Genomic DNA, 121,896 nt, shown 5'->3' with positions numbered 1-121,896 from the left:
ATTTCACTATATTGTCATTATCATTATCTGTTTATACACCAGGTTCCACTTATGGGCGCCCAGGAGTTACAGTTGCTGACCAATACATTAGTAAACACTTAAATCTACTTACATTTACTCAGTGTTTATATTCTGTGTATAAATACTATATATGGGGAGTTAAAGTGTTACTGAGAACTGTGTGAAAAGAACCAGAAATCATTAAAAGTTAAGTGAATGCATTTGTCTTTGAATACAGTTGGCAGAAATGATCAATGGAGAAAAACTGCAATAATAATAATGATAATGAATAAACAAATGCACATCAGAAAAAAACCTGGACACTACAACTGCTGAATATGTGGGAAAGCTAGACACGAAGACACTGGATAATTGTTTTTATACTTCTTTATTTTTCAAATATATTTATATTTAATTTGGTAATTAATTGGGATTTAACAGCTACAGTTCATCCCACCCTTTAAACTGTTGTATGTGTTGCATGCATGTGGTTGTTGTAATGCACTTATAGGTGTTACAATTAAATTCTATAATAACAAAATTTGATATATCAGAAATTAAGTGTTGATCTATTCATTATTCTTCAGTAGACAACAATACATGTATAACAGTACTTCCATTTAGAGATTAAAACATCAATAAACAATCAAATTCTACATTACAAATGAAGGCCTGTGTATTTAATCTTAAACACAAGTGAAAGAAGAGAATGTGCTTATTTTCAGCAATGTTCACATGTAAACATTTATACACATGTGCACTTGAAGCATAGGATCATTTCCTTAAAGAGCGATTTAAGCGATCTGCAGGTGACAGATTGGCCAAGATTCAAACAGTTCAGAAGTAAGACTCATCGATATTAACAAAGTGCTTCACTTTATAAAAGCATAAGTATAAAATTGTGTTGTCAGAGACAAGAACCAGCCCACGATATCTTCCTTTATCAACGACCTGTAAACATGGCAGGTAGTGTAAACACATGTTTTACCATTCAGAAAATGTTAAAACTACTGCTTAAGTCCAGTTACTTTCCTACAAAGGTATTACAAGTGATTACACATTTTTGAAAACAGACAATAATCTGTACACATTTTGACAACCAACAAAACAATTTTTAAAGTTGTACTCTTAAAAATAGAGCACTGTGCTGCAATTAAACACCCATGATGAGTAGAAGAAAACAAAATGATATCACTCATTGACAATAGGCAACAAAACATAGTATTTAACATACTGTATGCAAAGTGTATGATAAGGTCAGTGTGTCGGATAATGTTTCTTTAAGCTACTGGCCAGGAGATATAATGTGTATATACATTTACAAGAGTCAGTGTTGAACTTGAGTGTGAGGATGTGTAATTTAGAGGTGCACCAATAACCATTATTTGACCATTTGAGTGACTTTTAACAGTCTTAATAAGTGCTTCATCATTTTGTAGAAGGCAAAGTTATATCTGTTTGTACAGTATATTTATGTAATAACTGAAAAACTCAAAAGCCAAGTGATATTCAATTATCTCATGTCAATATGTACAATTATGCATAGTATTTCAGCACAATCTAACACTGCATGTAGTCACTTCTTTGGATCTGTGGCCTACACAGATACAAACTACAGTATAATTAGTTTAGCCTGTTACTGGTCCTGGTATTACACTTGCTTTAAGTTTAGTCGCTCAAACTTGTGTATAACTTGCAGATTTCCTGCTACAAATGCTTCTGTAGTGCATATATGTGGGATTTGCATCAGTGTATCCAGTATGATGGAATGAAAAATGTATAATTATGTAGAGAATTTAAATGATAGGAAAAATGGAGAGAAATTATCTTCACATCTGTTTTATTTAGGTTGAATGCCAATTTATCATTCAGGTTTTGCCATTTAAAACTTCATATACATCTGGAATAAACTTCTTACACATTGTTGCCTTCATCTTTTAATTTTAAAACATCTGGATGACAATTTTCCTGTAATGTTGTTCCAGTTTGGCCAATGTCATGTTTTTTGGACTTACTTTGGCGGTAAATGGTATTAGACAGGAGACATGGGTTGATTTCTATTTTTTTCCCATTCAAATGTCAAGAGTTGATGCTATCCTATGGTCCACTCTTTCAAGCATGAACATGTGTTGAAGGGACAAGTTAAAAGTCCAGTGTGTAGGATTTAGTGACATCTAGCGGTGAAATTGCAGTTTGCAACCATTTGAATATCGCTCGCCTCACCCTCCCCTTCCAAGTGTGTAGGAGAATCTACAGTGGCCACGAATCTCGCGAAAAACGCTAACGGCCCTCTCTAGAGCCAGCGTTCGGTTTGTCCGTTCTGGGCTACTGTAGAAACATGGTGGTGCAACATGGCGGCCTCTGTGGAAGGGGACCCGCTCCCTCTGTAGATAAAACAGCTTATTCTAAAGTAATGAAAACACAACGATTCTTATTTTCAGGTGATTATACACTAATGAAAACATACTTATAAATATTATATTCCATTTCTGCCAAGACCTCCTCCTAAATGTTACACATTGGACCTTTAAGGGATGTCCAAAGAGGAGCAACATAACTACACTAATTTCCCACCAACTACAATGTGAAGACAAAAATCTCACAAGTACCTGATGTGAGAATCGGAGCATAACGTTTTTCTGAGGCAATTCATCCCAAATGAAACTAATGTTTAGTTAGATTCTTTTGTTATACATTATATAGCTTTGCATTCACATTAATCTCTGTAACATTGTCATTTCACAGAATCAAGTTCTTTAAATATTTAAGCATTCTAGCAGAACAAATAAGAGTGAATACACCTTTGAGCGACTTACAGTAAAGAATCCAATAATAAGAAAACCTGATTTGTAAACTTTAGAACACGCGGAGCGATTAAATACCTCCGTCACTCAAGATTTAATGTCCTTTCTCTGCGTGCGCCTCAACAGAGGATCAAAGTGAAGGTTGTGTGACTGTCCTTCATCTGTCACACAGCTGGCAGGTTAAGACCCGAGTCTGACACACAGCTTGTGTCTCTCATGCCTGGCTTTACTCTGATGGCAGTAATGTCAGTTCAGCTCATTTACAGCAGCAGCACTAATCCACCCCGTCGAAGCCTTGTGCATTCTCGATGGCGATATGAAGTTTCTCCCTCAGCTCCTCAAAAGACTCATAAGGAGGAAGGTCCAGTCGGTTGAAGCTTTAGGAGGTGAAAGTAAAGACAATGAAGGAATGAAGGTAAAAATCACATCCAAGCATGAGTCATTAAAAATATTTTAGCATTTGCAGGAATCAACTCTCAAACGGCAGAGTGAGAGCTCTGACTGTATCCAGCCACTGGTGGGGCTTCAAGCCACTTTGTTCAATTAGATATTATTTTGTACTAGTCCTTTTTTATTATTGGTCATTCATTCATTATCACAGCTACAAAAGTGTAAGCTAAGATCAAGGAAGCAAAGCACAATGTACTATCTTGATTACTAATCAAGATATGGATCTTGTGCACACAAGATAAAAAAAAATGTAATCTTGAGAGACAGTGGGGGCACCATACATCCAAACCACATTACAGTAAAATGATAATATTTGTGAATGTTCAGCAGAAAACAATGTAAGCAGTAACGGCTAAAGCAAAAAAAATTTAGCCGTTTTAAATGTCGGCACAGACTTTCAGTAAATTTGAAAATGGTCGAGTACATTTCTAAACATTGTTGTAATTTTTTTCGTTAAAGTGCTCACCATGTGTGGGCTCGGGGAAGTTTATCACGTGTTCCCCATTGCTCGATGGTGAACAGCTGTGGCCCGTTAGACCCTGGAAAATAAAACCATGAAATGTCAGATAAACACATGATTTTAACTGGAATTCATTTACAAGAAACAAAAAAAAAAGAAAAGAAAAAAGTTCAAGCCACCTGTGAATTGAAGAACATAGAGGGAAAAGATGTGATGCACGGTGGACGATGAGGCAAAGACAGTCACTCATTTGCACGCAAGATCAAAGTAATTATTTGTACTGAGTGGATAAGTGGATAGAAAAGTGGATCATTAATACTAAAACAGACATTTAAAAGGGACAGTTCACCCCAAAATCAAAAATACATATTTTTCCTCTTGCCTGTAGTGCTATTTATCCATCTAGATTGTGAGTAGTTTCATGTAAGAACTATTTTCTTTCTACTGATAGTTCCCACATAAAACTGCTCACAACAAGGTTGTGGATTATCGTGAGTAACCGGGTCATGATTTCTGGAAAGAGACATTGCTGTTGAGTTTTTCAAATTTATTTTTGTGGCATTTTTAAACACCACAAGCCGAGTGCCATTTAGTTCTATTATATTAAAAAAATATGCAGACGTCTCTACGGCAGATAGCTCCAAAACTCGGCATGGATAAATAGCACAACAGGTAAGAGGAAAAATATGTATTTTTAACAAGAAACCACTTACTCAGCGCAACAACTCAGTCGGTAGTAATAAAAACCACTGCATGTTATCTCACCATAGAGTTCAGCAAAGCCATTCATTGGGACCCTTGATGTTCCCGTCACAAACTGTAAGAGCCGGATTCGCTTTTCTGCATCCATCAACAGCACCGTCTATAACAACACAAACAGATATACAAATAAATAACTAATACAAAGCTCTTCTTAAGGGAGAAAAAACTCTGAAAATGTCCACAGCTCAGCTTGTTGGCTGCCGGCATGGAAAGTTGTCTTACTTTCCAAAACCACTGGATAACGACGTGGTTGGAGCAGTAACTGTTCTTGTACTTGGTGTTCTCTCTCCAGTCATTCACATCCACATCTCCAAGACCACACATGAGCAGCTGTGGAGGACAAGAGAGCAGGTAGACACACCGTTATTCATCTTTCTGAAATGAATCTGGTTAATTTCAGCACATCGGACGGACTGATAACTCACCTCGAGCTCATTCTCATCAAAGATCTTGATCAGATCTTGTGGTATCAACTCAAAGAATCCCTAAAACACAGAAATATGACTTGATTTTTATTCTTACTGTTTAATGGTGTCTGCTATGTTACAAAAAAAGTTTGCAAATAAATTGTAACCTCTTTAAAGGCAGTCATCTGCTTTTGTATCCTGTTCACAAACCTCCACTGCATCACCAGACTGTCAAACACAAAACAGCAGATTAGCATCAAACCATCATTTCAACACTTCGAAGATGATGAAAAGTGTTTTTTCCTTAAGCGAGGAGCTCTGTTGCTTACTGGATGTATTCCTTCTTGTTGTCATTAGTGACCACAATCTCGGTGCCGCCTGGCTTGAGTTCATGCTGGTGAGTCTGAACAGGAAGAATAGGATAAGTCATGTAAATCACACAGAAAACCAGTTATAACAAATTGAAAGTTGTTAAGGCATCATGTTGAACAAACCTGTCCAAACAGCTCTTCGTCAATGGTGAACCTCAAATCCAAGTCCGTTGGGTCGTTCTTCAAAATCCACATCAATGAGTTGAAATATTCACTGTCCTGAAAAGACAACAAAAACACTTAACAACATTAAAGTCTTCCAGATTATGTGTGATTTGAAGATCCTCATTCAAGGTGTTCACTTAATTATTTGCAGTGGAAAAATGTGACACTCACAACAGACTCCATATCCTGGAGAGTGATCGGCTTCTGCAGCATCATCTTGTAGAAAGGCCGGATGAAGAAAGCTTTGAAGAACACAAATAATAATGTAAGGATCTATAAAATCATACAACTTGCTCTAATCCCTTTGACCTTCCCACTGCTGTTGTTGGTTATCCTTTGAAAACGTTTGAACTACATTTTTAAAAATTAAATGAAAACGACAGCGGCATACAATCAGGTGGCACTCACCATCGAGCAGTTTGCCATGATACACAGCCATGCCCGCCACGCGGCCGATGAACTTGAAGTAGGTCAGGTGGTCCTCATTACATAAACCCGAGTTGGGGTTAATCTGCAGCGTGTAGTTGTCCCTGGAAGACAAATCACAAAACATGAAGAGGAACTTCAAAGAACAAATATTTTCCTAAGTCAGCTGTCCTGCTTCCTGCCCCAATGTAATTAAAGCTCTTTTATGTGTATTTTTATATTGCCACTGTTATAAATACAATTCTGTGATTTTACAGGAATTTTGACTTGAAGTTTGTATTTTCATTGATGCTCATCCCAAGTTATGTAAAGGGCACATAAACTGCTCCATGGAGAACTTGATCCCAACTAATTTTCCATTTCACAATTACAGTTTTCCAGACCACATTTGTAGATTTTGACAGTGAAAGACGATGAGCAATTTTAATCTTAATGTGGTAACACTGTGTAAACATAAATGTATCTTCCCAGCAACAAAAATCACACACAGAGTCTGTGACTGCACAAAATGAGCAGTGATACATTACGTGTATGTCTCTGAGTTAGTTTTTTTGCATGTTTCTATAGACTTTTCCAGACCTGTATAGGAGTCCTGGATGTCTTTCATTTACTGTTCCTTAATATAAATCAGAGCACTGGTACATGTTCCTCTAAATGTGAAAGGGCTGTGCAATACAAGACTGTTTTGGATGTCTGTATTCATCTAAACACACCTTAATGATGTATAAGACCATTAGACAAAGTATAAAAAGAGACAGTGTTTGGACTCACGTGGCAGAATACTCGAACAGTCCGTAGTACGGGTTGAACATCTCCTTGGACATGAGGAAGAACCATTCCCTGGCCACGCCACCATAGTCCAGTCCCTTTTCTCCCTCAAACTCCACCCACAGTCGTGCCTTCAGCAGGTCTGCCCTCTTAACTGAGAGGATGCGTCTGTATGAGTCCTCCAGCATTGCATTTCGTCTCAGCTTCATCTCAAAACGGTTTGGGATGTCAGCCTGCATAGAAATGCATTGAGTTCATTCATTGAGAAGAAAGTTTATGATCATCTACAGGTTAAATAAATACCGCATATGTGAAAGTGAGAGTGGGAAACTGATATCAGAGGTAAAGACAACGCCAGTCCTCATTAGAATTGTTTTATCAAGTATTTCCAAGGTAAACAATCTCAGTTACAGCTGCTCCTTGAGGACACTCACCGGTTTCTTCAGCTTCTTCCGGAAGTAGTCATACTTCTGTTTATAATCTCTGGAATAAGGCACTGCCTATAATCAACGAAGGACAGTGTTCAGTGACAACAAATCAACCTTAACCTTATCACCCACACTGTGACAGAGGTTAGTTACAGGAAACCTGTAAGCTATGAATAGAGAACTGATATTATGTTACTGAAGAACAATCTGTCAAATACAATTTATACTCACTGGTCCAGTTATAGCTGAGTTCTGTAATCTGGGATCATCCCATTGTGTGGTCCTGGTGTCTATGAAATATAATACATCAGAGGTCATTCATTATTATGAATATCATCATTTAGTCGAAGATGTATTTTTAGTATTGAATGTCATACGCACTGTGATCTATGTAGAATATCCTCCCATCAGTGTGGACCCTCTCTTCCCAACCAGGCTAAAAAGGAAGAAAGTTATTTAATAAGTTGGATTTAGCCTATTAAATACAACAGACAGCACTATCAGCTTTGATTACATATTACAACAGAGAGTAGGGGAATGACATGCAGCAAACGGTCCAGCCAGCAGGGAATCGAAGGGGACCACTGCTCAGGGCATTTGCGACCAATGCTATGCGCTCTAACCATTTGGCTATTGGGTCGTCCCTCCATAAATGATTTTTGCCTGATGAAATGCCTTTTAATTGATTTGTAACTGATTTTCTACAACGGATTATCTTACTGGCAGAGGGCCGAGATCAGATGGGTCAAGTGAGGCTCTCCTCCTCATGTGCACAGGAATCTTTAGCCTGGGATCTTCCTGTTCAGAGGAAAACAAACACGGTGCGTTTCAGTCAACAGAAAATGCTTACACAAGAAATGGTGTTGGAGATACTACTGACTGGTAAGAACTCTGTTGTCAGCATGGCATACATAAGAAAACCCTTTCTTGTTGTGGAAATAAAATATTGGCTTTGTATTTCTATTCAATTAGGTTTCTTGGAGCCACCTAGTGGCAATTAAAATAAACTGCATCCCCCAAGTGGGTGGTTGCCACTTCTAATTAAAAGAAAAGCGCATGAAGTCTGCTGCTTTCTTACCCAGGTAGTAGTCTTTGTGTTGTGGTCGATGAAAAAGGGTCTTCCACTGGGAGCACTGCGAACCTCCCAACCAGCCGGCAGGAAGCCAGATTCATATGTGGCCTCGGGGCTTGGGGTGTGCTGAGGAGACTCCTCAGGGGGGACAGGCGGTTGGGACGGAGGGGGGCTCTGGGGTAAACCTGAACCACTCGGTGCTGCTGCTGCTTCTGAGGTTTTCTGTCCAGCAAACAATATAATATGGAGAGGTACTGGTGTTAAACAAATGACTTTCGCTTGATTTCAAATCCATACTGAGCACATTGGACAGTAAAATGCAAAGTTCCCTTTGTACCTGAACAAGGGGTCGTGTCCACGAAGTGGTTCGGCTGTTGTGGTTGACATAGTAGCGTCTTCCTTTACTGTCTCGCTTCTCCTCCCAGCCTGCAGGCAGCCCAGCTGAGGTTGGAAGCAGCTATTGAAAGACATTTAATATAGTGATCAATACTGACAACTTCAAGCTCACTGAGAAACACAATACCAACAAAGAAATATATAACCTCACTTAAACTATTTCCTAACTTCCACACCACATGAACTGACAGAAGCCGTGACGATTATTGAACACTGACGTCTGAACACTCATACAGCAACATTCTGATGACTTCAACAGGAGTGAAATACTCACCACAGGATTAACAGGATGTTCCTCTCCCGTTGAAGTCCGGGCACTTCCTCTAAGACTGGAATGGCTTGAATTACTAGTGTGATCCTGCATGAGAGGGAAAGGATGTCAAAGACAATGATCACTAGGCCGTTAATGTGTTTATTTTTTCCACCTCTCTTCCTCTCTCACTGAAAGCTGGTGGTTCCTATTAATCTCATTAGGAGTCTCTCTTCCTCTGACTTTCGGTAACCAGAACCTTATGCTGAACAGAAAATGACTCACTGTCTGAGAGGTGCGCAGCTCGCCAGCTGTGGCCCCTGAAAGATGAATGTTTCTCAGCTCGTCGCTGACCGAGTGGAACTCCGGCACAGGCATGCAGGGGGGAGGTGATCCGAGCTGCTGGTTACCGCTGTGGTACAAGGTGGACTCGTCCTCTGTAATGATCTCCCAGCTCTAGAAGATGAGACAGAAGAGACTCATCAAGATCACACTGTATAGGACTGAGCCAAGGTCCAACAACAACAGCTCTGCCAAAGTATTCAGTTTGTGTAGAGTAAATGAAAGTAGTCAAGTCCTCAAGTGTTTATGCCAAATCCCTCAGAGGAAAAGCCAGAATTACACTGCTACAACCACCACTGCAACACCTGGCATCAACATGTAAATTGCTTTCAGAACTGACGTCTCTCATCCTTCATGTCCATCTCACACCATTCATTAGCATTAATTAGCACGATTTATGTCCAATATTCAATCTCTCTCTCTTGTAGCTCCGTTTTGTCTCCACCAACTCCTGAGGGAAATATCTGGCTCTTTAGCTGCTAAATGTTCTACTATGTTCACCAGCTAGTTGCTAACTGTGTCTGTCTGCTGTTTGGTGCTGAGCAGGTCAGTGTACACTGCGTTTTTTCACTGAAAACAGCTGCCTGCTGCAGCCAAAAGAGACGCTATGAGAATGGTGAGATTTAACCAAGACAGTAATGTTGTGGGCTGAAAAATTACAAAAATGAAAGACACTAAAAAGCTCCATAGAGTTAAGAGCTTGTTGTCATTTGCAAACTCTTAACTAGGCATGCTGGGATTTAAAAATGTTCTGTTTTGTTTCTCTGAAAGTAAATTATTTTAAAACTCATTATCTGTTCTCCTAAACAGAATGGAAAAATGCAGGCAGGTCTGAACCGAAGACAGTAACGCAAGACAAGCAGGACACCTTAAAACAAATACAAATTTGTTTAAAAAAAGTTTGAAAAGTACCTCAGGAGATTCTCGTGTGCTGTTTTCGTCGTGGTCTGAGATCTGTCTGCGTGTATTGAAAGCATGCTCCACATCCATATTATTGTTCTGTGTTCTTTGCATCTCCACACCACTGTCCCTGTTTAGGATGGACGGACGGACACACACACATCACTATCACTACCGCACCAACAGGGAAAGCGATGTAACTGTGTTGGAGAGAGCGGAGCAGTCTTACTGCATTGTGGGTCGTTGCCACTGTGTGGTTCTGCTCTCATGATTGACAAAGTAGGTTCTTCCCAGGTTGTCCTGCCGCTCCTCCCAGCCAGGGGGCAGAGCTGGCAGCAGCTGGCTTTGTCTGGGACCTGACATGTCCTGAGCCTCCAGAAACTCCCAACCAGGCTGCACAACATAAACAAAAAGTTTTAAAAGGCAGCACAAGCAGGATGGAGACAATATCTTGTTGCCAGCTGTTGAGTTGCACACACCAGAATAAGACTGGCAACTAGAAGAAAATTCACTGGCTACGATGAGGATGAGAGCTCTAAGATGGCTTAAAATTATTTTGAGGAATTCATCAGCATATTTAGTAAGACCATGGACACACAGTTGGACAAATATAAGCTGGACTCATGGACTTCGTGTTATAGACAAGACTTACATTAAGGAGACGATCCATGCTGTAAAGAACACCTATTACTGCTATGACCTTTGATTGTTTAAACTGTTCTCTATGTTGAAAACAAGTGACAATGCCAAGGTTACACTTGGCTTTTCAATGTGACTTTTGTCATCCAAAAAGCCCAAGGTCGCAGTTTAATAAGCATGAAATAAAATGTTTTTCTAAGTAGTTCTCTTAAGAAATGAATTGTATAAATTGATTTATATATTGTGTATTTTTTAGCTTTGTAAGTTGAATGGAGTTTTGTGGAGATATTCAAGATCCAGTCAGAATGATTTCCATGTGCGATGATGCAAGATGATACACAATCATTCTACCTTTATGGTGTAACTGATTCGATAGAGGAAAGAAATGTGCAAGTAAAAAACCCAAAACAAAACAAACAATATCATTGCATAGGCACACTCATGGGAGACATCTTGTTGCAAACTTACATCTGTGTCCTCAGTCTGATCTGCTGTTTCCTCCTCTGAACCTGAGTTTTTGGGCAGGTAGGTCATTTTGAGACGCAGGTGACCTTTGACTCTGGACTTGTGGCTGCGTTACAAACAAAATAATTATTTTTTTGAACAAGGGAGAAATAAATGTTGTCAGGAGTGTTTAAAAAATACAGTATGAACTGTGGCCTGTCATTTCTCCTGCAAATAAACATATGTAAAAATGGAATGTAAAACAGGGAAAGACCAAAGATTAAAAAACCATGAAATCATGCCAACCTTCGTGGGTGAAGCAGAAAATCCTTGAATGTGTATGGCCTTTCTGTATTAGGATTTTCTGTCTGAGAAAAACAAAGCGATAAAAAGGAAATATTTAATTCTCCAAACACTTTTACAGCCGCATGAATAAATCTACTGCCTGACACTGTATCATAACACAGTATATTTAAAGATATCATTACATGAAATGATGGTGTCATTGGACCATGAGGGCTAATTTATGGGTGTTGTATTTATAATGAAACAAAGCAGGAACGTAACATAAACATGACAGACAATCAGTCTACAGTTTCCAAAACTGTAGACAATGATGTGGAACAGACACTGCAGAATAAGGGTGTTTACATGGTGACATGGTTGAGACAGAGGTCGAGAGCACGCACAGTAAAAGCTACAGTAAAAACAAAATACATTCAACTTATGTGAACTTAAACAAGTCACAGACATCAATGTACAAAGAAGAAGTATTTGCTGCAACACTCACCGGTATCTGATTTAAGGGGACGTCCACCTGTCCCAAAAAGTCATCACGTGTCTGACAGGGAAAGAGAGAGGGAGTCACACACAGATGTCAGGATCATGACAATATTATCTCCTCCTACACACAGAGGACTGGCCTAGACACGTTCTGTTACTCAGCTGTCTTTGGTGTAACGAGAACCACTGTAATATCCCCATAGGAACATGCAGTATGTATTTTATCATACTTCTATCATATCAAGACAAAGCTTTTTTTCTTGTGGAATTTGTCAATTTCTTCACAAGCCAGTTCCTCAAACAAACTATCTCCAATCATTAGATTAAACAGAAAATATCTCTCTTCCTCAGCACAAACACTGCACTATTTTCCTACTTGAAACAATGAGAGTCATTTGACTTGATCTATTTCCGTACAGATTTAGTATGTAGTCTAGATAGCAGTGTGTTTATCAGCCCACAATGAATGGCTGCACTGTGTTATTGCTAGAGAGACTGGGTCCAAAACAATGTAGCATTTGTCAGATAAACTGTCTTTTCTTTGAGCGCTTCACACATTTACTGCATGTTTACTGCTGCTGTTACAGTCTTAAAAGGTACAAGGCAGAAGGTTGAAGGCAAACACACACACACACACACACACACACACACACACTGTGGGAGTCAGCTTTGTGACCAAATTAACACCCGCAGCAGGTCAAACTGTCCAACAGCGGTATAGAGTGTTTACATGAACAAATATAGATGGAGGCCTCCTTCGTCCTGCCCTTGCACTTCTAATAGTGCAGCCAAGAAAGACTACATGTACACCAGAAATGGTCAGTCTGAACAACCATTACATTCTTAAAACCCATAAGAATATTGACCCTATATGAGTTTCAATTTTAACCACAATGGTGGGTCCAGCTTTTATTCACAACTGGTTTGATGAGCACAGTTGCAAATAAAGGTAACTATGGTTTATTTCACTGATGGATGCCTGATAAGACACAAGTCAACAAATCAAGACACACAAGTTATACTACAGATTGTTTGCAATTTTGTTGATCAAGGAATTAAATTGTACTCAGTGGCAGCACTTACTGTTAGTCACGCTGGATAAAGACTGCCAGCTAAAATGGAAATCACAAGTGTAGGGCTGCAGCTAACAATTATTTTAATTATTGATTAATAATTAATCGTTTAATTTGATCTATACAATGTCAGAAAAATGCAATTTCCCAAAGCCCTAAGTGAGTCATTAAATTGCTTATTTTGTTGAAACAGTCCAAAACCTAAAAACATTCAGTTTCCTATCAAGTGAGGAAAAGAAAGGCAGCAAATGCTCTCATCTGAGAAACTGGAAAAAATGTTTCTCAATTTCGATTGAAAAATAACTTAACGATTGATCAATTATCAAAATAGTAATAGATTATACATTTAATCTTCAGTACGCTCTAGTAAATCAAGCATATTTATTATCATTACAATTATCTTGAGTAACAGGATCATGAGACATTGCTGTTGAGTTTTTCAAATGTATTTTTTGGGCGCTTTCAGCAAAGTGCTATATAATCCCATTATATTAAAAAAAATGCAGACATCTCTACGGCAGATATCTCAAAAACAATGCAACTCACACCAAAACAGTCTAGATGGATAAATAGTACTACAGGTAAGAGGAAAAATATGTATTTTTGATTTTGGGGTGAACTGTCCCTTTAAGGAGGAATCAGTTCTCAGTGTTGATTAATGTTGGTTATACTTATTTACACACCACAGTACACGGGAAATTAAGAAAGTCAGAACATTTTGGTATTGTTTATGTATGGCCCCTACAATAGCCAGTGTACTGGAGATGTACTAGAATATGTGAGTGTATACAGTATACACAGTAGTGTGGTTTCATATAGAACATGGTCATGCACTATTTACAGTTGTGGGTGGTGAGTAGAGAGGAAAATTAAGAGTTTTTAAAATGTAAAGAAATGAAAAAGCCTCCTGTCTACATTGGCCTAAATGCAAAGTTGAGGGCTGGCTGATGCTTTAAAAAAAAAAAAAAAAAACAACACACACACACACACACACACACACACACACATCTAGAAGGACAATATCATAGTGTCACATTCAGATCAGTTGTCGGCACTGATCAGATTTACCTTAATCTAAACTCCACTTCCATTAAAACCACAGTATATTAGCATGTCACCCACTACTTCTGTTGCTCTTAGAAACCTTTGCACAACAATATTTATCAATATACTCTGCCCTTCATAACTTTTAACAGTCTGCTCAGATGTTGAGAAACTGAACTATGCAAACAATCTCAGACTAACTGGACAACTGGTCCCTCTGTCAAATTAAAACTCAGCTCAGTATTTCATAAAGAGTAATGTGTAAACAATTACAGGCTAATAGCAATGACTGTCCATGCTGGTTTTAAAAGTCAAGTAGGGCGTTTCTATATCAGTACCAAACAGAATACACAAACACAGTTTTTTATCAAGAGAAACAGTGACGTGAGGCCAAGCTTCAAAAAGAGGAAGTGTATGCTTTGGACACATGATAAGACTGCCAAAGATAAAAAAGATGGATAAATGTCCATTCAGAACATCCCTGAAGATTCATGTAACACTAAATGCAACTGTTTATCATGCGGCATAAAGCAGTGCTGACCACATACTGCATGAGGTTGTGGCAAGCAGCTACAGACACATGTTTTGGTATCTGTAGAGCAGGCTCAGTGATATCCATCTTAGCTCTGCAACGACAAACTACTTTTAACAGGTGGAGAGCAGCTTGTGAAACCTAAACTTCTGAAGAGCCACCCAGCTAAGTTATTGGAGCAGGCAAACAAAGTGTCTGATGAGGAGCTGTCCTGATCAGGAACGTACGTACACATCTGAGTAACAATTCCATAAAATAAGTTGAAACGAGTTATATTTTGGCAGAGACACTCTGGGAGCAAATAAAGGCCGACTCATGAGATTGCCAGAGTTGCAGCGAGTATGCTTCATTATCGTGACAAAGTTAACGTTGAAGCTGTAAAACAATTTGAGACGGCCTTGTTTTCTACACCTGAAACCATTTCCTCTCACTGCAGGAGGCAGTAACATCAACTCTGACGGCCTGCACTATTCATTTGTTATGCTGATGTATAATGTATAATCAAAACATATTTATTTTACATCTAAAAAGGAAGAGAGAGCCCATATTTTTCCTGGTTGCTGGCTATATTCCAGTTTTTAAACAGTTAAAGCCTAAAAGTTTTCATAATGGGTGAGTGATTTCTCGTCGTTTCTGAAGGAATCAACTTGAACTAGGACATGCAACTCTGCACCACAACCACAAACACTGTGGCAGCTGAACAAAACAGTCCAAACAAAAGCCATGTGGTGGAAATGTTGTTTGATTATTGGACATACAGTCTGCGGGAAAAAGACAACAAACTCCTCCAAATTTCTACTTGGATATCGTACATCATGGCACCCCGTCAGGTTCTGTTCATGTTGAAATTGATCTAGAGCGCATATCAGCAGACCTAAGAGGGCCGCGCATATGAATGTCTCGTAAGACAGCGGGTATTAATTAATTTAATAATGCAGGCATTTCGAGGGAGATGCTCTGGCATCAGACGCTCTTAATCAAAGAAGACGGCTGGTTCTGATGAGATCCCGCCACGACTTGTATGCATTTGCCATGCAAAGTGGACCAGCGAGGTAAGTGGGCCACAAAAATCATAAAGTTTTGTCTTTTTGGTAGCAAACGTGCTACTAGTTCACCAGTCACGAAAACAGGAAGAGAAATGTTTTTTAACCAATAAAATGCACACACATACAATGGTGAGCTTCCTATGATTGGTGCGAATGGTGTTCACACCAGAAATGAACAGCTCCAGAGTTCCCCTGACAGCGGTCTGGGACCACCCCTTTGAGGCGGACCAGAGAGCGGTTGCTTGGTCCGCACTAGAGTTTGGGTCCAGAGCTCACACCAACCCAAATGAACCGCACCAAGGTGGTAAATGCTCCAGGGCTTCGTTCAACCAGACTAAACAAGACGGTGTGAACCCACCCTAAGACTATCTGGACATTCAATAAATGGCATGTAGGTCCAACTTTTTGGTCCCCAGAAAATTGAAGTATAGTTAAATATGGGCCATTTATACTACATCTTGGTTCTTTATCAAGTGAATGTCTGCTCATTCGGCTATAACAACATTATGCCTTCATTAAATTATGACTTGGGATTGTTCAAAATACAGCAGAGATTTCTCAATTCATGTTTTTCACATTCCTTGTGTAATGTGGTCACACCCTGTTGTTCATTAACCCTGTTGTTCATTATGGAGTTATGAGAGTGTTTCTAAACACCAGTTGCATCACAATTGACACATTCAACTATATAGTTTATCAGCCTTTTCTTTGTTTTTGTAGCAGTATTTGAAAAATACTTAGTAAACCTGGTTGAAGCCACAGTAGTTTCTCTCTCTACTGCTGAAATAACAAATTATGTCACATTTAGTCTTTATATGAAATGTCATCTCACAAATTTATTACATTGAAAAAAATATAGCTGTTTATTTTTCCTCTTAGGTTTTTTTTTGTAGTAGACATATTAAATTTGATATTTAATATTGCTGTTGGGCTGTTGGCATGAGGTGATCGTTTTTGAATCGCTGCTGTAAAAAGAAGGTAATTTGTGAGTACAAAGCTCATTTAGCCATATTCAGTCAGTAAAATCACTGCCCATTTTTAAAAAAATACTTACATTTCTGGAGTAATAGAAACTCTTAAGATTATTATACGTATATTTCAGTACTTTTACATATGTTTCCTAGTTATTTGAATTATGATATACTTCTTGATAAGTGTCACCTCACAGAGTGTGAATCATTGTTGTTGTTGATGTGACACTAGACTAAATATGCATGAAGGACTATGAACATCAAAGCTCAAGTGAAATGAATATACTTGATACTGGTATTTCAGGGGCATTTCAAAGTGAGAAAATTAAACCTAGATTTACAAAAGCAAATTTAGATCTTTAAAAGTAAACGGACTGGCTAATTACTGGAAGAGACCTTCTTACTTGCCAACCTGCTAAATGCAGGGTGTAGGCTGACACCTGATACTTCACAAACACTGCCTGGCAGGGGGACCCACAGGGAAGGGACACACCACCCTTTTACTGGGAACGGCTCATGCTCCCATCCTGCCTACATTACATTACCCCCCACCACACACACACACCATGTCCACAGATGGCTGGCATGACTGCTCTAGTATCATGCTGTTAAATTTGAATCCACGGGACTGGGCAGTGCTACAGACCACCAGACTATCTGGAGTCAGGGAGAATATTTCAGAGGCACTTTATTTATATCAGCAAGGGGCACTGCGTTTCCCACCACTAAAATTAGCCTGGGTAAATACTTAAGTCGATTACTCATAGCGCTAACAGAATAATAAAAATGGAGAACTACTCTAAAGTTGAACATGTCTTCACACAAACCAACAAACGAACACACTCACAAGATAAAAGATGGGAAACTTTTCTTTCTCCTTCTTTTCTTGGAAACCAATATGCAAATGTGTTTACTGTAATGTAACCGAATAGCTCTGAATGTTTGTCCACATTGGGCTTGTTAATTGCATGACTTAGCTGTAGCAATTTTCTCGGTTACTGAATTTCGCTCTAGCTTGTGGTGAGCCCAATGGTTGACGCTGAGTTAACAGAGTTTTAAGGATTTGAATGGTGATAGCAGTGAAGGAGAGCAGCATTATCACAGAATATATATTCAATATTGAAAAATATCTAGTACTGCACAAGTGTCAGAAAAATAAACTCTTGAATGTAAAATCTTCCTTTAGCAACGATAAGCCGAACATTAATGTATTTTTCATTTTGTTCTGTATATGAAAGCACAAGTCTAAGTGGCATCAGCTGAGCAGTAAACAAAAGCAGTATGGAATCTACTTGAGCCAGTTGAACAACATTATAGGCGACTGCACAGTGTCAGGTATCTTGACAAATTGCTCATTTGAAAGCTGCTTGCCTCTCAATTCACTGTGAAGTTTCAGGCATTACAGCTCGTTCCTGATGGTCAGGGGCAACATTTAATTCCAATTATGAAACTTAACACTCACCTTGGTGTTTTGACCTGGGCTCTTTGGCGTATTATTCCCTTTGAGGCTTGTGTTTACATCAGTAACAGAGCTAGGCAATTTAGCTGGGCAACAAGGAGACAAATGAATGTGCACATGTGGAGAGCAAGGGCTACTGAATTTTGGATTTGAAACGTGACATGAAATTCCAGTGTTAGGGTAGGGCACCTCCAGGGAAAAACTCCTTTGGATTGCGCGATGACAATGGTTTTCCTCAGGCCTTTCCTGGCCTTTTCCTGATGAACAGACCTTTTGGTTTTTCTCTAATGGTTTAGTTGAGGAGAACAAACAAGCAGAGGTACTACGATACAGTTTTTTGCGAGGGTCATGTTCACCCTCAGAGTGTGCGGCCGGGTTAGGAGCCTCAGGATGTCCCACATTGACTGTAGCCGTTGTTGCAGCTCCCTTCCCGGGTATCATTGGTCTCTGGTGGGCAAAGTGCAGCAGCACGCTGCTAGAGTGACGATTCGATCTGTCTAGAGTTGATGACAGTTCCATTACTTTACTCCTGTCCTCCATTTTGCATTTTGGTTCATCCTGTAAAGGAATATTAAATTGCACCATGTGTTTGGTGTCCCTGAACTCGGCTGAACAGCTTCCTTTTGGGAGACGATGGCCACATACTGCCGTGGTGGTGGACCCTTTGCAAGTCACTTCCTCATCATCTTGTGAGAATTCAGTGGCAGATGTCTGAAGAGACGACTGATGAGACCCCTTCGCTGGTGAGAGAGCCACTGGACTGACTGGGGAAGCAGGTGGGGTGCTGCAGGGGCTCTTTGAAAATATAACCAAGGAGGAGCACCGTCTCAGCGGGACCTTGGACTTGCGGCAGAGTAGACTCCTCTCCTGGGTGGTCCTGTGCTTTTCTGAAGCCTCTGGCTCAAAGATGCTGTTGCTGCTACAGTACCCAGCATCGCTGGCCATGCTGCTGCTGCACGAGCCTCCGTCAGAGCCACTACCTGCTCCTCCTTCACTGCCCCCCGGGTCTCCATCCTCTATACTGCCATCCAGCTCTCCACTGAGCTTTCCACAGGGCTGCAGCAAGATCTGCAGAATGCTCTTCTTATTACCCCTTCCAGTGTTAACCCTGGGTATGAATACTGAAGAGTACCGCTGTAAATTAGCATAGTCTGGTGACAGAGGAGTCACCTTCAAGTGGACAGAACTGTGCGCCAGAATCTCTGCGGGGCTACGAGCTGGCACACTGACTCCACTCTCCTCACCATGGCTGCTGAGGCTTTCTGACAGAGGGTCAGTGTTGCTTCTCCTTGACGCGAAATGCAAGCGCAGCCGACTTGCCATTCGTTTAACTCTCTAATCCCTGCAGTGCCGGTGAGAGCTGCATGATCAAACTTGCTGGTAGGAAAAAAGGAAAGCAAAGCAACTGCTCCGAGCTCTGCTCTGTGATCACAATCATTAGCGGCTGTACATAGCCAAAATAGCTCTGGTGACAACCTACATTCCTCTCCAGGCTGATCTCAGCTTTTAGTCAGAGGAGGTCAGTGGTTCTGTTTGGAGACATGACCCAAACATACGACCTTTGAAACTAGAGCAATCCCAGAGGTTAGCCCCTTTAGGGAGCTTAAACCCTATATGGAAAAACAATATAACACTAAAACTTAAAAAAGGACAGAGCTTCCACTGCTGACTTGCTTTATAACCTTAGCATAGCTGCTAGTTAACTCTACCTCTTGAGTTCCAGCCAGACTAATATCGAACACCTCGTGTCTTTTCCAGCTGCCTCACTTTGGAAAAAACTAAAACATGGTAGCACTTCTTCGTTGCATTTTAGACTGAAGCTCTGGTAAACTGTTTCATCTGCCTCAGGCCACTCACTCAAGACTTCCTGCTGCAGCTATGCTTCTAATGTTTCTGCTGCTCTGTGCCCCCACAAATATTTTTACCCACTGCTATTGAATTACAGGAAATCAAAGGAAATGTCTTTCAACATAATTCTGTATCAAACTGAGAACTGGGTTGCAAAATCATATAGCACACAGTAAAACCACCATAGCCTGTAAAAATATGCAGGAAAGTGATTGTAAACTGAAAAAGTCAAACTTATTTCATGCAAAAGTACAACTAATGCAAAAGAAATATTTTAGAAAATGTTTTTTGCTTGCAAAGAAACAGAACATTTTGTAGAGATACATACACTGTGACATATTATCTGCCTGCCTACAGAAAACACAAGAAGATAAGAACGAGAAAGAACTGGGGTTGCTTTGACAGCGAGATGAAACCCGTTATATGACACCTCATGTAACAGACAGTGCTGGTCTGATTTCTTCTCTATGGCTGTTGACAGTCCTACAGTATTTATTAATGGCAGCCTATTGTGAGTCAAGCTGGCCTATTTCAGGACATTACTCTGCATCCAAAAGAGTTTCAGTATAAAGTGTAATAGTAAGAGATACAGCCAGGATAAAGACATGATTCACCAGAGGGCACTTCACTGCTGCAGTGGAACTCATAGCCTATTTTTTAAACCAACATGACAAGCTACCAGTAAACTTCGTGACTGGCTATTAATCACTCATCAGCCAAAAGCAGTTTTAATTTATGGTGGTGCGTAGGCCATAAGATAAGATTGGTGACACACACAACACATTTATGCCAAGTCATACAGTATGGTGTAATAGGCCAATAATAAAGCAACGCCACCTGTAATTTACAAAAGAATGTGGCACCAAAATGAACATTGTGCCCAAAAGAAACACTGAAGGACAAGCTATATTTAATAAACTCTTTTGAAAAATGTGTTTTGAGTGTCAGTGGGGTGTGGTTAGAGTAGAGGCTGGACATGAGAGACAGGGGAGGGCTCTGTCAATCAGCAGCCGCAGCTGTAATGAGTTAGGCTAATGAGTTGCTAAACTGAGGCTGTGTTTGGAATCGCATACTAAAAATTACAGACAGACAGACAGATAGATAGATGTGTGTGATTGTTTATTTGGTAGAATTTCGTTTTTCTATGATCAGCTTACTGCTAACAAAGCTAGCCACTACTAGCTATCTGGAGCTAATGTGCTAATGCAACATTCTAAGTAACTAGCTGTTCATGTATTTTACTCTTAACTTTTACTCTTGTGGACTATGAGTATGTTTATTAGATTGTGTGTGTGTCGAAGCAGCAGTGACACACACACACACACACACACACACACACACACACAGAAACACATTCACAAGTGCTGCTGTGCTGACACACCCTCCAAATTTCTACGAAATCTACCTGTAGCATGACAAGGCAGCTTTAAGTCAGTCACACCAAGGTTTGCTTTATCATGTGACTGCAAGATATAATGACACATACAACACATTCAGCCAAACTACAAAAAAAAACAAAAAAAACAAAAACAAACAGAGTGACGAAAAAGCTAAGTTTGGGAGTGTGTGTGGACTGTTTTGATTTATTTTTTTGTGACCTGCTGTGAGACTGTAGATGAAAATCAAATCTAAGCAAACATGTCAAACTGCAAATAACTGTATAAGAAGAATACAGAATTACAAAGACAAAGAGACAAAACACAAGATAATTACAATGATCAGAAATATAACAGCTGAGAGGGAGTGGGACAAAACAACCACATGATTTTATTTTCTCAGCACAGCATTGTTAGTTTTGTGCAGAAACTCTTAGAAAAGTGACATGTTGTGCATAGTGGACTTTTAATGGTTACAAGTAGCTGTCTGACACATAGCTGTGCACTGTCTTGATTATTCTGAGAATCTTGTGTGCTGTTTCTTGTTATATTCACTGATCAGACTACCAGTTTGGACATGTTGATGAAGCAGCGTCATGCCATGGGGAGGACAGGGCAGGTACAGACATGTCATATGTAAACTCATTATACCTACAATTCAGTAAGAAAACTGCAAGATATATTTAAATAACTACTACTATCTCAACTACTAAAAACACCAATACTATAACTTTTTTGGTAGAAAATTGCTTAAAAAGGGAATTAGAGTGGGGGGAAATGCTAATTAATTTTGTACAGAGTGTTTACAAGCTACTTTAGTTTAACTAAAACAAGTTAACCAGTTTTTGGAATCTAAAAAAAAGGTTTCATGTATGCCTTCACACAATATGTGTGGATAAGCAGCCATAAATCAATTAAAATAAAACTATGTTGAGTGTAAGGGTAGGCTACGCTAGCTACTGAATGTGTTACTTTGCTAATACTGTATTCAATATATAAAAAGCTGTAAAAAAAAAAAATTCTTCCAAGTGAGTTTGCCCACTTGTCAAAATCCCACCTATCCCGAGATGCTAAAGGTGGAGTATGTGATTCTAATCTGAAACACGTCTTTTTGTCAAATTCAGCGAATATCTCCTCACAGTCAGCTAATCCAGTGTTTGTACACAGCCTTGGCTCAGTAATTAGGAAATAAACAAAGTGGCTCGGACCGAGCCACACAACACTATTCCAGCCATGATTTGTGTCAGGTCACATTAAATGACTTGCCCGCGGACATTCATCTTACTTTCTAGTTTGCCAGGATCTGCTGTTGTTGTATTGTTAGCTATAGTAGCAGGAGAGTTGTGAGCATCGCTGTCTGGAGCTGCTGTGCTGCGCTGGGAAACCGTCTCGTCCTCTCTGCATGTTAGCTTCCAGCAGCAACTGGAGGGACAGTTTGCTAACCCACAACCTAGCTAACATTAGTTACATTACTTGCTGTGTCGTTGTTCGCTCTATATCATGGTATTGAATTTCTCCAAAATCACATACCCCACCTTTAACTGAGAGATAACAATGTAATTTATTTACTACATGTCAGTACACACATTCAATATGCCTGTAGGAGTGAGCTGATATTTAGTGGGCTCTTTGTTCATGTTGGCTAACTGCTTGAATGTGTTTTTACATACAGATAGCACAGTTAGCACAGTTAGCAGCAAGTCTCAGACTTGAGACCAGTGGTGCTGTCACTGTGGTCTGGCTGCTCAGGTGTCCCAGGACCTGCTGTGCATCAGACCAGCATGAAACTGGGTCAGCAGCTCAGCTGATATCATGCTACAACCTGGCACTCTCATAAGCTTTAACATTGCTGTGCATCGGTGTAATCAATAAGAGGACACTAGACAATGGCATCTATATTCACTACAGTTTCCTATGACATTACTCAATCTACCATCACACAGCAACACAAACATCAGTTCTCACCAAGCTGCTGCTACACACAACAACCCTTTGCATTTTTGGGAGAAACTATTTAGCTACATTTCACAGCACATAATATCTCCATCATCTACATGATATTCAGCACTCGATGTGATATGAGACTCTTTCAATCTCCATCCACACTTGTAAGCGACAGGTGTTAGGATGCTCTTAAGGTAGCCAGATTTGCCCAAATTTACAGCTCTGACTAACAAGGTATCCCAGTTTCCAACAATATCACACATGTCGTGGCAAATTAAGGGCAGCTGTTTCAGGCAGACAAACCAAAGTTAACCTTGCACTGACTGGAGGAAAATATGACACATTCCCTTGTTTGGCATTCATGTGTTATAGTATACACAAAAAGATAATGTTTTAATATTAAAATATTTGTTTTAAAACTCTAATCTATCTGTTTTAAATATCCAAACCTTGTGAGACTATTTCTTGGCTTGAACATCTTTGGGCTGTGTCCAATATGCTGAGTGTGTTACAACTATCAACACTACAACTACAATTACGACATGTCCCTCTATAACAGAGTAGCTCTTAAAATTGATTTCCAATACTTTGAAAAAGATTTTTTCAGACCAGTCTACAGAGCCAGTACAAAGCCTGTGCAGGGCTTTTAAGCCCATTAATTATAACAAACTGACATCTGTCATGTACAGCCGGTTATCCAACGTTTCAGAACATTGCTGGATTTAAGCATGGATGGATGTTTTCCTTGTGTACTCTGTGCTAAATATACAAAAGAGATGTGCGGTAAAAATTTGCTTTGGTGGAAGGTTAAGACTTATATTTAGTTTTTCACATCAGGAAACAGACGTGAACACTATCTGTACAAAACTTCTAGCTTCTCAAATGTGAGGATTTGCAGCTTTTCTTTGTTTAATGTGACGGTAAATATGTCAGACAAAACAAGCAATAGAAATCGAGAAAATATTCGGCAGATCAATTGATAAGGAAAATTATCGTTAGTTTCAGGTCCGACGTGAACAAGCCTTCCACACTTGGAATCCATCTACTTTCGGTGAACATCAAGATGTACTTTCATAGATAAGTAGAGAAAAAAAAAAAAAAAAAAAAACAGAACTAGAGCAATTACAAAGAAACATTTGTCCAACACAACCAGCTACAAGCGACATTTTTCAGTATAATCGAAATTATAAACAGAAAGGTTTAACTAAATAACTTACCAGACGGTTCTCATCAAACACCTCCAACAGCAGACGATGCTTCTTGGGATCAACCTGAAACATAATGTAGATGGTAAAGTCAAAACGCTGAAGTACTGAGTTCAACAATGAGCCAATGGTCAACATGGTTAAATATGATGAAGTATACAGGAAATGTATCTAGTTTTCCGTAAGAAAATGCCACAAATGATCTCCTGGCACATACATGTAAGTGTAAATATTCCCACAACACAAGAGATACTGTAAATAAATGTATTTTAAAATGTTTAATGTTAATTAATTCTATGTTTCACTTACTTTGAAAAACAATTCTTCATTCCATTTTGGGTCCAATGTCTTCGTGTAACATGAGATGGGAAGGAAAAATAAAGTCAAAATAAAATACGAGTCACACAAATAAAATGTGTAAATGCAAATGTAGATGTTCACTTACTCACCTTTTTTATTGTTTTAGTCTGAAGACTTGTGATTACTCTACTGGCAGGGTCATAGAGAGACAGTCTTGTGTATGGATCACTGCAAGAAAAAGAGAGACACATTTAGATTCAGGTTCAGTTATGATCTACTTTCTGCTCTTTATGTATTAGTGGTTTGTACAGTTCTTCTGCCATGAGTCTCTACTTTATTTCTAAGACCTGAGAAACATTAACATAATGGTCTGAGCTGCTCTATGCTCAACGCAAAGTTGAGTGTAACTGTTAATTTATAATGGTTTGAGGCACTGTGACCACAACCGTCAATCACATTGCATTATCCATTACCCAATCTTAGTGCCACTTTGGGCCCATAGCAATGTTGTGTCATCAGTAATGTATTAAGTGACTGGACATTAGAGTGATACTAATAGAGCAATTTTGGTTATAGCATGAATGATTAAACATACAAAAAACTTTTTAACTGAATGCTCTTAATTCAGATTCCTGTTGAAACTGATGGTGCATTTCATTTGTGCCGAAAATGTCATTCTGAACCTTTACACCCCTGCTCTTTCCAAAACACTCAGACTATAAATGAGAAACTTTCTTGCTAACAATACAAAACACATTACTTTGTCTTAATGGGATTTTGGAGAGAATGGCGGACTCAACCAGAGTAATGAAACACAAACTGATTCATGCTTCACTGACAGGTGGCTCTGACGTCACCTTCCTGTCACTCTGCAATAGTTTAGAGGATGCAATTTTCAGCTTTACTGAAGACAATGAAGAAAACTGACAGGAAATGGCCACTACGTATGCACAGGAAGGGTGATGACTTTGATTTGACAGAAAATGAAAAACATAGCATGACATGACCTACAAAATATATTTGATTGATTTGACCATTTTGATAATCAATAATTTTTTCAAGTAAATCATCAAGAAAAAAAATCTCTGGTTGCATATTATCAAATGTGAGGATTTGTTGCTTTTCTCTTTGATATATCCTTGTAAATTAAATATGTTTGGGTTTTGGACTGTTGCTTGAACAAAACAAGCAATTTTAAGACATCATCTTGGGGTCTGGGAAATTGTGACATTTACTGACATATTACAGAGTAAACATTTAATCGATTAATTCAAAAGTTATCAATAGATTAATTTAGAGCTACAATGATTTGTCAATAGCAACATTTTTGATAATCGATTCATTCATTAGTTATTTGCAGCCATACTCATAAGTACAAGTAAGTGCTAACTATTAACAACTTACCTGGCTCCAAGTATATCTTTTTTGGCCAGCCCGATCCCAGCAATGACTTTCACTTTGAGGATTCTGGATTCATCCTGAAATAACAAAACAAAACACTAATGAGTTATATAAGACACACTCAAAGAGGTAGAGAATAAAAGAAAATAATAAAAACATAAATCTTAACTAGAAACTGAACTAAAACTAAAAACTAGAACCATACTCTAACTATAATAGTGTCTGGTTAGCAAGCCCAGTAGATAGTTATTGTCTTGTGTTGCTATGGCAAGGTGCTTCACTAGATACACACAAACACACACACACACACACACACAGGAATGTACAGGTTTGCTATATACAGGTTAGTTTACCACAGAAATCAATACTAGTGTATTAGATCATAATAATAATAATAATAATTATAATAGCAATAATAGTCTTTTTGATATGAATCCCTATCACATGCATGCTGTCCACCCCCAGTACAATCAGTGAATGATGTAACATCCTGATAATACTTGGGCACAATTATGCTTTTACTGGGAAGTTAGTGAATCATCATGAGATTTCGCAATCAATCACACTGGCTTAACGTAGAAGACACAGCCATAGGGCCCTGACATGACTGAGAGCTTTGACAACATGAGTTTTTAGCAAGATAATTCAGAGGTTGATCGGTTTCAGTTTGTGTGTGTGTGTGTGTGTGTGTGTGTGTGTGTGTGTGTGTGTGTGTGTGTGTGTGTGTGTGTGTGTGTGTGTGTGTGTGTTGAGGACGGGAAATAGCCGTTGGCCAACAGAGAGGCGTTAACAGCCTGTTGGGTTTCCTGGCTGAAAAAGTGAGCAGCTAGGGCTCTCTAATGTGGAAGTCACGGATAGCATTAACGTTAGCTGAGAAGTAGAGCAGATCAATTACATCGATTTTCTATCAATAAGTAAAACATTTAAGCTAACACACAACTCCTAACATCGCAAGTTAACCAGCTAGTGCGTTAGTTAGCTCGCTAATTAACTTCCAGCCCGTTCCAGTTTGTCAAGTTTAGTTAGCAACAGTTAGCGTTAACTAGTTAGCCAGCTGGCTAACGACGTAATCACACGAGCGGTCTCATTAACGGCTGGCTAATGCGATATGAGCGTTAGTTTAACGTTACCTCATCTGTCTGAAGTCCTCGGATCTGTGGAGAAAGTGCAGCCATAATATCCTCGCCCTTCTTCCTCCCAGAGAGCGACAACAGTAAGAAGAAGACAGAGGTCCGGCCAACAGTAGACTCCTGTGGTGCTTACTTACTCTGTTATGCCCTCTGTGTTTACGCTGGTCGATACCGTGAACTTGACCAAGTGGCTAGTTGTGACACCGTCGTCACTCACTGTATGTATGTATGTATGTATGTATCCATCCTCCTCCTCCTCCTCCTCCTCTGTTTCCTCCTCCTCCTCTTGTTCCCTTCGCCCTGTCACTGCTACAGCCTAAGAAACCCAGGGGTGGAAAGTAAACACAATAATGCATCAATAATCATAATATAATATAATTGTTCTGAAATGGGCCAATCTGCATAATGAGTACTTTTACTTTTGGTACTTTAAGTACATTTTGATGCTGATACTTTTATACTTTTACTTAAATAAATGCTGAGTGATGACTTTTACTTAATAGAGTATTTCTGCCACAGTGGTGTTGCCACTTTGACTTAAGTGAAAGATCTGAGTACTTCTTCCACCACCTGAGAAAACCCAGAAGCAAACCACTGAGCGAACAACTGAAAGCATCATCAATATTTTACTGAATATATTTGACACTGATGAGTGCTGAAAGACCTGTAATAAAATTAGTACAAGATTTGCATTCAAAATATTACTTAACTGAAAGTACATAAGTACTATCAGCAAAAAGCAGTGCTGGAAAGTAACTAAGTACATTTACTCAAGAACTGGTACTTAAGTACAATTTTGAAGTACTAGTACTTTACTTCAGTATTTCCATTTTCTGCTACTACAATTAAGAGGCAAATATTGTACTTTTTACTCCATTACATTTAACTTTAGTTACTAGTTACTTTTGCAAATTCAGATTGATAATACAAAATGTAATGAACAAATATATTATGATGTATCATCACAGGTTAAGATAAGACTTTATTGATCTGTGGAGAGAAATTCACAAGATACCCAGCTTCACCTTTACCAGCTGCAATATTAAAATGATCTACGCATCAAAATTGATAATTGAATAATATAATATACATTATTCTGAAATGGGCCATTCATAGCTGTTCGAGGAGGAACTAATTTAAATTATTTTACACAGCCTACAGCTGGGTAGTTTAATCAGTAACAATATTGTATATTAGCCTATGAGATGATGATACAGATTGAGGTAAACATTAATGTGTAAAATAACTATATCTGTCAAATAAATGTAGTGAGGTAAAAAGTACAATGTAGCACAAAATAAAAATACACAACTAAAGTACAAGTATCTTAAAAAAAAACAAAAAACAAAAAGATGGATTAGTTACATTTCACCGATGACACTGACTGTATCAGTCTGCAGCTAAGTACGGTGTAGGAGTTGTGACATCAGCCAAATTAATTTAAATTGAGGTTTCAAATGTTTATTTGTCACGTACACAAACAATATGTGAAGTGAAATGCAGAGAGATTCCGATTCTCCAAATTTCAGTCTGAAGTCCAGTCAAAATAGTCCCATTACTGTCATAGGCGAAAACTTGTACGTCATACATGTATGTCAACTGTAGCCTAACCGATATAGGATTTTTGAGGCCGATACCAATATCGATGTTTGTGAACTAATAAATAAATAAATAAAAAATCTGTTAACGATATATCAGTTAAATCCAAGAAGCTACCAAATATAGATACTTTTCCCTGCTTCCATGTTTGCTTAGTGTTTGTATCACAGGTTACATTTCCTGGAAACATAGCTAATGGATGCAATTCCCAAATAATAAATATATTAAGATTCTCATTTCTGAAAGGTGGTTTATTACTTAAACTGAATTTACCACTCAGAAAACTTAAGATACTTCTTATGGCATTGATTGTTTGTAGTCAATGGACTAAAACATGCAGGAATTGTAGCAGTTGTGGTAGTACTGAAAACCTGGACCACTGTTGGGAACCGCAACCTCAGAGTAAAAACTAGTCTCACTAATGGTCTCACCATGTCTGGCAAGCTGCTGCTGTAACTAATCCTGTGCAGCCATATTTAAACACAGGAGGAGGTCTGGAGAAACATAAACAGTTAGTTGGTTAGAAAAGGACAGAGACGCTTTGAGCTGTCAACAATCAAACAGTCCGTTTTGCTCAGACAGGGCATGGCGTTGTTTTTTTGTACTGCTGCACGAACAAGGAAGTTCAAGTTCCTTTAAGTGCCACACAGCTAGAAGCTACAGCTACAGTTCACCACACAGGGGTGTTCTGCAAAACGTTTACAAAAGTAGTCTACATTTACTCCAGTACTGTACTTAAGTACAATTCTGAAGTACTTGAGTATTTCCATTTTTACATTTCACTACATTTCAAAGGGAAATATTGTAGTTTTTACTTTGCTTGTAGTTTTATTTGACAGCTATAGTTACTTTTCAGATTGCCATCTTACATACACAATACGTATATGATGAGCTTATAAAATACAATACAATGTGTCCTTGTTACATGTTTCAGATGTCTATGCGTTGTTAGCAGTTCCACCAAAGAGGCATTTCCTCTTTAACCTTCTCAGATTGTGTTTTGTGATCCTGTTTGAGGCCCGAAGAGGTAACAGTTTCCAGTATTTCACAACAAAAGCAAACATCAGAGAAAAGTCTAAAAAATTAATACAAATTTGTGCAGCAGAACTTAGTTTTTTCTTTTTTACTCTGCCATTAATCATCTCACATCTGGTGACCCTTCGGAGGGGGCCCGACCCCTAGGTGGGGAACCACAGGACTAAACTACCTATCACTATATAAAGTAGCTAAAATGAGCTCCATCTTGACCAGCTACAAAAGTTATAATAATAATGTTTCTGCAGAACAACTTTTACTTTTGATACTTAAATTACATTTTGCTGATAATACTTCTGTACTTTTACTGAAGTAGGATTTTGAATCAGTGATGACTTTTATTTGTAACAGTGTGAGTATTTTTACACTGTACTCTGGTACTTTCACTTACCATAATACTTGACAATACTCTCCATTTTGAAAGAAAGATGTTTTCATTCCCCCATACCCCTGATGGTGCAGACACAGGCCTCTTATCAGTTTTACAGTTTTATTTGAGTGCCTAGATTCTCAGTGGGAAAGTTATGCACAATCAGTGGCAGAAAAATGCTGTAATTGACTTTGAGTTTACTATAGTGTTTATTTTGTAGGGGATAGTGAATGAGTGTGAGAGAGATTACGGACACAGCACAAGGTAATCATTCTCAGAAAAGTTATCCCATTTGTCAAAGTGCTGTGAATGTAGAGATTCAGGTGAAGAATAGATACATTCATGAACCCTTTTTGTCCAAACAAAAAGGAGGAATACAATATTTGTTTCTGATGATGTTTAAATGTTGTGGTCTAATGTCAACAAATGACCTCTACTTACTAAAGTAGCATGTTGTGTGACATTTCAGAGGTGAAGAAGCACGTGTTCCCTGTGCAGGCTAGCTCTTTCTTTTATGCAGATATTAAAGAAACACTGACTCCAGGATACCAGGATGTACTTAAAAATGTTTATTAGTTTTAAAAAGTCTTTAAAAACCAGTATCAACAAGCACTTCCCCTTATAAAAGCACTTGCTAAAATGCAAAAAAACAAGAAGAAAAATCCCCTGTACACTGACCACAGCAACATAACAGTGGAGGGCAGTTCTACAGCTCTGAACCACGTTCAACAAGAGGAAGGGTAAAGTCTTCATTAAACACAAACATCAGTGCTAACCAAATAAATGCAAATGACACAATAAAGATAAACATCAAAACTGAGAGAACAGATTCAAAAGCTGAATATAAATAAAAGTTTGTCTAAATTGCTCAATATTAAATTATACTCCAAATTAGACTATTATTATTACAATGATATAATCTGCTTTTACAGAAGTCACAATATATCTCATTTCCACATTTTAAACGTGCAAATATTTTCAGGGGTAATTTTCTGTCAAAATCCAGTTCTGAAAGGTTTTGGATTACAAGCTGAATCTTGAGAGTTTTGTAAAATTTTCTCATTATTCACCACAATGTATTGGACAAGTTATCTGTTGAAAAAAGAACTGTATATGACACGTGGTAATATGCTATGACACTTAAAAAGTATGCTACAAAACATCATAACAGATTCACAAGATTATATGGTTTGCAAGGTTACAGCTTCTGTACAAACAACACACTCTAAATAAATAGTAGTAAAACAAAAACACACTGGACCATGAGCCACACCCCCAGTCTGTACAACAAATAAAGTTAGTGTGACCAGCAATACAAATACACTCAGGAATCTTACAGTGTTTTTTTGCCTCCATAAAAATATTATTTACCTGTTGGGTTTACAAAAGCATCAACAATAGTAAGCAAAGAAATTCTTAATATTGTTCTGATGTACTGATTTTATAAAGAAATGCTTCCCAGTGCTGCAAATGTTACCAATTTTTCACTTATTTCCCATTTTATCTGTCATATTACAGAATATATTTGTTATGGCTGTTATCATACATAACATAACTTAGTATGTCCCTCACATAGGAGATTTATATTAGACACCCGAGATCTTAGTGCATGTCATTGCAGGTTATATTTAAAGTCTTTGGTATGGACATAAGGCTCAGAGACCAAAACCCTCAGCAGCACCTGCGAGTCTCATCTCATCTGTGGTTGCATGCCTACTTTACACACAGCTCAGTGTAAAGCAACACTTTCACATTTGATCAGTGATTACCTGGCAGGGCATGCAGTAAAAGATATTCCTCCGTCATCCAAACCAAACACAGTGCATTTATGTAAAGAAACACAAGTATTACAGATTGTCAGTGCCGTATGACGAGCGCTACATTAGGAAACAAACTTGTTCAAGTTCTTAATGCTACTAACTTTAGAAATTAAGTGTTCATTTCCACTCAATTTCATCTACTACATCCATTTTGCCATTTTCAGATGAAAACCTTCAACTCGAAGTAATTTGCACATAATACAAATAATGCATTTTCTGAGCGCTAAGGAAAATGGCTATCATTTCGTTTTATTTTGACCGTCCCATAAGTCTTCTTTTATACTAGATTCATACTTTAAAAGACACCCCCCCCCTCCCCCATTAAAGGGGGGTGGTTGTATACATTTCATCGCTTTTTATCCACTAGTGGTTAAATGGTTGAGCCCTCATCTGTTGTATGTAGCACTACAACATGAAAGATATCCCACAATCCTCCACAATGCTTTGTGTGACATAACTACCATATAAATGTCATACAAATACTCAATGCATAATTAAAGCAGTGTTTAGGGCATCATTGCAGGAGAGAGGTCAACCTTCTTGGTTTAATGTGACCACACTAAACAACTCAGAACAACTACAAGAACTCATGTTTTAGTGTATTGCTGCTATTTCTTAATATATCTATTAAACAATTAACAAAGACATTTTGTGCACGTACATTAAAGGGATTCATTAGAGCTTCTACAACTTTATAGTTATGACTATACAAGACAATTACTTGCAAAAGAGGCCTAATTATATTATTAATATCTTCAAGTTGTCGGAGCTCTGCCTATAATGCACACGTTTGATTCTCGAGATGATTAAGAGATGAGAGGTTGACTTGGCTCTTTAAATTTACTGGCTCAAAAGTCTGAGAGGCAAAAAGTCTGTGATGATTGTCAGGAAGATCTTGTATAAAATAACAAAGCTTGAAAATGTGGATATGATAACCAGATGCAGTTTACAACTTTGAAAATGACAGTTTAGACATTTATCACTTCCTATTATGGTTCTGGTAGATTTCAAGTATTAACTTAACCATCAAAGTGATCCATCAGTAAAGGAAGTAACACTATTGTGTTTTTGATTATATAATTAGCATCTTCAGTGATGACTGATCATAAGAATTGATTGATTTACATGGATGAATTTGGTTCTATGTTTTTGTCACTAAATGATATTTCTATAAAGAGTGTAAACTTTTAAACACGTCTTTTTGTTAATATCTTTTTCGGATAAAGAAAATGCCCTGAAACCACCTAAAGCTCCTACAAAGATACTTGTGATACATCCATTTTTTATGACAATTAGTTCAGCAGTAAATACATTTTGTATCTTATGCTTTAATTAGATAATGCCTGCAGTTGCCAAGATTTAGACACAATGATAAAGAAATATTATGGTAAAAGGCATATTAATAATAATAATTTTTCATTAAGTTCCACATTTCTTTACACTAAGAAATCCATGGCTCTGTTGTGATTTGTTCACTGACTCTTCAGTGAAATATCAAACACAACATTAAAAAAACAACAGGTTTAGGATTAGGTTTCTTTTTTTGTCAGTAACCTTTTTTTACTGGTTGGAAATGCTCCTGATTAAACAACGTGAGGTGACGTTCTCTGATTAAAGGGAAATGACCAGTATTTTAATCAGAGCGTTGCAGCATCATTGCAGTTCAGCCTGGCACTTAAACTGGACAAACCTCAATGTGTCCAGTGTTGCATTATAAAGTGTAAATGCCTGAAAATAAATAAAACAAACAGCAACCACAGATTGTTCAACATGACAAAAAAAAGCTCTATTCTCAACCCATCAACCCAACAGCTGGATGATCTTTGCTTTCTAGCCAGTCGAGTCCACTTGAATGTGCCGCCTCGCTGGTAATTTGCTGAAACAGCGGATCATTCACCAACTCCGCAGCAGCAGCAGCAGCAGCAGCATTGTGATATTGCCCTTGCTGCTGGTTGGGGTCAAACAGGAGGTTTGTGTCCAGTGCGTTTAGGTCATTGATGCTGCTGGAGAGCTCTGATGTCATTCTGATTTCACAAGGGAAATCTGCTCCGCCTGTAGTTAGTTGTTCCATGAGCTGGTTGCCAGCAGTAAGGCTGTTGTCTGTGAGGAGGTCTTTCACAGCGCTGCTGAAATCCAACTGCTGATGCTTCTGTAGTTCTTCTTGATGCTGCTGTGTGCTCAAAGTTAACAACATGGACTGGGCCTGTTGTCGATGCTGCTCTCCAGAAGCTGATTGTGCTCGGCTGTCACCTGCTGAGAGAAGCATTTGTTCATTAATAGCATTTTCGATGAGGTAATTTGGCCTCTGCAACTTGCATGTGCTGGTGGGGTCAGAGGTCATCAGGCTGAGGTGGTTGTCACTGCAGGAGAGGTTGGGGTCGGACTCGAGGATCTGGGTGAGGTTCATGCGTGCAGTGTAGCTGGAGGGGAAATTATTGACCCCCAGACCCCGAACAGTGTCATCATGGTCCCCATCCAGCTTGTTCAGAAGGACATTGGCGATATTTTTGCTGTTGCGTTGTTGGCCCGGTGTGGGCAGGACCTCAGTTTGCATCATGATGTTGAGTGGCACAGAATGGCTCCTCTGAGCCATGCTGCTCACTCCAAGATTTGTCTGGCTGTTTGCAAAGATGTTTAACACCTCAGGCGTCACAGGAGAGTTAAAGGGAGACACTACTGAATGAGGGATATGGGGAAGGTTTCCTGTGTTTCCACCCAAATTCCTCTGATGCACAGCGGGGCTTACACTGCGACATCGGAAAGTTGCAGCAGGTGTGTTGGTGGCTTTGTTATCCAGAGGGGCAGGCACAGCAAAACCCTCCTGCTTGGCCATGCTGGCTACCTGCTGCTGCACAGGCGAGATGGGAGTCAAACGGCCAAAATGGCTGTCATGGTGCCGTGCATGAGGGACGGCGAAGGCGTGAGGTTTTTGAAACTGGTCACCTATCAGGCCTTGATAGCTGGGGAGGATTCCCATTCCACTGTTTGACTTGTTTAAGCTCCCACTGCTGCTGCTGTAACTGGTATTCATCCACTCCAGCCGGGTCTTGTCTGGGTGGGTGGCCATCGGTCTCTGCATGGGCTTGACAGGGCTGCTGGAGACAGTGCTGCCGTCATGGAAACCAGTGAGGCTGGAGTTGATGGGTGTAAATGCAAACGGGTTCCTGCACTCCACTGGACTGGGAGGAACAGTGCTGCTGCAGTTGGAGTGTGGTGTACCAACTGGGGTGTGACGACTGCTTCCCAGTGTGCTGTCCACTGGGGTGGTGGAGGCCATGCGGGAGCAGGGGCTCTCTCTGGTGAGGCCTTGGGCTCCTCCCATCATTTCTGATGTGGGTGTGGGAGTGGGTGTTGGTGTTGGAGTTTGGATCAGGTTGCTGTGGCAGTTTGCAGCATGATAGAAGGAGGTCATGGTCTGATTGGTAGACATTATGTTGTCCGGCATCACAGCCTGTTGGCCTTGCACTGTGACACAGTCTCCAAACTCCTGCAGGTTGTTAAGTTTCATTTGCTCTTCCATCTGCACCAGCTCCTCCACAATGCTGTCCTGAGTCACATCATCATCAAAGGGAAAGTAGTCCATATCCGTCTGCATAGGGAGCTGGCTGGACGATGAAGCTTGATTGAAGAAGTCTAAAGATTCAGTAGCAGGGGTGGACTGAGTGTAGGTCTGTTGTTGAGCACCTTCCAGACTCCCTGTGGTTGAGTTTGAGCTCCTAACATCACTCACACCTGAGTGTTTTTGGAGGCCGGGGTTATTAGGTATGGCATGCATGTTGGCCATTGTGTGCCCCTGTTGTTGCTGTATTAATGCGTGACTGACTGAAGTGCTAGTTTCCATAACAGTGGAAGGGTTTTTCCTCTGCATTGAGCTCTGTGTTTTGGCAACAGAGTAGAAGCCACTGGCTCTGAAAGAGGAAGTGCAGAGTGTGTGGACTTGAGTGGACAAGTTCATTTTCGCCTCTACCTCCCTAGTAGCTGGTGCACTTTCAGGTCTAGCTGAAGCTCCTGGCCTGGGGACGTTACTTACCGCGTTTGTAATCCCATATCCAAGACCAGCAGCGTCCTCTACTGGCTGCTGGGGCATAAAAGCCCTTTTGACTGGCGAAAGGTCTGGACTGAGGGCCGAGCGTTTCCTGAGGCTCTTAGTGGACAAAAAACCTTCCTTTGCTGATGTAACACTGCTGCTTTCCCCAAATGAAGGTGCTCTGCTGGTGTTTAGTAAAGAAACAGCGCTGGTATTGTGAGTAGAGGGAGTTAAGTGCAAAGTGCTTGTATTATTGGCGCCATTATTGCTGCCTTCGACAGTGTTACACAGTGTTAGTGCCACAATGTTAGTGCTTGAGGGGGACTTTCCGTTGCAATTAGTGCTGGATGTTTCCTCCAGACCCAGGAAGGCTCTAGTCTGAGGTATGGGCACGCTGGCAGCCCTCTGTACAGCCCCTGCAGCCCTATTTGCCATTGCTCCTTGAGTCAGAATTAGACTGCTAGGATTTTGCATTTGGCTGTTTTTATGTATAGCTTCAACTTCCATTTCAACATCGATGGTAGGGGTGTTAGTAGTCTGCCCTGGCCTGGCCACCGGGGCCAGAATGGGGACTGCAGAGGTGCTCCTCATGCTTTGATTGTAGCTGATGTCTTCTGCAATTGCAGAACTGCTAATGCCTGCAGATGCTGGCCGCAGACTGGTGTTTGTGAGGGAAGTGGTGGTATTGCTGCTGCTGGGTGCAAGCGATATGGCTGTCATCTTGACCAAACTGACTGGGCTGACGTGACATGTAGTCATCATAGTCTTAATGGGGCTGTTGCCGATGATCATGGTGGAGGGTGAGCGCAAAGTGAAAGCAGTTGTGGCTGAAGGTTTGGGCAGGATTTGTGCATAGCGCTGCCGAGCAGAGCGTTCTCCCGCCGGACTGGCTAGAATATTTTGCGGGGTTTTGGGGCTCTGTTTCACTGCCTGAACTGGCTGGGTCACCATTTGGAAGTTAATTGGCAGCACTTTGCTCTCTACTGTACCCATGGGACTGGGGGACATCAACTGCCTGCTTCTCGGTACCTGCAGAGAGGGACGATGACCACCAAATAAATTATTTTCTGTAATCATCTTTGATGTTTTTGCAGACAAGTTCTCAAAATGATCGGGGATGTGTTTTTTAAAAATGGCAGTTACACTCATATCTGAACAAAATTACTCACTGAAACATTGAGCGACATTGAAGTAACAAATATCATTGACTGATTCTATGAATGTTTTTCATAGTAGTCAGTTCAGAGTTATTAAACTAAAAATGAGAGTATTAGTCTGATTACTTGTTTGATGTCAGTATATTCAGTATTAAATGCTTTGTTAGAATGAAAAGAAGAGGTGTAATTTTGAAAACAATGTACTACTCAGACTGTACTCATCTTTACTAATTAATGAATTTGCTGAGTTGTTAAATTCAAAAGGGTGGTCATTTTAGATGCAAATTGTGTATATCAGGTTCTAAGCATTAATACAATTATATCATTTACAATATTAAGTCGATTACAGTAGATAGGACAAAATTACACTCAACAGTGTAATCTAAACCTGAGTCCTTCTTTCTCACCGTGATGGGACTTGGGACAGCGGCGACCACGATGCCTATGGTTGGCTGAGGTGACAGAGTCGTGGGGCTAACACAAGGCACACCGTCATCTGCCCTCTTGGTTAGTCCCTCTCCAGGTAAAGGTGAGTGCAACTTCTGTTCTTGTTGTTTCCTCTGGATCTTCCTCTGGAGCTGCTGCTTTGCATCGACAGAAGGCGAGGACAGGGTTGTCACATGAGGCTGGAAGGAGTGAGCCTCAGCAGTGGGGACGAATGCAGAGAGCGTCTGTAGAGTATTAACCTCTAAAGAAAGGAAACCGTGGGATTTAGGTACGTATTATGCTACTGGTATTAGTAAAAAGTAATAACCTCATCATCATAATATCTAAATATGTGAATATATAAGCTTTAGTTACTTGAACAATAAGGTTTGATCACTAGACAACACTTAACTTATTGTTTATTTGTTTATTTTATTGGATCCCCACTAGATTCTGAGGTTGCAGTTGCTAATCTTCCTGGGATCCACACATTCAAAATGGCTTAATAAAACATTAACAATATAATGAATGCAATTTTTTAAAATTAAAAATAGTTCAAATAAAGCAGCTGATCGCAATACAACACAACCGAATTAATAACACACAATTGTCAATCATATCAATAATTGGTTCAAATTACCGCATATAAAGATAAACGAAATGAAAGCAAAGTCTGTGCCACACAAACACAGACAAATAAGAACTAATAATTACAACAATATAAGCTGTTACGTACACAAGCATCCATAAAATTCATGAAAACTAAGACAACATCAAATAGGAACAAGCGTATATTCAGTCGGCTTTAGGTCCAAATGCATTTGTTTCTAAAATGTGTGAGTGTTGATTCTCTAATAGTTTGGTGACTTGTTCCATTCTGCAGAAACCTTGTACATAGAGTAACTGTAGGTTTTAAAAGATTATTCTTGGGTCTAGAGATAATTAATTGTTGTTTATTATATGAGTGTTACATGTTTGAGTACTCCAATAAAGCTGTAAAAGTTTCAGTTACTTGAACCTAAAAATACAGCTGCCCTCACAAAAACAAGCAGCCTGGAATAAAAGAGCAGTAACAGGCAACTGCCACCAGATGCCACTATTGACCTGTTTTTACACAGGGAGACATGACGCAGCCATAAACTGTGTATTACCTGTCGCTGTGCCGGTCGTAATGGTGAGAGCTGCCAAAGACTTGTTGCTGATGTAATGGCTGTCGATTAGGAAGCGAGCCAAGTCTTCCACGGCATCAAACTGGCGTTTCAGCACCTTTTGGGCCCACTCACACACCAGATCACAGGCTGCAAATCGCACATCCTCCTTTATGCTGCTCAGCTGGCCCGGTGACTCTAGGATATCACACTGGAGCTACACACAATAGATATGTGGTATGACACACTGCATGACAGGACAGTGACAACAATGGAAATATTAACAAGGAAAGATGTAAATGTGCTTACTCCATCCCCTGTTTTATGGAGATCCAGAGTGGGTAAAGATGGCATGTGAACAAAGGGCCTCTTCCTTAGTCCACTATAGCAATATGTAAGCTGGTGTTAAGATCAAAAACATGTATATGTTGGCAATATACTGTAAATTATAAACAATGCGCAGTCCATGTAATGCTTATCAGTTCAATTTTCCATAAAAAAGGAATATCAGAGAATTGTATTTTTCATTTGTCAGACCAATGTGTGGAAATCTGAAAATTAGAAAAATAAAAATTGAACTGACAAGCATTACACGGACCAAACACCAACTGTGCTGACAAAAATCCCCATACTCAGATAGGGCAGCGCATAAACATTATTACACCCTCCCGAGTCCAACAGAGGGAGTAGGCAGTGTTTGCGTGTAATATACAGGAGGAATTAGAAAGTGCACACTAACATCTACTTTGGGAACAATTAGCTTACAAACTAGTCAATAATAAAAGTCAACACTTAATACACTCGATATCTAAAATCAGAACAATAGTGCAACTCCAAGGCAGCTTTTCAAATCTATACATATAACATTTAGTTGTAAAAACAAACAGAACATTTTTTTAAGCAATCTAGTGTCATGAGCTGTTCCAAATGTGAATTCTTTATTAAAATTAGGAAATGTTAACTTCGCTTTTAAATGTGCAGTCACTTGTAGCTACAGTACGTCTGAAATGACTGATGTACTGAAGTGATACATGAACTTTTTATTTCATGGGATTCCGTCAGAATAGAAAGCCAACTAAGTCTATACACTGTAAATAATTTCTCACGATGCTGTGATATTCAAGTGTTTAGACTAATTTAACCACTTTGTTGGAGTAAACTATTTGACATTTTACATCTGTTTAATATGTTGATATTGAACCAGTTCTTTTACAGATTCTTTTAATTAGTGCTTATACTAGAAATATTGTATAAATTAAAATTAATCCTGCAGTTTTCTAATATGTGTTCAAAGCAAACTCCCTTCAAAAGACAAACATTTGAAGTTATTCCACATCATAACCCATAAAATTAATGATCTCACCTTACACAATGATAATTTCATTAACCTGAATGACTGAAGGCCATGAATATAAACCACGTTTTGCAAAAAATAATAAAATAAATAAATATCACAATTGTGTCATGAAGGTCAAGATCACAGTGACTCCCCTGAAGGGCCTCTGTATTATGCTGGTGCTTCCGAGGCAGAGGGGGACTTTATTTCATTTCACATCTATATTTAGAGAGCTTATGAACTGCAACAGCAGATGGTCTGTGACCAGAGACAGAGGCCAGACTGTTACAATCCATTCCAGTGAAGGATATTTAGATTTTCCTCTCATGCCAAGTCGACGCGCCTTCATGTTCGGGAAGACATTTTTCATCATTTTTCCAAAGTCCGCAGCACTCAGTGGGTGGTAGTTAAGATTGTCACAGAAGCTCCTGAAAGACATAACAGATAAATGTAATTAAAAATATAGAATTAAAAAATGCCTTGAATAATGAATCAAAATCATATCAATACAGCAGATTCTGTTCTGAGCCGTTACTGTTTTCATCTCTGGTGAATGTGAGGTGATAAAAGTTTTTAAAGTTAAAACTATTTTTTTCTATTCTGAAATTCAATGTGACTTTTTCGTCATGGTGTGATAATATTAGTTTGAACAATTAAAGCAGCTCTAATAAATATTTCTATACTAACAGTTGACAAAATTACTTTTATAATGTCAATCATCAATCGCAGTGATGATTCTTTCGTTTTACAGCCCACAGCTTTACTGTTTTCGTTCACTCTCACGGCTCTCATAGTGTCGTTTTCGGCTGCAGCAGACAGCTGTTTTCAGATTAAGAGCTCGGATAAACCTGCACACTACCTGCTCAGCACCAAACAACAGACAAAGTTAGCGACTAACTGGTGAACATAGTGGAGCATTTAGCAGCTAAACAGCCAGATATTTTTCTCAGGAGTTGGTGGAGACCAAAAACAAAGCTAAAAGAGAGTGAATATTGAATTTTCATCAGGTCAACAGAACGACTCCAAATAAATGATAATGTTGCTCCGTAAATGCTGGATGTGTACATAGAGAACTGTTTGCTAAAACATATCAATTTTATAAGGTGATAATATGTCAATGATGTGTTTACAGCTTGTTGAGCTGCCCCTGAGTGGCCAAATCTGTTAATGCAGGTTTAAAAAGGTACAATATGTAAAGTTAAGTGTGTTTGTAAAATGAGAACTATGCAAACTAAACTCTAACTGACATTAATATCTGACATTCTTGTATTTGTGGTTGATTCTGTAAAGTTTAAAAAAGATTGTGACAAATTGTTGTTTTGTTTCAAAGCAAAATGTTTTTGCTGTTTTGAAGTGAAGCACATTTTGTCTCTTTAAAGCCTTTTCACCTGTCTCTCCTAAAGGCGCCAATATTTCTGGAGGGCACTGTATTTCTGATCTGGTAGAGTTAAAAAGACAGTTACATAACACTGTCAGAGCATTTCAATGGCTGTCTCAGACTTTCCATTCTAATATTACCAACACATGCTGCTCCCTGTGATTCCCATGCCTGCCGCGTCTATTTATACTGACGCTTCAGCCGGCAGCAATTTAGAGGAGAAAGAATCTCAAACATTAGTAGCTGTTATCTATTCAAAAGGTGAAAACCAACGATAAATATTCAAATAAATAGTGAAATTTATAGTTAAGCAATGGAAAAAATGTTTAATGTGTTTAATAAGTAACAATCAAGTCTCATCTCTCAACTCTACTTATACCTACTTGTATTCATCATAGACCTCCTGTTTGGGAAGAGAGGTCTCTGGGTATTCCTCTAAATAATTGCGGATCCAGCTGAACGCATGCATCTGCTGTGTGCGGCTTGATGACAGGGCACTCTGGTCACTGAGAAAAGATGTGGATCATTGATTGATTGACAAATGACAAAGCAAAAGATACAACACTTGTCTGACTCAAGTCAGTGTAACCTCAGTCCTGAGAAATCATCAAAGCTTATCGAAGCTCTGAGTTTCTATATCATTCATATAATAAACTTTTTTAAGACAAGAAAACAAATGTATGCCACTATCAATGGTTAATCGTTAAAGTGGTTTCCTGTTTCATAAATATTTCATCACTGTCCATTTCCTGTAAATACTGTCAGAAAGCAGGTGTATCCTCACCTTTTATCAGTGCTAGTGCTAGGACCAGAAGGCAACTTCAGGTAGAGGTAGAGTTTTTCAATGTCTGAGAACTTCTCGACATCTTGCTGTAGAAATAAAAAGGGGACAAAAAAGGAAGTTTTAATATTTGGCCTTTCCTTCTCATCAGCATAAAGTAGTTTCCTGCCATGGATTTAAAAGGGTAAGAGGTAGTCTTGTTACACCTGCAAGTGGGAGTGATTCTTGGATAGTTCATAATAGTGAATGGTAAAAATAAGACTGAACGTTTCCTTATTCATGTTTTCAGCTGAGGCTCGGCTCTGTCGGTTGGTCCATCACAGACTGAAATACACCCATCAGCCATAAAATTATGACCACTGACAGATGAAGTGAATAACACTGATAATCTCGTTATCATGGCACCTGTCAGTGGGTGGGATATATTAGGGCAGCAAGTGAACATTTTGTTGATGTGTTAGAAGCAGGAAAAATGGGCAAGTGTAAGGATTTGAGCGACTTTGACAAGAACCAAATTGTGATGGCTAGACGAACGGGTCAGAGCATTTCTAAAACTGCAGCTCGTGTGGGGCGTTCCCAGTCTGCAGTGGTCAGTACCTATCAAAAGTGGCCCAAGGAAGGAAAAGCGGTGAACCTGCGACAGGGTCATGGGCGTAGCAGCAGACCAGTCAGGGTGCCCATGCTGACCCCTGTCCACTGCCGAAAGCGCCTACAATGGGCACGTGAGCATCAGAACTGGACCACGGAGAAATGGAAGAAGGTGGCCTGGTCTGATGAATCACATTTTATTTTACAGCACGTGGATGGCCGGGTGCGTGTGTGTCGCTTACCTGGGGAACACATGGCACCAGGATGCACTATGGGAAGAAGGCAAGCCGGCGGAGGCAGTGTGATGCTTTGGGCAATGATCTGCTGGGAAACCATGGGTCCTGCCATTCATGTGGATGTTACTTTGACACGTACCACCTACCTAAGCATTGTTGCAGACCATGTACACCCTTTCATGGAAATGGTGTTCCCTGATGGCACTGGCCTCTTTCAGCAGGATAATGCACCCTGCCACAAAGCTAAAATGGTTCAGGAATGGTTTGAGGAATACAACAACAAGTTCAAAGTGTTGACTAGGCCTCCAAATTCCCCAGATCTCAATCCAATCGAGCATCTGTGGGATGTGCTGGACAAACAAGTCCAATCCATGGAGGCCCCTCCATCCATCTCGCAACTTACAGGACTTAAAGGATCTGCTGCTAACGATACACAGCACACCTTCAGAGGTCTAGTGGAGTCCATGCTTCAACAGGTCAGGGCTTTTCTGGCAGCAAAAGGGGGACCTACACAATATTTGGCGGGTGGTCATAATGTTATGGCTGATCGGCGTATCTCAACCATTATTTTTGATGGATTGCCAAGAAATTCTGTACAGACATTCATGGTTCCCACAGGGTACTGACTTCGGTGATCCCCTGACGTTTCCTCTAGTGCCATCATCAGGTCAACATTTTAATAGTATGTAGTTTGTGTTTATTGCTAATTAGCAAATGTTAGCATGCTAACATGGCAAACTAAGATGGTGAACATGGTAAACATTACAGCTGCTAAACATCTGTATGTTAACGTTGTTGTTGTGAGCATGTTAGCATTCTGACGTTAGCATTTAGCTCAAAGGCTGTAGACTCTTAGTCTTGTTCAATTATTTGTTGTCAATGACACTGCAGCACATCTGCCTTTATTCCAGTAAAGGGCTAAACTATGATCCTGGCCTATTCTCAGTACAAATGTGACAGAACAAGAGGCTAATAAAATACAAACAAATCATTAATATAAATAGAGCACACTTAGCAGTTCAACATACCACACTCACACATGATCTAGTACACTCTAGATCATGCCTGCACATTATAGTTTTTGCATGGTCACCTCTCACTCTCATTCATTCATATTCAGCACACACGACACAGGCACGCCTAGACTGTACTAACGAAACCTCTGAGCTACAAACAGTCTTTAGCACCTCTAACTACGTTCTTCAAAGAAACATGAGAGCCTGAAGAAGGAGCAGTTTAAATTCTGCTCGTTTAGATGGCAGCAGACAACAGTGCTGAACACCAAGCAATACTCTAACCCTGTAGGAGTGAATTCAGTGACATACACAGTGCCTATAAAAAGTATTCACCCCCCCTTGTAAGTATTCGTGTTTTATTGTTTTACAACACTGAATCAAAGTACATTTAAGGTGGCATGCTTGAAACTGATCAACAGAGCAGACTCTTTAATGTCAAAGAAAAATGAAAACAGATCTCTACAAAGTGATTTAAATTAAATACAAAGATAAAATACAAAATACTTGTTTGCATAAGTATTCACGGTCTTTAATATGACACACCTAAATCATGACCGTGCAGCCAACTGGTTTTAGAAGTCACATAATTAGTTAAATGGAGATCAACTGTGTATAGTCAAGGGGTTTTATGTGATTGTAGTATAAATACATCCGTATCTGGAAGTCTAACTTGTGGTGAGTCGGTATTGTGGCAAAACCTTCATCATGAAGACAAAGGAAGACCCTAAGCAACTCCACAAAGGTGAATGACAAGCACAAGTGAGGGGGAATGTCCAAGTCACTGAACATCCCTTGGAGTACAGTTAAAGGGGAACTCCACCGATTTTACACATCAGCCTGTTTACAGGCCTGGATACTACTTCATGTGTGGAGTTTACGTTTTGTTTGTCGGTCACGTTGCATTGTGGCTAATGCAGGCGCCAGGTTTTGACAAGGAAGAAGAATGCATGGAATAAAGAAGATGATATCTCTGGTTCTGCTGCATCAATTTTATCCTTTTTTTTTTAAAAACTGTCTATCTTGAGTCTGAGTTTAAAGAAATGGAAAGAGTATGGCACAGCTGTTGGGCGACAGCTTCACCAGTCACAGCTTTATGAGAGACAGGCAAAGAGAAAGCCACTGTTAAAAAAAACCTCATGACATCTCAGCTATAGTTTGCCAGAAGGCCCGTGGGAGACTCTGAAGTCAACAGGAAGAAGCTTTAATAGACACCGAATATAATAAACATCCCCACAGTGAAGCACTGCGGCTAGGAGCGAGGAGCATGGACAAAGTTTTACTCTGACTTTAAGCCAAGCAGTGCAGAGGTATGAAGCATAAATATACTGAATTCATACAGCTATACAGTTGAGACACACAAGCATGTGCACACATACAGTGTAAATGGATGCAGACAGACACACAGAGACGGACAGGCTTCTGCAGAGCAGGGGAGCGTGTAAGGTGAACTCGATTCCTCTGCTGTTAACCCTTCTCTCAGGGACAGCTCGCTGCATGGTGAGTGTACAGGCACACATCCACACACTGCCAACACATGTCTTCACTCATATATATATATATATATATATATATATTCACCCTTTCAATTGGCTCCTAAGAATAAACGTTATTCTGTCCATCTTCTCAGATTAACTTCTTTGTTGTTAGGGAACCACAGCTCATCCATGGCTGAAGGTAACAGACACTGAGCAGCAGCAGCCAAGAGGAATACAGCTAAATACACTTCATTCTGATAAATAAACACTGTAACGTGGGCAGTTTGTTGTATCTGTGAGCTGCATTTCAAATGCAATCCTGCTAAAACCTTGCTGTGTATAATTCAGAGAGCATCGTTGGCCTTTTTAGTGTGACTCACTTCCTGCTCTGCTGACTTGGGACTGTCAGTGTCTGTATGTTACTGTGTCATGAGCTCTGCACAGTGAACTCCTTTCCCCTTTTAACTCAAGATGTGACCAGCATGACAAACACACATGCAGTGTGGATTTTAGTAGGAGATAGTAAGAAACTTATTTTTACAATATAGTTGTTCTCATTTACACATTTTTCTGTTTCTGTTGTCAGATAACGGAACAAGTATGACATTTGAAAATTGCGACTCTTAAACACCACATTGACCAGCAGTCATTACCAAGCTGCTGAGCCACAGAAAAAAATCATTATCTAACAATCACGACATCGTCAGACAAGACTGAGCCAGGGCGAGCCGGATGCTGTGTACATTTAGTTAGATGAGAGAGAGATTGATACCACTCTCATTTTTATCTGTTAAATATGAAGCTGGAACAAGCAGCTGTTTAGCTTAGCTTAGCATAAAGACTGGAAAGAGGTAGCCTGGCTCTGTCTGAAGGTAACAAAATCCACCTACCAGCACCTCTAAAGCTCAATAATTAACACGTTATATATTTTTTCTTTAATCTGTACAAAAACCAAAGTGTAAAAACAAGTTTTATGAAGGGTTATGCTATTATACTATTTCTTGGCCGGGAGCAGTGACTTCCTGGATTCTTGTCATCACTGTGAGGTTGCCAGACAAGCAGTGGAGACTCCATCTTTGCTAATTGTCAAAGATCACTCAACATATTATCAATTCAGTGCAAAGCTTTTTATTAAGCTGTGGAACTATTCTGTTTCCAACAAGTTCATCTGAATCATAAATAGTTGATTGGATATAATTTTCAAAGATTGTTTATTCTGACTTTTGCCTTTGACATGAGACAACACAGGGTGCGTTGTCAAAAGAGATTTTTTATCTTTCTTTTTTGAAAAGGCACGACAGGGATGAGTTTAGATGGACCAGTCTGTATTAACAACATTACATCACACATTATATACAGAATATTACATGAGGACAACCAAAGTCCCGGCCAACTTCTACTAGCCTTGGCTCCACAATTAATTTTTTGCGTTGAGGGTTTCTTTTATCCAAAGCAGAAACATGATACTAGGGTATTCTGCTAAGTTAAAAGGTATTTACAACTGTACTTGCAATAAAATTTGAATTCATCATAACCTTAGCAAAGAAATAACAATTATTTCTCTGTTATTCAGTCACACTCTCCGGGGAGCTGCATGTTATTTCCTAATAACAAATTACTGTTATATCGTCATTAAACAGCAACTGTGCTGGCAAGTACAAAAGATACCGATTTAGCAAACAGTAAAGTACGACATAAGCTGGCTCTTAGTAGTGTTCGACTTCTTCTCTATATAGCAGGTTATGAAATCTACAACAGAGCATCACACAAAACCACTAAACACAGTCAACGCAGCCTGAGTCACAATGTATGTATAAACCATGAACATCAAACCATAATTCATGATAACGTACACTGTGTAACACTACAACTAAATATACTGTAATATATCCACAGCCCAGTGGATATTCGTGGTCCCCAGAGGATTCCTAATGGTTTTGGTGTCCTCCAATGTGTACACAAGAAGAAATATTAAAATGTGACGGGCAGATTGCAATTGACTGAGCCCAGCAGAGCTGCAATGATTAGTCGATGAGTCAATCGAAAGAAAATTAATCGCCAACTATTTTGATTATTGATTAATCGATTCAGTCATTTTTCAAGCAAAAATGCCAAATATCTGCCGGTTCTATCATACTGTATATGATAATAAATGAAGTATTTGTTTTGGTCGGATAAAACAAGCAATTAAAGGACATCATTGGGGGTTGCTCTGGGGAGAAGCGACATCGTTTGTCACTACGTTTTGATGTTTTATAGACCAAATGATTAATCGAGAAAATAATCGGCAGATTAATAGAAAACAACAATAATCGTTAGCTGGAGCCCTAGAGCCCAGTAATTCTTCCCAGAGCTTGACCTTTCCTGTTTTTGACACTCCATGAGGTTTCATCTAGCGCCACCTTCAGGCCAAAATGAAATTAGCTCCAAAGGGGATAAACCGATAATGTACTTTTTAATTTTAACGATCCCATGACCTTTCTTTTAGCATCACTCTCGAGACATACTTTAAGTATTTCTCACCAATTACTGGTAAGACCTAATTTGATAATACCTTTTATTTAGAAATTTGAATCACAATATTTCCCTCTGACCATTAGGGGATGCAACACACTGATTTATACTCCATTCAAAGAGGAGACAACTATATGACGCTGGTTTAATGAGAGCATATTTGACCTATTCACGAGGCTGCCGTCAGAGGTTAATCTCTTGTTGTCATCATTCATAGAGGATCACTGCACATCAGTATCTCAGTCCCTGAACCGGGCGGTCCATCACACTGACTTTACAATGAGCTGGCATTCCACATAAAAATAACTTTTCTAGGCTTGGGGATAGTTTTGCAAATCGTAAACCTTTGTGGTTTAAACATTTAAAATACAAAGACTAATGATTAACCTCGTTGAGCCCTGACCAACCAGCAGACGTCACTAGCTCAGTACAGTTGTCAGGTCTCAGATGCGCCCTCTATTGGTTGACCTAAAAAGCTGCTGTGGACAGATTTGCTGTCGTTTTTTTTTTTTTTTTTTTTTTTTATTATGCCAGGAAGGAAATAAACCCATCAAACAAGAAACAATAGTGTTTCTACATGCTAGAACCACAAATAAAATACAAACAATATTTAAACAGATAACAGCAAAATAAAAAAGTTTCATTAAAATTGCAATTTAAAGGTTAAAAACATGTCGAGAATACTCACCAGAATGTTTTCCACTTTTGATTGAACAGATTTGCTGCAAAATAGAGACATAGTACAAATTAGTATGAAGCCGATGTAACATGAGTGCTTGTGTCTAAAGTGTATTTATTTATAAAGCAGAGGAATGCTTGGCATGAGACGACCCTCCCTTCAGCATCTCTCAGGTCATGTATCCCACCACCGGGAACACATGTTGTCATATGTAAAGAGAGAGAGACTGTGGTAACATTGTCTCTGACAGAAGCACAGTTATTCATTTGCAGTCACTGAGGAAATCTACTATATGTCTTTTTCATCCCATTTGAATTTAATCTTGAAGGAAGAATTTGATAAAAGTATGAACTTTCACCACTTACTCATGTTTTTTTAAGCCGTTGTTAGCCATGTTAAATCATCTTTTAAGAAAAGCAAAAAAACTAAAATCCTTTAAGAGTCTTCCCAAATATCCATATACTCATGCCTATTGTATATTCAACATAAAATTAAAGGAGGCCAGTCACATCCATACTGTACACTTAGGCAAAAGGTGCAGTGCAAATTCACGTACACCAATCACTATTTTGACAGAAGGAAATAACAAAAATTGACGAAAATAAGCAACAAGGTCCTATGAAGGAGCACTTATTCAGGCAAAAATTAACATCAGAAGACACTCATCCTGAAGCTCTATACTGATTTAAACCAATGAGTCAAACCAGATGCATGAATAACTTCTCCAGGTCTAATTCTTAATCTGCAGACAGGTCAGGTTGTTGTTGACTGTGAGACAGAAGGTAAGTCTCATTTAAAGACTCTTAGTTGGCGACACTGGGCAGGTCAGAATCAGGGGACGCTCTAAGCCACGACTAGAACAGTTCACTTTAATTCACTGTTACTAGGGGGCCAAGGATTTCCCAGTGCTGAAAGGCCGTCATTAAGCTGTTTGTAAGGCAGATTTGGCAGGTACACTGAACAACACCTGAGACTTAGATTAGGAAAAGTAATAAAGAATTGATACAAGAGATCCTTCAAATCACACGGTGTGTAATATTCAAGTGCAATTAAATCTCTGACTAGATGGCTTGAATGAAAGCAGCTCGCTCCACAGCAGCACTTCACTATAGACTATCACTCCATATGAAGACACAGTGACGGTGTAGTTGCAAATGAACTTGCTGACCCCGACCAAGACGGTCTCATTCTACCATGAAGCGCTCAGCAGCAGGCCGCTGAGGTGAACGTCAACATTTATGCTCTAATCTTCTTAAATGTTAAAGATTTAGGGAGCAGGACAAAAACTTTCAATAGCCCAATATGTTACTGAAAAACTGGCTTCAGCACAGTGACGTGGTTCTGTTGAGGTTTTCCTGCAGACATTTCAACTCTGAACTGTTGTGCTTTCTGGTAGTTCAGCCTTTTGACATCTATTGGCTGTTTGACATTTAAACGATAGTACTTGAGTTCATTCACATTCACAAATAAAAGGGTGTTTTCGGCCTTAAATAACTCTACACCAAAACAATCTAGATGGAAAAACTGCACTACAGGTGAGAGGAAAAATGTGTATTTTTGTTTGTTGTTGATTCAGTGTTTTTGATTTTGTTATGTGAATAGCCACAGATGCCAGTCCTCCTTATTCCAAACTTCACTTCAATGCAAATCAAGTAATGCTGAAACTATTACTTGGTAAACAGAAAATCAAAGATTAACAATTGATTAATAGTTTGTTTAGCCTGTTAAAAGAAATTACTGATTACAGCTGCTGAGATGTGAGGATTTGCTGCCTTTTGCTGATTCATATCATTATAAATTGCATACCTTTGTGTTTTTTCTGTTGGTGAAAAATATTTCAAACAATAGGACAACAGGATAGAGTTCAGTGAGTTCAGTGTAAATACACTGGTGTGAACATAATTTGGTAGTATCACAGCCATTTCTGGTATGTGTGAGCAGTTTTCAGAAACACACCTTGGTGATTACATGACATATTTGTGTTGCAAGAGTTAAGTACAGTAAACTGAGTTATGGCAAGTCAATTCACCCACTGCAGCAGGAACTACATACTGAAGCTGTTGGTTTTGGCGTGTCGTTAGTGTTTTGATGATGGAAATAGAGGGAACTTGAATGTAGATGGCTACTACTGCGACAATGGCTTCAGCCAATCAGTAAACAAGCAAGCGATGAGGAGACAGGTGTGAGGTGAAGGAAGGAGTGATCTAGCGCCATGTTTTGTCTTTACTTAAGTAAAAGTAGCAATACTCTATTACAAGTAAAGGTCCTGCATTCAAAGTGTCCCTTGAGTAAAAGTACACAGTACTATGCACCTGTCAGATTTATATTCTCATGTATTACACTATGAAATTCTTATTAAAGGTGCATTAAAGTGTAAGCAGCATTTTTATGTTGTTGCTGTTCCATGTGGAGCTAATTTCAACTACTATATATGCTGTTGGGTAGTTTAATGTATAGCAGTGCATTATCACATTTGATAAGATGATCATATGTTTTGTAGATGAAATCTTAATCAGCAGAATAATTTGTGACTATAGATGTCAAATAACTGCAGTGGAGTAAAAAGTACAATATTTTCTGGTGAGGTGCAGTGGAGTAGCAGTAATGAAGCATAAAACTGAGGTAAGTTAAGTACAAGTACCTCAACATTGTACTGTAACTGAGTACATAGTTACATTCCAACACTGTCCATGTCAGCATCTGACCCTCAAAAAATAAGGGTACTCTGAGACCTGAGCAGATTTTAAATAGTTTAGTCTGTCAGCATTACCAACCAGCCCAAACAACAGACAGCTACAAACTACAACATATTTCCATAATACTGCAGGGCAGTTTTAAGTAGGCTGATACGTACTGTACAATTATTCACACAGAACTCACTTCAACCAAAACTTCACATGCCCACAGAGTCAGTCACTCCCCGGTCTGAATGAACGAACTCCAAAAGACCTGAAGACATCAAGTGTTGATACTGTCAGCTTTCAAACTACATGTAAATAAATATTTATAGCTACTGACAGTGGTGGAATGTGACATTTACTCCAGTACTGTACTCTACTTACTTTTCATTTCACTTTTCTGCCACTTTATACTTCTATCCCACTTCATTTCAAGGGAACTATTGTACTTTTTACTCCACTACATTTATGTTAGAGCTACAGTTTCTTTGCAGATTCATATTTCACATATGATCATCTTATAAGATATGATGCATTGTTATAGATTAAACTGCCAGACAGTATATGGGTAAAACTGGCTCCACCTCAAGCAACTGCAACAGTATGCTACTACATATTAATGCATCAGTAATCCAATAATATCATATAATATATATTACTTTAATACTCACAAGAGGTTTGCTGCTCAACCAGTACTGTTTACTTTGTATACTTGTACGTTTTGCTGATAATACTTTAACTTAAGTAAAGTATTAAGTATTTTGCATGCAGGACTTCTACTTTATTTTGATGAGGTATTGCTACATATGAACACTACTTCCTCCTCTGGGAGCTGACTTTATGACCACAGCCAGTGAAAAGGCTCGGTGTAAATCTGATATTTGATGATGATTTTCCCTTCCAGCATCAAACTATGCACAGTAGTATCTGAGCACCTCACCAGATGGAGTTCTTGATCCTGAGCTGCAGAGCACTGGCCTCAGCGCCCTGCAGCCCGGGGAGCAGGCCGGGCAGGCTCCTCGCCCTGCGGTCCGGCTGCTGCTGGGGGTCCTCCTCGGCCATCACGGTGGGCCTCGGGACTGGACTGAGCTGGACTGGACTGGACAGGTGTACTCGCCCGGCAGGGTTAAGCAACATGGACCGGAGGACGTTGCGATGCTAACGGCACAGCAGCGCGCCCTGTTGTTGTTGTTGCCACCCAGTCCTCCTCCGACATCGCTCGCTTCAAGTCCCCAACACTTGGTGGCTCAAGAGGCTGTGCAGCAGAACTACGTGTCGCTGTCAAACGTGAGGTGATGCATGGATACAAGTGAAGGCGGGTGTAAACAGTCCACGGACAGCTGGAAAACAACTAGCTAGTCCCTCCGGTGCGCTGTGCTCTCACGTTATGGGATTTCTCTGCATGTGCATGCTGAGTAGTAGCTGTTGGGCGAACGCATGCGCACTAAAGACCCCAGCATTAAAAACAACATGAAAGCAGAATACATTACTGAACACGTTACTGTGAATGTGAATTTAAATATGTATATTATTATTATTTTATATGCATGTTGCTGACGTTTACCCAGCAATAAAACAGAATTAAATGTTATCTAAGCAGATTTTTATTTGTAATTGATGTATTATTATTATGGTCGTATTTATTGTTATTTGGATTAATGTTGGCTGGAATGAATGAATGTAGGCCCCAGGGCCCCCAAAAGCCCCATCTTGACAGTTTGGCAATGGTTTGTGTTAATTTGGAAAATTGTACCTTTGTTTGGAAATATGCACCACTAAATATCCACTGACACTCAGGCTTTATTACCTGATGACTACCAGTGGTAGAAAGTAAAGTAAGAAGCCTACATTTATAAGTACTTGAGAACAATTTGGAACAACTTTTCTTTTACTTGAGTATTTCCACTACATTCCAGAGGGAAATATTGTACTTTTTACTCCACTACATTTATTTGACAGGTGTAGATACCAGTTACTTTTCAGATTAATGTTTTACATAAAAACACAATATAAGATTATACAATACAATTATTAAATGTTAAAGAGACAGTTCACCCCAAAATCAAAATACATGTTTTTCCTCTTACCTGTAGTGCTATTTATCCATCTAGATAATATATTGGGACTAAATGGCACTCGGCTTGTGGTGCTCAAAGTGCCAAAAAATCTATTTGAAACAAACTCAACAGCAATGTGTCTTTGCAGAAATCATGGCCCGGTTACCTAAGATAATCCACAGACCTGTTGTGAGCAGTTTCATTTGGGAACTATCGGTAGAAAGAAAATAGTCCCTACATGAAACTGCTCACAACAAGGTCTGTCCAAAGATTAAAGTCCAAAATGAATACAAGTTTGTCTAGCAGAACCATGTTTTTTTCCTCCTTTACTACCTCATTAATCATCTCAAGACCCCTCAGTTATCTTTATCTTGTTGGGGGACCAACCAGTTGGGAACCACTGGACTAAACAACCTATTTGTATATAAAGTAGTTCAAACTAGCAACACCTCAACCAGCAACAACAGTAGATTGCTAGGTACACATTGATGCATCAGTAACGATCTAATAATGTAATATATAATTATATATCAGTCACATGGCCCATTTTCCCGCATAATGAGCACTTTTACTTTTGATACTTTAAGTACATTTTACTGGTAATACTTATACTGTATTTTTACTTAAGTAAGAGTTTGAATGCAGGACGTTCCCTTGCAACTGAGTATTTTTAGACTGTTGAGTACTTCTTCCACCACTGACGATTAACCTGCTTGATCTGTGTCAAAATCTAGTCATAAGACCTTAATTATTTCAGCTGATACTGTGTTTACATTGTGTAATTCTTATTTTTTTTATTTTAAATTACCACACAAAAACCTGGGGCCATTTATTATTCCACCACAGAAATACAGTACACAATTCACAGAGACAGGGAGGAACCGGGGGTTAATTTATAGTAGGGCCTGATGACCTGAGATCAGTCACATCTGTGTCTACAGTCAAAAGCAAACTGAGAAGGTTTATATTTTCTCAGGCTTATGATTAGTTGTGATCTGATTGTGTGTGTCTTACTGAGTGTGGAGGTTTAGGCTTTATGTGTATGGGGTGCCCGATGGTTCTCCACTGTCTCCCGATGGTTCTCCACTGTGTGGGTGTTTTCTTTTATGATATGTTACTTGTTGCTGTATACACTTCACTATAATACAAGCAGAGTAGGGGTTTCTAGCACAACGCCACCTACTTCCAAGGTGCATGGAGAAGGGAAAAAAAGTCTAAAATGGTCATAACTCCAGCAACACTTGTAGTATATAGAACAACTTTATTGTAAGACATGTTTCTGCTTGTGGCCCACTTCAATATAAAGCAGCACACTGAGCCTACTTGTAATGAAATCTGCTATGAATAAAATTGCCTTGCTTTGCCCTGACAACACAAGTTAAAGGAACACTCCACTGATTTTGCACATGAAGTTCAGTCAACTTGTCATGAGGAGGACTACTCAGTCCGTGAAAACAGTTGTCTTCTGTGGCTCTGGGGGGAGCTTTTTGTCAACTTTATGGAAATACCATGCTGAATTGCTGGAGTAGCTACCACTTTAATTAAGAACTCCCCCCCACCCCCCAGAAAATAGAATTTTTTGTTTCTGCTTTAAGTACAACTTTCTGTGATACAAGTTTTGTTGTCTTTTTTTTGAAAGTTCGCCATTAAATGTCCTTAAAGGGCTACCGTACTGTGTCCGCGCTGAACAGTAGTAGTTGCTATGCAACCAGAACCGCGGCGTCTCCCTGTGTCACAATGGCTGAAAGAAGTTGTGATAAAGACGTCCGTCCGTCCCAGCCCGTCGTCTCGCAGGTTTGTACCGTAATTTTGTCATGTTTATTTCTAAAAGGTTTAAACAGAACTGTTAGTTTACTACCAACAAAACATTAAACCTAATCATGTGCTTCCAACGGGTGAAGTCGCTCACCTTAGTCAACAAACATCAACACAAGCTAACGTTGACTACTTCCTCTTACTCATTGACGGTTGACGTAGGCGAATCAGCTCTGACTCTTCCAAAATACTGTGGACACTAATGTTGAGACAGAGGAAGACTACATATGCAGCGTTAAGTTATTAGGATGCTAAAGTGTGTGGGTGGCTAAAAAAATAGACTGGACATCAGGCTAATTCCATGAAGTTGTGGTTTTGTCCAGAAACATCTGTTAAAAATTGCTTTCACCATAAATAACAACCTCTATTCTTATAGTTTATCACTACACATTATCAATCACTAAATCACTGCTACCACTTTCTTTTGAGGTACCATTTACAGGGTTTATATGCCTTTCAGTTAATCAGGAAGATCCGTCCAACGCTCCCTCAGTGTTTGAGCACTTACCTGAAAAGTGTCTGAGTGCTGCTGTAAGAGGGAAAACTATCGTGTACAGCCCGACTGATACTGCATCTTAAAGCCCAATAACTATATTGATATTTGAGTTTAAAAACTCAGATTATGATATATTAGCTGATATTTGGTTACTATTTTACAACATAAACATACATTCCCTAAATTTGGTTTTTAAAGAATTGTGACCAAGATAGTACTGAGCAGGACATTTTATAGTTGAAAAATAAACATGTCAGGGCTCTCTGTTGGACAAACTAAATTACTGCAAACTCATCTTTGCCACTTGTGTACTTCAGTTTCTTCATATACTGATAAGTCCATAATAAGTTAATATTGGCCTGCCAATGTATCAGTCAGGTTTATGGAAAAACAAAGTGAAATTCAAATGAATTTATATTATATCAAATCTCATGATATGTGAAATTTCACTTTAGTGAATCAATGTTACAAAGTCTACTGCTTTGTCTTGTTTAGCCCAAGAAACGCCCATCCTCCAGCAGTAAGGCTGAGAGGACCAAGAGGGTTGAAGTAAGACCGCAGGTAAATTCTGCCTCTGGTCCAACAAAGAAGCAGATGACAGATGACCTTTTTGCTAAAGAAGAACAATACAAGTAAGACTACCTGTTCCAATATCTGTTGGCTTTGCTTTGATGCAATTTTAGCATGAGACAAGTATTTCTCTCAAGGTTTCAAGACACAGTGATCCACAAATAGAGAAAAAACACTGAACAAGTTGCACCAAATGTGATTTCCTCTTTTACACTGAACTTGAACTCTATTAGACTCCTTCAGCTTCAGTTGATTCCTTCATCAAACCTGGAGAAAAATTCCTTTTATGTAAACTTACATTTAATAATCTTAAATTACTTTACCATAACTTTTTAATAAATGCCTCTTATTACCGTAATACCACAAGTAAGAGAGTCTTTCCATCTAAGGTGCCGTAAGGCACTAAAGAGTGGTGTAAATATTACTGCAAACATGGTGGATGTGTTGTATTTCTTGTAGTCCTGTAACATGAAAATCCTCATTAATGTAAGAATTAGCCTTATAATATGTTATCATTCTCCATTTTATTTCCTTCAGACTTTTAAATGCAGAGCTGGAAGCCAAAACAGCAGATCTAGTAAGACAGGCAGAACAACTTATGGTAAGTTATCAACATGTTCACATCAGTTAGTTGAAAAATAAAAAATAAAAATGTTTTTTTGGTGAGTAGACTTGCTTTAAAAAGTGAATCTGGCTCTTGGTGTCAATCGGATTTTAGAGAGAGCAGAGTGAAGTTCTGTCAAAACCTTTATCCACCCTCCTGCTCACGGACAATGAGGATGAAGAGGATTCAAGGTAATAAATATCTTAGGCTCGTGCATGCCACAAGAATGATTGTAGACTTTTTAGTGGTTAATTTTCTTGTGACCACTGCAAAAGTCCACATTTAGTCCAGTGAAACACTCCAGCCTCCATACAGACCATTCAGATATTCATTGCGTCATTGTAAAGCAGTGGAAGAGAAAGAACATAATCTTCTTTCTTTATGTGTGTATGTATCTATTCACCAACAGGATAATAAAGCCTCATCAGGGCACTGTGCGGGAGCCTGGTGCGAAGGTAACTGTATTTCTGACACTTTGCTCAACCGACACTAGTTTACAAACCACATGCATAGTTTACATTACATTATGCTCTTTCTGTTTGCCATCCCTTTCTTAGGTGGTGACCAAAAAAAGGCTCACATCATGTGTACAAAACATGTGTACTGGAAAACAAGGAAAAGAGCCTCGCTGTAAAACAGCGTGAGTTTGATTGTGCATGATTTTTAGAGTCATTTACAATCATTTTAATTTAAAAGAAAATAACACTGTAGGTCATACATTTTGTTAAATATATTCTGCATTAACATTCTTCACAAGGCCGCTAAAGGTTTTCACATTGTTCACTTGATTTCAGAACCCCAAAGGCGTCTCATCTGGATGACTTAGCAGCTGTAGAAGACTCAGCTGACTTTTTCCTGGCAAAGACGATCCAAAACATAGAGGAAAAGATGGATGACACTGTCACTTATGAAAATGTTGTGGATGATGTGTCCAACGCTGGAGACAATGTAGGATCAGGTAATGTTTATGCCACTTTTCAAAAAGTAAAGTTTATTCATTAATAATGATAAATAAAAAATAACTTCTGCATTTTGTTTTAGAATTACTGAAAAATCCACAGGTTTCAACAAATTTAGTTTACTGTCAATCTGTGTTAGCTCTTTTTATTTAAATTTGTGCTTTGCTTTCACAATAAATATTTCAATATGTCAGTCAGAGCACATGATGAGTTTGATATGTTTTTAATGCATTTTTTGGAGGGGTAAGTGAAAGTAATTATTCATGGGCTTCTAAGTCCGATTGTGTTCACTGCTCTGTTTTGTTAAGGTATTTCAGATGCTCAAATACGAGTTCTGAAGGCCAAACTACGGATTATGCAAGAAGAACTGGATCAACTCTCATGTGAATATTTTAAGAAGGTACTATAAAATGTGTAAATAAAAAATGAAGAAGTGTTATTGCTCCTGCATATCAGCAGAGGGGGACAGCGCTTCAGCTGAACAGCCGTGAACCATCCAGTGATGGAAAAAGAGGGTGGAAACAAACTTGATACACATCTGTTGTCTGACACAAACAAGTTACCAAGTGAATACACCACCACAATATATACCACTGGTGGTTGCATTTTTGTTTTTGAATCATTGTTTCTAATAGATGACTTTAAACTCAAATATTGAAGACATTGGTTATAGATAACATTGTGTTTCTGTTGTCGCAGGATGATGAAAACGCTAAGCTTAGTGCAAAAATTAAGGAGCTTGAGGAGGAACGAGCAAGACTGCAGAAAACAACTAGCGTTCAGCAAACGCAGATTGAAAAGCACCGAGCTTTAGCAGAGGAATCTGACAAAAAATGTGATGGCCTTCAACTGCAAGTTTCTGCTTTACACAAGGTCTGAGAGCATTTTTCAAGTTTGACATGTAAAGACTGACAATAGACTGCAATATAGGTCCAATTATTTCTTAATAACAAACTGTAAAATGTGACACCGTCTTCCATTACTGATGTGAGCTGCTCATGTGTGATTACTTCCTGGTTGTGTAGGAAATAGAAAATCTGAATAGATCCCACAAACAAGCAGCAGCCGTCCACGGCACTGTGGAGGTTCGTCTGAACAGAGCCGTGGAGGAGGTGGAGAGGTTAAAGACTCAGCTGAACAAGATGAAACAGACGAACAAGGTGAGCAAATTACAGTGCTGATAAACACATACTCTTAGTTTAATTACTGTAATTATTCAAATGTGATTTTTTTTTATTCCAAGTTACAGATTTTCACAAACTGTTGCAAACTTGAAAGCTAACTATTCTTTCTAAGCTAAGGTTTATTTACAGATATTCATATTTATCTTTTGGTATATTTAAAAAAAACAAAACCTTTGGCTGGATAAACGATTTGTCTGACAAAATGAGTTTCATCTTAACCATAACTTGTTGAAATGTGTGTAAAACAGGAAATACCTAAATTGAGCCTAACCAGCAGAAAATGTATTTGTTATGATTTCATTCTTTTGTACATTTTTGATAGAAAGGAAATGTATCAAACATTTCAACAGCAGAAGGTGCTTGACTTCACTATTTAATCCTTAGTGGAGACAAATTGTAATAATTAAAACTTGGGAAGGAAAAAAACTTTCTAACAATCACAAAGAAGTGAATCTTTATTTGAACGTAAACGAGCAGCTAAATGTGGAGTTACAGGGTTCATTTAACAGATTTTTTAAAGCCATGTAATTATCAGTGTCTTAGTATTGTAGTTTTAAGATCAAAAAAGTGCCAGAGAAGTAAGGTAATGTGCTAATTTATTTTAAAATAAAGAGAATAAAAGATCCCCTAAACAGTGATATTGAAAACAGGGAGCTCAGTAACTTCACAAAGTGATAAACTGCAGCACGCAGAGCCAGAGTCCAGTGATCTAAAACAATAAAACTGAAGTATGCAGGGAGATCACAAGTCTTTCATGTATAGCAGCTGAATGTTAAGCTGCACAGTGGACTTGAAAATATCTGTGGGCAACGTGGAATACGATATTTGAAGATGGAAAGTTAATTTAGCTCTTTTTAAACATTTACATAAAGCACCAGCTATAACTGAATTTCAACAGGTTGTTTTAATTCTAACTGGTTTGCAAATGAGACCTCAGGTTGCAAAAATGTTAGGTTCTGCTTAACTTCAACTCATTTCAGTCTTTTAAATTCTTTTAAATAAGGACAAGATAAGTGAGGAACATCAGAGTAAAGAAAATCTACTTGCTGAAAACAAAATGCTAAAAAAACAGAAAGCAGAACTCATCGTGGGTTTCAAGAAACAGCTCAAGCTGATTGACATTCTCAAAAGACAAAGGGTAAGTGTCTCTACTGTACCCTGTTAATACATACGCTGTTCAAAGCTTTTAATCAAAATGTGAACCTTTTTTTGTGTGCAGATGCATTTTGAAGCTGCAAAGCTGCTGTCGTTCACAGAAGACGAGTTCATGAAAGCTCTAGACTGGGGGAAGTCATAAACACGGAGAGGTTCAGCACTGAAAGATATTTCTGTGTGTTGTGGAGTGAAAGATGTCAGTTTACTGTCTTTCAGAATTTGATTAGTATGACAATTAAAAACTTTAGAGTTTGAATTCAGAGTGAATTTAGATTTAGAGATTTGTCTTATTATCACATTTAGCCACCAGACAACCTCAGATGATTTCTGGAATGATTTTAATTAAGATCCTGTCAGCACAGTCCTAATAAAAAAATGTCTCTCAATCATTTTGTTGTTACTGGATGCTAAACAGGTTCTAGTATGAATACAGAGGAATGAAGAACTTTGTGGTCACTAAAAATTGCTACGTAGTTCACTGTAACCTTAAACTGCCATTTAGTGGCACAGTAGGCAATTTCAGGGAAAAAACATTTACTCATCGCCTTCCCAGCCGTCTTCAGAGAAGATATCTGCCTGGCGTGTTTTAAAGTTTTTTCTGAAGTCTTCATCAAAATGCTCTAGGTCATCTTCACGGAGCAAGCCCTGAAAATGGAATGACTCATGGTCATACACTTGTTTGATCTACAGACGATATTAACCTGTGTCACATTATTCATGATTCATACACTGCCTCATACCTTTGGAAGGTATCCAAGGAGTTTTGTTGCGTGACGTTTAAGAAGTCGCTGCCTCTCTTCTTCAACTATCCGTCTTCGCAGTGCCTCCCTCTCCTGCTCAATCGCTCTTTCTTTAGCCTCCAGTTCCTTGAAGAGAGAGAACAATGTTACAGTCAAAGATGATACGCTACAGCAGCACAATGTATCATGTACAATGTGTTTATGTTCTTCAAATAAATCTTTTACTTTCTGTAGTAAAATTCCTTAGTATTCACCCAAAGATACTACAAGTTCTCTTTTCATGCTGGGATACTTTATTTAATACATCTTTATCTTTAAGACTTTGAGAGTGTTGAACATCAAATATCATCGAGATAAAACTTGGTTGCTGCTACCTGTTGCCTTCCACAGTGAAGTACTTGCAGTACAAGTTCTTAAAGTACAACTACACCAGCACCACCACCTTATTCTTGATGTAACTATGCACACAGAGAGTGTGGTTTGTACCATGTCAGCCTGTTGCCGCCGTCTTCTGTCCTCCATCAGTTTCTCCACCTCGCGTTTGTGCTCAAGTTGCTTCATGCGTCGTTTCTGGGCATTCATCTGCTCTATCCGATCGTCCTCCGCAAACTTAGCCATCATCATTTTCCTGAAGGCCTCATCTTCCTCTTTCTCTGCCTGTCTCTGCATCTCTTTGAAAGCCATCTGCTCCTGGCAGGTCTGCTGCATCATCAGCCTCTGTCTGATTTTCTTCTCCATCTCTTCCTGTTAGATGAAAATTTAAACATATTAAAATAATTCAGGTGCACTTATAAATCCAAGCCCCAGAGCATTCAGGACTCTCTTGTCTCACGAGCTGCAAATAGTGCATTCAATATTCCTGTTAATTAATTAAGAGCGTTACCTAATTATGATAAGATTGCTTTGTTCAAGAGGTTTGTGGTGGACAATGAACATGTGTTCAGTAAATGATGCACTACAGAATGTCTCCCTTCAAAATAATGAAAATAAGACTTGGTATGATTATAACTTAAACGCCAAACACTCCTGGATGTAGCTCTTCAAATGTGAGAATTTTCTGCTTTTTTACATGATTGTTAATTCATTATCTTTGAGTTTTGGACAGTTGGTCGAACAAAACATGCAATTTGAAGACGTAACCGTAGACTCTGTCTCCGTAGACCAAACGATTAATACTTAAAAAAAAAAAATAGACTGACAAATGAATCGATAATTACTACTTGTAATCATTATTTGCAGCCCTAATGTCCAATATATAAAATTATTTTTATCTCTTTTGTCATTACTGTAATCTCAACTGTCATGAGAATTGCTGATCATGGATGTTTAAAAAGCGAGACAGTAAAGCAAAGATACTTACAATATCTCTCTGCCTGTTAGCCTCTTCTTGTTCTTCTAAGCAAAGCTCCTCACGGACTCGCTCCATCTCTTCCCGCTGCTGCCTCTCCTCTTCAATCTTCTCAGACAGCTAGGGGACAACAGAGAGGAGTGACGTCTGGTGCCAAATACAGGCGTGTGACATTGAATGAACAGATAAAAGTATGGGCATTAAAAAAAATGAAATGTTGTCTCAACTATTTTATGAAGATGCTCCTTTGCTTCTTCTCTCTCTCTGATCTTAGCCATTCTGGTCTCCTCCATGTGCTCTTGATGGCTTGCAAACTCCATGATGCGTCTGTTCTCGGCCTCCATCTTTTCTTGCTCCATGCGTCTCCACTCGGCCTGCTGTCTCTTGAATTCTTCAATGTGCTGCTGAGTGGCTCTGACCTTCTCCAGTTTCAGTTGTCTCTCCCTTCAAGAAAACAACATTATATTCAAATAAATCCATCATACTACTACAGTCTGAGGATTTTCTCTGGAAGGAAAGGGTTCTAGTAGACACTTTATTTGAAATGCAGACTCATACTGAACCAGTGAATTCAAAATATGTACAGTATTAGTTACATGAATTGAGTCAGTGATTTAATTTGTAAGTCACTTGAAAGTTGAATTGAATGCAATGGCAATTTTTTTGCTCCGTGAAAATTACATGACTTGACTGAACATATTGACTTTCTTGAATTCAACAGGCCAGTATAAGCATGCTAAATTTAGTCTTTTCTTTAGTCTAAGTTTTCTCTCACACTAAAATCTTATCCTTTGACTGTTAATGTTTACCAAGAAAGATTTACTTGTATGCATTGTGTGTTCATGTTAGAGTGTAAGAATGAGTATTGAAGGACTCACATCTGATCCTCCTCGTAAATCTTTCTGACAACCTCATCAACCATGAGCTTCTCTTTGAGGAACTCCTCGTACGCCTCTTGCCTCCTGCGCTCCCTCTCCACAAGCTGCTGCTCCAGCTCTCTCTGATACTGCACCAGATCCTCGTGGCGTTTCTGCTCCAGCTTCTGCAGCTCACCAGCTGTTCGCTCATTTTCGCTCTTCATCTTGCGAGCAAAGTCTGCCTCCTCACGCTAATGTCAGAGAAATGACATACACAATATATAGCATGTAGGCTTCACCTCAGAAATATTCTGTATTAAGAATTTCCACTTGAAATTAAAGTCCAGTAAAGTTCAAAGTTCCTTATTAAGAGGAATAAGTACTTTTTTTTTAACCTTTGACTCATTTTTACTTTCAACAAACTGTACACAATGACTTGTTCCTTACAGTATTTTCTATATTTAATAACATTGGATCTCTGCCTGGTGGCTATTATGCAAAGAAAAGCATCTGGAGTTATTTAAAGTAAGATATTTTGAAGAACAGAATCCATCTTTTACAACCAGCGGTTCAGATTTGTTGTTTTGTTGGTAAATGATTGAAATCAACAAGGACAGTGCTCACCATCGTCTCAAACCTCATAGCTTCCTGCTCAGCAATCTGTGCAGCTCTTTCCTTATTCAGATATGCAGACTTCAGCTTGGACTCCAACTCTCGAAGCTCCATACTGAAAAGTATTCAAATAGACTTTTAAAAATTAACATAAGTAATGAAGAGACAAAAGCAGAGAAAGACGACACAAAAGCAAATAGCGTCGCATTTGTATATTGACCCAGAATATACAGTAAGTCAGAAGTAAGTGTGTGTACCTGTTCTCTTTAATATACTGCCTCATTTTCTCTTCTCTTTGGGTCTCATAGTTGATGCGGGCCAGCTCTTTAGCCATTCTCTCCTCTTGTTCAAGTTGCTTTTCTCTGTTTATTCTCTCCTCCTCTGCCTGCAAGTCAAATCAAATTATGATTATCTGCATCTGAGTTTAGGTAAGTTACAGTTAATACCTTGATGCTACAACGTAGTGTATGCTTTTCAAAGTTTGGATCTTGAGACACCAAAGGGCCGTGGTTTTCACCCGTTTTAATGACAATTACCAATAAAACAGAAATGAACCAACTATTGATAAAGTTAGACTATTACTTATTAAAACTCCTTAAAATTTCTCCACGTTACCCACAAAATGTGTTGCTTAAAAAAGAAAAATGCTTCACCTGATTCAGACATCTGAATCGCCATCCACATTTGTGATTTATTCAGCAGAAATGAAAAGGGCAGTTCAGTCTGATTATCAGACTATATTATATACAGTATATGTATATACATATTTTCATATATCCTTTGTAAATATAGGGTCGTGTTTTTCTTTAATGCTACTAAAGTGTTTTGCTTATTTGCATTTTATTGTACTCATTTTGTATTCTATTCAATTTTTTGTCTTATTTAAACAATTTCAATACAATGTGTAACGCAATTTGCTGCTGGGCCTGCTGGAGGTGACCTTAATTAAATAAAACATACTTGAGTGTGGCAACTTGTAAACTGTCAAACATTACCTGCACAACAGAAAAACCTACCTTCAACAGAGCGCTCTCCATTTGCCTCTCCTTGAGTTCTTCCTGCACCTGTCGCAGGTATCTCCTCCTCTCAAAGCTCTCCTCGTCCTGCAGACTGGCCTGCAGCTGCCTCTCCCGGTCCACACGCCTGGCCTCCTGCTGCCTGTGCTGCTCCTGACTCCGGCGCTGAGACATTAACCTCTGTTGCTGACTGTACGTCCAGTTACGACTCTGTCCCAGTGAAAAAGACACATAAGAAAAACATTGAATAGACGGAACAGGTGAAGAGTAACAAGTGTTAACAGTGTGGTAACCCAGCTGCTCTGTTTGTAGCAGTCAAGCTAACTTTAACTCTAACTTCGGTTTGGAGACGAGGATTTACCATGTTTACGGTGCTTTTCGTCGATTCCCGCCTTTTTGATTTAAGTCCTCTTAACTCTCTAGTTCGTTAACAACTTTGGATTAATTAACTTGAAATGAGTTTAGATGCACAGTCGCCATGAGCGATTAATTAGCCGTAGTTAACTCGAGGTGTCCTGGGTTTCCTCGGTTGTTTGGCGTTTCGTTGTCCTGGGAACGCCGCGTCTCCGTACGCTCAGCCAATAAAAATGAGCGTTGACAATGACGTCAGGTCCGGGAAAATCAAAACGAATCTCCTTAACGTCACATTTAATGTTAATATATACTTTTTTTTGCTTTAAAACTGGAGTGCAATATAAATATATATAAATATATAAATGAACGTCCGTTACATTAAAGCCCTTGCAAAACGAGTTCACGCAATGCTGATTAAGCCTATCACCGAATCGCTCTGTATTTCTTATTCTCTGATTTAATGGCGGCTCGCAAACCAAAGTATATAGGTGCATACACCGCCACGGAACCTCTATTACTCGTCTATTCTCTTGCGCTTTTTATCACATGTGTACTGGATCTGACTAGCTCACTTTCCTTCAGTTTTTTAACTGCCTCAGCATAAGATAGATGGTTTGTTACTTTACATTTCTGCACCTCTCTAGCTTGCCTTTGTACAGGATATCATCCAAAAGCTGCACTGTAATCACTACCACAGAATCAAGCAGTGTGTCCCATGCATCATAACTCAAATTTCTCATTCTTACTCTCTTGGGAACAACATTTTCAAACTCAAGGACTACTGACAGGCTATCAGTTTTCACACCCTTTCTTTGCATTAGTACTCTTGCAGCTTTCACCAGCTTTTCTCCTTTCACTTCCTGGATTATCTCATCCATCTTCATTGCCAAAGGTACATCGTAAGTAACATCTCTAAGCTTTGCTGCATTCCTGGGATATGAGCACTGATCCTTTCTCCATACAGTTTTTCCGCTCTGAGAAACTTCTCTTTGCAGTTGAAGTTAAATATTTGATCTTACCCATTTCTTTCTCAATTGCTTTCGTCAGTTTTAGTGGGTGAAAATGCCCCCTTCATTTTTGAATGTTACCATCAGTTTCCATTCAGTTTGTTCATCCTCCTTCCTCACACTTATCTTTGAAGCCTTCACTTTTTTGGTCACGTCGCCCACCTCCAAATCCAAAGTTGAACTTCCTGAACTGTTGCTCCTACCTGTCCTCTTTCTATTTACATCCTGCCATGACATACTAACACCGTCTCCATTCGCACTATCACCCATGATAGTTACATTCACAATACAGTTGTTGCTATAGGCCAAATCAAAACCTGCTCTTCCTCGATGCACCGCCCTCCTCCCACTCTGTATTTGGCAGTATACGGCGTTTTTAAATCTGGTGTCTGTGGCGACATTCCCGCACTGGCGCACCGGTAGTGCTGTGTTTTACGTCAACCAGCAATGATTGGTTTGCCAGACCTGAAGCGGGAAGCAACCCAGAGCCATATAGAGAGCTTAGGATCCGCCATTGCTGTAAAACAGAATAAAACAAAATACAAAGGTCAATTGGGACATTTATTATTGAGAATTGAGTCAACCATTGCGCAACCAGAAGAGGATTTCCCCGTTAGCTGTCGGTAGGTAGCTGCCCCCAGGTAGTGGACATGGTGACGGTGGAACAACCGGAGTAACTGTGGAAACTTTAGAAAAAGAGCCTCGTTAGAGTGGTTAACACCGTTAGAGTGATAAACACCAAGGTAAAACAAGATTGAACCTCAGACAGCATTCACTCGATGGAGAGAGCTTCGGACTCCAGAGGGTTCAACACCGATGTTCACTTGGCAATCTTTCGACGAGATCAATAAGTAACAAAACCTTCAGGACATTTGGAAACAGATGAAGTGTGTCCTGTGGTGGTAGTTGCTAGGCGCTGAGGAAAACGGAAAGCGATCCATTCGCAAAGACAACTGTGATTTGGCATATAATCCATACAATATCTGCATCCTCTGACACTTCCGCAATTTTTGGCACGAGCAAAAAAAAAAATTGCATTTGAAAAACTCTAAACTCAATCTTTCCGGAAACGATGTCCAGATTCCTAAATCTAATCCACTGATTAAAATATCTGAACAGCTTTTAGAATTAGTTTCTACTGTAGGTATGACTGAGATAGTTAGATAAAAAATTAGATTGACTCTCAGTCTTAGTTGCAATACTTTCACCACTGACGCACTCAGACAAAATACTCAGTAAGTAACTCAGGTGTTTGCCAAGCCAAGGGTAAGTTTGCTCGCTTAACATTTCCAGGTGAGGTTTTGTGTCTAATGACAAGGTTTCTTTTTACAGTTATGAAAAGAGATCCTCGATATTGATGACCTCTACTGGAACGTGTATGCAAGAGTCTACTGCACTATCGAGTCTTGGACATGCATCGGCCTCTGAAAGGTAAGCAGTCGTAACCTTGCCTTGTTTTTTCACACATCAGTTGCACTGACTGAGTCTGGGCACTGGCATTGTTTTAGCCCGCAGATAATCCTGAGTATATAATTTCATAACTTCACTTCACATTTCACTGAGATTTCACTGAACTTGCGATTTAAACCCTGATTTTGTAGTGCTAAATAAAAATTCTGGCTTTCAATATGTGTCTGCAGAGATAAACAGCGGCAGCAAGATGATGTTGAACATCAGAGTGAAACTACACATGTGGCATCAGAGGTGGACTGCCTCCAGGACAGGTTAGTATCGATCTTTTTGAGAATGGACACTTCAGTGGGTTTATATGTCTGTCAGTACTGTATCGACTTTCCTAAGACACATTTGAACTCTCTCTCTTATTCCATGTCCTGACTGTATTTTGTTGTTTTCAGTTTTGAGGAGATGGAGGTCACCACCATTGACGAGGACGAATGCACCAGTGTGAAGAACAGACTGTAATTTTGTGCTGTATTATACAGGATATGTCGTATCTTCATGTTTGCTTCTGTGGCTCATTTGATTCTAGTATCAACTTTTTATTTGTATCTAATAGATCTGACTTGGATAGTGATTTGGGAAATGTCGTAGAAACAACTCAGCTGAGTGCTCCGGGAGCGGATGACAGCTGTGATGAAGACGTCTACGTACCAATACTTCCTCAGAGGTATTTGATGTCTTTGATGAGGCTCATTTTTAGAGAGTGGAGATCTTAGAAAATTGAAGTGAATCACGTGAATATATTTAGACGACATCTGTATATTGGAGTCAAAAGATTTTATACAGAATCTATTTACGTTTCCTGTATTTTCTCCCGTCTTCCACTTATTTTTGCTCAAATCGCATCATAGAGGGGAAAATTGGAGCAGCGATACAGTGAAAACTTCATAGATACACCTATATAGAAGAGACATGGATTCATTTTAGACTGCACCGCCCAGAGCAGCCTGTCTAATTAGGCCACGCCTACAGGTTCGGGCAACCAATGCCCATTCAGCCCTCTTGAAACGTACTACTGTACTAAAAGCAGCCCGACAAGGTGCCGTGTTAATAGAGTTATCAAATTAAGATGAATTATAAATAGCCTACTTAAGACTTATTCTAAATGAGAATATTGTTCACTACTGTGCACATCTTCCGTCACAGACTGAAAACTCCTCTGTTCAGACTGCACCGTGGCCCATAATGTTTCTAAATGTAGCACTTGAAGCAGTTCAGCGTATCTGATGATGTTGACGTACTTGCGTACAACATGGTTGAAATGCACTTATTGTAAGTCGCTTTGGATAAAAGCGTCAGCTAAATAATTGTAATGTAAATGTAATATTTAACCATAAAACCACTTTTTAAAGGGACCAAAAGTGATATAAGCAGAAAACTTTCCAAAACCAATCTCATTTGATTGCCACAATAAGAGAAAATTATATTGGAATTAAGAAAGGGCAAAATGGCTCAAGAAGGGCAACAAAGAAAAGAAATTAAACGTCAAGTCATCACTCATTGAACGGGAGTCTGGCCTTTCTCAATTATAAGAATGACAATAGCAGTGGCAACAACAACAACAGTACCAGTAATATTATTTATGTATTATTTATTTAGTCCAGTGGGGCTCTTAAGCCAAAGAGCGCAAAGGTGCAGCAGCTGGAGCCACTTTAACTCGTCCTTGCTGAAACCACACAATCACAAATGATGTGCTGCGCCTCTGTTCCTTCACCCTACGTCACTTGTCTTTAACTTACAGATACACTTACAAATAGTTTGGAAGAAGTATGATGTGAAAGTGCTGACGGATACAAAGACGTCCGAGTAAAAGTTCATCTTTGGCTTTTGTATGTTACGTGAACCAGGTGTGTCGGGCTGTTGTTCTCCGTTGCAGGTCCACAACGTCCGAACTGTTACTGGAATGTGAGGAAGAGGAGCTGGAGCCATGGCAGAAACAAACTCCACATGTTCACTTGAAACATGAGGATGATGTTGGAGAGTTGAGTATGTCACACCAAATTCTTAAAGAACATGTCGGCGTTGAGGTTTGCAAACATCCAACTTCTGTACTCCTTTAAAATGCAAATAACAGTTATATGCATTTCAAAATGACCTGCTGCTGTTGGCTGAGTATTGATAGTTTCTCATAATATTGATATTTGTGTGATATTAAAAAAATATAAAAGGTATTCCAAAGATGGATTGAGCTAGAGTAGACACTTGTCTGTGTTGCACATATTTACAGAAGTTCTTGCATCCTGTTGAAATGCCTGATTTGGTCTTTTTGTATGTTCTTACAGGTAATGATCAAACAGATTGTAAGCCGGAGCCTTCACTTCTTCAGAGAAATGCAGGGAGTACTTCACCACCTAAACTGAAAACACCAACTCCACAGCCTGTTGTCTTCAACAGCCAAGTAATGATGTTATTATCATTATTTTCTGTGTAATAAATGACTTGAATAACCAGGTGTTGTAAAAAGCTTGTCATGTAGTGTACATTTTAAATGGCTGATACATGGATAGTTGGATACTAGTAGTGTTTGTTGAAATATAGACTCTGTTTCTCAGGGCTTCATTGTGGCTTCTCCCCAATTAACAAGCAATACTGAGTTCAGTGGCTCTCTCGGGACACAGCGCCGTGCCGGGAATTCATTTACAATAGTGCCAGGTAAAAGTGAGGATCGCTCTGCGGAGACTTTTCAGTCATTTTTCCTCCTCTTTTCAATGACTGTGTAATGTGCCTCGTGTTTCTATGATTATGCCATTTTTTGGCATATATATATACATACATATATACACATATATACATATATATATGCATATATGCATACATATATATGCATACATATATATATGCATACATATATATACATATATGCATGCATACATACATATACATGCATGCATGCATACATGCATAAAAAACCTAGAATAGAGCCCTGGGGTACTCCGACATGACGACTGAGACTGGGTGACACCTTATCCTTGATCCTCACGCTGGTTTTCTGTTTTTTATGTAGGATTTGAACCAGCATAAAACAGCAGAACAAAGTAAGAAGAATGATTAACTGTTCTTAAGACGAGAGCTCCCCTCTGATCGAGTTTAGCTTTAATCTTTTCAACAAGATAACAACTGGCTGTAGTAGCTGGATGTGCTCTGAAACCGAACTGCATTGGGTCTAGAGTAAAATCACTGTTTTCAAGATGACTGATCCATTGTGCTACTACCTTTGACGATACAGGAAGAATACTTATAGGTCTGTAATTATTCATACAGGTTGTATCACCCCCTTTAAAAACAGGTGCAATTACAGCCGATTTCCAGGCCGCAGGAGGGATGCATTAATAACCTTACAGACAGGATAGGGAAAAGACTCTTTAAACCTCTTTAGGAGCATGGTGTCCATTTCAAACACAGTGCTTTACCACTAAGCCTCCCTGTCAGTGTTTTTAGGTGTTACCTAATTGCTGTAGTATCACCCTTTGCTTCACTTATCACATCAATAAAATATTTAGCTTTTCTTTAGAGATCTTGTTCCTCGACATAACATTTTTTTGTCTGTCAGCATTTCATTGCTGCTTTAAGAGCACTATCCCTTTCCTTCATTTGTTTCCAGTGTATTTATTTAGATAATAATCAAATCTCCCTCATTTAATCACATTGGCTCCCTGCTTGTGGAACAGGAGCATCTAGCAGGACCAAAATGCCCTGGTACTCATCCAGAATGTAAAGGCTTACATTACAGGTCAGACATGTTTTAGGAATAAGTAAACATTATATCCAAATGTCTGAGCTACAGGAGCTTTAGAGAGTTACATTCAGAAAAATTACACCCAAAGACTAAAACCTCTTGTATTAAAGATTTATTTACATAACAAACAGGAAAACACTGACTCGGACCCAGTTGTTTATAGATCTCTGAGGGAAATGTGTCCTAAGAGGAACACTATTTTTAAAGGAATGTATTTAAAACCAACGGGGGCGGGGGGGTTACATTTACAGTGCCATCATAGACATAGATGCATTTACAGACTTGCTCTACAGATACTGTATATACAAGTGAAATACCTTTTTAAAAACCTATGAAATTAACAATGACTTGAGATATTAAGTCACATAAAGTAAACTATATATTGTAATAAATATTCCCAAAGCTGCAGGGAATTAGCTTTTTTTTGTTTTGTTTTTTTACCCTAAATGCAAAATAAAAGGAAACTTGATCAACCAGCAGGGACGTAAAAATTGGTTGACAGATTTCATCAAGTTGAAGTGTCGTGCTGAGTTCCTCCACCAAAGCTAACGTGTACACATTTCTTTTACAAACTGCCACTTTAAACACAGTTAAAAGAAGATAAAATATACTTGAATACAGTGGTATATGTATATTATTTCACTTACTCCTCAAATAGTTGTGGTAATTTTCCACCTAATGCCCCCTACCACTGCTTAATTTGACTTTGTTTTATCCAAACCACACTTTTCACAAAAGGTGACATCCTTTGTCTAAGGAAACAAAATTTTACACTAGTATTCTCTATACAAGTACAACTATATTTCTTAATGGTTTAAATCATCTTTGAGTGTTGAGACATAAGTTACTCTGTGATGTTCAAAACCAGATAACCACAAACCAGGGATTTTCTGTAGATAATGTATACATCTAATGTACGTTTGTTTTTGGTATAGCAACCTCAAATTTAATATAAAGGGAGCAGCTTAGCGATTACATCTAAAAGAAAATATGACGATGATTGAAATCGATGTTTGTGACTTAAAAACCCAAACAAGCTAAACAAACAAACAAAACAAAAAAAAATCTTAACTCAAACCAAGATACCAGTGTAAAATAGTCTCAGATGGAAACGGGACTCAAACTTCTTTAAGAAAATTGAATCAAAGGCAAAATGACATTATTTTAGTATGTGTACTTTTAAGCGTACTACATGGAGAATTTAAATTGCATCAATAAATCACCAGAGAGAATGTGATAACGTACATTCTGTGCCACTGAGTGGAGTTTTACAGTCAAGTTATTGACAAATGTGTTCATCTTTCTCAGTTACGGAAATCAAAATCATCTGGACTGACACCGGGGATCAGGAGCAGAGTCAAATACTGTCATCTTTTAAGAAATACAAAATAAGCTACAATCATTTAAGTTGAACCAACAACTGACACCACGCGGTCTGGAATCCGTCAAGGTGCATGAATAATTGGTATTATTTAAAAGTACGACTATGCAAATTCTTTAACTATATAATTTATATGGCAAATAAGAAGATTGTAGGGTTTGTATTTTTATTTATAAATACAAAGATACTTTACATCTATTTAAGTTTGGACAGAAGAGTAAAACAAATCTGTGATAATATATGTTTTGTTGAAATTGGCTTGCCAAACACATTTAGGGGCCTAGTAGCAAATACCAGCAGCCAAAGCAACACTATCAAATGGTCGATATTTGTAAACGAAACAATGGCTGATGATGCAATTATTTTTAAATTCATAACTGTGTGGTCTTCTCATGTGGCACGTGCATTGTTTAGTTGATGTACAGGTTCATTCTGATTTAGTTTGTTGTTCCCCCGCCTCATGCTCAGGGACAGGCCCTGAGACCTCGAGGCTCTCTGAGTTACCCACTGACTCGTCGCACAGATCTAAAACCCCATCTGATGTGCAGGAAGATGATAAAGCTGGCAGCGACGGCTGCTTTAATTGTCCTTCAGAGGAACCTTCAATGACACTTATTTCTGTGGAGCCCTTTTCCTGATCACCTGCCGGTAGCATCGGCTCTGATTCTGGTTGGTCAACAGTGGCGAGAGTAACACTTCTAGATGTGACACTTTCAAATGATTTCAAGTCCACTCCCTTTGGTCTTTGAGCAGGTGCAGACGTCAAAAGGTACAAGACTTTTGCTGGCTGCCCCAAGACGAGATGCCTGCACGAAAGGAAGAGGAAGAGAACATTCTTTAGATTTACATGCAGCCTTTAGCAATATGCTCTTATCAATAGGTAAGCCAGACACACTACTACCAAACAATATTAAACAAAGTTTAATACTTGGCTGCAGAACTGGACATTTGTTAACAGGTACTTTATACTTGGTGAAGCTATGTGTTGCTGAAGAAATTTGTCTTTATAAAGTTAGAAAAGGAGACTTTAGCATGAAAGCTAATGTGGGCTGTTGTTCAAAGTCTCTTGTGTTGTGTTGTTGTGTTGTGTAGCAGGCTGCTGTCTGGCTGTTAGTGTGACTGTCTACAACGCTGATGTTTCTGCTTAATGCAAATGGTTTAAAATGAAATGATTTCATTGGCTGTATATAACAGGTTCTCCATCTACCTAAATAAGGAACTAGAAGTGTTCAAACTGATTAATGCAAAGACAGCCATTATATATATACACACACACACACACTCTTTTTTCCCCTCCTTTTTGGTTCTTGATTTTTTTTCTCAAAGAACACAGAACATGCGATTTACAGAGCAGATTTGTATACTTTACGAATTAAATAATGTTCTTTGGACTTCTACATTGTCAATATAATATCATTTATAACAGATTAAACAGATAGATGACAGAATGTAATGTGGGTAGTAGTTTCTACTCACACTCGATCTTTGGCTTTCATATCTGCTGGGTTAAAAAACAAGAGACAACCTTTTCAAGAAACTTGTAACACTAAGTACGACCCATGACTCAGGTGGTAATAATAGAAAAACGACATACCTTTCTCCTGAATGACTTTGCATATGTGATTTGGTCTGTCAGTTAAATGTTTGGTCATCAGGTCACCACCTGATGAGTCCACGAGGAGGTCACAGTTGAGACACACCAGAGTTAATCTGGGGGAAAAAAATAAATAAATAAAATCAATCTTCTGTCTTAGCTGTTTACAGAAAACACTCTGTATTTAATGTTGTGCAAAATATAATTTATCAAGCATACTTACTTTAATGCTGATGAATTTTTCTTATGATCCATTTTCAAAAATCTGTTTTTGGTTATGGTACTGTGAAATCTAACAAAGGCCAAAGAAAGATTCATCATAAGATTTGTCAGATAAATACAGTGGGCCTAAAACAATGTGCCACAAATATTAATTCAATTCAAATTGTTTACTCACCTTATCATATGATTCCCAATGGAAACTTTGCAACTTGTTCGATATTTGCACGCACCGCAATTTGAAAGCATTGGGAAATGAGAAAAGAAGTTGTCAACTTGTGAGTTGCACTCGATGCACGTGTAACGTCCTCCATTGACTCTGAAAATTGAAGAAAAAGAGCACAAAAAAAACACTATTTCAATATACGCTTAGGAGACTGATATTTAAACATCAAAAAGAATTTCTCTTCATGAATCAAGTCAGATTTTAAGATACTACAAAGTTGGTGGATTATAACAGATGCACAAACCTACAACCAATTACCTTTGTTAATTGTCTGCTGAGAAGAAGGTTCCTAATTTTATTCCACTAGTCTGAACTTTTACACCATTACATTATCGTACGTCTCCTCTGCTTGAAAGCCCACATGATGGACTAAAGCCAGCATAAAGTTTTTGATTACTGAGCCAAATTAGCCAAATATCACACTGAAGTTTTTTTAAAGAAAAAAATCCTACTCTCTCTGCTATACACCATGTTATTTTTAGCCAGCCTAATGAAGAGTGTCTGGAAAATTAATTGAAAACACAATTAGCTACTTTGTGTGTTGCTAGGCTTTTATAACGTCTATTAATTTGCTCCCATCCTTTCATGAATATCCAGAGGGCGGGGCTCTATATTAGTGGCCAGGGTGGGATGGGGGATCCTGAATGATTCAGAGGGGCCCAAATCTGGACATGCCGAGGACTACAGATTATTAAAGGGGTCAGGATCTCGGCATTACTAAAGATCACAGTGCAGATAGTCATTCATACAATACACCCATTTTGAAAAAGTTCAACTGGCATTAAATGCTTACCCATCAAGAGCAACTTCATCTGTGTTGACTGCTTCTCAAAAGAGCACTCCACCGATTTAGCATTGCACTTCTATAACATTGTTGGATAGTTTAAAATAAATCATCAGAAATGATGCAGCACAACCAGAGAGATCATCTTTTTTATTCCACACATTCTTCTTCCTTGTCAAAATCTGGCATCTACATTACCCACAATGCAACTCAAATGCAGTTCATTTGGAGATTGTGTGTGAAGTGTGTTATGCTAATAGCGGCTAATGTAGCATCGAGCCGCTAGCCTCAAGCAGAGATGAGGAGCAAGCTACTGATGTCCGGTAACTTCACTTATGTCTAACTCCACACCCCCAGATTATTTTTCCCTTTTCAAACTTGTTGTCTTCAGCACCAACTCTGACTCAAGTGACATCATAGGCAATTTATCAGACTTCATTTAGCTCCCTCTGGAGTCACCAAAGGCTTTATACAACTTTTTTTTCACATATGCTGTAGTACTTCCCAAGATCGTAAGCAGACCTTGATGCGTAAAATCGGTGGAGTTCCCCTTTAAGATGCACAATTTATGAAGCATGTCCATGTTCTTTTCCAACGAAAAGAAGTTACCACCCTAATTGCTAAAACCTTCTAATAACAAAAATTTGACCCTTAGTTGATTTTTAATTGCTGCGCAGATTATCAGTCTGGAACAGCAAACAATTCTGTTTTGTTTAATAAAAATGTAATTAGTTATTGCTGTAGTGCCTCCGACTGCTGTGTGAAAAAGTAACAACCTGAGATTCTTCAGCGCCAGATTGTGCTTGGTAGTGCGGACAGCTTGCTTCTTGCTCTGAGTCTTGGCTTTTCCCACGCCAGAGACGTTTGATTTAGACTTAGATACACTGACTGGAGGTTTGGTTTGCTGATTGAAACTTTGTGTTTCTGGACTGACAATGAAGCCAGATCGGTCAGGGGAGATCGGCAAAGTGGGTGTCTTTCCTGTGAGGGAGGCTCGAATGGTCACCTGGAAAGAGAACACAATATGCATTGATGCTTAATTAAATTTGTTTTAATTTAAGAGTGGTTAAAACATAAAAAAGAATCTAAAATAAATGTTGTCTTTTTATGACAGAGGAAAGACCTTTGTTCCCGGAGGAAGGCCCTCCAGGGCTTTAGGTTTTCTGAAAGTCTTGTGGACATGAGTCCTGTGCTCCACTTTCTCCTTGTAGGTGAGGAAATTCAGTCTGCATTTTCCACAGCGATGGATCCCTTTTTTCTGAAATAGAAAAAACACCACAGTGTAGAAATAAAATTTTAAAAAACGTGATTAATAAGTGGTGCGACTAGAGGCTAATTGCTGAGATGTTTCATTTGGATTCACTGAAAGAATATGAGAATGAAAGAAACTACTTTCATTGCTATTAATAGAACAGCAATTAATTTTTTTGGTTGCAGCTCTACCATGTTTATTGCTCCTTTAGGGCAGGTGAAGAGAAGCAGGTTTTATTGTCAGCCTTTTATGTATTACAGTAAGGTGCTCGGTAGACAACAAAATCAATCCAACCATGGAGTTGGAGCTAATAGTACAGACCAAAAGTGAGTTCAAACTCTTACAAATATACTTTTTACGATCTTTAGAATTCACAGAATCAGTAAACTGTTAAAACACATTTCTCTGTGTCAGTCATTACTCCAAACTTCTAAAAAATGCTTTACTAGCTAGACTAGATGAAATGAAGCAATGTACCTGGTGTTTCATGTAGTGCTGCATGTATATGTGACTACTTCTATTAACTTTGAGACAGAAGGGACAGAGCAGGTCTTTTGTGTTTTCATGGACACTTCGGAAATGTGTCTCCACATCTGAGAAGAAAGAAGACCTGTAATTGCAGACCTGTGGAATCAGTAAAACAGAATTTCAGTATCAGTGTTTTCCTTGAAACATTAAACCAAACCACAACTTAGTAAAAAGTGACAGACCTGGCAGACATAAGGCATTTCCCCGGGCTTGTGGTTGTCTTTCATGTGTTCCAGGAGAACTTGCTCTGACTCAAACGCCAGCTCACATATCTTGCAATTGGCTGAAAAAGGAAAAAAAATAAAAAATTACAAATGGCCACTCATTGTTTGACCAAATTGTCATGTCAGATTGAGCTGTGTAGACAATTATGTCACTTACTTGAGGATTCGATTGGGCTGTGAGCGCTCTCGATGTGGCACTGCAGCTGGAATGGAGTCATGTACTGTCTGTAGCAATGCTGGCAAGTTGTGTGGCTTTCCCAGCTCTCACTGTTCTGCTTTTCCAACTCCAGGTGGTGCTTCATATGGTTCATGAACCTGCAAGAGAGGGTAGACAGACACAGCACAGCACAGAAATGTCACTTAACCCTGTAATAATAAGGAAGCGATGAATGATCAGCCTGCTTGTCCCTTTAGCTTCTAATGGTTAAATATGGGGGTCTGTAATGGTGGAAGAGCCATTCAGTCCAAAAACTGCTCTGCACCCGATCCCAATTTTTTAGGATTGGGTGCAAACACCTTCACAAAAACCATTCCTGTAAATAAGACATTAAAAAAGTTCCATAGTGGTTACATTAACTTGATTAAATCATATTAGTCGATTAATAATTCATGTCAATCTACATAAAATTAATCTGAAACAATTTTGATAACCGATTCAATCATTTTTAATATAAAAATGGCTTCAGCTTCTAAAATATGAGGATTTGCTGCTTTTCTTTGCCACATATGATGACTGGTGAATTGTATATCTTTGGGTTTTAGACTGCTGATCAGACAAGACTATCAATTTGAAGATGCCACACTGGGCTCTCATTTTGTCACTTTTTTGTTGACATTTCATTGATCAATTGTTCAATTAATCGAGAAAATAACCTGCAGACTAATCGATAGTGAAATCGCTAGTTGCAGCATTAAATTCACAAAGCCTCTTGATTCACCAGATTGTAACATCAAACCGGTAATTTGCAACATTGTTGTAAGTTAATGGAGCGCAGTGTGTGATTTTAAGTCCATCGTCCCTTAAGAACTTGAAGCTGTCCTTCCTCAATAATATCCCAGAGTCCAAAAACTTGTATGAAAGTAATTCAAGAGAATTAAGCTGTTCTGAGGGCAAAAGTTGACCCTTCCACTTCTCTCTCTCTGCACAGTGTGCCAGCCATATACACCCCTTTCATCCGTTAATTTAAAAAAACAAAACAAAAAAGTGTCAAGGAATATTGTGATTTGAGGAATATTTCCATTTTTAATAAAACAGACGTATTAAAGCAAAACCAATGTCAAGTAGTGGGGAAACCTTTTTTATATTCATGGCCTGTGTACATGCAGCAGTTATGGTCCAAGTCCCAAAGGCCTTAAAGACAAATGAAGTGCTCTCCTTGCACCTCACTTTCTAAGCATGTATAATGGCCGTTATAATATCAGCAATTACGCAAAGATTTTTGTTTTGCCTAATGATGTAGTGCTCCGCGGCTGCACCCAGCACCTCCACAGCTACCTGCCATTGCTGCCCTGACGAGCCACGGCCCATTTTTCAGCCTTCACATTCTGCTGCCTCAGCTCCCCTAATAGAATTTTTTATGTGGATGAACTATGACCTCAACTGTGAGAGTGCGGTTGCAGTACAAATGTGTTTTCCCATTAAAAGCAGCTTACAGAAGCTTTTTTTTTTGCAATGTTCCAAAGTAAAGTTATTTAATCAAAAGGAGCAGTTCTTATGGCACCTAAACTAGCAGTCATTTTTCATGTTTAGGCCCATGAGGGAAAACAGTCTGATACGGTCATCCATCTGAGACGAAACCTGCAGTGAGGGCCAAGGAAGACGTCCATGCTTTCTTTATTGGCACTGGAGAGATATCTTTTCTGCAAGTCCTTTGAGTCACAGTCTGCATTTTGAGAGCATATTAATTACTGTATGTAGACTGTTTTTGACAGGAGACTCCATGTTGGAAAATAATTTCTTCACAATGTTGGGTTTAAAACAACTCATTGGTTCAATTTACAGCAGTTTTATACAAATATACACAAACAATGAATCATCATAATAGATTTAAATCCATGTTAACTGTCCCCTGTTATTAATTAATTCATTCAAATGCTTAGAGAATGAACATTATTACTTTCAGTTTCCTGCGATCTTATTATTGCTGTCACTACCCAAAGGTTCAATGCTCCAACCCTCACAAACAGCTTCAACTTCATGACAGTCCAATACACTGCCTGTATCGCCACAACGACGCAATGATCCGCCTGTCAATCACACGCTCCATCTCACTCGGGAACAAGACCCAGAGATACGTGAACTCCTCCACTGGAGTGAGCAACTCACTCCCTAACCAATGGGGACAATCCACTGTCTGTGTATGTTCAGAGTACCACAGCTTCAGATTCAGAGGTGTGGCCGTGTTCAGACAGACTTCAGCCCTGCATGAAAAAAAAAAAAAAAAACAGCCTCCTCATTCATTTGAATGAGGCTAGTCCGGTGGTGCAGCAGGGGTGCAAACGCAGAGGGCTCTGGCAAAAAAAAACAACCGAAAAAAACAAACAAACAAAGAACACAGGGTTGCCCGGCAAAAAACTTTCATCTGGACACCAGGACACCATCCAGCAAGGTGCTGCGGTGGCCAATCAACATGGATGATGGAGCCCAACCGACACAGAGAACGTGCTTGACCCATGCAGAGAAACAGCCTTACTCAGGCTATACATAGTTTGGATGGTTCAAATCTACTGTGGGCTAGGGCTGCAACAAACTGTTACTTTCATTATCGATTAATCTGTGGATCATCTTCTCAATTAATTGTTTACTCCATAAATTATCAACAAAAACAAACAAAAAAAACTGTGAAAATGCCTAACACAGTTTCCCAGAGTCCAAGGGAACATTTTCAATTATTCATTCAACCAACACTCTAACACCCAAAGATATTCAGATTACAATGATATAAAACAAGAGAAAAGCAGCAAATCCTCACATTGGAGACGAAGAATTTGGGCATTTTATCCGGAATTAATTGATCATGAAACTAGTTGAAGATTAATTTTCGGTAGGTTGACTAATCGATTAATTGAGTACTCAGGTCTACTGTAGGCCCCTATAAAAACACATGCAGACTGGTTGGACAAACTTCCATGAAGCTTGTAGTATACTTGCAGGATGAAATCCACACTGCTTCTCCTAAATCTGAGGGTCAACAGTCGTGTTGTTGTGGTAGAAAATCAAGAAGCCGTTAAGTTGAAGAAGGCAGCTTTTTGAGCCCAGGGGGGGCCCTTGAATCAGCAGTCAGGTACTGGGATGCCAGAAGGAGTGCAGCAACAGTGAGAGGACAGGTGAAGGGGAGGCGGGGCTTGGGACACAACTAACAGAGCTGTATTGTACCCTTGTTGTGTTTTATCTTTTCTGCTGACAGTATATTTAGCAAGTTAAAACCATAACATATGAAAAGAAATGGATTATTACCCTATTATTCTACTGAGGGAAAGAAAACACATTATCATACCTGATATTGTTCTTGAGAACTTTTAAACAGCTCTGACACTTGAAAGTGGTGTTGGTCTTCTGCGCCTCCTTCTTGTTCCCATCTCCCTCAAACTGGCCGTAGTAGAAATCTGAGACCAGCATGATGCGCTTGTTTGCACTAATGTCAGGGGCTGACGGAGCTGTACTTTCCTTGTTTGCAGAGCAGCTCTGAAATAAATGCAAACACATCTACTAATTTTTATGCATTTTAAAGAATGTATGTCTGAATGCTTGTATGTGGTAAAAAAATTAATATAGGAGAGAAAAAAACTAGGCAAAAAAGACAAACAAATTGATGAAGTTGATGTCATTACAGGCGTAAATAAACAACAAAAAACTTTTGGGGGGAATTCTTTAATCAATCCCGTCTAACAGGTAAGACCAGCTAGAAAATATATTGTTTGGAAAAAGACATGGTTCTGATAATATAATTTTTTGGTGGATACTTATCTACCACATATTTGTGTTAATTTCCACTCATGGAGAGGATTCCACAAGGTTTTTACTCACCATCATGTGACATCTCAGGGCCTCCTGTGTAAGAAATTCTTCTTGACACTTTGGGCACTTTTTCTTTAAGATCCCATTTTCCACTGGGACTATTACTTTTGTCGGCCCTACAGAAAACCAGTTAGATGTTACAATTAACAAACTATTAAAACAAAGGAGGAACTAAGATTAGGCTTTGGGTTTGTTTACACTGATGAGATTACAAGACAGTGTCATTAAAATGCCTCTAGTGATAGAAACTTACCCAAATCAAGCTTGGCTCTTTTTGCTACGCTGTCTGTTTGCTGTGGTTGCAGTCCTCGTTTGAGTAAGATTTGATCTGTATGAAATCCAAGAAAATATATTTAAATTTTAGTTACTGCGAGCTGAATGATCTGCAAGTTTGGTAAAGTAAGGTTAAAACATTACATTTAGAAAGTTACCCCTGTTATTGCTATTGGCCTTTACAGGCACAGAAAAGGTCTGAAGAGATAGTGAGTTGGACCGGTTGGGTTGCAGCTGATTAGACTGCGTTGAATACACAGCAGGGCTCTGGACGTTAGACAACGTCACAATGTTGTTGCTTATTTGTTGCACCTGAGGCCTGTGGACAGCACCAGGTATTACTGTGGCTGGAGTGACGTGCTGAAAAATATGCTGCTGACCAGCTGAAAGACAGAACAAACAAACTCTTAAGACAAACTTGGCATTACAAATTTTAAACTACAAAAGCCTTTTATGAAGCTTTTCTATTCCATCACAAAATCACTGATGAGAGGGGAAAGAAAATTTCCTCCTCAGATGTGTATTATACTCAGGTTTACCTGGTACGATCGTAAATGAAGTCCCAGGGGGGTACTGGGCCCCGAGAGATGCAATAAACTCACTGTTGTTTGCTAATTGTGGAGAAGTGACGATAAAGCCCTGAAAAAAACAAAAACAAATCCACACTAAACAGATATTTGTTCTTATTGCACATTATTTACAAAAACAATTGTAGCACCAACAATACCTGGTTATTGATGATGACAGGCTGTGGAGTCACCGTTGTCAGATTGGGTGGTGCAGTATTCACTGCATTTCCCGCAATACTCAACGGCAGCATTATTGGCGAGGAGCCAATGGCAGGCGGAGGAGCAGGACGCTTTATTTCTTCTTTCCCAGTACTATTTCTTTGAGGAGGTGGAGGGTTAGGTTTACCATCCTTTTGGTTATTAGCTGTGAGAACATACAAAAGGGCCAAAATAAGCACTTCAACAGGATATTTTGTTTTTACATGTAAGTAAACTTAAACAAACTCTTAGCAGAGATTATGTGCAACATGCTGGAAGATAAGCAAACAAAACAAACATGAAGTATTTATTTTAAAAATAACAACTATAATAAATATCAATTTGATTCTAAACTGTCAATACTGAGCTAATATTAAATTGTTTAATACTAAGTATTAAACAGCAGAGGGTGATTCTGAACTACACATGCCATAGTATGATTACGCAATAATTTGTGACTGGAGCTTAAACATCAACAAAATTAGGTGTTTAACATTAACATATTTAAAAATGTGCGGTGACATACAGAGCACTCCAACAAAGATGGGTTCATCGTCATCATCATCTATCAAGTGAACTTCTGGAACTTGTTTCTGCCACGGCTCCAGCTCCTCCTCTACACATTCCATAAAAAGTTCAGACATTGTGGACCTGCAACAGAAAAATGTTTAGCCAACCTGAACATTACTTCCTGTAGCATTTTAAACACCTCTTAGATACTACTTCTGCAAAGCAATGTTCAAATATATGCTACAAGCAAATTATTTATATCACAAAGTTACTTCTGTGGCATCAGTATGGAACTAATTTCCTGCCCAAACAAAACAAAACATGTTTTGCAAATTCCAACGATTCACTAAAACACAGTGTGGTTTTAAAATACAAAACACCGCGGCCAACAGGTGAGTTTGTGGTTGTTGCTGGTGAAAAATCAAATGTTAACTAAACTCCACAAGTTACTGTTTCGTGGGTAGGATGATAAACATTTGATTTTTCACCAGCAACAACCACAAACTCACTTGTTGGCCCCTGTATGCACTGCAATAACCTGGTTATTATAGCAGCCTGAACCATCATGCAAAATCAAATATTTCTTCTCACTAGCATTGGCAAGTGGTTTGCACAGAATCTGCGGCTACCAATTTTCTTAGTCAGGTCCAATGTGTCACTTAACCACGGGCTACGCTTACGTGAAGTGGTCGACAGAAATGGGTTTTCCAAGGGCCAATGGCGATACTTTTAGAGCGGGATGGCCAATGGCCCATATATAGTGCCAGTATCAACACAAAGAAAAGTCCTGTGTACCTCCATTATTCCATGCACATTACAATCTATACACATCAATATGCATGGTTATCTTAGCCAGTAACATGTTGTTTTAGATGAAATTTGTATTAATTAATGAAATAGAAAAATACTTTGGGTTATGCTGTAGATTTCAGAACGTGACTGGTATTTAAGGGAGAGCGGTGTACAGTATGTCAGAAGTGACATCATTCGACTGCATATACATTATAACATATATTTAACGCTTGCCAGTAACGGTTTTAGATTAGATTTGCTGTCATTTAGGACGGGAGAAACCGCTGCTAGCTTGATTCTCTTTCTCTGAGCTAAAAACATCATATAATGCGCCGAACGTAGGAAGTTCACAAACAGTGCCTATAAATGTTGATACATAACCACGAGGTATTAAAACGTGAATGACACTAATATTCATATACATATTATGCTAACTTACATGCAACAGGGACGTTTGGGGGTAGAGTGAAAATCTGCCCTTCAGGTATACAGGTTCCCGGGCTCACCTGACTAACCACTGACCTCTATCTTTGACCACAACATTTAGAAATGCAATACTTGAACTTTTTCTTAATTTCTGTATATCTATTTATAATATAATGGTTGGGGAAACACTGGGGCATCTGAGCGGAGATATCAGCTCTGTCATAGGTGATTTAAAGGGTAAATTCTTAATGTAAACATTAATATTTTTAATAATGCACCAGGTTAGAGGGCTCCTTGTCAATTTATAGCATTAGTTCTCTGAGAATCTCTTTCATATCCAAGCAAAATTGGTATTGTTACTGAAATATCCCTAACTGAATCGATAGTGAATTGAATTGGAAATTGAATGGAAACCTTGTGAATTGGAATCGAATCGGGAAATCAGTGGCGATACCCAGCTCTACTCCTGAGCGCAGGCATCGGCCGATGCCGATTGTCTGAAAATGGCAGATAATCGGTCTATCTTGCTGAAAAAAGCTGCCTATTGCTGCTGGAACTGATGTTGGTGATAGTGGAATTTGTGAACGGTACAACCAAAACAATGAGCTGAAAGACACAAAAAGCTCCGTAGAGCGGATTAGGACTGCACAGTTGGGCAATAATTATCTGTGGGTTCATTACTACGAGCAACAACTCTCACGTTACATGTACTCATTTGTTCCATTGTCAATAAAAGAAATATGAGTGACCTGTAAACTTGCAATAATTGATTTTTTAACCACTTGGCGGCAACGCAACAAGCTATAAACACAACACAGACCTTGTAAAGTTGTTTTGGCCTTGTTTTAGCAAACAGTTGCTTATTTACATATCAAGGAGAAACAGAGCAACATTTCACCGCCATGTTTCTCCAGTAGCACAGGATGGACAAACCAAACGCAGGCTCTAGATAGGGCCGCTCACATTTTTCGTGAGTTTCGCCACCATAGTTTCTCCTACACCCTTGGAAGGGGAGGGTGATGCAAACTGCAATTGCACTGCTAGAGGCCACTAAATCTTACACACTGTACCTTTAAAAGCATTGGCATAATATAGAATACGTTTATTTTTGCAACTGGGACTTCTTTAAAACCGCCAACCAAAGCCATTAGAACAATATATGCAAATGGTTTTATAAGAAACTGAATGTGACAGCAATATTTATGGTTGTTACTTTGACTAGATCAGGAATAATTAGGGCCTATTATTAGAACAAAGCTTTTCAACTGCCGTCCAAGATGGCGACAGTACTGGTTGCTATAGAAATTGCCTATGCAGCTGTTAAACCTCTGCCCAAATAAAGAAGATACAAACTCAATTCTAACACACTATCAAAAGTTGTCATTATTCATATATTCTTGTTTGCTAATGTGTGACAGGCACAAGCCGTTTTCAATCGATAAAGTAGAATTTGGTGAAATGATCTGAGAATGTTAAGATGTTGTTTTAGTTTTGAGCTTAACACGGTTCCCTTCAGTCAAATCCTAACTGTATTAAAAATTCAATTAATTAAATGAAAACATAACTATTAGCTTCCTCCAAAACTCTGAACAGTCACCAGATCAGCTACCACTAGTTAACATTAGCAGATGCAATGTTAGCGTGGCTAGCTCTGATTTACCACCGATGTATTGTTATTAGCTTCTCGGTCCTTTTCAGCAAGGTAACAGCAAAGTAGCTAATGCTAACTAGCTAACGTTTATGATTTTCAATGTTCCTGCTCTTCAACTGATGCAGTCTGCGACGGGATAGAAAGTATGTATAAAATAGGCTTTTTAGGACTTGAACACATTTTCTCTCAAATGCATCCTATCGTAACATTGCAAGAGTTATCGTTTATCGATCAGCGCACCATACCATTAGCTAGGCTCCGTTAGCATGTTCACATTATTTGGGAGGTGGATGTTGGGACAAAGACTGCACTCAAGAGTTTGGTGTACAGGGTTTGCGTTTCAGCCTACCTCTCTCGCACCCAGCCTCTAGGCTTCCAGGCAGAGCCGTGTCTAGATACCAACTTCAGCACAGTCCTTAACCTGAAGACGACAGAGCTCAGATAACGCGAGTCCACCTCACGCAGGAGGGGGAAACGGCACCCCTGGCCCAAGGCGGCGGAAATGCTCGGGACAGTCTGGACCAATTACCGGACATTTCTGTTCATCACTTCCTTTTTTATTTGTAGTACTTCCTGGTCGCTCCCGCGGGTTTTCTCTGGATTAACTATTCTTTAAAATGAAGTACCACGCTGTTATTGCCTTTTGAGTGACACATTTCATGTACCTCCAGTGTATTCACTGGGAGTGTGCAATCCACAGCACAGTCACACTGTGTGTGTGTATGGATTGACAGTTTTCATCCTAGTCAAGCTTTTCCATCAGTACATTGCCAAAGTCAAGTGATTCACTCATGCTGTACAGGATAATGAGATGTGCTGAATTGGGTTTCATGACTTCTGGATGACATCCAAATTGCAATTCAGTTTGATTTCAATTATGGATTAAAGACAGAACATGTCATAAAATCACATTTGATTTGATTTGGTTTGATTATATCCAAAATGTATAACAATACTACAAATATACATTCTAAAAAGTAAATAAACAGATAAAGTAAACAATAATGGAACAAACTTTGTATCTTATACAAAGGCACTAAATCAGAGAAGTGAGTACAGGTGCACTGGTCTGTCACAAACAGTAGCTGTATCTGCTTATACAGTTAGATTATGAAATATACCGCAAGGGGGCACAAGCCAGTGTCTTCTTGTGCCAGTCCCAAGTCTGGATAAATGCAGAGGGTTGTGTCAGGAAGGGCATCCGACGTAAAACACATGCCAAATTAAAAATGCGAATCGTAAAAATGACTCCTTCTCTTCTAACTCACATCCTACCTGTGGGGCATAACCACTCACAACATTGAACATCACCCCTTCAATTTCCAGCTTCAGACTCATCAACCTGTCTGATACTCTTTTCACCTCTAGAACATTCCTCACAAACTCCTCTTTCAGGATAACTCCTACTCCGTTTCTCTTCCTATCTGACCCATGATAGAACAACTTGAACCCTGCTCCTAAGCTTCTAGCCTTGCTACCTTTCCACCTGGTCTCCTGGACATACAGTATGTCCACCTTCCTTCTCTGCATCATGTCAATCAACTCTCTAGCCTTCCCTGTCATAGTCCCAACATTCAAAGTCCCTACTGTCAGTCCTACATTCTTCGATTTCCTCTTCTCTCTCTGCCTACGAACACACCTTCCTCCTCTCCTTCTTCGTCTTTGACCAACAGTAGTCCAATTTCCACCAGTACCCTGTAGGTCAACAGCACCGGCGGCGGTCGTTGTTGACCCGGGCCCCGACTGATCCGGTATGGAAGTCATTTTCACGATTCGCATTTTTAATTTGGCATGTGTTTTACGTCAGATGTCCTTCCTGACACAACCCTCTGCATTTATCCAGACTTGGGACTGGCACAAGAAGACACTGGCTTGTGCCCCCTTGCGGTTGCATTACACAACAGACAGCTCTTCCTGACAAAACTAAAGGCTTATAATTCAGTTCCCCATCCAAAGGAAAACCTAACATGGTCTATATAGTCTATGTAATTTCCCACCATATTAGTGGCACACAAGAATGAGGTCTACAGCTTTAATTAAGTACAGATAACACATAAGTGGTGTTACACCAAAAGTAAACATGACTTTTTCCCCCCCAGTGTTTGTTGCTTTGGTTTGATTGAGGTGTTGGCTACTTTTTAGAGATAATTAATTGGGGTGCAGAAAAGTTTTGGGTCAATTCGATGGACTACTTTTAACTTTTACACTGCAGGTCAAATTAAATTACTTTTGGATGTTAAGGAGTAATCTGATGTGCAATGTTATTTGAGTGCTTAGTAGTTTTACTCATCTCCAATGAACAAGTGTCAACAGATGGAAAGAGATGCTGCTGTTATATTTTAGGGTTCATTAATGTGTGACTTATTATTTACCAGCAAAGACACTTTGATACACCTGTCACATTTAAATCTAACATCTGTATACTCTAGCAAAGTTGCAATCAGGTTACATGATGATGGGTGGGGGCATGAGAGTTTGGGAACCACTGATTTAGACCAACTTTTATAAAACAGCCATGGTCAGCCCTCAGTAGCAAACTAAACACTTCTGCTTCACTTTCAGCTTTATCTGAATAGTGCTTGATCCCACTAAATCTTAATGTATTATATAGAAACTATGATCCAATACCATGTATTTGAATCATGCAGCAATGAAGCACCTGAACAAGGTTTTTGCTTTAAGAATGTATTTTACAGAACATAATATTACAATTAGACCCGTACCTTTGAAGTGGAATGTGACTGTAATTATAACAACTTGTGAACTTACCCATTAAAACTGTTGGAGCGTGTTCTCTTGGAGCACTAAAGTTTATTATTTATTGTTTGTTTGATGTGCCAGTTGATTCAAGTACGGTAAAGCAAGGCAGAGAAAAAGGTACAGAGGGGGTCTGTGAGTTGGACTGGTCTGACTCCAGCTGCGTAGATGATGTTGCATATACTGCAGGACTCTGGACACTGGGCAAGGACACGGGGTTGGTGCTGATTTCATGGAGCTCACAAGTGTGGACAACATCACAGGCCGCAGGTTTTACTGTCGCTGTAGCTACTTTCTGGAAAAGTTGCTGCTGAGCAGCTGAAAAACAACAAACAAACTCTTGAGATGAACTTAATAAAAGATAACAAAAAATGGCATAATCATAGAAACACGAGGCACATTACACAGTCATTGAAAAGAGGAGGAAAAATGACTGAAAAGTCTCCGCAGAGCGATCCTCACTTTTACCTGGCACTATTGTAAATGAATTCCCGGCACGGCGCTGTGTCCCGAGAGAGCCACTGAACTCAGTATTGCTTGTTAATTGGGGAGAAGCCACAATGAAGCCCTGAGAAACAGAGTCTATATTTCAACAAACACTACTAGTATCCAACTATCCATGTATCAGCCATTTAAAATGTACACTACATGACAAGCTTTTTACAACACCTGGTTATTCAAGTCATTTATTACACAGAAAATAATGATAATAACATCATTACTTGGCTGTTGAAGACAACAGGCTGTGGAGTTGGTGTTTTCAGTTTAGGTGGTGAAGTACTCCCTGCATTTCTCTGAAGAAGTGAAGGCTCCGGCTTACAATCTGTTTGATCATTACCTGTAAGAACATACAAAAAGACCAAATCAGGCATTTCAACAGGATGCAAGAACTTCTGTAAATATGTGCAACACAGACAAGTGTCTACTCTAGCTCAATCCATCTTTGGAATACCTTTTATATTTTTTAATATCACACAAATATCAATATTATGAGAAACTATCAATACTCAGCCAACAGCAGCAGGTCATTTTGAAATGCATATAACTGTTATTTGCATTTTAAAGGAGTACAGAAGTTGGATGTTTGCAAACCTCAACGCCGACATGTTCTTTAAGAATTTGGTGTGACATACTCAACTCTCCAACATCATCCTCATGTTTCAAGTGAACATGTGGAGTTTGTTTCTGCCATGGCTCCAGCTCCTCTTCCTCACATTCCAGTAACAGTTCGGACGTTGTGGACCTGCAACGGAGAACAACAGCCGGACACACCTGGTTCACGTAACATACAAAAGCCAAAGATGAACTTTTACTCGGACGTCTTTGTATCCGTCAGCACTTTCACATCATACTTCTTCCAAACTATTTGTAAGTGTATCTGTAAGTTAAAGACAAGTGACGTAGGGTGAAGGAACAGAGGCGCAGCACATCATTTGTGATTGTGTGGTTTCAGCAAGGACGATTTAAAGTGGCTCCAGCTGCTGCACCTTTGCGCTCTTTGGCTTAAGAGCCCCACTGGACTAAACGCTGAACTGCTTCAAGTGCTACATTTAGAAACATTATGGGCCACGGTGCAGTCTGAACAGAGGAGTTTTCAGTCTGTGACGGAAGATGTGCACAGTAGTGAACAATATTCTCATTTAGAATAAGTCTTAAGTAGGCTATTTATAATTCATCTTAATTTGATAACTCTATTAACACGGCACCTTGTCGGGCTGCTTTTAGTACAGTAGTACGTTTCAAGAGGGCTGAATGGGCATTGGTTGCCCGAACCTGTAGGCGTGGCCTAATTAGACAGGCTGCTCTGGGCGGTGCAGTCTAAAATGAATCCATGTCTCTTCTATATAGGTGTATCTATGAAGTTTTCACTGTATCGCTGCTCCAATTTTCCCCTCTATGATGCGATTTGAGCAAAAATAAGTGGAAGACGGGAGAAAATACAGGAAACGTAAATAGATTCTGTATAAAATCTTTTTGACTCCAATATACAGATGTCGTCTAAATATATTCACGTGATTCACTTCAATTTTCTAAGATCTCCACTCTCGAAAATGAGCCTCATCAAAGACATCAAATACCTCTGAGGAAGTATTGGTACGTAGACGTCTTCATCACAGCTGTCATCCGCTCCCGGAGCACTCAGCTGAGTTGTTTCTACGACATTTCCCAAATCACTATCCAAGTCAGATCTATTAGATACAAATAAAAAGTTGATACTAGAATCAAATGAGCCACAGAAGCAAACATGAAGATACGACATATCCTGTATAATACAGCACAAAATTACAGTCTGTTCTTCACACTGGTGCATTCGTCCTCGTCAATGGTGACCTCCATCTCCTCAAAACTGAAAACAACAAAATACAGTCAGGACATGGAATAAGAGAGAGAGTTCAAATGTGTCTTAGGAAAGTCGATACAGTACTGACAGACATATAAACCCACTGAAGTGTCCATTCTCAAAAAGATCGATACTAACCTGTCCTGGAGGCAGTCCACCTCTGATGCCACATGTGTAGTTTCACTCTGATGTTCAACATCATCTTGCTGCCGCTGTTTATCTCTGCAGACACATATTGAAAGCCAGAATTTTTATTTAGCACTACAAAATCAGGGTTTAAATCGCAAGTTCAGTGAAATCTCAGTGAAATGTGAAGTGAAGTTATGAAATTATATACTCAGGATTATCTGCGGGCTAAAACAATGCCAGTGCCCAGACTCAGTCAGTGCAACTGATGTGTGAAAAAACAAGGCAAGGTTACGACTGCTTACCTTTCAGAGGCCGATGCATGTCCAAGACTCGATAGTGCAGTAGACTCTTGCATACACGTTCCAGTAGAGGTCATCAATATCGAGGATCTCTTTTCATAACTGTAAAAAGAAACCTTGTCATTAGACACAAAACCTCACCTGGAAATGTTAAGCGAGCAAACTTACCCTTGGCTTGGCAAACACCTGAGTTACTTACTGAGTATTTTGTCTGAGTGCGTCAGTGGTGAAAGTATTGCAACTAAGACTGAGAGTCAATCTAATTTTTATCTAACTATCTCAGTCATACCTACAGTAGAAACTAATTCTAAAAGCTGTTCAGATATTTTAATCAGTGGATTAGATTTAGGAATCTGGACATCGTTTCCGGAAAGATTGAGTTTAGAGTTTTTCAAATGCAATTTTTTTTTTTGCTCGTGCCAAAAATTGCGGAAGCGTCAGAGGATGTATTATATGCCAAATCACACTGAAACTATCTGCATGGCTGGAGAGTAGGGCTGAGTAGGAAGATATTTTTGGATATTTGGGTGAACCCAACCTCCAACTACACGTTTGTGTCTTCAAACAAAAAAAAACAGTTAATATGAAAATATATGTATACTATGAAACCAACAGTTTAGAGCAAACGTAAAAATACAGGCTCTAAAGGTTTACTTGGCGCTGAAAAGATTGAAATTACAGGAGAAGTGATGATGTGTATGCACTGATTTAAAAATCTCCTCTCTGTCGTTGTTTGAAACCTAGTTGTGCTTCAGTTAAGAATGTAAAACCACTCACAACCTGAATGGTAGTTTCATTAAACATTTCTTCAACAGGATATTATAAAAGCCAGTATACCAAATTTTAGAACCAAAAGGAGGAGTATTATGTATTTATGCTTCTCATGACCCGACAATGGAGCAACATGGCTTCATTAAGTGGAGCTTTCAATCACTGCTGAGCCTCTAAACAAATCATATAGAGTTCTGGTCAGTAGCCAACAAAGTAAAAGAGCTTTGTATTTTTTTTAAAATCTTTTATTTCTTGATGTACTTTAAAGATCACTGCTCTTAGTCAACTTATCTTGACTAAGAAACTAGTCTTTTTATGTTAAGTGAGTTATTTGTTGTTAACAGCTGTAAAAATGAGTCACATCCCCATTAATATGCAGAAATATGACAACAAATAAGAGGTATGGGATTTTATATATGTATTTATATATATGGGAAATTAAGGCACACTGTTTTGTTGTGTAGATAAAAACTTAAAATGCCTTTATTGATGTTTTTTTCCACTTTATTTTGTGCTAACAGACAAGGATACATAAAAGGACATTTGAAAAAAAGAAAAGACACAGCAATGCATATAATAAGCATAATAGATGTAAATATAAAGAGTAGTCCCTATTAAATTAATATCAAACATACTATATAAAGATTTAGGGGATACACTTTATCGTGTTGAAAGTACAATAAAGTTACTCTTGGAGTGACTTGTACTGGCACATTAAGTACTGACATCCCAGTCACACAGCAGACAATCCATGCAGGGTGTGGTTACCAGACTTTTTCAGACCGAGTCATCTACCAGACCCTTTGGGAGAGGGCCTGCGCACTGTAGGTCTGACATCATCCTTTTTTGTTTAATATATTTATTTATTAAAGGGGAAGTTAAACTTATTTTTAATTTAGCTTTTCTGACGGTTTTATCAAATTGAACGGCCTGTCTCTCCATAACTGGTATCCCATTGGTTTACATTTTAAAGCTTCACTAATCAATATTTTACATGAAAAAAATGAATCAAATTACTGAGTGAAAAGGGTGGTTTGTGCTGACAAACCCACAGAGAATTAGCACTCAGCTCTGCACCTCGAGAGGCTAATGGCTACAAACAATTAGGCCAGTTTAAGGTGAGCTTTCTCCCACCCAACATCAGATCACCTGACTGATGTCACTTGAGTAATTTTATTGGACTTCCATAGTTTCCTCTCAATCCACAGATGACTTTGTACAACAGGCTGATTAGTACTTTCCATTAAAAGTAAACAGATTTGGTTTTGTAAAATTAGTTCTTTATGTTATACTAGTTACTTGTTATGTATAGCCTGTACATGCTGCCTCACCTTGACCACGACGATAGAGCTCCCTTCTCTCGTCTCCTCGACTTGGCCTTAATTTTCTTCAGAGGATCTTTAAACCAAAAACAAGAAAACATTCAGTAATAAGTACTAAGATTTCAATTTCTGGCTCACTAATGTAGTCTTTATCATACTGCGTGTTATTGACTAAATCACTCAACAATTTCAGAAGTATAGTGATCTAGAGGGCCCTGACACACCAATCCACTCTCAAACACTAGCACATATAAAGGCACATTTTGCAATGCTTCATGTTAAAAGTTGCACTTGAACACACAGCAAAGACTACAGCTGACTACCAGCATGCACATATACAGAGGAAAAAACTGGTCTCTGTTCTAATCCAAAAGTAATAATGGAAAGACAAAACTAACCAGCCTGCCATTTTCACAGCACTGTGAATCTGTTTTAACAGTTCTATCGTATGCTTGGTAATAGTAATTAAGAACATGTCTGATAAAAAGATGAAACAGGCACTGTTTAGGGTTTGCTTTGCGCTGGTGTTGTCGGAGCATGGTGGTGGAAGAAAAAAAGAAAAGGTGGATGTGAAAAACAAGGAAAAACCACACCAAAATGGCAAAATCTTGGATTCATTAAGCTGAACAGCCAGCCAGACAGCTCCCTCGACTGATTGCCACAATCTACCAACTGACTGCTGATAATGGTCGAATTCTGCCAACTAGTGCTGGCAGGACCTTGTGTACACACGGCTTTATAAATCTGACAAGAATATACTGTATAGGCTTCCCTGTTGCGTACACAAAGTTTTAGTTTGAACCTGCACAGTTTTATTTTCGAAAAAAAAAAAAAGAGACAAAGTTGAAGTCTGACACTTTTTAGTTCCTGATGCTGAAACCAGGAAAATCACAGCAACCATCACCTGAAATGTGACGAAGAGTGCCTTCAGGCTTTTGGTGGACCCCCTTTGCAAAGATCCCTTCCTGCTCAGTCCTGTTCATTGGTTTCTTTTCTGGGCTGAGGTATGCCTTTTGAATTTCAAAAAAGGTTTTATGCCCCATGAAATTCAGGTGCAGATGTTTGGCCCATTTTTTAAAGTGTGTAAAGGTGCCTCCAGAAAAAAGAACGGAAAGAGCCGTAAGAAGGTGGATTTCAGGAAACGCCTCCCAAAGGTGAGGTGATGACATCCATATGCCTCTGTGTCCACCAAGGCAGCTCCACCTCACCTTTTTCTGTGCACCACAGTGAGACACCTTCTTTTTGGTTATAGGCTGTCCACATGTCTGACACTTCTTAAACAGCTCCATCAAGCAGCTGTCATTCACAATAGTCTTTGACTGACTCAAGTCTTTTTCTGTGTTCTCATCTGATGTTGACGTTGCTGTCGAGCTTAATTCAGTCTCTTGGTGGAAGCTCTCATTCAGACGATCCACAGATGCCACACTGCACAGACTTTCACTGAGTTCAGCTGGTGGAGGGGACTGGGATGAGGTGCTTGGAGCTCCTGTGCTAATCTGGGATAACAGAGACAGATGTCAAATTTGAAATTAGTTACAAATAAGTGTGTGAGCAACTTACCTGAATAGGGTTCACTGCATGTAATACTCATTTACACAGAAAAAGGGCTTCCGATGTTGTGTGTTATACTTACAGGGAGTGGCAGGGAAGGAGAAGGTGATCTAGTATCCATACCAGTACCTTGAACACCCAAGGAAGAAGCCTGAGAAGATGTACTCGGACCCTTGAGTAAAAACAGTGATTGTTAAGTGGTACTAATTCAAAATAACACAAGTGCTACATTCAGAAAAGAGGGTAGCTGTCTAATTTACTACCATATACAAATCTTTTCTTTCTAACAAATTAACCACATGCTAAGCCATGACAACAAAGCAACAAATATTAGGAACATAGCTTTACTACATCATACTTACTGAAGTTAGCACAGAAGCCCATTGCAACACGCTGTCCACACTGGATCCTGATACCACTGAGGTAAAGACTTGTGCAGCTGTACTGGGAGCCTTTGCCTAATTAAAAACAAACAAAACTGTTTTGATATAAGCACACTTGATAGTCAACTTTTAATTGATGGCTCAGTGCAGCAAATAAACAAAATTCTTTTCCCAACCCAAGTTTGTGCCTCTCATGTATTGCCATTACTGTCCAGTCACAAACTTAAACGTTTGTTTTTCCACAAAAATTCATCCCTGGTATGTTTGAAAAACCCAGGTCAATTAACAAAACATATTGTTGTTCTGAAGGTATCTAAAGAATCATATAACAACTCCTACAATCACCTGGAAGAAATATTCTGTTTGCTGCACAATAAGAAACGCATTTCTCAAGTTGTGCCACTGCCTCCTAATCCAAACACAGATGGTAGCCTCAAAAGGTTCTGTAAATGAGACTCTGAACATTAATACAGCAGCAAACAACTATTTTCTATGTAAGGATATAGTGGAGTAATGGCGTCCTGAGCAGGAGAGCTGTTTTTTTCCCTCATCTAACTCAGTGCATTAAGGATTTAATCAGAAACCAGAGTTGGTGATTGTTGTAACAGTGGACAGACTAACAAAGACGGTTTTGGTTAGTTTTATTTTGTTTCTGTCCAGTTTGAATGAAGTGTGTTTAACAATGGTCTGTGAGGTAAAACTATTGTTTTTTTGCAATGGAGTCTGGTGGTGGGCAAACTGCTGTTTCTAGTTTAACAAAAAGGTATATATAGGGGTCGTTTCCATAATGTTGTCAGACACTTAGAATAACACTCTGAGCCTGTCAGGGGCAAAACAAGCACTTTTACTGGAAGTACTTGGACAGGCGCATTTGTCTGCAGCAGCCATTGCGGACTGTTTCGCGGCTGCTGGCTGAGGCTTAGAGACAGAATATTTTGGTGAATTCAGGGTTTATTTCAACCAAACCAGAGTTGGTGATTGTTGGAACAGTGGAAAGACTAACAAATACGGTTTTGGTGAGTTTTATTTTGCTTCTGTCTAGTTTGAATGAAGTGTGTTTAACAATGATCTGCCAGGTAAAATTACTGTTTTTCTCAACGGAGTGTGGTGCGCCATAGGCCCATTTGTTTTGGTCTGAGATGCTGGTGCTCTAGTGCGACATTTAGTGGCAGTGAATGTCGCTTACAGCTCCTTTAAAGGACAGATGTCCATACTAATTTGTACGAACTGAAAACACCAAACGTTTTATATTCAGTTATATTTGTCTGAGTATATTGACGATGCATTGCATTAATGTATATAATCATGCAACATGAGAAATGAGATATGTTATTTCCATCTGAATAGGAAACATAATCCCAACTTGGGAAACTGGTTACAATTGTTTGTTATATTTTTTTTATCATGCAGCGGACGGAATTTTTTTCATCCAGATGGTTAGAAAAGGCATTTTGAATTCTCTAGATACCTTCAGGACAGCGGTTAGTATAATGACCCTCTGGGGTTTTGAAAGGTCGAGGGTTTTTTATTTTTAAGAAAACTCTGTGAGTGTAGCCTAATGGTACTTCGAGAGAGGCGCAAACTGGCGCTAACTTTCCCTGTAAGGTCTGTTTAGTGTCAGTTTTGTTCACCAATTATAACTACCTTTCCACTACATGTAACGGCCTAGTTTAAAGAAATATCCCTCTTTCCAGCCGCAAATGTGCTCTCAAATACAAAACACACACTTGGGATTTCTAGCCAACGTAATCTATAAAACCATACCTTCAACAGGTAAAACAACTGATTTACCTCTGTTCGGCTCCTGTCATCTGCTGGCAGAGGTGTGCTGAGCTCCTCTTGCTGTCTCCCAGAGAAAACGGACGGAATTACGTGGGACTTGAGGATTTTTCGGGGCGTTGTTTTCATAAGTTCTGCCTGTATGTCCGGTTCGTAATCCTCCGGTTTAAAATGCTGGCTACAGACTCTTATATTACCGTACTTACTTACTGGTGTGTTTTCGTCAAATTTGGGGTTCTGTATGGCCTTTAACCACTTTCTACATCGCTCCGGGTCTCTTGTGGGCAGAGAGTGGAACACGACTCCCCGGGACCTCGCCTTCTTGTAGCCCTTGCAGCCCGGCACAGAGCACATCCCCGGCATTGTTACGCAAGTACAAACTAACCACAGTGTAAAAGAAGCGAGGAATTACTGACTGACGACCGCCACCATTCCTGAGTTGTCTGTAATACAGCGACCAACAGTCTGAGCCAGCAATTGGTGAACGTGACCGCTAAGCGTAAACACAAGAGCGTCCAGACGTTGCCGCTTTGCATTCTGGGAAATGTAGTAGTCAGGGTTTTTTTGGTATTTTTTTTTACGGGTAAAACTATAGAGGAGGAAGAGAGACAGTAGCCGGAGCGTTAGCTACATCTAGCTCTGCTGTATCGATTTCATTTGTTAAACTTTAGTTAACTGAAATACTAAATCACAAGGTTTACAATTTTGCTAAGAAACACACACACGCGCAAACGTTGGTCACGTGATAACAACTGAACCATCTCCATGACAACTGACTTCCACCCACTGATAACGGCCACGAGATGTGCCTGGAAGCTCTTGAACTTCCGGTAAGACCTTATGCTATGAATTACTTGTCAAATGACGTTTTATGAAGTCCAAGATGGACCTTCGAGCTCAAAATTAAAAATGTATGTTTAGGAATATGATAAAAAGGCTTTACTCCCTTTTTATGACTGCTACATTTCATACAATATTTCTAACATAAGTCAAGTCTTTATTTCTATAGCCCAATATCACAAATCACAATTTGCCTCAAAGGGCTTTCCAGTCTGTACAGCATACGAAACCCTCTGTCCTTAGACCGTCGATACAGATAAGGAAAAGCTCCCCCAAAAAACCCTTTTTAACTAGGAAAAAATGGAAGAAACCTCTAAGAGCAACAGAGGAGGGGTCTCTCTCCCAGGACGGACAGACATGCAATGGATGTCTTGTGTACAAAATAGATTCACAACAGAAAGTCAAACATGACAATATACAATTACGATGACAACATGTAAAACATAACACTTCCATATGGAACTCAAAAATGGTCAATATTAAAAACATAAATAATACATTATGGAATAAATAATGATGAAATAAATTACAAAATCACTCAGTTATTAATGTTATATCATCTTTCTTATTTTCATAGTAACCATTTTATTGGAAGTTAATTTTTATAGGTCATTATAGGTGTTTTATTTGCAATTTTTATTTAAATTCCCTTATTTAAGTCTTTTATTTCGCAGTAGCACTTTTCCCCAGTGACACTTTTATTTTATATCCGTTTTCATAACAGAATTGTCTTACTGCTCACCTTTCAACCAATCACATTCTCCCAGCCTCTTTGAAGGCTCAGCAACTACCAGCAAACCAGACCGAGTTTTTGGTGTTTTTAAATAAACAAACCTGAGTTAAATATTTATTTTGAAGTGTTGGTTACACATGCTGACAGCATGGCATTCCCAGAGATGGAACAGTTTAATCTTCATCCATCCTGAGTTTGTTTTACATGTGTCTTATTGTGGACCTCCAAACTGTCCAAACTGGATCGGATAAGGAAATAGTATAGGGGTACTCCATGACTCTCTCATAGAGAGCACTTCTCAGCCTTTGGAAAGCTGTATAATGTCTTCTGTGGCTCTGACGGACCTTTGTCAAGTCTGAGAAAATAAGTAACCCTGATGAAGTCATAGTGATGTCATCAGGTTATCTCATCTTGGGCTTTGGAGACTACAAATTTGACAGAAATCCTTTGTTACAAACTAGGGGCATGGAGTTTGAAAGATGCTGGCTTTTACCAGGAAGGGATGGCCCAACAAAAAGAAGAATTTGTTGCATTGTATGAAATGGAGGATTCAGTGATTTTGCAGCTCGACTCAAACTAGAGTCTGGATATCTGCTGCTCCAATTTTGACCATTATTTTTATTTTTATTTTCCACCAGTTCAACTAAATCAAATTTTACCCAAAATAGGCTGACCCCCACAACGCAGGCAAAATGTCATTTTGGCACTGAAGGGAGGTGAATATAATTACAGCACCAATTTCACTGTAAAGAGGAATGGAGAAGTTCATTTTGCACGACTCAGAATTCCTGGAATAATCAGTTTATTAGGTACACCTAGCTAAAACTAATGCGGTCTAATACAACAGTCGTGCAATAAAGCAAACCGTCATGATGGTTATTATCAGTTTTTGTTTAAACTGTGAGAGAGACTAGAGAGGTGTTGATTCAACTGTAAGGTAATTTTGTAGGCTGCATTTTGCCGTGCTGTTGAGCTGCATTGTGTTATACTGAGAGGTGTCTACCTTCATTAATATAAATGTTGTCTTTACCTCTGTCACACTCAACGAACAGGAACAAACTTTGGAAGACCAATAAACTCTGACCACCTTTGGGAAGAAAAAGTGTTGGAAGCATACAGGCTGCCATGTCCTTCCCTCCATTGTCCACACAGTTTGGATAATGGTGAATTAGTGTGTGGGCTAAAGGGCACATGAGCATGTTTTCCTACACACATACTGTATGTACATTTAAAATGTTTCTGAAAGTACTACATAGCTGTGAAACATCTGTTTACAGTCAATTCTATCTTTGTGTTTTGACTATTTTGCTCATTTGATTAATTCCCAATATCTGTGAAACACTGGAAATAAACAATGAAACTGTTGAATAAAAATATGTTTTTTCCCGTCTGCTTATCTGGGTATTTTCATTGGTGAAGAACATCTGGTGAAGTTTGTGTGATCTGAGTTTGTCCAACAGGTGGCGGTCTGGAATTAATAATACAGGGCAGCGGTGCCTCCCATGCGTCCATGTTTTCAGTTTATGAGAAAATTTGATGACACATTATTTCCTTTTGCCTGAATTTTAGGTTTAACACTTGTGTTGTCTAAATAGGCTGGTAGTCAGTGTTACACTATAAACTGCACATGTGCACATCGCAGTTGAGCCCTGCAGCTTTCCTCGTAGAAACTATGTTCAGTGGTGTTAATACGTTTTATATGGCATTGAGTTACAGAACATGAAAATCACACATACCTCTCCTCTAAACTCCACGCGTTGCTGAAGTGTCCACTGTTTTTTTGCTTGGGCTCTTTATTTCCTAAAGTGTCTCAAAATCTGGCTGAAAACACTTTTAGCTGCTTTATACAAGTGAAGTTACTGCACAGAAAATTCATGTCCAGAATAGTAACATAAGATGTTTGATTTTTACACTGGGGGCTCGGTAATGATTTCTTTTCCAACAGGTAACACAAACACTGTATATACTCTTAAATGAATTCAGGGATCAAATTCTTTCGGAAAAACTGGACGTTTCAGAAAAGACAGTACGGTAACCGTGTAACTATCAGCCTCTGCCAAATTTAACACTGGGCTCCCATGGTCACCCTATATGAAATGATTGGACACATTTTGCTTATGTAACTAATATGTAATAAACATTATGATTAATATTTAGCCTCAAGGATTGGGCATTTTGTAATTTTACCAGTGTTCCCCATCAGGCTTTACTGTGAAGTTGGTTTTATATGTGTTATAGCATCAGCTAAAGGCATTCAATTTGAAGTCACACATATTGTAAACAGTGTGTATTCATAATGAGACAGGCATGAAGAATGTGGAACCTTTCATTTTTATCAACACACTGTACAGGATACCTTGCCCTGTTTTAACTAACATTTATTAAATACACTATCATCGGATGTAACTCGCTTGTGCCAAATGTCTGTCCAGGATTAACACCAGAACAGCCAATGGCAGGCTGCCAACAACTCAACACGGTGTTCTCACACAGAAACATGTTGACATTCGTCAGGTTGCAGTCTGATGTTTACTATAAGTTGACAGATAAAATACTAAAGCCAAGGATAAAGTGTGTAGTCTTTACCCACTTAACCAGTAGTTTTTATATTCATACTACTGTGTGCTGATGTTCTGCGATTTCTGAACAAATTAGTAGAAACTCTTCAGTTTGATACTTTTGAGTCCTGAGAAAACTGCTCTGAATATTTTGGCTGCAGGCGTTTGTGTAAGTACATGTGCTGTGCAGTAAGTGTGGATGAGTGCACAGTGTCAAAAGTGTTGATGGTTCTGGGACTGAGTTTACTGAAGCTCTTGTAGGTGTAACAGGCCTCATTCAATAAAACATCTGGATAAGATAGGAGGTACAATCCCTAGTGATGCACCAACACCCCACTTGTTTCACAAAAGCTTCACACATGGTTTTTGTGTTTCATTCTTGATTTGTATTTATTTTATAGATTCACACTATATCTATGCATGTCCAGTTGCTTGTCCTGCACCAACAAAACATGTTGAAATTAAGATTATGGTTAGGACTAAAGTTAATCTTAATATAAACCAACTGAAACATCTATTATCAAGCTTTAAAATTAATTTGGGGTAAAATAACTTTGGTTGTGTTTAGCCAATTTGTAACATGTTGGTTGTTGAGTTTTGGTCTTAGCTGAGTAAGACAAACCCATCTCACAGCAGAAAACCTCAGTAGGAGAAAGGGTCAGTGCAGTCAAAGGCAACTGAGTGTATAAGCTCATCCACTGTCCATGCCTTCTCCACACTCTTATGTTCTTTGCTATTTCAGTTTCAAGTTTTTCTTTTTCGGTCATAATAGTTTCAGTCAAGGCCTGCCTCCTCTTTCAGTTGATGCAACTATATGAATATGCTGTGAGGACACCCTGAACACCTACACCAAACTGACCTGCAGGCCAAGTTTATAAACCACTCAATCTCATCTTCTCAAAGAGAAACAAAATATGTCTTAATTCAATGTTAGTCAGATACCCAAAGATAAGAACATTTGAGCATCCATAGATCTATCATGCTAACTTTACAAGGCTGGTTATATGGCAATTCTTGATAAACACCTGTGGGATAATATTCCTTTGTAATTGTCCATTGTCTGCTCTATAAGTTCATGTTAAACAGGTACATAATTTTAAATAAATGTTGTGGCAATAAAATCTGCATTTGTGATTCACTGGAGTAAACTTGTGCTTTTTAGCCTTTATGCAATTTCAATTATTAAACCACCTATAATGCACATTAAAACAAAAACAACAAATCCACAAAGCAGTTGCTAGAGGTAGTGACAAGTAAAATGTGTAACTAGACTTTGATATTTTAAACAATAACACGTTGCGCATCCCCAAGCCACAGCGATAGCCAATTTAAACCCAACTTTACTGCAGTCCTCTTGTCTGGTTTCTCGCCAGCGCGGAGGAAAAAGTAGTTCCCACACAGCGTAGGGACCGCGCTGTACCGTGTTTTACAGTGGTCTTGAAGTGGTCTAGTTACAAAATACAGAGATAATTCCAAGACAATAATCCATAATTTTGGTAGAGTAAATGTAAAAGCTACATAGCCTACTCCAAATATGTTACAAATACCAACCTGTCCAAGAGCAGTAACGCGAGATCCGTGTCTGCCCTCAGTCCCTTCCGCTCTTTCAGCGCTCTCCAGCGAGGAAAAGCTACACCGATGGTGATGCGCGTTTGTCCTCTCCGTCGATCGCTTTCTTTTTTTGACTGTAATCCTTCCGCTGAACGCCGAGTTTCTTTTTTACCTGAACCATCAGAAACTTGTCTTGGACGCTTCTTAGGTTTTTCCGCCATAGATAAAAGCAGCACATCCGGGTACTTTGCCCTTGCGTCACGCCCCGCCCCTTTTTGGGTGAAAGCAGCCCCCTCTAAGCAGCCAAAATTCGCTCTCATATCGGGTAGTTTTGTTTTTGCCTTAAATGTTACTGAAATCACAATTCAGAACATAAAGCTGGATCGTATTTCTAAGTAAATCCATGAGAAAGTCATGTTTTGTTCAGCAAGGCTGCCAAACAGTACACCAAACTTCCATTGTGACATTAAAATTACTCCATGTAAAATAAAATTTTGGACAGTACTGCAACAGTCGCTCGTTTATCTAAAGTCGGCATGAAACCTGGTTAACGTTAACAATTAAGGCTGAAGTCAATTCGACAGCGATTGGCTTGAAGCCACAGATCTTTTATTTTACCGTCCTTTGATCTTTGGGGAAGTAAAGAAAACCGTGAACTTTTTCTTTTTTTGAAATTGTTTGACGTGCGAAATGCATCTCAGCAGCATTTAGGCATGGTGCCACTAGTTTTTTCAATTTGGTACCAGCACTTTTCAGCACCCGTTTTCAACCAAAAGGGGGCGTGGTCGTTCTGACAACAGGGAAGTGACGCATGTCTGCATTAATGAATAGGCTATGACATACTCCTAGTTACTGTAACCTACTACATTATTTTCTTCCCCACCAGTTTTGCATCAAGTCCCGCCCTACTGTGCTGCGATTGGCTAGTACTCGTTACTACAACGCGTCCTTGTGAGTGGATACTAGCTGTGAGCGCGGCTGTGCCCCTAAAGCCAGGTTTATACCATAGATGTATAAAGAGAACTGGATACATCGTCGGAGGCGGGGCCCCGTTCATTCCTGTGAAAGCTGCTCAGTGGCGCATGAAACCAAAAAAGTTCAACTTCCAGGTATAAAATTACCCGGATCTTCCGCATCATGCGGCCCACAGAGCAAGCGCCCCAGAAACAGACCTCCACTTAATTGAATGGGGATAAAATGATTTAATCATGCGGCTCTTCTAGACTTTCCAAATGTTATTGGACCAAATGGATCAAACTCTGATAGTGAAACTAGTCATTTTGTGGGGTTTGTGATGCTCAAAAAAATCTATTCACCGTTTACAGCCGCTTCTTTCACAATGTAAGTCTATGGGAAAAAGTCTTTTGGGGCCTGTGTGCATCATGTGACGGACCCAGAAGTTGTATTTCCACGGTTTGGCCACTATGTCAAAATGGCTTCAAAGGATTTCTTGGGGGCTTGGTTTATGCTTGATGCAGTGTCCCTGGTGCGAGGGTGCATGCTCCAAAAAGAAACGTCATGACATATCTTGCATCGAGCACGAAGGCTCCGCAAGTCGTGGTGGTGCATGGTTGTGCACCTCTGAATTTTTGTAACTAGCCGTACACTTTTCATTTCAAGATGGAAGCGTTCGAATAGTTACTGGATGTAACTCCTGTTCTATGAGTACGTGCGTAGCCCTCTAACAGGCTTCGCTACTGGTTTTGCACACAACAGATCAATGCATCATCAGCATTGAGGAGCTGTAGGGCACGTGTTGGATAATGACGTTCTTCCGGTAACCGATAGTTAGCCAAATGGGTGCTTACCTGTCTAGTAGAACACATGGCGTCTCTCTGTAGTCCTCGTTTGTCACGAAGCGCTCCATCTTGGAAATGCTACACCAATATGTACCCTAGTTTTACCTCTCCTCTCGTTCCATCATTTTGTTGGGTTGTTTGGTTCACCTGAATATTTGCGCTTTACGGGGACAGAACGCGCAGCAAACGGCAGTGAATAACCGTGCTCCGTCACGAGTACAGTACAAACAGCAGTAAACCACAGAGTGGCTCAGTTAGCCACTTCCGTCCTCTCTCTGACGTATCATCGGGTGTCAAATGAAACGCACTGTTACCTTGAATAAAATAACATTTTTCTCTGGGTCTGAACATTGTTAGAAACTTTTGGGATAATGTAAGTACACAACTCGACAAAATATATAACATAGGTCTGCTCGTTTTTAGACATTTTAATGCGGAAATGTTACATATTGTGCCTTTAAATTACAGTCGAGGTCACGCAGTGCTGCCATCAGCCAGAAACACGACCAAATACTTTCACCAAATACTTACAAGTTCAAGAGATAGTCAGCGACGTCTCCATCAGTGCGTAGGCCCCTTTCTTCTTTCAACTTTCTCCACCTTCTGAAGCTATAAGATATGTTTATCCTTGTTTTTACTCGCAGACGGTCGCTTTCCTTTCTGGCTCTCAGACCTTCCTCGGATCGACGGACTGGTTTCGGTTTTTTCGCCCCTGGAGCTGAAGTCTGATTGACATCAGAGGGTCGTGTTGTTTTCGTCCACTGCTTTGCCATGAAGAAAATGTCCGTCCGTTATAATTTCTTTAAATAGAGACAATAAACATACTAACAACAACTTACAGTTAGCCTGTTTTCAAATGATTTCCGCCAACAGCAACAGCACTTCTGGTCTGAAACCTTCACAATAAAAGCATAATCTCAACTAAAGGTAACTGTCAAAAAAAAAAAAAACCCGTAACATTTGGCACAATTGCACAAACTTATGTCAAAATACTCCTTATAGTTTGTACTTTACAACAACAACATAGACTACAGTAAAACAAACAAAAAATCAAAATTAAAATAAGGTGAAATAAAGTTTAAAAAGCACTTCAAATGTGAAGAGATACATAAAATAGAAATGAATAAAATATAAAGGACTAAGACAATGAGAAATACCAGTTAGAGTTAATACTGTGTGGCCGACTGAGACAGTAACAGGGAGTTTTCGTGTTTTTTTCATATGAAAAATGACACACTAGATTTCTGAAAGAAAGGGGGAAAACAGTTATCCTTATGTCATAAAAGTGTGTTAAAGTTATGTCTTTTAACTTAGTGCAAGATTCGTTATTGAACTAAACATATGGCTAGCAAGCTTCTGCCAGAAATGATGTACAACATCACAGTGAAAAAATGACGAGGTATAATTTCAGCTAGACGGTGTAGTCCCTCATTCGTCCAGGAGTGTTCTGTCGTAGAAAAGGTTTCAGTTGTAGTCATCTGGACACTGTTTTTTCACAATTGAGAATGACTTCCGAGAGCTGAAACGTCTTGATTCTGAAAACAGTGTCCAGATGACTATGACTGAAACCTTTTCTACGATATAATTTCAGCTGTTTCCTAAAAGTATAACGATCAGCACTTATTTCACAGTAAAATAATGTGCAGGATAAATACATTGCAGTATTTTACTGCAATGTATTATGTACTTATTTGGCTTGGTTACATGTAGGATTTTTAAAAGACAACAGCCATTCATGTCATTAATGAGAGAATCCAAATGAAAGTTGGCAGCCACTGGCTTCAGTATCACATCATGTTCAGTACATGCATACATGATTTCCTGTGAATACTAGGAAAGGCAGACCTGCCTGCAGTTAACCTACAGAATGCAAATACACTGAATGACTGTTACTTAAAAAATGCCAGCCATAAAAGCATATATGTCTAACTGCATTCAATAAACTTAATGCTGTAGGTCTAATGGACTAAAGGACTGGACTGAACAAAGGAAGGTGTAAAATCATGCAGTATGACTGAAACAGTTAGAGCAGTTAAACAGCCGTTAAAATAGCTACAAATTCATGAAACAACAAAACAAAAGATGATTTATTATATTATTCTTAACACAGCTGGTACTAACATTGCAAACACCGAATGAGGTGGGCAAAGTTTTAAGAATAACTTTAGGTCCTTCTGCAGTGCTGCCGGTGTCAGAGTGGGCTGACGTCCATGGACATCCATGCTACTGACACCCCCACCCCACTGCCCTCTGTGCAACATGAACTCTGTCCAGTGCAACCAGTACTCCTATGCTGGAATAATGCTTAATTATTACTGTTAGTTTGGGGTAAAAACAGCTAAATGAGCTAATAATGCAGGACCCACCTTAGTTGATATTTACGTTACTACTTAGTGTAGATTCCCTTACAAATGTACAATTAATCAAATTACCAAATCCAGTTGACGAGCAGTGAACCTGGGGCTTTTGGGGCCTATTGAGGTCTGAGGCCCTGCAGGCAGTAGCACCACTTTGCCTGGTTTTTAATCCAGCCTTGCTTACGTCCCTCTGCTGCATGAAATGTACTGCCATTTATTTTGCCAACATGAGGAATTGACAGCCTTGTGAGAAAGGCTATGGACAATGCTTTTAAAAAATATAGGCTAACAATCATGGCGAGGTTTGAATATAAAACTTATTTAAAATGAATACATTTTTCAGGCCTTCAAACGTAAGGATTTCTGTGATCCTGCAGTCCATTAAATGCACCTGTAGTGGTTTTAAAGCAGAGGCAAACATCAGTGTGACCCCACACAGTGCGTGCTGACTCCCGCAGCATCTCTTGCTGTGTGGGACCATCATGTCACTGTGCTCGGCGGAGGGATACGATAACCAATGTCATCGCGGTGATGAGGCTCTCGCAAAGCAAAAGATGTCTGCCTAAGGGAAACTCGTAACTGATATATATAGAGGATATTTTCCCAGGTATTGCCGTTTAAACCCACATTTCGCTCTTTTGAGGCGTGCTGCAAGAAAGCGACACTTCACCAGATCACCCTAGTCGGGATTTTAGTCGGAAAAAAGGTAAAATATCAGAGGGAGTTTGCTGAAAAGCTTTCGGACCTGTGAAAGAAGTTGGGAGTTGAGAAAGACCATCATTGCGTTTTGTATTCTGTAGCTGGGGATTGGGATTGTCACTTGCAATATTTGTTTGCCAATGTTACTTATTTTGAGCCAGTATGTAATTTATGTTTCACTCACTAGCAGGGCATGGTCTTCTCTGTACTAATGTCTACACTGACTATAAAACCGCTGCAGCTGGTTGCAGCTCGCTAGCTCTTTTCAGTCCAAATGAACCAGTGACTGCAGCTAGCGTTAGCCAGCAAGCTAAGTGACGTTAGGTGCCTCAGCTCACGTTAACCATCGTTATGCTTGTAAAAAGGTGCCTCACAAATCACTGACATTAACATGGTCAGTGACAGCCTAATCAGGGAGTTACATAAATGTCTCACCAGTAGAGAGAAACACTGTTACTGCAATAATGCTGCAGGTCAGAGCGCGTCCACCTTATTATTTTTTTAAATCAACGCAGTGAAGGAAAAAAAAACCCAACGTGTGCGAACTAAATGTTTGCGCCGTTTGATCAATTATAATGTGGCCAAACTGTCATTGTCTCTGTATGTGATTCAGAGCCAACTTTACCTCACAGTGATGGTCTTTATTCTGCATCCATAACAAATACCTCTCGTGGCATCGCTCGTGTCCTGTGGCGCTCGTCTCGTCCCCGCTGTTGAATAAACCAGCAGAGATGTGACCTGATGGACTGTGTCTTTCTTCAGGTTTCTAGATCGCCAGGATGAATCCTCAGCAGCGGATTGCCGCTCTTGGAACAGACAAGGAATTAAGTGACCTGCTGGATTTTAGTGCGGTAGGATGGATGTTTTTTTTGTTTTGTTTTTACCTCTTGGTGCTTTACAGCTCTGATGACTTAGAGGTGTGAGCACCAAATAGGATAAAACATGACCAACTGATCAGTTCATATAAGTGTTGACTAATAAGATTTCTACTATCCTTCAACTATCCTTGATTTTTGAAAATCATGAGCAGCTTTTAGAATAATTACATCTGATAATCTGAATGGTGGCTTTTACACTGTTGAGTCTTTGCTCTAATTGTAGGTTTCTGTCCGTATTCTTCCCTTCAGATGTTCTCTCCACCTGTAAGCGGAGGGAAAAACAGGCCCACCACACTTGGAAGCAGTCAGTTCAGTGCACCAGGTAGGACCTGATCCCTCAAACCTGTTTCAGCAAACTCTCTGATATGGTCGTAGTTCTCAGTCTTGCATTGCATGTGATTCTTTTCCCTCCTCTTTGCTTGTGTCTGCGCTGTTCACATCTGGTGCCTGAAACATAAGCGCTCTTCCTGGAATTATGGTGGACTGCTGTTGTAAAGAACAAAACACGGTTTAGGCCATGTGCAAATGTTTTATTGATCTAATTACCATCATGGTGTATTACAGTGAATGTCTTACCTTACTGTCAGATACATAAATAAGGCATAAATCAGGCATGTTTTGGCTGCTTTGATCAAGGTGTGTTGTTAATTGTTCCTGTGAGGTGTGTCGGAGGTACATTTTGAATCAGGTTAATTAATATGTCTGGGTGAGATTCTTGTGAATACAATCAGAACTGGAGCTGGACTGTAGTTTAATGGGATTGTGAGACTTTATCTCATTGAGTTATTCTGTAGTGGGGTTTTTTTTTTCTTATTTGTACAAGTAACAGTTTGATAATTGGTCCCACTGATAGCCCTCATATACACACACATTGAATTGTCTTTTCCACAAATTACCAGTCTTTTTTTGTTTTTGTTTTTATCTATGAGCATCTTTATTGTGAAAGAGGTTCGTGGATGGTTTGGTTGTAATGACAAGAGTTCAGATTCCCTGCTTCTGGATCGCTTCCTAGCCATAAATGCTACTGGACATTAATCTGAAGCACATCTATTGTGTGATGTGCTACTAGACAAAGTCAACAATCAAGCATTATGTTTTCTGAAAGCATGTTTTGTGTGCATCCACAAAGCCTCGTTGTAGTCAGTTATCTGTGAAACGAAAGACACACGCTTAGTGGAAACGGAACGAAAAGACAAAGAAACAAGAACAGAGCTGTCACTCATGAACTATGGAGTTGTGAGGATGAATTTTAGAATATCTAATTATTCAAGTGAGGAGGACGGTGTGTGTGTGTGTGTGTGGTGTGTGTGTGCTCTCTTACGTAAAACAAATGACAAGGAAACTGATGTGGGTTTTTAAGTAAAGTCACACCTTCCTGGTGAGTTTCCCACAAACATGTTGATTTAATGTATTAATGACACAAAGGCTTCAGACTGTCATTGTTCTGGTTGTTTTTAAAATAACGTAAGAGGTGTTTTCATTAACCTGTGGACAAAATATTAGATACACCTTTTAATATGATGCAGTCCAGTACAGCAACACCACTAACTGCAGCCTCAAAAGTTGCTGTAGAGCTGAATCAACTCCTTTGACTGTCACATGTGCAATCTCAGACATCGATGTCGCGCTTTATGATTTAACATAGTAAGATGTGGACATCATGTGGACAGCCACCTTTGGGCTGGGCCTTTGCACAAATAGACCAGCATCAGCACGGTGCTTTTTGTTTGGAACAGAAAAGAGCTGTAGACTGTCAGGAGAACTGTGTGTTGCAGCCAAAGCTCATTATCATGGCTGTGTGTTGTCTAGTGTCCAGCTTTGTCCTTTAGAAACGTAACAAAGTCTAAATGCGGGGGCTGTTGTTTTGTACGACAAAAAATATTTAAAAACATTTGGACAGGACTGGAAAAAAGATACTTAGCCTAATTCAAGTTAATGGTTTTATTTATAAATGTTATGTATTTGTTTCTGTTAAACTGTAAAATAATCTGTCATATATCTTAGTCACAACTGTATAATCAGAATTTCTCTAAAAATCAAATATCATATATTGTTTTTCCAAATATCAGCTACAAAACTAAACTAAAACAAGTGAATTAGTGAATTGTCAGCAACTTAAACTTCATTGATAACTGATTAGTTAAGCAACCATAATAATCTGATAATTTTGGATGATGCAATATTGAATCCACACATGATCGTTCACTTGATGGTGGACATATTTTGTTATAAGGGAAACACTGAACAAGATTTGCATAGCTTTTCTTAGGTATGATCAGTGTCCTATTAGTTTCTTCTGTATTGAATTGCAGTGTGAAGTAAAATATCTATTACTGTGATTCCACTCAAAGGCAATGACAGTTGAATGCTTTGACTCGTGGTTTGCAGTGCTTTTCAGCCTCAAATATCTATGTATGGTAAATGGAAAATCAGATCTTAAGTATTACCCCAATGTGATGAAGACCCTATTGAAACTTAAACATAATATTATGTTACAAAATATTAAATGTGTCAAAGATGAGTTAGTATGGTATTTTGTGGATTGGGTAACTGTTTCTGTGTCGGGGATCAGAAGATAAAATATATGGCGGGCATATGGCCCGACCAATACTGTATTTTTTAGGTCGATACTGATATTGATATTTGGGAGTTAAAGAAATCCATTTTTAAAGAATTGATACATACTGAGCGGGACATTTTTACAGTGTAAAGATAAACTTGTCAGTGCTCTCTGGTGAAACTCTGTAATGGAGATGCTGTTTCCAATCTAAATTACCCCTGGCATTTCTGTACTGCAATTTCTGGTTACTTATCGGCCGACATATACCCTGATACCGATATATCTGCAATAAACTAATATCTAAACTAATAAGAGCTCTAGTTCCTAGTTCAAATTTTGTCTGCATCTGCAAGCAAGCATATATTTCAATGTAGGTATGTCTTGAAAAATATTCCGAAACGAAATTATGCAAAATGAAACCTTTTATCATGTAAGAAATAATGACGTCAGCAGCTGCACCTTATAGTGTATCAGGCCTCCTTCCTTCAGCCTCCTGTGTCTCTGATCCTCAAGGTAGGCGAAAAAGCACCTATATAAGTGATTGTGAACACAAGGCAAGTGAGCGTGCAGAGAGAAGTGTGGAAATCGCAGGGAATGAGAGTTTGGATTATTGCATCTCAGCTGGACATAGCCAGATAATTGAGGCAGAGTGGGACTGGCAAGACCCTTCAAAAGTGTGCCAGAAAAAGATGGATTGGAAAAAATACCCAAAGTGGCTCTAACAGAGATTCATCATTTCTCCCTTCCAGCTGTGTTGTTTGATGAGGCCATTGACTCTTTAGTGTAGTGGGGCAGCGGATGGCTGCTGCTGAAAGGGTAATTTTCATTTAGTGGTATGTAGTGGCACATTTGTTAGCTGTGACCAACAGCTAGTGTAGGTTGGTTTGTCAGTCAGTTGGGTCCCAAAATAAATAAATAAATAAAAAACAGCTACAAAGAGCTTCACTGCTGCCTCACTTTGAGTTCAGCTTGGTGGGTGAACCAAAAGCCTTGTCACAACAGAGGACCTGGGCTGCAGCCCCATGTGATGGGAGTCAGCTCTCAAACTGGTTACAAATGATCAAATTATTTATGAACAGATTTTTGTCACAAAAATTATTCTTTATGGTGATCTTACTTGACAGATTCTCCTTTTGTCTGTAAAATATAGATGGTTTCAATTGAATAAGTCAGTTAAATCCATTACAGGGAAGATAAATACAATGTGAAAACATGAGATAGTTAACATTGTTCTCCAACACATGAAGCAACAACAAGTCTATCTCTTCATAAAAATAATAACAATTAGTAATGTACTTAGCAGTACACGTTGATTTGTGTAACCCACTTAGAGTGGCTCAATGTACAGTTTATTTGAATTGCTTAAGTTAACTTTACTAATCCATCATTGTCCTCATTGGACATCCCTGGACCACATTTGTGCATAGACACCGTAGTGTACATTTACTGTACTTTATCTATTATCTTGGCATGCATTGACATTTATTTTCTATTCTGGTAACACCTTTTTTTGTCTCTTTGTCTGTTTCTTGGTGATTTTTATATCCTTGTTGACAAAGTTTTAAAAGTGCTGACAGGTGACTGTACCTTATATTGGCCTTCAGTTTTCTTACTCACTGTTGTCATAATCATAATAGATCATAATAGTCATCTTTGTTTCGTATTGGTTTTACCGTTAGTACTGCTCTCAGTTAATTTATACAGGAAGCCTTTAAAGCAAGTAAAGCCAAAAGCTCCCTGTAAGTCAGCAAAGCATTGGTGTGTGTTGGATTTGTTTACAGCAGTTAACCTTACCAGGGTGTGAATATGGTCTGTGGTGTGACATAGTGAAAGCTCACATGATTTAGGTGTAATACATTATGTTCTCTTAGGAAGCCGGTCTGAAACTAATTACATTGCAGTAGTAGTTACACATACATACATACATACACACATACATATACATATACGTGTGTGTGTGTGTGTGTGTGTGTGTGTGTGTGTGTGTATATATATATATATATATATATATATATATACTGTATATTTATTTATTTATTTTTCATTAAACATATATATTAAGGATCATTCATTTATTTTGGGTCGTAGGAAACGTATTTGTGCTGGGAATCAGGTTAACTAGTTTTTAAATGACTGACATTTCTCATTTCTCATTTTAGTCAAGATGCCGCCCGGACCAGAAGCCTTTTTTTTTTTTTTTTTCTTCTCACTTTTTCATCACTTTTGGCCTGTAGTTTTTTTCTGCCAACTGTTGTTGAGTGACGGAAAGTATGTGATCTCAGAAGGAATTGGATTTTATAGATTTTATTCTCAATCAAACTCATCTGTTCATAGATGAAGTTGATCCTTGTGTCTGAATGTATTTAGTATGTTTTAAGAGTCTATTGGAAGTATATTAAAACACCAGTTGGGTTTTTGTGTTTATATTGTAACGTTTTTGTTCTACATTGCTGTATGTCCTGAGTCAAATTGTTTGGCCACTTAAAATTTTGATGTAAGTTGTTGTAAATATGTAATGCCTTGTATTGCCTGATTTACATCTTGGGGCTTTTGACTATGTTATAACTTTTATGTTTTAATATATTTTTCGTTATTATCCAGAGTCAATTTTGTTTTTTCTGTAATCTCTCTCTGTCTCTGTCTTTCCTTCATATAAAGCATACAATTCAACTTCCACATGAATAAAACATCTATTCTTAGGTATTTTCTGGCAAATCACAAACAGTTCCAATTCTCATGAGTCAAAAAAATAGATGTAGAAATTCTATGAATGTATTAATTGATATCAGCAACAATAAAGACACTGGTAAGTTGATCATTTAATACACAATGTGTGCTACAGTGACGTGATTAAGGGTGCTTTCACACCTGTAGTTCGGTTTGTTTGGTCTGGTCCAGTTTGTGTTCTCACTGACGTGTTTACAAATGAACCAAGAGGAGTAAACATGAAGTCATACAGACTGACAGATAACTCCATTGATTGAACAGTTTTATTGAGGTCATCCTTTTCATCCGTTTTTACCAAATCAACAGGTTACATGTGAAAGCACCCTAAATGGAGAAAATAGATTGTCTTCTCAGTGTGGGACTATCTGTTCTAGTTTATAGAGTATTTCATCAGGGTCACTGAAACAAGTCTTATTTTATTCATACAGTCTTTCTGTTGGACAACTTTTTGCTGAATTGGGAGCTTGGGGAGGGTGCAGCTGTTTTTATGAATGACCCAGCAGAGACCGTGAGAAAGGAGGAGTCTGTTAGGCTCTGTGCTTGCTCTGTCCATCAAGCCATTACCACAGGTTTACAGGATATTTACAACTGTATGAATAAGGATGGCATCATTATGCCAATTTTATTCATCTCGACCACATAATTCAACATATTTCTCTTAATTGTCATACATAGAATATGTTGGAGAATATCGTATAGTAGAATGACGTTTCACCTGCATAACCAAGGTCACTCTTCTTAATGATGCCTGTGCACATGAACTTAAAAACAGCCACATATTAGGAGACATGTTTCCCTCAGAGGACAGGTTTTATATTGTGACAAAGAAAGGTGTCATAACGAATAGATGTCAGGGCAGTTTTAGTTACAGATTTAATTAATCTGACTTTTTGTTGCATGTGCTGAATCCTGACATCTCAGCAGTACAAATATTGTTGGTACACCTATAATTTATGCTGGATATAAAAATTCTTGAGGGTCACCATACTGTCAGGATATTCAAGGATACAAAATGTATCCACCATATGGCCTGTAATGACACTGCTCAATATAATTTCTCTAGTTAAGTATTTTTTTCAGGCCTATCACAGACTTGATGGCACGACTGGACAAGCAGTGTTGGGAGTAGTGACGGGGACCAAGCAAGACAGGATTTCCCTCACGTGTCTCCCTCTGATGTAGCAATCTTTCATTTAAGGCTTTGTTACATTCACTAGTTCACCCTTTTCCTTTGGAACAGACCCAAAATGTAGCCAAACATGCAAATATCTCCCCCGGTCTTCCAACAGTGAAATTCTCTCCTTAAATCCTACAAATCCATGTTAGTTATTTGTTTAATTAGAAATACCCATCAGATGTTCAAGAATAATACATGTTTATGTTTCTTGTAAATCTCCTATTAAATGTTATAAAATAACCACAACTGAAAGGAGTTTTTGATATGTGGCCTACCTTCAATGATTTAAACGGTGAGGACGGCACAACAACCTACAGCCTCCAAAATGACCATACAGTTGAATCAACACACCTCTAAAACAGTGTCAACAAAAACTGAACATTATAACCTTCATGAAGGTGGAATTCATTGCAGGACTGTTGCGTTAGACTGCGTTAGTATCTAGGTGTAATTAATAACCTGACATCCAAGTGTTCATCAGATATTGCCAGCTTTGTCTACCTGCAGTTTGGTGCTGGGCAGGTAGGGTACATTTGGGTTACCTGAGCTTTTTCTGATGCTTTGAAGCTGCCAACAAAAATATAGTTGTTGAGAATGTGTGTGTGTATGGCTGTAAAACCAGAACAGTGAGCTAAAAGAGGCTAGTAGAGCTGCAGAGTTTTAACATTACTTCATTGTTCATACAAAAATATTGATTATAGCTTTGAGTATACTGTGTGTGAGAAGGGAATGGATGTCCTTTTCCTGTTGTAGGATTTTGTGCATCTTTGCCACAGAATACTTAACACAAGAGCAGCATTGGTTCTCCCAATTTATTACACCTAAATTACGGCCAGTGCATTTTTTTTTTTTTTTTTCCCCCTTTTGCCTCTTGTGTCAGTGAGTAATTTTATTGTGCTGCCTTGTGTGTGCATGGAGAAGAGAGGGGACCCTTGAGCCGTAGTGGGAGATGGTAATCAGACGAGATGACAGCCAGTGGCCCAGAGAGAAAAACACTGACCATTGTTACATTCAGTGTGTAAAAGGGCTCAGTTGGGCTACAATATGTCACATTGGTGTTGTCACAGTACCAAAATTTAGACGCATGTGCTATTAGTAACACAAGTAAAAGCTGAATTAGTTACACAAGTATGTCTATCACGGTTATGAATGTGGATGATACCACAGCTACATAATGAAAGTGAGACAGCTGACTATAGATTTCTTTAAGCCACTGATTGTAATTATGAAGACTTTTAAAGAGGAAATGAATTTGCTGTGTGCTAGCAGCAAAACAACATGTTTGTCTGGGTGAAACTTATCTATAACTCTGCTCGCTGGAGCATGATTTCTGGTTCGAGAAATGTCACTGACTTTCTGGTTAAGCCTATAATTAGATTTCTGACTAAGAATTGATTGGCAACATAGACAGTTAGACATTTATTTAGAGTAATACTATAAAACTATCATCTACACTGCCTAAAAAATGTGTAATTTATCACATCTCAGTTGGGTGTTGTTTTACTTTCACAGATACCTCAAAACCACATCATACTGCCTTTTCATCATTCCTCTTTAATAGTGAAGTGCTCAGTTTGAAATGAATATCCTTAGTGACACATAAGAAGTACCAGTTAAGGGGGATCAATAGCTATAGTCTTAGTGTTAAGCTGCTGGCTGAGCTATACTTTGACTCTGTGAATCAGAGAAATAGTCCACATGTTTTGATCTGTGCCTGCAGGCTTTGCTTGCTTTTTGCTGCGCAGATTCTACTTCTGCTTTTATTGGAGTTGTTTGTTTCGTGTAAGTTCTGTTTCTTGGATTGTTCGCCCGACCTTACTGCATGGAGGCACTTCAGTGCGTGTCATTTGTTAGATTTTAAAGTTAAAAATATTAATAATGTTGAAAAGTTTTGTTTGTTGCTTGCTATATTATTATTTTTTCTGAGCATACACAATTTCTTTAAATCTGATATTTTTTTATTTGAAGCTAAAAATTATGGCATTGCATTTTGCTGAGACAGATGAAATTACAACAGGGACCATCAATAACTTTGGCTTTTACAGCAACACAATATTGTTTCAAACAGCAAGAACAATTGAGGCAACAAATATGTTTACAGACTATATCACATAAATTAGATTCTAAAGATCAGATATTATATTTTTCAATATATGCCAGATGGTCTTGCTTTGCAGTTGGTTGGAGTTATTGATTTTATTTGTTTATGTGTTTGACTTTTGAAACATAGAGGTTTTCTTTAATTTAAAAATCAGTTCTATCAAGTTTTAGTGCTCAGCTGTTTGGAGGTAGCTTGGCATACATCAGTGCCAAATCATGAAGTTGTAAGTTGCGTTTTGGTACATTGAAGCAAATAAAACAGTGCTTATTTTTGCCCATGATTTATGTAACGCAACTGACACCATGGAAAATATTTGTTTGTGTCATGAACCTTTGAAGAGATTAATTAGTCACTGTTCTTATTCATTTCCAAATGGGAAAAAACTTATATTTAAGCTGTAAAATCACATCCCCATCATGACAGTTTTCAGGGGAGATAATATGTCATTACTCGAACTATTACAGTTTGTACTTGAGTTAAATGTTAATCGGGCCTTAGATATAACATACTGTAGGCCTGCCCTTTTAATTTTCTGCAGCATTGCCAGCTTTTATGCAAATCATCTCTTAAGAATGCAAGTGCATTTCAGGATTTGACTACTGACTGTGTTTGTGAGGCCCACACAGATTAATAAATAGCTTTGCAAAGTTTCCCATTCAGAGTTTTGTTTTAACTCAGTTTTGGTTAATGTAATGTGCTAAGCTGCTGGCCGGAAATGTTGTTTTGGCTGCCAATTAGGGCTGCAACTAATCATTATTTTCATCTGTTATTTTCATCAATTAATCTGACAATTATTTCCAAGATGACACTTTCACGTTTAGTTTTGTCCAACAAAAAATCCAAAAGATATGTAACAATGATATAAAACAGAGAAAAGCAGAAAATGATGACTCAAATGATTTATCAGTTATGAAAATAGTAATTTTCTGTCGATTAGTCAACTAATGGTTTCACCTATACTGCCATTATTTCAAAATATTGAACACGGAATAAAAGAGCATTTTTCCCTCCTTATCTCCTGCAAAGTAACATTCAGGGAACCTGTGGAAAGCACTTCATTGTTTTTAGTATAGGATTGTCCGTATTTCATGTTCAATACGGGGAAATAACACAAGAAAGACAGCTTGCAAGAGATGTGACAGCAGACAATTACTGTGCATCTCTTTGAAACACAGTAGTTTTAAACTGAAAACATACTGTTAACACAATCACAGGGACACCGCATACAGTAAGCTTGCGATTCAGTTGTTCACTACTTCTTCATCGTGTCTGTGTGTGAGAGAGACACAGAGAAAGTAGAAATGCTGTAACTATGTACATCGAACTATGTGAGTAATCTTGACTTTCTGACTGAGTTGTGCATCTCTCTCTCTGACAGGTTTGGATGAGCGGACCAACCAAGCATCTTGGGCCCCAGGTGGCGAGTCCAGTCCCTCCTATGAGTCCTCCCGGGTAAGATGACCCACACCTTAACGCCTCTGAATGACCTTTCTGCTCCACAGCACATTATTTAACACTCATTACATCAAAGCGTTTTAGTCTCACTTTATCCAAGTCATGTTGTATGACCTGTAATAGACATATTTCTCTGTGACAGAAAGGACTAGTTAATGGTGGTGGAACTGATTTTTCAAAATAATAATAAATATGTTATGCAGTTGGCAGGGAAAACCAGTTGCTGGGATCTGACATTATTGTGGGATTGAGCTTATTTTTAGTAATAAGAGGTCTGTTCAAATATTTCAGGTCAAATTATATGTTAATGCTGCACACCATGAGTTTTCACTAAGAAAGTATATATTTTTTTCCCCAAGGCAGATCTCTGATAAGAAGGAAAATGAAAAGAAAAGGAAAAAACACCAACTTTAAGTGTGTGGGAAATATTATTATTATTATTAACTATGGATTATTTTTATTATTGATTAATCTGACAGTTATTTTCCAGATTAACTAATTAATCGAATAATTAATTTTGCCTCTGAAATGTCGAAAGACAGTGAAAAAAAAAAAATACACCAAAATATCTCAGAGTAAAACGTCTTCAAATGTCTCGTTTTGTACGACTGTCCAGAACTCAGAGATATTTAATTTACAATGATATAAAACAGAAGCATCAAATTGAGAATTTGGGACCCGATAATTATTTTTGCTTGAAAAACTACTGAAACGATTAATAAAATAGTTGCTAGTGAATTTTAAACTATTGGTGTCTGCTCTAATTAGAAGCAGTGTGTGAACTATACCATGGCTTGTAATCATCAAAATCAAACATCACAGTATGATACAATATGGCCAACTAAAGCAGGGGCACAGTATACTCTGCAGAGTGATGTACTATATTCTATAATTTATAAGGCACAAAAAAGACACGGATAGGTCAAATAGCAAGACAGCCTATAAACACACAAATGTATGAGCATTAAATTAAAAACAGAGCACACAGCCTACAAGGGATCGAGTCCTCATCAACACCAATCACATACAATACAGTGCTAACAGTGAATAATACAGTTAATTGGGAATAGCCCTTACTTTAAAACAGAAACAACCACAGAGGCCTAGGGGTTTTTCTCATATTGTCATAGAAGTTTATGATATTGCACCGCCATATCTTCATTCTTCGTCTTTGATGGTTATGGCAAGAACAGCATGCATGAATCACCCTCATGCATGAATCATACATCAATAGCATAATTTTACACAAGATCCATGATTATGAATATACAGAAAAATAGAAATGCATGGCAAAACAGCATATTGTCAATAGTTTAGAGACCTCCAAAATTTCACAAATCGTGTTTTCAGGGGAGCTGATGTCTTATTAAGAGGAGCCAAGCTCCCCCTGGCTCTGCTGTAGTTCGCACCCTAATTAGAAGTGTATCTCTTAAGCAGGCAGTAACAAGCTGTCGTGCCTTAGGATGAGTACTTGTTACTGGTCGTGCATTTGAAACCTTTCAATCAATAGTGGTGAAACGTGCTAATGCAGTGATCCTGCAGGTGATTCATGTTTTTAAGCAGGGCTTGAATGGGATGCACTGACCTCCATTTGGCAGACCTCTGAGGCCGTTGGTTTGTTCCTCTACTGGCGAGTCATATTCTGTAAACGCTAGCGGGAGTAAACTGTCGTAAACTACAGTAAAAGACATTGATGGCTGAAATTCTGCACTATGCAAGGAGAAGGTGTGTCTTCTGTGCAGCTGAGCAATTGGTTCAATACTTCAGATTATATTATGACATTTTGTTTGCACAAAATAAGAAAATCAGAATTTAAAAATCATTGTCTTTGGTCCCCTTAAATCAATGGAAATGATTGACATTGACTTATTTTATTGTTTATTTAACAGGGACAATACACAGTACATTTATTGCACCAGATATCTAAAAGTTCATTTCCATCTGTTGTCCCTGGGCGGAGGCCACTGATGCGCAGGTTGACGAAGTAAAAGATGACAGTTGTGATGAATTCAAAAATTAAACTTTGAAAATAAGCATGGCCTATTTGTTGATCTGTTATAGCTTATTGCTTTTTTAAAGGTAAATTGCATCTCTATTGTTCTGTTTAAGTTTGAACATCTCACTGTTTGTGTGAGCAAGTGTGAACAGCTCTCCCCCGTTTGTTTGTCTCTCACACATTGGTTGTTCTAGATGCCCTGTATGAATTTCATTTAACGTCAATCTCCTGTCAGTTTCTATTAGAATTCAGTTAAATGTCAGAGCCACTCGGGCTGCGTTACCTTGTTTATTTCTCTGTGCCCTTCCCGAATGAACATCTACAGGCTATGGTAACATAGGCAGCTTGATTTGAATTATAAGACAGAGACGCTTGAGATATCTTTGCTCCAGGTGCATATAAATGAGTGTTTCTGACATTGCAAGGCACAGCATCAGCCAGCAGACAGCTGTTTGCACCTCCATAAGGCATGCATGCAAACAATCACATGCCACACTCACACACGGCTGCACACACACCTTATATTGATACACACTTGATTTATATAACCTATAAAATATTATATAATATAAATATTCTGCTTTAAGAAGTGAGTGGCATATCTTATGAACCTCAGTAGTCTACAATAATCTGTTTAAATGACTAAATGCATTTCAAGACACAGTTATGACAGCGCTCTACAGATATACTTAACCATGTGAATGGTGGCAAAATTAGATTCAGAGAAAAGCAGCGTATTCCTATTATGGATGTTAATTATTTATTGATGACCATTAAATCACCGTTAAAACTTTGTTTGATTAAGAATATATTAATCTATAATGCGCAAAGTTTGTGCAACATTAATTTGTAGAGTCAGGTACAAACATGGGGCTGTGGAGCTAAGTGTGGTGTAGCTGTAATAAACAGTTTCAAGTAAAAAAGAAAGGAATTTTCTGAGATTAGCTGATAAAAACAACAAATTCTGTGTCCCATGGTGTATTTGTTAGTGATGACATACTTCACAGGGGGTGGATAAAAAAAACATCTATACAGTGCAACGTGTTGCAGTGCCCTGC

At 38.9% G+C, this 121,896-nt stretch overlaps 8 protein-coding genes across 28 annotated transcripts in view; 3 read left to right on the top strand and 5 right to left on the bottom strand.

Moving 5' to 3' along the window:
• Positions 1 to 372: 372 nt before the first annotated feature.
• nedd4a (NEDD4 E3 ubiquitin protein ligase a) lies at positions 373 to 27,474 on the bottom strand. Of its 2 annotated transcripts, XM_044190412.1 has the most exons (29): positions 27,197 to 27,474; positions 26,070 to 26,143; positions 24,815 to 24,893; positions 24,675 to 24,713; positions 24,378 to 24,431; positions 11,875 to 11,925; positions 11,391 to 11,452; positions 11,109 to 11,211; positions 10,231 to 10,394; positions 10,014 to 10,131; positions 9,045 to 9,215; positions 8,784 to 8,867; positions 8,451 to 8,570; positions 8,120 to 8,335; positions 7,762 to 7,839; positions 7,423 to 7,477; positions 7,273 to 7,331; positions 7,048 to 7,113; positions 6,617 to 6,846; positions 5,828 to 5,949; positions 5,591 to 5,661; positions 5,378 to 5,473; positions 5,213 to 5,286; positions 5,051 to 5,111; positions 4,902 to 4,961; positions 4,699 to 4,806; positions 4,480 to 4,576; positions 3,721 to 3,793; positions 373 to 3,181 (listed from the first exon to the last, which is right to left on the bottom strand). In XM_044190412.1, the coding sequence occupies exons 1-29, from the start codon at positions 27,239 to 27,241 to the stop codon at positions 3,079 to 3,081; spliced, it is 2,733 nt and encodes a 910-aa protein (XP_044046347.1). In that variant the 5' UTR covers positions 27,242 to 27,474; the 3' UTR covers positions 373 to 3,078. The 2 variants fall into 2 exon arrangements, with proteins under 2 accessions (XP_044046347.1, XP_044046337.1); XM_044190402.1 differs by lacking the exons at positions 24,378 to 24,431; positions 24,675 to 24,713; positions 24,815 to 24,893; positions 26,070 to 26,143; positions 27,197 to 27,474 and adding an exon at positions 17,996 to 19,520.
• Positions 27,475 to 30,754: 3,280 nt separating this feature from the next.
• Positions 30,755 to 53,244, bottom strand: LOC122877067 (DNA-binding protein RFX7-like). The gene is made up of 9 exons (XM_044198188.1): positions 52,400 to 53,244; positions 48,791 to 48,824; positions 42,277 to 42,362; positions 41,876 to 41,998; positions 40,426 to 40,542; positions 39,088 to 39,172; positions 38,782 to 38,995; positions 37,612 to 37,892; positions 30,755 to 37,076 (listed from the first exon to the last, which is right to left on the bottom strand). Exons 1-9 carry the CDS (start codon positions 52,594 to 52,596, stop codon positions 33,813 to 33,815), a joined length of 4,401 nt encoding a protein of 1,466 aa, XP_044054123.1. The 5' UTR covers positions 52,597 to 53,244; the 3' UTR covers positions 30,755 to 33,812.
• A 1,910-nt stretch (positions 53,245 to 55,154) lies between these two features.
• tex9 (testis expressed 9) lies at positions 55,155 to 60,685 on the top strand. The gene is made up of 12 exons (XM_044191942.1): positions 55,155 to 55,310; positions 56,323 to 56,459; positions 56,935 to 56,998; positions 57,116 to 57,192; positions 57,411 to 57,456; positions 57,559 to 57,641; positions 57,796 to 57,959; positions 58,269 to 58,360; positions 58,660 to 58,833; positions 58,986 to 59,120; positions 60,148 to 60,282; positions 60,364 to 60,685. Exons 1-12 carry the CDS (start codon positions 55,167 to 55,169, stop codon positions 60,439 to 60,441), a joined length of 1,329 nt encoding a protein of 442 aa, XP_044047877.1. The 5' UTR covers positions 55,155 to 55,166; the 3' UTR covers positions 60,442 to 60,685.
• Positions 59,576 to 67,446, bottom strand: mns1 (meiosis-specific nuclear structural 1). Of its 8 annotated transcripts, XM_044191874.1 has the most exons (11): positions 66,994 to 67,446; positions 66,818 to 66,919; positions 64,873 to 65,082; positions 64,114 to 64,241; positions 63,869 to 63,971; positions 63,266 to 63,495; positions 62,615 to 62,831; positions 62,400 to 62,507; positions 61,526 to 61,783; positions 61,040 to 61,165; positions 60,621 to 60,944 (listed from the first exon to the last, which is right to left on the bottom strand). In XM_044191874.1, exons 1-11 carry the CDS (start codon positions 67,003 to 67,005, stop codon positions 60,834 to 60,836), a joined length of 1,605 nt encoding a protein of 534 aa, XP_044047809.1. In that variant the 5' UTR covers positions 67,006 to 67,446; the 3' UTR covers positions 60,621 to 60,833. The 8 variants fall into 8 exon arrangements, with proteins under 8 accessions (XP_044047829.1, XP_044047819.1, XP_044047865.1 ...); XM_044191894.1 differs by lacking the exon at positions 66,818 to 66,919 and having other exon boundaries at positions 59,576 to 60,944; positions 66,994 to 67,445; XM_044191884.1 differs by lacking the exons at positions 66,818 to 66,919; positions 66,994 to 67,446 and adding an exon at positions 66,551 to 66,689 and having other exon boundaries at positions 59,576 to 60,944.
• On the top strand, positions 66,011 to 72,457 carry LOC122874296 (zinc finger protein 280C-like). 2 transcript variants are annotated; one of them, XM_044191964.1, is made up of 8 exons: positions 66,011 to 66,118; positions 67,566 to 67,664; positions 67,874 to 67,957; positions 68,090 to 68,152; positions 68,251 to 68,361; positions 69,571 to 69,680; positions 69,977 to 70,092; positions 70,247 to 72,457. In XM_044191964.1, the coding sequence occupies exons 2-8, from the start codon at positions 67,591 to 67,593 to the stop codon at positions 70,412 to 70,414; spliced, it is 726 nt and encodes a 241-aa protein (XP_044047899.1). In that variant the 5' UTR covers positions 66,011 to 66,118; positions 67,566 to 67,590; the 3' UTR covers positions 70,415 to 72,457. The 2 variants fall into 2 exon arrangements, with proteins under 2 accessions (XP_044047899.1, XP_044047890.1); XM_044191955.1 differs by lacking the exon at positions 66,011 to 66,118 and adding an exon at positions 66,681 to 66,856.
• Positions 71,528 to 86,596, bottom strand: znf280d (zinc finger protein 280D). 4 transcript variants are annotated; one of them, XM_044191854.1, is made up of 18 exons: positions 86,425 to 86,596; positions 83,223 to 83,347; positions 82,657 to 82,862; positions 82,469 to 82,568; positions 82,088 to 82,312; positions 81,910 to 81,984; positions 81,666 to 81,772; positions 81,136 to 81,323; positions 77,796 to 77,953; positions 77,597 to 77,697; positions 77,364 to 77,510; positions 76,758 to 76,892; positions 76,411 to 76,640; positions 74,803 to 74,943; positions 74,629 to 74,697; positions 74,406 to 74,521; positions 74,288 to 74,312; positions 71,528 to 73,617 (listed from the first exon to the last, which is right to left on the bottom strand). In XM_044191854.1, the coding sequence occupies exons 2-18, from the start codon at positions 83,338 to 83,340 to the stop codon at positions 73,239 to 73,241; spliced, it is 2,520 nt and encodes an 839-aa protein (XP_044047789.1). In that variant the 5' UTR covers positions 83,341 to 83,347; positions 86,425 to 86,596; the 3' UTR covers positions 71,528 to 73,238. The 4 variants fall into 4 exon arrangements, with proteins under 4 accessions (XP_044047789.1, XP_044047771.1, XP_044047760.1 ...); XM_044191836.1 differs by having other exon boundaries at positions 74,288 to 74,309; positions 86,425 to 86,580; XM_044191825.1 differs by lacking the exon at positions 86,425 to 86,596 and adding an exon at positions 86,321 to 86,339.
• Positions 86,597 to 88,744: 2,148 nt separating this feature from the next.
• On the bottom strand, positions 88,745 to 97,923 carry LOC122876591. 2 transcript variants are annotated; one of them, XM_044197136.1, is made up of 13 exons: positions 97,420 to 97,923; positions 95,608 to 95,703; positions 95,328 to 95,417; positions 94,599 to 95,190; positions 93,704 to 93,770; positions 91,605 to 91,703; positions 91,312 to 91,395; positions 91,120 to 91,179; positions 90,911 to 91,021; positions 89,966 to 90,075; positions 89,555 to 89,670; positions 89,301 to 89,400; positions 88,745 to 89,150 (listed from the first exon to the last, which is right to left on the bottom strand). In XM_044197136.1, exons 1-13 carry the CDS (start codon positions 97,768 to 97,770, stop codon positions 88,894 to 88,896), a joined length of 2,133 nt encoding a protein of 710 aa, XP_044053071.1. In that variant the 5' UTR covers positions 97,771 to 97,923; the 3' UTR covers positions 88,745 to 88,893. The 2 variants fall into 2 exon arrangements, with proteins under 2 accessions (XP_044053071.1, XP_044053080.1); XM_044197145.1 differs by lacking the exon at positions 88,745 to 89,150 and having other exon boundaries at positions 89,372 to 89,400; positions 89,970 to 90,075.
• A 9,760-nt stretch (positions 97,924 to 107,683) lies between these two features.
• The window catches only part of tcf12 (transcription factor 12), an 87,211-nt gene continuing 72,998 nt past the window's right edge, over positions 107,684 to 121,896 (top strand). For 2 of the 8 annotated variants that reach the window (XM_044191410.1, XM_044191383.1), the window contains exons 1-4: positions 107,687 to 107,951; positions 108,707 to 108,795; positions 109,072 to 109,144; positions 118,766 to 118,839. In XM_044191410.1, coding sequence (XP_044047345.1) covers positions 108,724 to 108,795; positions 109,072 to 109,144; positions 118,766 to 118,839 — 219 coding nt within the window. In that variant the 5' untranslated portion in view covers positions 107,687 to 107,951; positions 108,707 to 108,723. Of the gene's footprint in view, positions 107,952 to 108,706; positions 108,796 to 109,071; positions 109,145 to 118,765; positions 118,840 to 121,896 lie in introns of all 8 variants that reach the window. The other 6 variants (XM_044191442.1, XM_044191417.1, XM_044191393.1 and 3 more) reach the window with 5 other exon arrangements.

Source organism: Siniperca chuatsi, linkage group LG1 (genome assembly GCF_020085105.1).
Source record: "Siniperca chuatsi isolate FFG_IHB_CAS linkage group LG1, ASM2008510v1, whole genome shotgun sequence".
NCBI lineage: Eukaryota > Metazoa > Chordata > Actinopteri > Centrarchiformes > Sinipercidae > Siniperca > Siniperca chuatsi.
This window is presented reverse-complemented; position numbering and strand designations above follow the sequence as displayed.

Excerpts from the sequence above, each read along its gene's own strand:
- LOC122876591 (XM_044197136.1), bottom strand. The coding sequence starts at position 97,770 with ATGCCGGGGATGTGCTCTGTGCCGGGCTGCAAGGGCTACAAGAAGGCG. Across the intron at positions 95,191-95,327 it reads CTCCTTCCCTGCCACTCCCT|ATTAGCACAGGAGCTCCAAG; the intron begins GTAAGTATAACA and ends CTGTTATCCCAG. Across the intron at positions 89,671-89,965 it reads GGATGATGTTGGAGAGTTGA|GTAATGATCAAACAGATTGT; the intron begins GTATGTCACACC and ends ATGTTCTTACAG.
- mns1 (XM_044191865.1), bottom strand. The coding sequence starts at position 66,470 with ATGTCATGGCAGGATGTAAATAGAAAGAGGACAGGTAGGAGCAACAGT. Across the intron at positions 63,496-63,868 it reads CTATGAGGTTTGAGACGATG|CGTGAGGAGGCAGACTTTGC; the intron begins GTGAGCACTGTC and ends CTCTGACATTAG. Across the intron at positions 62,832-63,265 it reads ATTTACGAGGAGGATCAGAT|GGAGAGACAACTGAAACTGG; the intron begins GTGAGTCCTTCA and ends GTTTTCTTGAAG.
- tex9 (XM_044191942.1), top strand. The coding sequence starts at position 55,167 with ATGTCCTTAAAGGGCTACCGTACTGTGTCCGCGCTGAACAGTAGTAGT. Across the intron at positions 57,642-57,795 it reads GAGCCTCGCTGTAAAACAGC|AACCCCAAAGGCGTCTCATC; the intron begins GTGAGTTTGATT and ends ACTTGATTTCAG. Across the intron at positions 57,960-58,268 it reads TGGAGACAATGTAGGATCAG|GTATTTCAGATGCTCAAATA; the intron begins GTAATGTTTATG and ends TGTTTTGTTAAG.
- LOC122877067 (XM_044198188.1), bottom strand. The coding sequence starts at position 52,596 with ATGTTGCTTAACCCTGCCGGGCGAGTACACCTGTCCAGTCCAGTCCAG. Across the intron at positions 48,825-52,399 it reads AGGATCAAGAACTCCATCTG|CAAATCTGTTCAATCAAAAG; the intron begins GTGAGGTGCTCA and ends TCTATTTTGCAG. Across the intron at positions 40,543-41,875 it reads GAGGTCTATGATGAATACAA|GAGCTTCTGTGACAATCTTA; the intron begins GTAGGTATAAGT and ends TATGTCTTTCAG.
- LOC122874296 (XM_044191955.1), top strand. The coding sequence starts at position 66,681 with ATGATTGGTTTGCCAGACCTGAAGCGGGAAGCAACCCAGAGCCATATA. Across the intron at positions 67,958-68,089 it reads GTGGACTGCCTCCAGGACAG|TTTTGAGGAGATGGAGGTCA; the intron begins GTTAGTATCGAT and ends TGTTGTTTTCAG. Across the intron at positions 69,681-69,976 it reads GGATGATGTTGGAGAGTTGA|GTAATGATCAAACAGATTGT; the intron begins GTATGTCACACC and ends ATGTTCTTACAG.
- znf280d (XM_044191854.1), bottom strand. The coding sequence starts at position 83,340 with ATGTCTGAACTTTTTATGGAATGTGTAGAGGAGGAGCTGGAGCCGTGG. Across the intron at positions 77,954-81,135 it reads GTTCTCAAGAACAATATCAG|GTTCATGAACCATATGAAGC; the intron begins GTATGATAATGT and ends CCTCTCTTGCAG. Across the intron at positions 74,313-74,405 it reads CAAAGTCATTCAGGAGAAAG|CAGATATGAAAGCCAAAGAT; the intron begins GTATGTCGTTTT and ends TTTTTAACCCAG.
- nedd4a (XM_044190402.1), bottom strand. The coding sequence starts at position 19,315 with ATGGCAAGTCGGCTGCGCTTGCATTTCGCGTCAAGGAGAAGCAACACT. Across the intron at positions 11,453-11,874 it reads TCCCCTTAAATCAGATACCG|ACAGAAAATCCTAATACAGA; the intron begins GTGAGTGTTGCA and ends TGTTTTTCTCAG. Across the intron at positions 5,950-6,616 it reads CTGTTCGAGTATTCTGCCAC|GGACAACTACACGCTGCAGA; the intron begins GTGAGTCCAAAC and ends TTTGTCTTCCAG.